Genomic DNA, 144,179 nt, shown 5'->3' with positions numbered 1-144,179 from the left:
GAATTGTTTTTCATAGAATCATAGAATCTTTGGGTTGGAAGGGACCTTTAAAGGTCATCTAGCCCAACCCCCCTGCAGTGAGCAGGGACATCTTCAACTAGAGCAGGTTGCTCAGAGCCCCAGCCAACCTGACCTTGAAGGTTTCCAGGTATGGAAACCATCTACCACGTCTCTGGGCGACCTGTGCTGGTGTTTCACCACCCTCATTGTGAAAAATACTTTCCTTGTATCTAGTCTGAGTATACCCTCCTTTAGTTTAAAACCATTACCCCTTGTCCTATTGCAACAGGCCCTGCTAAAAAGTCTGTCCTCGTCTTTCTTAGAAGCTCCCTTTAAGTACTGGAATGCTGTGATAAGATCTCCCTGAAGCCATCTTTTCTCCAGGCTGAACAACCCCAACTCTCTCAGCCTTTCTTCATAGGAGAGGTGTTCCATCTCTCTGATCATTTCTGTAGCCCTCCTCTGGACTTCCTCCAACAGGTCCATGTTTTTCCTGTGCTGAGGGCTCCAGAGTTGGACGCAGTACTTCAGGTGGGGTCTCACAAGAGCAGAGTAGAGGGGCAGAATCACCTCCTCAACCTGCTGGCCCCGCTGCTTTGGATGCAGCCCAGGAGACAGTTGGCCTTCTGGGCTACGAGTGCACCTTGCTGGCTCATGTCCAGCTTTTCATCCACCAGGGCCCCCAAGTCCATCTTGGCAGGGCTGCTCTCAATCGCTTCATCCTCCAGCCTCTACTGACACTGGGAGTTTCCTCAAGCCAGGTGCAGGACCCTGCACTTGTCCTTGTTAAACCTCATGAGGTTCACATGGGCCCACTCCTTGAGCTTATTCAGGTCCCTCTGGATGGCATCCTGTCTCTCAGGTGTCAGTTGCACTGCTCAGCTTGGTGTTGTCTGCAAACTTCATTAGGATGCATGTGATCTATGGTGTTGATGAAGATACTAAAGAGTACTGGTCCAAATATGGACCCCTGAGGGTCACCGATCTCCCTCTCGACATTGAGCCACTGACCACTACCCTCTGAGTGCAACCATCCAACTAATTCCTCATTCACCCAACAGTCCACCCATGAAATCCATCTCTCTCCAATGTAGAGAGAAAGATGTTGTGGGGGACCATGTCAAAGGCCTTAAAAAGTCCAGAGAGATGGCATCCGTAGCTCTTCCCTCATCCACCAATGTGGTCAGTTATAGCATCATAGAAGGCCATTGGGTTGGTCAGGCGGACTTGTGCTTGGTGAAGCCATGCTGGCTGCCTCAAATCCCCTCTCTCTTCCATGTGCCATGTGGGCTTTTTTTGTATGTACTTTCTTGGCTACCTCTAAGGAGATAATGATGCTGCTGAGAGATTTTCTCAACTGGCATGTGTAGGAGAGAGTAACAATTGATGATAGTTGCCTTGGCTCAGCTAATTGGTACTGCCTTTCAGGGTTGTGTTTACTTAATCAGTTACATCTGAGTGTACCTAAAGTGCTAATGTCTTTTAATTTAGCTCACCCAAGTAAAAAACACCTCAGGGATGTGAGGAAAGGTAGTGACTGTTTTCTCTGTCCTTTTTGTTTTTTTAATCTCAGTGCCTGTCGTCGGTTGCTACTGCCTTGCAATCTGGCTTTCTTCCATACTGTGAACCTGTGTACCAGCGTTGTGTAAATCTGGTGCAGAAGACCCTTGCACAAGCCATGGTATTTTTCTATCGCTATTCCAATGTTTCCAGAATATCTCCTTAAACCAATGTATTAACTATATAAAGTTACAGGTTTGCAGGCAGATTTGTAGTATAACCATTGAATATCTAAATGAAGCTGTAGTTCTGAAACTTCTGTTATGCATACCCCTGCGAAAATCTAATAATCCTTTTGAAACTTTGTACTTATTTGTTGCAGTTGCATAATGCTCAGCCAGACCAGTATGAGGCTCCAGATAAAGATTTCATGATTGTGGCTCTTGATTTACTCAGTGGTTTAGCTGAAGGACTTGGAGGCAACATTGAACAGCTAGTGGCTCGCAGCAATATCCTGACACTAATGTACCAATGCATGCAGGTGAGATGAGTAACCTGTTTGATCCAAGGATTTTCTTTAAGAGATTCAGAAACACGTCTAGAATTGTCACTTTTTCCTTCCTCTCTAGGATAAAATGCCTGAGGTACGGCAGAGTTCTTTCGCGCTGTTAGGTGACCTGACAAAGGCATGTTTTCAGCATGTTAAGCCTTGCATTGGTATGTCTCTTTTACATATTAAACAACTAACTCTTTTTACAAACTGATAAGAGGCTGGTTTAGGCATTGTTAAACTCCCTATTCTGTGGGTTGCCTTTTCATGGTGTTACAAGTTTTCATTTTCCTCTTAGACTTCAATTAGAGTAGTTGCTTGTTTTAATAAATTCTTGAATGTATAGCTTTTTTGTTCTACTAGAATCTATTGTTACATAAAATTGTATATATGTTGAGATAAGAAAACTTGGCTAGGGGGTAGGTTTCAGTTTGGTTTTTTGCTTTGTTTTTAATTTCAGTAGGGAAGTAGCATCAGTTACGTACTTCCATTGTATTTGCTGTCTCTTCCCACAGGTGCTCTTGAGATACACTTAACTTGCCAAATGGGTGCTTGGATAGGCTTGGAATTTAAAATATATTTGGCAGATGTTATAATCTGTCTTGGACTAATTTCTTCTTAAAATTCAATCCAAGATTTCATTGCCTGCTAGGCTTCATTGTTTTTTCAATTATGCTTGAATACATAGCTATCCAGGTGATTTGAAGGTTGTTCAACTACATTATAAAACTGAGTACTGTAGCTGTGGTTTTTTTCTCCTCCCCTCTTCCACTCTCCTGCCCCAGCAAGGGAAGGGGAGAAAAAAGGATTCTAAAATTACATAAAGATAAAACCTGTTGAAAACATTTTTAAATCATAATTTGGAAAGATTTGCTTTGATCTGCTTAAGTTCTAAAATCCACATTAATCTGATATATAGCAGAAATACAGCTCTTGTTAATTCATGTGTAACACTTTCCAAGCATTTAAATAGGCTTTGGGTTTTTTATTGGTTTTAAAAACTATGTATTTTTCCCCCGTGATCTTACAGTAATGGGACAAGATGGTTGTATTGTGTGATGAGACTTTAAAATGTTGTTCTTTCTAGCTGATTTCATGCCAATTTTGGGAACCAACCTAAACCCTGAATTCATTTCGGTGTGTAACAATGCCACCTGGGCAATTGGAGAAATCTCCATCCAGATGGGTAAGATTTTTTTCTTTGAATCTCTGCACATTTAGCATGGTTTGTCTGGGTGTGTTTTGGGTTTTATTTAGTGATACTTTCATGTTAAAATTCAAATAAATTTGAGGTTCTTGTCCTTGTTAGTAAGTTCAATGTGCCCAATCTATTTAGATTATGTATATTAATGATCACTTTCTTCTGAATCTTTTTTTTGGCTGTTTCAGGTATAGAGATGCAGCCTTATATTCCAATGGTGTTGCACCAGCTTGTAGAAATAATTAACAGACCCAACACACCAAAGACGTTGTTAGAGAACACAGGTACCCAAAAACTGAACTGTACATGGTGAAAGGAATTAGAGACTTTTTATAATGACTTTTAAAACTGCATAGGGGAACCACACCAGAACTGATGTAATTGCTATGTACTTGGCTTTTATAAGCAAAAGCAACTCTGTTTTGCAGAAGCTCTTACAAGTCTCAGTCTTGCAGCAAACCATCTATCATATATCTAGATTCTTAAAGTTATTGGTTTCTCACTTGTTACAACATTTATTATATTTATTTTTCATCTGTTTAAGTATTATTCTAGTTTTATTTATGTATTGAATACGACAAATGTATGCAGTAACACTTAAAGACTTAATTCACTCTGATTTTAATATATGCATGTCCTTACACATGTGTACTGTATATATATGTCTAGTGTTTGAAACAAATGTAATTGGCATATATTAAAACAATAATGAACTCTTTGAATTTACAAAAATGTAAATTACAAAAATTATTTTTAAGATAAACTTGTAATATCATGCACAAAAATCTAGATCTGTGATGGCAGTTTTACCACAACATAACTGAAATTACGTATAGCTTCTGTTATCTGGTCAATAACAAATTTCTGAAAAGAATTCCAATAGTGGCATGCATGTTTTATGTTCTGGCCGACAGCTTTGCCTTCCAAATTGGGAGCGATCCCTATATGCCTTACATAAATCAGAACTTCTGAGGCTTGTTTCTTTTGCATTTATAGAGGGTACGTTCTGGTATGAAGAGCACCTTCCATACTTCAGCAAAACTTTATTAATAATTAGACAGGTTTCTGGTTTACTATTTTAGTAATTGAGAATCTTCTTTTTTTCCTGTTTGAAAACTGTCTTGTAAAAAAATTATGGTTTAGTCATTATATCTGACATGATTGAAAAAGATGCAAATGCAGTGGTACAGTTGCGTTGTTTTGAGCTAAGCAAGAGAGATACTGGAGAGATATTTTTCATGCATATTTTTTCCTCCAGTTTTCTCTAAACACAAAAGCTGTACTTTCTCTGTCCCCTGCCCCTATTTTAGTATGGAAGGTGAAGTTGAAGGAAAAATTACCTAGTTGTCTGGCTTATAGGTACTACTTTTTGAAAAGATAATTTTGGAGCAAATACCTACTTGTTCTGAAATATACCGTGGAATAGTATAGCAATATAAACGTTCTTTCCCCCTGCCCTGACCCACTTCCTCTGCACTGATGGATGTGTAATACCTGTAACTGAGGGACATCTGATGCTTAAATGTTTGCTTCCATCATTGTTAGAGAATTTTTGGAAGCATACAAACACTGACTTTTTTATTCTCTTAATAGTTACTTTAAATGTGGATGCATAACTGCAAATAAATGTTGAGTGTGGTGTACTTATTATAAGTTTGTTGTGGGATATTGTGCTGTATGCAGCCAGTATGTGCAAGAATATTACTGCTTTCTGCTTTAGCTTGCTATGTAATGATCTATGAAAACGCTTCTCCTATAGAACTGTGAGACCACCTTAAGTAAAAGTAATTGTATAGAAAATAACCAGCACATGCCAAAAAGTTGAGCTTTGACAGAGATTACTATTCCTTGGACAGACTGTAGCTGTGAAAATTTACAGATAAAACTTAAGTGTATTATTCACTTTAAAGAAGCACTTCAATGCAGTTTTTTATGTTAGATCTGCCAAAAATTTTAGACACTGCATATTGAAATTGAGTAACATCAGGGCAAAACATTACCAATGAGCTGCAGGTTTCATGGAATGAATATGTTTCAAACTTCTAGTATATCCCACACCAAACTTTTATTGGAGAAAGCATCATCTGCTTTATTGCATGTTTCATGAAACTGTTCATAAATGCCTGTTAATTAGAGTGTTGCATAGTATGTCCCTTGAACATAGGTTTCCTTTCTCTGCTTCATATAAATCTGCTGGATTTTAGTACTATTCATGTATTTTGCTTCAAGTAATCCTGATACATTATTCCCCACCCTCTCCTTTTTCTAAAGATTAATCTTTTGTGAGTTGGGCAAACACCATTAAAACACATTTGCATGATGATATTTTCTTAAGTCTGTCCCTCAGAACAAAGGACCAAACTACCTAATCATGTGACGAAACAATTTTGCTTTTTGTGTCCTTATGCCTTGGTATCAGAAGTCAGATTCTTATATGACTTCTGTGAAGAGCCTTTTGTGAACAGCAGAAATATTGGGATTAAAGAATTAAATTTCTGCAGTCGGTTGCTGTGACTTAGCAACCGTGTTAAATTAAATTCTCTATGAGATTATACAGATGTTTGGTGCTCTTTGAGAAGTGTTCATCTATTTAGCATTTTTGATAGACCACTATTTTCCATATAGAAGTATTTATAAATGTATTTTTACTGATAGAGTAGATCTATTCAATACTTAGAATTCAAGATTTTAAAAAAAATGTTTAGAATACTTAATATTAAAACTGGAAATGGTTAATTCCTTCTTACCAAGAGTATCCATAATAGTAGGTTTGAATAAAAACTTCAAAATGTATGGTAGGTAAATTTACTCTAACAGATTACTCTGAAGAGGGCAGACTGACTGCTTACATCAGAAAGCCTTTGGATTTTAAATTGTGTTTTTGGTGTTCTCTCATTTACTTCTTTAATTTTTCTTTTACCCTGGAGAGTATACCATATATGTTGCTGCCTCTTATTTAGGGGGTGGTAATAAACAGCACTGGTGAAATCTTATGTTTATTATCATACACAGATTCTGTTGGTTTCTGTTTCTGAGTTATTTGTTGTTTTTTCTTTATTTTTTCTCCTCCCCCCTCATTTGCTCATGTCTTGGTTGGCGTTTGGTGGTGTATAACCGTGATTGCGTTACCTTAGCAATAACAATTGGTCGTCTTGGTTACGTTTGTCCTCAAGAGGTGGCTCCCATGCTACAGCAGTTTATAAGACCCTGGTGTGTATTATTCAATCTTTTTTTTTAATTCATTTTTCTTCACTCTCTTTCTTTCTTCTCTCTATCTCACTTTTAGATATATTTTCAGTTGGTTACAAAATCTCAATCCTTAATCATTGCCAACCATGTGACTAATCTTGTCCTATCAGGTTTGTGAGTTTTTAGTAGCACCGTCATGTATTCTTTATGTTGTGGCTAACGACTAATTTATGCATGGGATAAGATTGTCACATGCTTGCTGTGTTAAAGCTTGACTATGAAAGAGCATTTTAAAATCCACCAGAATGATAATACAATGCATGCAAATACTGTAAAATTTAAACCGTGCATTACTTTACTTAAAATTCAGTCTGAGGCTTGAATTGCTGTAAGAAATACATGTTTAGATTTGTTATGTATAAAATAGCTTGCTTGCTGCTGTAAAAGTTAAAGAACTGTTCTGTAAGTGGTATCTGACATAATTCATACTGTGATAGTATTATATGTTCTGCTTCTAATAATGATAGTTTCTATAAATACTTCAGATACATGCTTGTTTTGTATTTAATGGAATACAGGTCACACTTTCTAACCATGTATAGTGCAACAGGAGAACAAGATTTTGGAGATGATGCCTAATGTGAATATCCTAGTAAAGACTGTACGCAACAAGTGTTTCTCTAAGTGTTCAAAATAGTGTTTAAGATAATCTTATCAGTGTGACTTATTCCATCAAATACTGTCATCTAATTCTGACTTGATTGAAGAAAAAGTAATAGTTAGCTAATTTTTGCTCTCTAACTTGCTAGGTGCACCTCTCTGCGAAACATAAGAGACAATGAGGAAAAGGATTCAGCATTCCGTGGGATATGTACCATGATCTCGGTCAACCCCAGTGGAGTAGTCCAAGTAAGATACATTAATAGATCATAACTTCTTTTTTTTATTCATGTGAATTTTAGTGAAAGCTGTATATGGAGTATGAAAAAGTTTAGCTTGACTTGATTCCCTGCAGTACATGATGTCGCTTTATTTTGAGGTCGAGGAGGCCAAAATGTTTATTGTGAATGGTATGTCTCATGATGCTTCAGTAATTCTGACCTAGCAAAGGAGAGTATTGTTAAATACATTTTTTGTCTTTTACTTACAAAGAATATGTAAATAATGAACTTTGATTAAAATAACTATTTTGATACTGCTGTCAGGTTGTGGTCAGGACCTGTATGAAAATATAAGGCAAAAGGTGACATATTTAAAACTATTTTCCAGATGTAGCCTCGGCTTTTAAAACAAGAAACAGAACAAAAACAGTAACCACCCCTTCATTCTTAAAATTTGGGAAGATTCTGTTTAAACTTTGGATTTATTGCTTAAATAGTCAATGTGACAAGGAACATGCATCTCTTTAAAATAAATGGTACATCTGAAGAATAGGTATAACTTGCTCTTTAATCTCCACACCTCCAAAATAAAGCTGTACCAAGGTAATATTTTTCTAAGAGGAAAATGAAGGTGATTTTCCCTCCTGCCTGGAATTCTTCCTCCTGAAACACAAGAATTGAGCCTCTATCTCATTTTGAAATTTTCAATTCATTTCACTTATTCCTTATTCTGTGCCTGGCATTTCCCTCTTCTGCTGTCCATTTGTTCTTTCACATAGCTTAAGAGGAAGGGATAATTAAGGATTCTTTTTGTTATCCCGTCTCTCCTTCTCTGTAGTTATCTTCAGTCCCTACCCAAAAACATGCGCATTATCAACTTAATGATTAAAGACTGGTGTTTTAATGGTGTAGTAGGAAGTAATGCATGACAGCAGATGAACTAAGTATAGGGATTTTGGGGTGGCTTTACTTTTGAACCTGTATGATAAACATTTCTGTCCTGGAAAAAGCTTCTTGTTCTGATTAAAGAAATACAACAGCTTGTTTTCCCCAACTGGAAATGCATGAAAGTGTTGCAACTATGGTCTAGAGTTTGTTGCATGTTAGGGTGGTTTGGTTCTTGAACTTGGTATGTGTACTTGAAAGAATTAACATTAGACAAGGGTGGTGTGGGAGGCAAGCGTTTTTTTTTAACTGTGGTTTTATTTAATCAACAACCTGATTAAACAAAGCTATTCCTACACTGAGCTGTTTCCATTTCGGAACACTTAGGTGTACAATAACTTAATGTTATTTCCTGAATTAACTGGAAAATAAATACATAAAAATAAATGCAGTTGTGAATTAGGATCAAAGACCCTGCATAGTTTGTAGAATGAACATCAAGTGTTGTTTTCAGATGTATAAATTGAGATTTCTAACCTATGTGATTGTTTAATCTTATAGGACTTTATTTTTTTTTGTGATGCTGTTGCATCGTGGATTAGCCCAAAAGATGATCTCCGAGACATGTTCTGTAAGGTAAGGTTTCTAATATAACAGTATACCCCAATAGTGGTTGTTTTGGATCCTGTTGTGGTCATGGAGGCTTCTTTGCAAGGTCACAAATATTCAGGCAAAACATAAAAATCCGGGCTTTTTTTAACCTATATTTTCTTGTATGTATTTGGTTTATTCCAAACTTTTAACAGTATTGAAAAGTTCACTTAAGATCTTATTTGAAGAGATAATCATCCTCAAAGAGCTTTTCATAACGTCCAGACTATTATGTTTTGCCTGCATTTGGAAGAACAGGGGCATTTATACCATGTTTAAGACTTTTTTTATAGAAAATTATATTTGAATGGTTCAAGACCCTTTTTTCCATGAAGATGCCTACTTTATTTTGGAGAAATAACTAGAAAAATGCAAATAAAAAATACTCCAGTGGTATCCTGATCTGTTTCTCTTACTCTTGCTGAAAATAAATTTTTGGGATTGTTTAATCCTCCTCAGAATCCCTAATCCCTCTTAGATGAGCAAGTTTCAAGCAACTAATGTACAATTATACCCAAGAATACATCCCTAGACAAAGCGTCAATAGAATTTAAGCAAAAGCACTGTTTGCCTTGTGTAAAATAAGAAGGGGGGGGAAAAAAAGCACCCAGAATGTGATATGTTGTGTTTTGGCACTAGTGTCTTAATTTTTTTTAATAAAAGACATTTATTTCAGTTTCATGAACAGGTGCTGTTACTGTTCAATAGTGTGGTTCCCCTCATAAATTGTAACGTGAAATATCTGTTTTTAGGAAAGGTATATGTCAAATGTTCATGATACTCCTCTTAAAGCAAAAATGGAGCATATTCCTAAATATTTAATAGGATCATGGGTCAGTATTGGCAGTCTTTCTTCAAGTAGTGCCATGTGTGAGCATCAGAACAGAAACTAGAACTGTTGTATACCATCTTTAAGAGCAAAGACAGAAATCTCACTGTCCTAGTTAGCCTCTCAGATAACTGGTCTCCTTCAAAGGAATGTCAGGTCCAGGAAACGCATAGCTGTGTGTATTCTAGCATCAGCAGAAGGAAACAGTGAATACTTACAAGCTTAAAAGAAAGTGCAGGATGCTGTCTGTGATTGTCCAAAGCAGTTTCAGTGCTTGTTTCTACACTGGTCCTTCAGCATTGAATACTTGCTTCAGTACATTAGGTTCCTGTTTTCCAGATTCTTTCCAAGTTTTCTATGTGGGATCTAATGCATTCAAACTAGACACAAAGGTCCTTGGTCACTTGGCATAAGGACATCCTTGCTTTTTAAAGTGTATTCTTTCATACTTTTTGCCATTCAAGAAAGGAGACAAAGATTTCTTCAAGGGATGGCATGCATGGTTTTTAGATTACTTTATCATGAATACATGATTGCTGTAGTCCAGTTAGATGTTTTTCCAACAATAATAACGCCTTTCAGGAACAATGGAAAAAAAAAATGGATTGTCCAGTGTTTCTTGTTTTGTTTTGTTCTTTTTGGCACTGGAGCCGAGAGAGAAAATACAGGTTTCACGAGTATGGGTAGATGAGCTGCCAGTATTGAAATCTGAGACATGCTCTAAGAATTTTATCGCTTTTTATAAAAGCAAGGTATCTGAAGTCTAGCTGAAGCTCACTTGCTAAAATTCTGCTGGAAGGTTATTTTTAAAGTGTCCCTTTTGTCATACCTGAACATTCTGAGATTTTCAGTAGTTCTTGGCAGCTAGCTAACCTGACTCTTTGGGTTAGGAAAGAGAGGTGAGCCTGCCTGTGGAAAGTCTCTTTCAGGGAGAAGAGCAGTAAGTTAACTGGTGACAGTGCAATGTCATTATTGCTACATCCTGTTTAAGAACAGCTTTGCTTGAGAACGTCATGTTGAAGGAGAACTCGGTACCATGAGCTTTAAATTTGACATTTGCCTTTTCTGTGAGGATGTTTTCATGACACTGTTCCACAATTCACTATCATTGAATTTAAAAAAGAAAAACAAAACTTTAGGCTCTTGGCATAGTTTTCTATGAGGAGCCATTTCAACTGCTTGTGTCCTTTCTGATGTTTGCCTTTTAACCTGCTATTTTCAGAGCTAACATACTAAGATCTTTTTGATAGTATCATTTAATTTTCATAGTTTTCACTTAATTTATTTTGTTGGAAGGTCCAGACTGAAACCTGTAGATTTTATTCCTCTTTTGCTGCCTTTTGACTGCCACTGACTGTGGATCCCTGTTCTTTCAAAACATGAAAGATTTTAACAGCTTCCTTTTTAGTGACAGTTGTCTTACAGGTTCCATGGGAAAAATGGTGCTCTCACAGGATGCTTTTATATTTGTGCTAGAAATTGACAGGAATTCATTCTGTCAAATGCTGGCTGCAGTTTTGGCTCAGCCTTCTTCCCACAACATATTACACATTTAAAGAAATGTCAATACAGTAATCTCAACATACATATACTGTTATCAGTTGATAAAATGTTTATCATTGAGACAGCCTAACTAGGTCATAAGTCACCTTACTCATTAAAAATACATATAGATAAGTATACACATGCTAATCTGTGTAGGTAGCGCTGTTCTGTATGTCATCCTTAGAAGAAAAAAACATTTCAGTTAAGATGTTACTAGACTTCCTTTGTTTCTTAGTAGCATTTCAATATTAAATGGGGGCATTCCCCCCCTTTCACTTGTAGATTCTTCATGGATTTAAAAATCAAGTTGGGGATGAAAATTGGAGGCGTTTCTCTGACCAGTTTCCTCTTCCCTTAAAAGAGCGCCTTGCAGCTTACTATGGAGTTTAACCTCATGCACCGTAGCTGCAGTCCCATAATTAGAGGTAAGCACACGATCTTCCTTGCTAAACAGAGCTGTATAACAGATTTCTTCCCTGTTTGCCTTATATGGAACATAATTAATTCATCAGAATAGAATTTTTCATATACGCTGGATGAGATAGCTCTCCTTCCTATAAGAAGGAAAAAAAGGGATGATAGTATACTTAAATTATGGTAGCTGTAGCAAAAGCAGTTGTTTGACTCTGTTTTATTTTTACAGAGAGAGAAAGAAAAAGTGAGTGTATGATATGCACCGTAGTGTATCAAGATAAGTTTGGAAGTGTAGGTATAAAAAAGTGCTGGTTCAAGTTTAATAAGCAAAGTGATGAATATGATCCTCAAGCCATCATACTAAAGACACAGGTTCCCTTATGTCTTATGAATTAGTAGATGGCAGAAGCACAAATATTCCTCTAGGGTAGGAACGCAAATGTGTTAACACACTTTAGCCATGAGAAGTCCAGTATAACCCTAACCACATACTAGATGATCTTTGCACTGAGTAAAGGATGTTATGCTAATGTGTAACTCTACTGTAACTGTAGAGCTTGATGTTTTGGGGAGGCTGATGTGTTTATTATTGCCGTGTTCCACTTTGTGCACCTATTCGGAATTGTTACAGTTCTGTGCAGAGAATGATTCAACTTCAGCAAAGAACAGTGACAGTGTATTCTAGAATAGTTATTACATCACCTTCCTTTGTATGCTATTTGTGCACACTGTATAAAACAAATTTCCCATCTGTAAAGAGACCATTACACTAAGCAAAAAATGGGGTGAATTAAGTTTATTCATTCAGCCTTTATATAAAATTTGATAGTTGCTGTAGAATTTTTGTACTGAAATTATGGGAGTGAACCATGCATTCTATTTAAGTCAGTTTAAGATTTTTTCAAAGTCAGTGACATAAGAAATGATGTTTGAATTACATGTTTGATCTGAACAATGGATTAAAAATAAACCAATTTCAAACATTTACATATTTATCAAGAGGACATTTTAGTTCTGACGTAATGGTGTTTTGTCTTCCTAATGAATAAGAATCCAAAGTGATAAAATTCACCATTATTATCAGTTTCAACTCAGGAGACAATATGGCTATTTCGTTTAATCCACCTAAAAGTTAAGTTGTTAGGTCAGGAGCATTAAAATGTGTTTAATATTCTTTCTCAATGTCATAACTACCTCATAATGTTGTGCTAAAAATGGAAAAGCTTGTTAGAACATGTAGGACTGCTTTTATCTTAAGTCTAAGCTTAGTCACAATATTGAAATTCTTAATGTAGCTTTAAAGCATACATTGTTGTTTCATGAGTAATAATTTACCTGATATAAATGGGCTCTTAACAGACTTAACAAGGAAAATCTAGGCATAAATTAATTTTTAAATTAAAGGTTGGCACCTACTGCTTAGAGGCAAAAAAGCTCTTTTGTTTATGCACAGATCTGTCATTTAAGGTTCAAGGTAAGATTTAATTATACCTTTATCTTTTCCTCTCACAGGTCCTTCAGTCTGGGAGACTATGAGGGAGCCTCTGCACCCAGGGAAAATGTTACCCTTTACTGGGGGGAAGGGTAAACCAGTAGGGAATACAGTACAATCCCAACCCTACTGGGAGGGGCGGGAGGGAGGTGTTGCCGTCACTGTATTAAGTCGATGTTGGGAAATGTTTTAACATCTGGAGCCTTTGTGGGTGGAAATCTGTCTCCTATTACAACTCTGCACTGGATGTGAAGAAGAAAAAAAAAAAAAAAAGAATCTAGTCACAAAACAGCACATTCTGGAATATTGTGGGGAATTGTACCAAAATAAGAACCATATAATTGAACCATAGGGATACGTAAAGAGGAAAACTATTTTGCGCACAATAAAGGAAACCTAAGAATGGGGGTCACAAACAGTAAAAGGCTTTCTTTTTTCTTCTATGTTGTTTTTAAAGTAAGGGTTTTCTACATTATTTCATCCTGCTTGATGGGATTCCTAGGTATTTGCATGTTAATGAAGAACTACACCAATGAAGTTAGTACAGTTAAAATGCAGCTTGTGTCTGTATTAGGAGCAAGCACTTGCAGTGTACAATACAGAAACCCCATCATAAATTAATAAAGGTTAACTTGGACAAAGTGAAGCAACCTGCAAGCTGCCAAATGAGTCACTCCTTTCATTTTTGGGGTAAGGGGAGGGACACTTCAAAGGAAAGATTGACATCTTAATTTTTACATTAAAAAAAGAATTAAAGTAGTGGATATGATTTGATTATTGTACTTCATTAGATTTAATTTCTAGAGTAAGGCATTATTCTTAACGTGCAGTTTAAGGTTCAGGCATGCGTTCTGGCTCATAGTGATCAGAAGTAATTTAAATTAGTGGGAAAGTAGCATGCTTGCATCACATAGAATGAAATTGGTATACATTTACCTATGTTGCGCCAGTTTTGTGTTGCAGTTTACCAATTCAATATAGCCCTGCATTTAAAATTCCTTTTTAAGATTCTGTGGATTTAATTTTTATTAAGAATATAGATATTAAAGTACTGTAGTCAACAATTAGGCCTTGAAATACCTTTTTTAGGATCTGTTAAGAATAAGATTGATATTGTATTGTGTGTAACCTGCACAATGTGGAAAGCTGATATAGCTGTGCAAAATATTTGCCTCTGTGCTGTCAGTGTGATGTGCTTTCTGCATGGTTATATACTAGTGAATTTTATCAGAATCTCTAAAAGAGTTACATGGTAAGACCCGTTAAAGGCTGCATAAATGTTAGCTGGCACGTAAAGACAATTGTAGAAGTTGATGACATGATTGCTATATTTGTGTTTATTCCCACTCAACATATTACCTTTTACGCTTTCTTTTTGTTCAAAGCATGATCTTAGAGATGTTTAAGTTAATGAATGTAATGCAGGGTATCTACACTGTATCGGCGCATGTTGGTGGCCCTTTGTGATGTAGTTAAATGCACAAGGGTGCAAGTTTTAAAGCTACGAGTGAAAGTTGGTTTGGATCCTCTTCATTTCATTTGTTTAGCTTTTCTGTTGTGTTTTTTTTTCCTCTACTTACATGTATTCCTGTGAATAAATCCTTGTTAAGTTAACCCTTTACTTTTCCTTCCATGTGTATTTTCTTACGTACTGTGAATGTGAAATCCTAACTGGTACACTTGATCTTGTGTCCATCTGAAAGTGGCAAGTCTTTAATAATTTAGATTGCCTAAAGAGTATCCCATGATGATAAAGGAAAATGGAGAGATTTTTAACTCTGCTGGTCAGAGATGAAGCCACACCTTTCCATTTTTCAAGTGCTGCATAATTAATCTGCAAAACAAAATTAAGCCATAACAGCCTTTTTGTAGATTTAGTTTCTCACCTTTGCATTGCAGAATGGATACTGGATAACAGTTTTGGGGTTTTTGTTTGTTTGTTTTTAAGAATTTGCTCTTCTTTGCATGGTTCTGTTCTTTGACTGTTGAATGATTTAGCCATTGCACTGAAGTTTAAGCTGTGTGAGTGTGAACTTATAAATGCTGTTTAAAGAGTTTTGATTTTTTTAATGCATGATAGCATGCATGTTTTACATGCTCCTCTTTTTTTTTCGGCTTTGCAAACTTTAATGGATTACGCGTGAAGAATAGTTTGGACATGTACTGTATGAAGTACATTCAGTAATGCTAGTACATAGTATTTATTGAATTTGGTCAAAATTGCATGTGATAACTTGCTTTCAAATTACATTGCTTTGGTAGCAAATACAAAATTCCTTTTTTAACTAGTAACTCTGAAGTAAATTAGTAATAGTCACTAGAAACACTTCAAAACCAAAATCTGGAAGAAAAAAAAAATAAACCTTTAAAATTTAGCAAGGTAGAATATTATTTTAGACCCAAGTGTGCTTTAATTGTGTGTTTGAACATTAGGGAAGAGTTTCAGAGAAATTAAAAAATTTGTAGAATAGAAAACCTACCCAAATAATACTATAGCATAACAGCTAGAATTTGAGTTTAACTAAACTTCTTAAATTTCAGAAAGCCCCTTTAACCAAATAAAACCACTCCACCTCACCTTGGATTATCTTAGGATGCCACTTTTGTACATACGTATTTTAATAGGTATCTGTACGGATGTGAACTGATCTGGTACCAAGGAAAGTAATTAAAATAAGGCAGAAATAAACAGTACTGACAAAATAGTCTTTTAAATAAGTAAGTTCTCTCATGGTATATTTTAAAGCAAATAAACCATATTCCTAATGCATAATATAGTGCAGAGATTTGCAGAAGCCATTTAGGGTATAATGTGAGGTAAGAAAAGTTCTGAATCAGCATTAACATTTATAATAAAATTATTGCATCATGGGATATATAAAAAGCATCTTAATTCTTGTGGTGTAGTCTTGACAGTTCTTGAATGTTGACTGAATGTTTATACTGGTAGAATTGTGAGTTTGTCTTTGTTACATTCCAGTGTTTCTGCCTCTTGGCATGCTAAAAGCACGGCTTACTTAATTTGCTCCTTACACACCGAATTAAGTGCTGTTAGTGTGCTAAACTACAGAAATAGCCGCTGCTAAGTAATGGTGTAGATTTTCTACTTGAATATTTTTGTTGTAGGAACCTCAGGAGGTCAGTGTTTACTGTTTTTATATATGCCTTTTTCCTGTTTTGAGTTTCCCTTTTTGAAGGATTCTGAGTGGAAAAAAAAGCTGCTGATCAACCTAAGTTGGTAACAGAAAGTGTATTTAAAATCCTTATAAATGCATCTTTTTTGGCAGTTCTAAATTGCTGTTAAATTAGTCTTAAGTGAAGTTCAATACTAAATTTTTTCATTACACATTCAGGAAACAGCTCATTTCACTTAGGGAAAAAGATTAGAATAGTTCATTATTTTAAACAGTGCAAGCAAAAATAATCAATTTTGTAAATTTTTTCCAAAGCCTGATTATTTTCTAAATCAGTGAATATGTATATATTTAAATTGTAATAAGCTAATTCTTATGCTTTAGTTTATTGCTCCTTAAAGCTTGTACTCAAAAGATCACTTTTAGAAGAATGGGTTTGAAATTTATAATCACTATAATTTTTAAAAGTTATGAAGTAGCATAAATTTTGTAACTAACAATATTGATACACACTGTGATTTATTTTTTGTTAGGACTTTTATGTTAGCATCAATCTTAATTACTTAAACTGCATATATTGTATAATAGTAAAATGTATATTTTAAAACTTCAAGTGGCTTTCCTCAAGCGAAACTCATTGCTACTTAGAAATATTCAAATACTAGCTTTATCTCAGGTGAATACTCTTGTACCCTTTTTGTTCAAAACACATGCTAATAAAAATGTGTCTTAATTATATCAGTTTATGTATTTCATTTAGGCAGCTCCTCTGTCTTAAAGTTGCTCTAAATTAACCTTCTACTGTGGGACAATAATGACTTTTGCTTCACCTGTTTTATTCATATTGAATGTATTAACAGATAAGGTGTAAAAACATTCTTCCCTTGAGGAGAATGCATCCATATTCAAACAACTGAAATATTTCTTGAAAAATGCTTTAAATGCAAGAGTATATTGGAAATTGCGTGTTTCAGATTTTGTCAAGGAAAGAAGTGGCAACTTAATACTATCTTAACTAACTTTAATACTATCTTTCATGAGAATGATAGACTCAAAGCTTCTTATATAGGGTCTAAAGAGTAACTTTTTATCTTAGATAAAGGTTAAGCTCTACAGTGAAATGGCAAAATATCCTGCAGTTATTTCAGACGCTGATGTAGTTTGCATACATATTTGTTATGTATTACATAAGTATTTCCAGTAACCTCATCTTGAATAAATAAAGTTTGATCAGTAGCTGTGTATTTCACTCACCTATGCATTCTCTAGGATGACTTGCATCCATCAGTCTTCTAGGTATTCTTCTCCAATAGAAACTGTTCTGTCTGCCACTGATGCTTGCTCTTTGCACTTAATGGTTGGAGCAAGCCAGTTTTAGATTATTATTTTAAATGGGAAACTGAGGTGAGTACTCTTGTTGCTTGCCTTGTAGAGTATATTCTGCTAAGATAATAAGGACACTTGCTCATTTGAATGTGTACATACATGAGGGAAGGTTAAAATGGCTCTGTAAGATGAATCCCTGTATGGTGTTACAGTATACTTTAAGTAAGCCAAGTCCATATTTTGAAGACTTCAGCACTTACAGTATAGTATCATTTTTCTATAAGCTGGTTCTATTGTGCTACTTTTGCCTTGGGTATCTATTTCCTTACTTCGGGTGAGGAACAAAATTGAGACTGCCTGGGTGTTTTTTGCAAGGACAGCGATTAGAAAAGAAGATCGGCATAAGCAGGTTCATTTGGCTGTTGACATCTCCGGTGTAATACTATCTTTTTTTCATGGGAAGAGATAGGTAGTTATGTTGTACATTGTCTGACTTACTAAATACTAGACACTTCTAAAATTTTAAATTGGATGCAGTATACAAAATAGTTTAAAATGAAAGATGGCTGGATCTTTCTGCTGACAACTTAGGTTGTATGAGTTTTGCTTGAAAGCTTTAAATCTGATGTTTCTGTATCTGCCACAATGTTGGAGTGTTTCCTTCAAACATATCCTCCTGCAACCTCTCAAACTGTACTAAATTGAGTGATACTTCTTGAAGTCTGCCTATGTGCTAACAGAACTTCATTTTAAATAGGATATGGTTTTAATTTTTGATAAGCTGCTGAATTTTAAAGAGTTTTTGGGGCCACCAAATATTTTGGATCATGCAGAGAATATATATTGTACTGTAGTAATTTTGTATTTACATTTGTATGATGTGACAATAGATGTGAATGTTAATCACTGCTTGACTATGTTAATAAAGTTGTTTAAATATAGATGTTGCATTCCAATTTTTAATGAAAGATTAAAATTTCATGTGTTAACTTAGTTTTGCCTGACCCAGTAGTGCACTCTTCTGGTTCACACATGTAAGTTCTGGAGTCTCTTGAATAAGGATTTTCATTTTATCTGAAAGAAAATTATATTTTTATACGTTAAGGTCAGCTCAGTTTAGATGCTTCATGCTGCTTGAGGACAGAGCAGTGTAGAAATAGGAGGTTTACGTGAACTGAAATTAATGCCTTGTGGGTGATAACTGGTAACTGCTTTACTACTGAGAAATAGTACATTGACTGTATTTTTGTTTGAAACAGCTGATGCTTGCTAAGTCTGACCAAATGGGGAAGAAAAAAAATAATAATTCTTATTGCTTGTGCTATCAATAATGTGAATAAAAAAAGTAAACTAGAAATAAATTAAAATTATTCAAGACCTTGAACCAAAACTTAACAGTGTTTTTAATCTAATTTTATGTAGCTTTTATGAGACTGTGATAATACAAACTATTTAAAGATCTGACCTTCCATTTTTATGTATCTATTCCTTCCTGATACAGAAGTCTCTAAAATTACAGTATGAAACTAACAGTAGTAGCTCTCTGGACAAAATCCACCCATCTTGATTTGAACATTTTGTGTTCACTTTCAATAGTTAACAGTTGGTCAACAGCATGTAGACAATTTAGGCAGTTATGTATGTCTAGCCCTGATAGCTTCTACAGTGTAATGATTAAATTCAATAAAATACATTGTTATAACTACTTACTATAATAAAATTTATAGTAGAAAGTAATAGCTGAAAGTCTGCTTAATGAAGGACTTTGATTTCTGCCTTCTGAAAGAGAAGGCCATGGAATAGCTGTTAAGGGCAGTGTGGGTGTGTAGAGACCAAGCTGACTAGCAGAGATACCAGTTCCAGTTGCCTGAGCAGACCAGTGGCTGCGTGGGAGGGGATGGGGGGAAGTCTTGCCTTCTTTCAAAGAGCTCTCCCCACTCTCCTTATGTTGTGGGGTACCTAGGATAGAACATCCTGCTGTCAGTCGGATGTTTTGCTCAAGTCTCCTACTATTAGCTTAGAGCCTGATCTTAAGCTGTGGCCTCTAGTTTTGAGTCTGAGGTTAATTACTGCCTGTATACACAAACGAGATGAGTAGAGTAAGTATCTTGAATAAGTGAAACGAATGTTATATACTAAGTTTGTGGTCAGATTGCAACAGTGCAAAGGATTGTACTTTCAATGTAGGTTGTGCTATTTCTTGGAAAAAATAAATTACATCTCATTTAAACATGTACTTGAATGAAAAAGCATTTCAGTAGGACTATTGTGCATGTAAAATAATTTCTATATGGTAAGTACTTACAGAGTAGACATGGGTAGCTTTTGTTATCCCAGAATGACTCTCAATGAAACACACTGCTTATATAAAGTATTAATATGTAAAGTTAATTTCTTTCAGGGGCATTCACTGTTTTGCATAAAATGAGCAATATATACCAGCAAAAACTCCCAAAAGACACCCAAGTGTTAATGTGAATAATGGCAGACATAAAATGAGGTTTTTTCCATAATCTGTCCACTTTTTAGGGAAAAAAGATGTAATTGTGCTATGGATGTATTAATACATATATATGTAAGTGATGGCATAGAAGGAATTACTTTTGACTTATAGTTTTCAGGGGTTTTGTGTGATGACAATGCTTTTTTGCCAGACTCTCATTGAAATCATAAAAGTGAAAATTGATATATTGACTTTGTACCTTCAAATGTAGTGTTGAATCTTAATTTATATTTAAAATATGGAAGTAAAACATGTCAAACTGTTATGCTGACAGTTTTACCCATTTTTCCTGATTGCCTCTTGGCAAAATGGATAGTCATAAATTTCCTCTGTTAAATGTACAGGGGAACTTAAAGTCTTCACCTCTTCACAGCATACCAATTAATTTGGATGCATAACTACTGCAGTATTACTGTAACTGATACCAGTATTTTTTAGTTTTCCATTACTTCTCTACCCAAGTGCTTAATACAAATGCCAAATAGAATTTTGTTTCTCTGATAGAATACACAATGGGAAGGAATGTTCATTTGCCAGTCCTTTTACCTTGAATTATTGTCAAGGAATGTCCTTACATGCAGGGCATATTTAACTTGCAGTTTTCTCAAGCTATCATCCAGCTTTACATTTCATGTTGATTTTTGAGGGGATTCTGTGGCTTGCAGATACAGAAACTGAAGTGTTCTGTAGTTTGAAACGTCAAACATAATAGTGAATGAGACCATAAAAAAAAGGAAGGGATTTGCTTTAACAACAACAATAAAAAAGCAAACTTCTTTGTAACAAAATGCCAAAGTGGTACTTTTCTTCCGAGAACTCTACGTTGATGCAAGGCATCTTTCAGTGTCGTCCTTTAACTTAATCATCATCTTGGAAGGAAACTGAGTCCTCTTACCTGGTGGGTTTTTTTTCTCCTCAACACATGGATGGTCATTGTCTTGCACATATACTTTTTCATTCTGAAATGTAAATGCTCAAATAAGGATTTTGGAACCATGTCCAAAATAATGCCAGGTATGTAAATATGCGCACCTTTTCCTTCTAGCTTTGCAAATACTTTGGAAGAACAGATGATCAACATGACAAAGTGAGAATTCAAGTATTCATTTTCTTTAGTTCTTTACATGCCTTAGCATAAGGCAGTAAGATGGTTGCATCACTTTCTCCAGTATTCTGCCATAGGAAGAAGTAGCTAATTTTAGTTTTGCTTATCCTCATGTTCCTTATTGAAGACCTTGTACACCAAAACTGCTGTCATCTTTGGGCCAAAACCAGATGGAAGCTAGCTGGAACCTTAGGCCACAGCTCTCATTTGTTGCAAGCATTCACTCATCTGTGTAACTGTTTCTGAGGCCATAAAATGGCAGTGTTTAACAGGGGGTTGTTGGGCAAATGATTGCCCAATGTAACAAACTTGGAGTTTAGTTTGTCTAATTAAGAACCATAGGCATCTTGGCTACTTTTATTTCTTTAAAACAAACCTCAGTATCTTAATTTCAATTCTGGCAGAAATAACAGGATGTCATTGTGTGTGCAGAGACAGGAGGCACTCTAAATCATTACTAATAAGTCTGCATATCTTCATAAGCACTTGGGCTTTAAGAGTTCTATCAAGGTGATAAGGACACTATAAAGTTCACATCTTTCTTCCAGCTGCTTAAGCTGGTGGTGGCCATTAGTAAACACTAGTATGTGTATATATATGGATGTTGTGAAGAACCAAAGGTAAGAATTGTTTTCATATAGCGTGACTTCTGCCCAAATGCAAATTATTCAGCGCCCATCCTGTTTCATACTGCCATTGATTTTTTTTAATGTGCAACCCTAGTTAAGTACCTGTACAACCAAATAATTCTACCTCTTTCACAAGATTTCAAATAGCTGCTTCTACCTAGACAGCTAAAAAAACCAAAAGTGTCCAGACTAATATCTTTTTCATTATTTCACTTACTATCTTTCATAAACTCATTCCTTTGCACTTCCTTTGTTAGTATAGTAATAATTACAAGCTGTATTTGGTTTAATTAAGAACACAAGCACCATTTATTCCACTATGCTGTACTAAGAGTACTTTCCTGAGGTACCATGTAACCTTACTAGCTTAGCTTCAGACCCTTCTACCACCAGTTAGCTTTTCTATTTGTCATACATTATAATCAGTGTGGAGATCATCTCTGTGATCTGGACACAGCATCTTGCTTGTACCTTGGTACTAAATGAAGTTACACAATCAGAGCTTGCTCTTCTAAATGCTTCAGGTGTGTTTGCTTTTCATTGAATTCAAATGGTTTAAATATTCCAGTCTTCTTTCATTTGGGCTAGTTTTACTAGTTGACTGCAAATAAGAAGCTGCTTCAAGTTCATTGATTGACATATTTGCAGGTCAGTGCCTAAAACATGTACGCTATGTCAAATATTGATCCATCAACAATATAAATTCAGCTAACCATTGAATGTATTACAGCTTAATAACATCACATTATTTCCCCATCTTACATATAATATAGATTAAAATATTCAATATGGTGTTTCTGTAGCAATGCACTTCCTGAATACATTAGAAATCTCCCAGAATTTTTCATGCAGTGCTGCAGTATGGCTAGAAGTAGTCTAAATGGAATCTATAACCATTATGATACTCCAGTTTGTTGTTACTGATGTTCACTAGTGCCTTCTAATCCTTCCATTTGATTGAAGGTTGATTGGATGAAACATGCTTTTGGCAGAAACAGAGCAGAAGAGTAATAAAGGTGGAGTATTGGCACCAAGTGACTCACTGTGAAACAATGGTGTTGGGTTCATAATTTAAGTAATTGAAGTAATGAATGGGATGCGATCAAGCATGGTGACTAGATCAATAGAAATGTGCATTTAAATATAGAGTGAGTCAGATGATGCAGCCTAATGGAATACATCATTCCAGGGATGTTGAAAACAGTGCCATTAAAACATGCTGTAAATCTTCAACAGAACACAGAAATCATTACTAGCTTTGAAAACTTCAATGACAGGTAGCACCAAGTTGAAAAAAAATTCAGACGCTCTCTCAGTTTAATAAATGTGGCTAGCTATAGCTCTGTGCACAATTTTTATTTTAAACTCAGAATAAAAACACCCATCCTACCCAGAAACATGATGTAGGCCATAATCTAATGAGTGATCTCTCATCAGACCACAATTTGAGTTTGTGCACATATTTCAGAAAAGGGCCTAGCCTGTGTTGGAGAATTCCTGATATCCTTTGAATAAGTTATTTCAAGTTAGCTGTATTTGCTGCTAACTTTATAATTTTTTTTCCTAAGCTTTGATAGCTTCAACTTCTGTCTATAGGATTTCCTTACACTTCTTGTACAAAAAGGCTGCAATAAATACATAGTTATGAAGGTGTTGTGTAGGTCATAAGATCATAGATTAATTTGGGTTGGAAAGGACCTTTAAAGGTCACCAGTCCAACGCCCCTGCAATGAGCAAGGACATCTTCCATTCAACCAGCTTGCTCAGAGCCCTGTCCAACCTGACCTTGAAAGGTTCCAGGGATGGAGCATTTACCACCTCTCTGGGCAACCTGTGCCAGTGTTTTACCACCGTCTTTCTGAAAAATGTCTTCCTTATATCTAGTCTGAATATAGTCTCTTTTAGTTTAAAATCATTATCCCTTGTCCCATTGCTGCAGGCCCTGCTAAAAAGTCTGTCCCCATATTTCTTATACTCCCCCTTTACATACTGGAAGGCTGTGATAAGGTCTCACCAGAGGCTTCTCTTCTCCGGGCTGAACAACCCCAACTCTCTCAGCCTGTCCCCAGAGGAGAGGTGTTCTATCCCTCTGATCATTTTGGTGGCTGCCTTCTCGATCTGCTCCAACAGGCCCATGCCTTTCCTGTGCTGAGGGCTTGTCGTGGTTTAGCCCCAGCCAGCAACTATGCACCACGCAGCCGCTCGCTCACTCCCTCACGGTGGGATGGGGGAGAGAATCAGAAGAGTAAAAGTGAGGAAACTCATGGTTTGAGATAAAGACAGTTTAATAAGTAAAGCAAAAGCCGTGCACGCAAGCAAAGCAAAACAAGGAATTTGTTCATCACTCCCCATGGGCAGGCAGGTGTTCAGCCATCTCCAGGGAAGCAGGGCTCCGTCACGCGTAATGGTTTCTTGGGAAGACAGACGCCATAACTCCGAACGTCCCTCCACCCCTTCCTTCTTCTTTGTCCCAGCTTTATATACCGAGCATGACGTTATATGGTAGGGAATATCTCTTTGGCCAGCCTGGGTCAGCTGTCCCAGCTGTGTCCCCTCCCAGCTTCCCGTGCACCCCCAGCCTGCTCACTGCAGGCCAGCATGAGAAGCTGGACTGTCCTTGAGTACTTAGCAACAACTCAAAACATCAGCACCTTATCAACATTTTTTCATCCCAGATCCAAAACATAGCCTCACGCTAGCTTCTATGAAGAAAATTAACTCTACCCTGGCTGAAACCAGGACAGGGCTCCAGAGCTGGATGCAGGACTCCAGGCTGAGACTCACCAGAGCAGAGTAGGGGGGCAGAATCACCTCCCTCAACCTGCTGGCCACGCTGCTTTGGATGCAGCCCAGGATGTGGCTGACCTTCTGGACCGCCAAGCACACATTGCTGGCTCATGTCCAGCTTTTCATCCACCAGTACCCCCAATCCATCTTGGCAGGGGGTGCTGGTGGATGAAAAGCTAGATATGAGCTTCATCCCTCAGCATGTATTGATAGCAGGGGTTGCCCCAACCCAGGACCCTGCATTTGGCCTTGTTGAACCTCATGAGGATCACACAGGCTCATTCCTTGAGTTTGTTCAGGTCTCTCTGGATGGCATCCCATCCCTCAGGCATGTCAGCTGCTCAGATTGGTGTCATCTGCAAACTTGCCAAGAGTGCACTCGATCCCACTGTCTCAATCACTGATGAAGATATTAAACTGGTCCAATACAGACCCCTGAGGGACACCATTCATCACCAATCTCCATCTTGACATTGAGCTGTTGACCACTATCCTCTGGATGTGACCACCCAACCAATTCCTCATCCACCCAACTGTCCACCCATCAAATCCATCTCTCTCCAAGTTAGAGAGAAGGATTTTGTGGGGGATCGTGTCAAAGGCCTTACAGAAGTCCAGAGAGATGACATTCATAGCTCCTCCCTTGTCCACTGGTATAGTCAGTCCATCATAGAAGGCCATTGGGTTGGTCAGGCAGGACTTGCCCTTGGTGAAGCCATGCTGCCTGTCTCGAATCACCTCCCTGTCCTCCATATGCCTTAGCATAGCTTCTAGGAGGATCTGTTCCCTGATCTTCCCAGGCACAGAGGTGAGGCTGACAGGTTGTAAGCAAGTGAATTATTAAACTTCTAGTTAATGCCTGCAGGTATTCAGGGACAATTGTTTGGTTAGAACATAATCCTGGTATTTTTAAATCCTACAAGGTAACCTGATAATACTTACCAAAGTTAAATGATTCTTGAAAGGGTCTTCGCTAACAATGCGCTCTGTATGCCTTTTACCCCCATCTTTTGTTCTCCACCACAGTGCTAAACAACTCTGGCTTTTTATACCTCTTTCTGGTGCTCATAATCTTCGGAACATATCTCAATTGATAGTATAAATTCCTGTTTACCTATCAAGATTCTTTGTGTATGGAATGTGGAAATAGGGGAGGATGGATAAATTGAGATGCAGAGAGCAAACTGTGGAATCCGGGATGCTTTCCTGAGAGAACTCTGTGCTAAATAATACCTCCTTTCACATGTATGGAACCCACATTAATACCAAATGGCATAGTTTTTTAAAAATTAGGATTATATTCATGAAATATAACTGTTAAATAGTAAAGCCAAAAAGCCTTTTTAGTTCTGCATACCCCTCCTGTGAGGTTTGTTGTTGCAGTTCTTTAACCTTACATCCATGTAGAGGGCAAAAAATGGGAGAGGAATTGATTTTTTTTTTTAACTATTAAAAAACTAGTAATCAAAAAACCTATTTGGATCTTCTATGAAAGCTGCTTAAAATATGCAATGGGAATGTTTGTTTTATTATACAGGACTCACTGTGTAGCTATGACTATCAAAATAATGTTCCTTCTGTCCACCTCCATTACACCAGGAGAACAAAAGAGCAATTGTACTCGGACAAACAAAGAGTCTACCTAACCCAGCATCATGTCCTTGGCAGCCAATACCTAACGAACAGGATAAGATGGAAGTACTATAAATGATACCATTTCAAAGTATTCTCACATGCTTCACTAACTTGCAGATCAGGGACTTCCAGAATAAGTGATATTGTCTTTTAATTTAGTAATCTGTTATGGATTTTTCCATCTAGATGTGCTGGTCTGTCTGGGATAGAGTTAATTTTCTTCATAGTAGCCAGTACAGGGCTATGTTTTGGTTCTGTGCTGAAAATAGCTTGATAATACAGGGATGTTTTTGTTACTGCTGAGCAGTGCTTACACAGAGTCAAGGCCTTTCCTGCTTCTCACCCCACTCCATCAGTGAGTAGGCTGGGGGTGCACAAGAAGTTGGGAGGGGACACAGCTGGGACAGCTGACTCCAACTGACCAAAGGGATATTCCATACTGTATGATGTCATGTTCAGCATATAAAGCTGGATAAGAAGAAGGAAATGGGGGATGTTTGAAGTTACGGCATTTGTTTTCACAAGTAACCATTGTGTGTGATGGAGCTCTGCTTCCCTGGAGATGGCTGAACACCTGCCTGCCCATGGGGAGTGGTGAGTGAATTCCTGGTTTTGCTTTGCTTGCATGTGTGGCTTTTGCTTTACCTGTTAAACTGTTTTTATCTCAACCCACAGGTTTTCTCAAGTTTACTCTTCTAATTCTCTCCCCCATCCCACTGGGGGGAGTGAGCGAGCAGCTGCGTGGTGCTTAGTTGCTGGCTGGGGTTAGACCACAACAGTAGAGAAACCTGGAAAATTCTTCCAGTTTCTCCTTCTTTCAAGGAGAAATTTCAAGACTGAATTCTCTGCTTGTGCATTCATTAAAACATATTTTTCATTTTTACTTCATCTCCTCTATTCTTACTCATGAGTTTTCTATGTTGTATTCTTCCTCAGTCATCTCTTTTCCAACCTGAAGAATTCTAGTTTACTTGGCGGATATATTAATTCCCATATCTTGGATTCTTTTTTGTTGCTTTTATCTCAGTCCTCTGAAGTTTTTTTGGTTTGTAGTGTTGTTTTTTTAAGGGGGCGGGGGGAGTGTTTAAGGTAAGGTGTACCAGTACCATGCACAGCATTCATGGTGCAGGCACCCACACACACAGGTTTACGCACTGGATGAGGTTCTCTGTTCCTTTCCTAATATGTCTAACAACTTGTTTTGAATATGACTAAGCATCAGTCTCTGCCTTTAAGTACTGTATATAGCTGGTCTCATAACCTCAGAGTCTGTCACCTTCTAGAATGACTTCCAATAAACTGGATGGATGGTGACCCAGCACATAAAATAACCAATCCAGCATGTAAAATTGCCTCACCGTCACACCTCCTTTACACTGAATTTTAAATTCAAGTGCAAGATACTGAGTTATGATATCTGTTAATAACTGCTGCTGGGTATTACACATGAAGCATGACTGAAAAACTGTAAGAACACCGACTGGATATTGCCATGGCATTGGCACAGTACATGGACTGATTCTTCAGCCACGCTCACTACATATAATATCCAGCAGCACATAAAGCAAGGTAATATGTAATCTAGGATTTTCTTACCCGGACCAGACTCCAAAGAAGTGGTGTGCATAATGGTACTGTCCTTAGTAGTGATTTTTCAGTATGTGCTACCTTAAAAGGTGACAAGATTGGCATGCAGCATGTAGGATGGTAAAGTTTAACAGCAGCCCTTTGTTGCTGGTACAGCTCATTTTATCATAGTATATGGAGTTCAAGGGAAAGTTCACTCCTACGAAATTGGTTTTATTATGGAGAATTCCAGTGTGTTAAGAACGTGACTACTTATCCCAATCAAAGCAGTTTTCTATATAACTGTACCTATGCTGCAGGGTACCTTAAAGTTCAAGTCTAAGATTTTGCATTTCACTTGAATTTTTGTGGAACGCTGTTGTTGAAAACCTGAGGATGGGTTTGGTATTTGTGTGATGGTAGATTTCTGCAGCATTGCAGCAGTTGCTTCACATTGTAGATGTAGCAGTAGGCAAGGGACTTCTACTTTGAAAATGTGGAAGATGGGAACTTTTCCATGAAATGTGGAAGTGAACACAACTTTCCTTCCATCATAGCATAATATCTGTCCCTGTAAAAGGTATTTTTCTATCTACTATGGAATAAAAGCCTTCAGGTCTGATCACGCAGCTTTTATCTCCCTGTTTGCCCTGGTGTCCATCCTTAAAGACAGCAATGCACACTGCAAAAAGCACTGTGTTCTTATCTTTCTTCAGATCATAATGCAGACTGCTTACTTATATCAAGTAAACAGATGCATAAACTAGTTTTTCTTTAATGTAGTCCTATAGCATGTGACTACTGTTTGGAATTACAGTACACATGCTTACTATTATTCCACATGCTTACTTATGACTAGTATATTTTTTTTGCCTAATGAAATTCTATAGCTCTGTAAACTGAGCTACATTTTTCCTAATCATTTGGCTTTCACGGAAGTTTTCAACTAGCATAAATTTGACATAAGTTGGTGAATTTATCAGGTTCTTAGGGATAACTTGAATGTTCTGCCCTATGCCTTACCTAGTATCGTACAGAATGAAGGCCAAAGAACATCAGTATTAAGGTGGAGGCAGGTGAGATTTTTCAAACCAGAAGTGAAAGGATTTCTGGGCTAGGGGGTGCAGGGACGGATAACGACCTTGGACGCCCAGCATAGAGTATCAGCTGCTTACTTTTTCTGTCCTTGATTAAAGCTTTGGACTGACAAAACCATAGAAAAAAGTTTGGTTAAAGTGCTTATCACATGTTTGCATAGGACAACGAGCTGCAGCCTCTTACATCACTGCTTAGACCTGGCCCTCTACTTTAGTCAATAATGAAAACCTAACTGCTGTTTTGGGCAACAAACCATCTTGATATGGTAGAACTGGAACTCGTTGGGGTCCCAGAAAGAGGCCAACTCTTTGGTGCTGACTCTGCCGTGAAAAATGTATTAAGACATTCTCACCGAAAAGCAGCACTCCAGGTAGACTGGCCACAGACAGCCCTTGAGTGGCTCCATGTTCTGGTCCAGCAATTGGCATCACCCCCACTGGCTAATAGTCTACAACAGGTAAATGAAAGGTCTGGAAACTGAACTGCCATTGAAGAAGATGATTTTAAGTAAACAGTTTCTCCAAACTCTTTGGCTTTAGATGAAGGGCATCATTTTTAGGAGCATGCCCCTGGAACTGTAAAATCCTGTGAGAGGAGGCAGTTGGGAGAGGTAAAGCTATGCTTTATGAGCAAAGTTCCCAGCAGGACTAGTCATCACCTGCTTTGAAGTATCTTATCCTGCTTGGCTGGAAACGATGCTGGGTTGTGAAGCCTCCTGGAACAGCGCGAGTCTCTTCTCCAGGCACTGCAGCACTCCCTGTAGCCGTTCCCTGGCGGTTACTGAACACGTTTGAGGGGGTTTTACTCAAGATTTCTGAGTCTGCCCTCTGCAACTGTGTTCCTATTTCTGCAGACCAGGGTTTCTTCACTGGCGAGATGGCACCCCGCCACTCGCCGTGGGTTGGAGTTGCCGGACCGTCCGCGTTCTGCGGTAGAAGCGCCTTGCCTTGCCTTGCCCTGCCCTGCCCTGCCCTGCCCGCCTGGGGCGGCTGGTGGCCCTCCGCCCGGCCGTGTACGACGGGGGCAGCGGGCGGTGGCGGGAACAGGGTGCCCGCCCCCCGGCCGCGCGACTCCAACGGCCGCAGCGGCGGGGCCGCCTCTCTGCGCATGCCCCTCTGCCCGGGGGAGGCGGGGGGGAAGGGAGGCATGCGTGCGCCTGCGCAGGGTCCTCGAAGGCTGGCTGTGCCTGGACGCATGCGCAGGGTCGGAGGCGGCGGAGCTGTGTGGAAGGAGGCGGTTGCACCGTAACGGGAAGGGCGGCGCGCCGCGGCGGCGCCCGTTTCCTCCGTCGCGTCTCGGCGGCTGAGGCGGCCGGGGCCAGGCTCGCCGGTGGCCGCGGCGGCAGCAGCGTGGTGATGGCGTACTTCGTGGAGAGCTTCTGGGTAGGGAAGCGCCGCAGGCTGGTTCCACTGCGCCGCGGGTGGAACGGGCAAGGCAGGGCACGGTGCAGCCGGGGTCCCCTCTGCGGGAGCAGCCTGGGCTCTTACGCCACCCCCGGGACTGGGCCGGGGCCTTGCGGCGGGAGGACGGTGGCCGCGGCTCCCTGCGCCCACTGCGGCTCGCTTCTGCCGCGCTGGGCCGTGGGGGAAGCCGGGTGGCTGCCGGCGTTGCCCTGCCCGCGCAGCCCGCGGCGGGGCGAGAGGACCACTGCCCCCTGCCCGGCCCTCTGCCTCCCGCCGGCGCCCAGAGGTCCTCTGGGGAGGGACGACAGGGGAGAGACGTTACTGGTGGCCGTGGGGGCCCTGGGCTAAGGGACACGATCCTGTGCTCGGTGGTCTCGCTTTCGCAGGCGCCGTCGCGCGTGGATGTGGCTTGGACTGCAGTCCGATCTCTGTTCGTCAAGCCTCCCAAACAATGCCATTGTTTGGGGGAATAGCACCGACTGTAACAACTTAACAGTTGTATCACGCAAACGCAAAGCTGCGGCTCGGAGCGCTGTGCTTTTGTACGGATAACTTGTCTCTGGATGTCAGAAGGTACAGCCTGAGCAGCAGGCAGCTGGGGGAACAGCAGACTTCCTAGTGTGTTTCAGAAACACAGTTTATCAGTCACCTCTGTGCAGATCCATACGTTTTTAAGTGGCCAGATATGTGTGCAGAAAAAAATAAAATATGGATTTGGATTATTATTCAGTCTTGCATGAAATGAAGTTTGTTTTCATTGTGACCTTAGTTGGTCTGAAACATTAAAGTAAGTGTTCTTGTAATCATCAGGCTGTTTATAATGTTGCTGCTTCTTTGCATGTTCAGTTTTTAATATGCATCTCTACCAACTAATAGGGGAAACATAAATGGTCATTTCTTGAGACCAAAATGAAAACAGAGAAAATATCTCTTAGATGTCAGCTTTTTCTATGTAAGCAACAGTTATCCTTAAAGTTGAGGGAAAACTAATTTCACAAATACAATATACTATTCTTGAATATAAAGCATAGCTCAAGCCAGACTTCATGTTTTGTTTGCAGCATTGTGTTTAATTTTGATTTTTTTAATTTTTATTTCAACAGAATATTAAAATGTAATGAAGCCAGGTGTTAGATTTGCTCTCTTGGAGTACAAATCATCTTAATTTGAAGCCTCAATGGGGGAGATCAGTATTAAACTAGTATGTGGAAATTTTTTATCTCTCATAAAAATAAGATTTAAATGAACATTTAAAGTTACATTTTCATTGGAAAAGTTACTATCTCCTACTAAGATTAAAGTAAAATAGAAGATTTTTATTCAGCTACCTCAGCTGAAATCACACACACTTTTATATTTAACTACATTATGTAGTATGGTATGTTCATTTAACCGTTTGTCTGATCAGTTAAATAGGTATTTTATTTTGTTAGTAAGTCAATAATTTTGTTGAATCAGTGAAGGCAGTGGGCCATTCCCATACGTTCTGTTTCCCTGTCTGTGTCTTCACAAATGCTACCAGCAAATATGAGGTAGTAAGCATCTACCCAAACTTTCCATTCTCTCTTTCTGCTCTACAAAGTCTCTGCCTTATAGCTCTGTTGGCACAACTTCTAGTATGGGTCAGCAATGAGTGCCAGGAGGAGGTTTTCTTCTGTTGGTGCAGGTTTTTCTCCTACCTCCATAAATGACACAAAGTGGGACAACAAGTGTATTATTCTTGTTTGTCGTGCAGTGACGACAAATACATTAGGATCTTAAACTTGCAAAACTCGACTGATAAACCTTTGTAATACCATGGACAGGGTTTTACTTTGTGTAGAAGCAAAATAAAAAGGAACAGAAACTGCTCCTTCTTTGCTGTTGTGGGTAAATATCTTTCAAGAATAGCTGTAATGTCTAAATATGACGGATTTTTAAAATCAGAAAGTATTGAGTTTCTATATATCCTCAAAACCAAGCATGAATTATAGGTTTGTACATTTTGAATCATTAGGCTTCTCCATTTCTACTAACTTCTCAGAATAGGTTATTGTTCAGAATTATTACTGCAGTGCTTTGGAAGACTTCGGATACAATCTATGTATGCTTTGAAATGTGGTGAGAAAGTTAAGATGGAAATTAGCATACTGTTTTTTAAAATGCACTGAATGCATAATAACTAAAAATAAGAGACATCCATAAGGAGAAAGAAAGGTGGTATTGTATAGAACTTTGGAAGAATTGTCTTCTCTCTCTTGGTTTTGCCTTGCCCTTCTGGATAACACCAGGCAAAATGTTTCTGTCACCTATGGAATGGGATAATTATACTTTCTAAATCACTGATGTGAAAATGAATCTAAAACATAATTAATATTGTCATCAATTTGCAGCTGAAACTGTGCATTGGAAATGGAAGTTTGGATTTTAAGCTGCAAGGTGCTCTCTCCTGATTTGGTAATTTGCTGTAACTGATAGGAAAAGACCTCAGAAATTTGAGGGACTTGCCTGATATCTCCAGAAAAGGGGAGCGACATAATGTATGAATGTGTATCAATTTCTTACACATTATTTAGACTGCTGTTTTTTAAGGACTTCCTAAAAGTGCTCATGTAAAGAGGACAAATCTTAGCTTCTTTATTGTGATAATCTTCAAGCTTACAATGAGACTTTCCACTTGTATTGCTTTTAAAAGTGTTTGAATATTTGCAAATTTATTTTTTTTTTTGTTAGAGAATGTAAGAAAAACAGATGTTTTGTGGGCCTGCCATCTGTTGACTGCTTCTAAGAGGTCACAGAGAGATAAGTAAGGCTATTTCCAGGATATGTAAAGTTGAGAGACTTGTACTGTCACCTGAAAAATGTAGGGGTCTGGTAATAGAGCACAGCGCTCTAGAGCAGTAGTTTTCAAAGTCAGTAGGATACAGTTACTTTTTTGTGGTATCAAAAATTATGAACCAGTAGTACCGGCTATAAATGGTGTTGATTCTTATGACTGAGTTTTAGGCATTCAAGTCATGTGGCCAAACATTCCCAACTCCTAATTAGGACGTTGTCATAAAACATTGTGTGCTTGCTGCTATGTATGTGCTACATCAAAACAATGATGTAATTCAAAGGGAACACTTTCATAAGTTATTTCCATTATACATAGCTATGTTTTGTCACTTTGAGTACACTCATAGTGGTACAGTAGAATAAAAAGCATTCGTTATCATTGACTTACTGTCATCCTTATCACTGCTTAGGAAGTGTTGTGTAAGCTTTGACATTGTATTTAAACTGACTGGTGCAAGTGATACTTTTGTTAATTGTAAGTCTCATAAACTATGAGAAGTCAACAAAAATAAGCCACTTCTAAGCCAGTCAGTGTTTGTTTATTTTTTTTTTAATTAATTTGATTAAATTGTTGGAATTTCTGTATATAGCTGAAACTGGTCTCTGTAATGCTGTGCTTGGTGACTTGGGAAGTTCTGGGATATAAAAATGTGTGTTTAAATTGGCTTTGACGAATTCCTTGTATTTTATCTTTTTAATCACTGTGTTACCTGTAGCTTTTGAGAATGGCTGTGAGGAGGATTAATTTCCTTTCAAGAGCCTTTGTAACATGTAAGGACTGGTGGTATCCAGGGTTAATAATCTTAGCTTTGTGAAGAGGCTTGCTCTAGTAAGTGTAAGATGTATTTTCTCATGCACTTATATGGTATGAGTGACACTGAGACTTGTCATGCTTCCATCTGGAGTTCCATTCGTATGTTTATGCAGCGCTACTCTTCTGCTTGGCATACAGTTGGATGCTCAGTTTCAGGAGAGCTGTTGTGCAATATTTGCATAGTCTCCTCCCTCTGCATGTGTGCATCTAGCATGAGTTGGCAACTTTCCATCTTTCTTTTTAAAAAATATTTTCAATTATCTAGATAAAGAGGAAAATATATGTTCTTCCTCATATGCGTAGAGCTTCTCTGGAGCTGATCTTTATTTATTGAAGCTGGAAGAAGTAAATTGAAATTGCTGGCTTGCTTTTGTGTTCAAACTTCTCAAAACTTTCAACACTGAAGAAGATACGCTGCTTGTGTAAATACCAGGTGACAGCATTTTGCCATGTTTCAATGCTGTCGATTTTTCTATAGCTCTTTCAGACACTTAGAAATTGAAATTTACTCATAGCTAGCTTTTAAAAATGTAACACCATAAATATTAATCACAGGAGTATTTTCACCTATACAGGGTCCATTAAGTAATTGCCTGGCTGGAAAGGATGACATGTTACTTGTTTGAAACTACAACAAGGAGTAACAGTTTAAAGAGAATTACAACAACGTTTTTCAGAGCATCTAAAATAAGCTTACATATCCCTGGAGTAAGGAGCATTTCTGTTGCTTTAGGTCTTTAAAGCTTCCTTTATGAGTGAATGGAAAGAAGTTGACAGTACAAATGGTCAAGCCATAATGAATAGTTTATGTCTTTCTAAGTTTGTGGGTAAGGAAAAGATTGATTTGGTTAATATTTGGATTAAGATTAATATTAATCTTAATTGTAGAATTACAGGAATGAACACTCAGTCTCTATTGTTGTATTGCACTAAAGTTTGTGTATTAGTTGTTAAAATAGGATATCTTTTAAACGGCATAAACGAAATCTTGTAGTTTCTGAACAGTTGTACCTAGTTTCAGCAAATACCAAATTTCACCTATCTGAGGGAGTTGTGCTCCCCCACCCCCCCATTAATGGATTGTCTGCAGTTATTACTTGGCATATCTGTGAACTCTGGAATTTTCTTGATACAAGTTTTTTTTTAACTAAAAATACTTTGATGCCATTATGATTTATCTCTATTAGGATTCTTGTTTGCATAATCTGTTGATCAGGGTGTGTTTTTTCCATACTTGTATCTGACAGAGGAGCATGAGCATTAATTTAAGTGTAAAACCAGCTTCTCTGGACCTGACCAAAACAAGAAGCAAAGGATGCAAATTTTTCTGTTCTCGCCCCAAAACCTGAATTGATACTATTTCCCACATTCATTCTTTCCTAGGCTTTCCTATTTAGCATTTATCTAACAAAGTAGAGGGGTGTTAGTCATATTTCACTGATATTTCATGTTTGCCAAAGGCAGTTGTAAGGTTTAACTAGGATTTGGAAACTTAATTTGGAGATTATCCAGTTTTCATTTTATGACAATTTGAAGTAAATTAGAGACCTAAACTTTTTTATGGTTAAAAAGAAATCCTGTAATTAAGTTGGAGTACCACTTCCAAATGTTGCAGTTTGCGTATTTGTCTGCGTGTTTCCTGGAGAATAAGTTGTGGGTTTGGTAGGCTATTTTAAAAAGAGGATTAGGCAGTTTATGACTTGATTACAAATTATTTAAAAGTGAAGTTTTCTCAGTCTGTGCCATTTCTTCTTTGTAATGTGGTGATGTGGTCATGTGTAAAGGGTTGAAGGAATGATCGTGCATGCTTAACCACTGCAAATGTGTGTTCTAAAAGCATAGCTTGAAATGACAGTAATTCGCTTATTGTCAAATGTTTCTTTACTTGCTGAACTTAGTTAGAAAAAGTCAAACTTTGTCTGCATTTCTGTCATGAAACTTCTAAAGTTTGACCAAAATCAAAACGTGTTCAAGAACTGGATGTGCCTTTAATTGTCTCATATGCTTAGTTTTGCTGTGAAAACAGTATTTGCAGCTGTCCTTTTCTTACTTCTCACACTAGCTAAACAAGTAGTATGTATCTGACCAATTATGGGCATTTTAGAATCACCTTAATCATTGAGAAACATTTGTTTATGCTGGGTAAAAAGACAGTGCTGTAACAGAGAGTATTAACTTTTTACACTAATAGACGTTAATGTTGAACTGTTTTAATCCAAAGTAGACAGAGCTTGCACTTGTGCACTTTGATTACAAACATAGGAAATAAAGGCTGCTGCAGATTGCCCAGAAATTTCTGGCTATTTTACCAAATGTAGGTTTTATATTCAGAATCATCTTTATGTGCAACAAAGAAACTTATTCTTAAAATTTTTCAAAGTCAATTAAGTAGTTCCGTAAAACAGAGTTCCTGTAATCTGTTTCCTGTTATGCACAAGTCATGGAAATGCTGAATTCTGACTTCACATTTGCTGACAGGGTTACTTTCATTTCCATGAGAAAATCATTGCAGTTAGTCCTTGATGAAAGGAAATGGAAGGACTGTCTGCCCTCGCTTTCTGTTACTTAGTTTATTTTGTATGGAAAGTTGGTCAGTAATACCTCATTGTAGGCTTATTTAAGTGAAGTGTTTACTTGTATTTGAAGTCTTGTTGCCTCTTATGGCTTGCTGTCAAGTGACATCTATACTATATACACAAAAGGGAGGTGTACAATGGGAAACCTCAAAAAGAACACCAGCTTCTGAAGAGAGAGTTTTGTTACCTCTATGGAAGGAGGAGGAAACTGCTAATGAACTTTGAAGTAATTAAATGGAGCCTATATGGAGAGGGGACCACTTACATTTTCATTCTTGAACAGTTTTACGGTTGTTTTTTGTTGAGTAATGACAGGATCATCCTCAATGGGTGGTGTTTTACCTGCAAAGTGACATTCAGAATGGTCCTTCAAACTAATCTGAAAGTTTGTTGCATAGAACCTGATGTTATACGTTACAACAGAGGTTCCTCTTTCTCCAAGATGCAACTTCTAGAAGAATCTGCATCTTACTTTACTGTCCATTTGTCATAGCAGTGGATAGTAATTGCTTCTGAATGGGAGTGGAAGGTCTCATCAGTTCCCTTCTGTGTGCGCTGCATTTATTTATTTTTAAGTAGGTCAGTACTGGGCTTTTAGTGATCCCAGCTATTACTGTTGCCACCAGGAAGGAGTAAGTAAAAACACTTAATGAAGAAAAATTGGCTAGGCACAAAATTTCCATGTACAGAATTTTATACAATGTGTGTGGGGAGGGTGTTGAGGAAAAACAACCAAAACACAAATAAACAGTGTTGATGGCATATGTGCATGTAAGAGGATATATACTTGTTTTTTGTAAATTGAACTACTTTGCCTCTTAGCCACAGCATACACCTCTGTCTTTATCCTATATACAGAGCCTTAACTTTGATGCTTATTGTATGAATTATTTGAGCTACTCTTCATGAACATACCTACTGAATGAAGGAGTTGTGGATAGGCTATATAACTTTTCGTAAGCAGAAAAATGGCTGCTTTCTGCTCTGAGGTACCGTACTTAATTTGACATAGGTATACATAAGTCTCCAAACATGAGTAGAAGATAATGTAATTTATAGAGTTGTTGTCAGGTTAATCATCAGAACTCTTGGTCATGTAAATTATTGAACATTTTTGAAGTCTAGATGTTTGTGCTTATAGGTAGAGCCTGGTATTGCTAGATAGGCTACATATGACATCATATTCACAAGTGGAAAGGTATCTTTTAGTTGTCCCAAGCTTAAACCATATAGGCCAAAATCTGGGCTCGCTGCTTTGTTTAAACCTTAATATATTTTTCACATAACCTCCTAGTCTCTGATAACTATTGATAATGTATAAAAGATGTGGCTTTCATGGGACTTTCTTTAATTGAGGAAAGTACCTATTGTGTTTCTCTGTTGTGTTTTCCACTCTTCAATGCGAAGTCAGGAACAAGAGCAGGATTTGTTAGAAAACTTCATTTAAGTGGAAAAATTAGGTCCTTTGCAGTAACCTTCAGTTACAGTTAGGGAACAGGATAATGATGGGAATTGATTGTTCTGGCTCATTCTGTTCTCTAAAGGTTTGCAGTTACGTTTCTGATAGTCAGCCATCAGGAAGGCTGCAGCCAGAGGCTGGGTCACGGCTGTGCTGCCCTTCCTGTATTTCTGAAGTGGCAGGAAATTTGTGGAGCTCCAGTATAGAAAAGTCCTAATTAAAGCTCCCATTATGAGAAGTGCAGAAGCAGTCTGTGTTCAGCACATTTTGATCAATGTGTTTGTTTAGCTAGAAGAAACACCTTAAGACAAAGGGAAAGAACATTTCACAAAGGAGGACTTTATTAATTTTTCTGGAAGAAATGCGTAACACTTATTTATAAACATTTATCTCCAAATTTGTGTACAGTAACAATTTTGGAGTAGTTAACTAAGAATTTTATTTGTATTCGAATTGAAAATATTGGTGAGGTCTTAGTTACAGTTTTTCTGGTGTTTTGGTAATGTGGTGTCATGCAGATTTTATACTGAGTAAATACAGAGAGTTAAGGAGATAACTTTAGTGCACCAGTAGTCAAAACTATTGTGGGCCTCAAACTACAAGGAAAAGTGGTTAGACAGGAGTGAAAGGGGAATGCAACTGTTTAGGCTGGTACTTGAAAGAGTAATACAACATTTTTAAAAAATAAATTACGCTTCCTACTAATTGGTGTTCCTACCCTTTGTTTATCTTTCAAACTTACAAAAGCCTTGCTCTGTAGATAGTCCTTTATAGTTTGCTCTATTTTCATGTATTCAATTTAGTTCTGCTTGTACTTTTTACAGGCCTTTCTGTAATTGCACTTACACTAAACTGATCTGCATTTTGATGAACTTTTTCAGGTTACAACTTACTGCAAGTTTAGTAACTGTGATTTTATAGGTGTGTTTTTGTTTGGTTGGTTTTATTTTCCCTGATGCTTTAAAGAGGTAAAGCAAATAATTCTGACTGGTAATCTGAATCAAATTGCCTTCAGTCATCTGTTATTTGTAAATTTATATGTCTATGCACAGTGTCCTTTACAGCAATTTGCGATATCGTTGACCGATTTATTATCCAGTGTAGTTAACAGTTCACAGAAGTGGGCCTACTACCATGACTGCCATGAAGTTCTTCTATCTACCCATGGCTGCTTCCACTTACTTAAGCTGGCAGACCTGTGCCTGCCTTCTCCTTCTTGCTCCCACCTCTTCCACTGAGCAATGCAGCTGTTCATGTCCTCATAGTGATCTGGATCACCAATCTTTATTTGCCAGCTTTATTTTTCAGCTATATAATTTCCCTGATCAGGTGTCCCTTGTGGCTGCACGAACAGATTTTTCCAGAACAGAAAGGACAGAAATATGTGTATGGGGATGTATGATCAAATCCTCAGGCTCCTCTCACTGGAAATAAAGAGCTGCCATTGTGCAAAGTCCAGGATTTTAAGGATGATGTTAAGAATCTTGAATGCATCCATAGAAGGGCAACAAAGCTGGTGAAAGGGCTGGAAGGAATGTCATATCAGGACTGGCCAAGGACACTGGGTTTGTCTAGTTTGGAGAAAAGGAGGTCGAGGGGCATTGCTCTCTACAGCTTCATAAGGAGGTGGAGAGGGGGGTGCTGGCCTGTTTTTCTGGGTATGCAGTGGTAGGATGAGTGGGAATGGTTCAAAGTTGCACCAGGGTAGGTTCAGACAGGACACTGGGAAGCATTTCTATACAGAGCAGGTGGTCAAACAGTAGAACAGGCTTCCTAGAGAGGTGGTCAATGCCCCAAGCCTGTCAGTGTTTAAGGGGCATTAAAGCATAACGTGCTTTAACTTTCAGTCAGCACTGAAGTGGTCAGGCAGTTGAACTAGATGATTGTTGCAGGTGCCATCCAACTGAAATTATCCTATCCTATGCTCTCCATTTTTCCCTTCCACCCTGAACATGCATGCAGTTTTCCTGAGGGCATGCTTCTTTGTCTGTGTAGCAGCAGCGTTATGGATCTGAAGCTTTTGGAAGGGAGCAGGGGAATGGATAGTGTGACAGGAAAACTTTTATAGTAGCAGTGCTATTATGCCATGTCTTGCCTCACCTTCCTTTCGTTTCGGTTGTTGCTTTCTTCTGTCTGGAGGAAGTTCACCATAATGCCAGAGGTAGTAAGCCCGGTGAATTTATTAATCAGTGTTTAGGGCAGTGTCTCTGTTTTAATGGTGAGGTATGCCTTACTGTAAAATGTTTTAAGTTTTAAACCTACGCTTAAGAAAGGGAAGCTACCCGTGAGGAGGAAGATACTAGTGATTTTTTTTTTTCACCAATTTTACAAAATACAGATGAAGATACATAAAGTGTAATGAACTGGGGAAGCGGGATATCCAGTGATCCCGAAGTGTGAATTTTAGTTCATGGGAAATAGTGAAAGAGATGAAAGAATTAAAAGAGTACACTATTAAGTATGTGTTTAATAAGATGAGAATACAAGGCCTGTAGAAATCCAGAAAATAAATGGCTTTCTAGAATATAGCCTAGACATATATAATAGAAGAGTTGCCATTAGAAGGCTAGTAGTAGTTGCAGAGATTATTTTAGTTTGTTTTATATATGGGGGATTGAAGGGAGCTAACAGCAATTGGTAAAAAGCTGAAGCATTAGAAATAATTCACTTCATGGAAATTGATCAGTTATTAAAATGCATAGGCTCTATACTTTGTTCTGTAATTGCTTTAGAGTTTTGTGTTTCATCGTTCTACTTTCATTTTATTAATCTTTAGGGGGAAAGGAACAATGGCTTTGATGTCCTCTATCACAACATGAAACACGGACATTTGTCAACAAAAGACTTAGCAGACTTTATAAGAGAAAGGTAAGTGTTCAACCTTGGTAATCCTGGCTCTTTAATATACTATTTTTGGGTTTTATTTAATTTTAACAGTAACCTGCAAAATATGTAAAAATCAATGAGCATTTTTAAATATCTCTTACATCCTACAAGAATCTCTAGGTTTATTCCTTACTTAGAACTGAATAGTGACTCTTGAGCATCTATTAATAACAAGCTTCTAATTTTTCAGGTTTGAATTAAAAAACAAGAGTAAAAAGCTATAAGTGTCACACAGTTTATTTACATTAATCTCAATTTTTCATAATGTTTGGAAGAAAAGCAATAATTTAAAGTAGCAAAAAGTATCAGTCTTACAAAGTTTTTGACTACAGATGTAGACTTACAGTACTAGAGACTGGTAATATGACCTTAAAAAAATTACACTGTCAGATTAGGTTTGTTAAAGAAAAGGGCGTGATACATAGGGACAAGAAAATAATATGCAGAAAATAACACAGGTTCTTCTCTATGGGATGGAAAGGACAGAATTGAAATCTGCAGATGTGACAACTTCCAAAACAGATGATCTAATGCTCTTTTTAGCTCTTTGTGAAAGAAGGCTGCTGTTGCTATGTTGAACATAAGAATTTCCATTCTGGACAAAATTAATTGTATGTCTGCTTCAGAATTTTGTCTTAATTCAGTTATGGACCCCAGACAATGCATGGGAAAAACTTGCTAAGAGACTGAGGACCTGTTTCAGTGAAGGTCTTTTTGCAGTAAAAGCTGTCCAAAAAGCCAGCTTTTGTTTTCTGGAATATCAACAAGATATCCCTAGAAGGAACAGAAGGTTTGCTCCTCAACTGTGTTCAGTTAGTCAATACCAATTCAATTCTCAACAGTGTTGTTTCACATTATAATTTTTGTTTTTGAGTATTTGTTAATGGTCAAGTACTAAAAGAACTGAAAGACAGTTGAATCTGTGGTTCAGAAATATGTCGTCTGAAAGAGCAAATTTTGTGGCAGGCAATCTGCTCAATGTTGGTAAATCTTGGCTGGGGCAGGTTATCTGTCTGTCTGTTGAAAGATAGATATCTTTGTTCTGTTCTTGCTAAAGCGTGTAGAAACATTGTTTTTAAAGAAGCGAAAATACAAGAGTGTTGGGCTGCCCCTGCAGGTTTTTTCTTTAAACACTAGGAATATTTTATAGGTGAACTGTTGTGTGTTTGTGTGTACTTAACACATAAACTGTTTACATGTAAGAAACCATTGTGCTGAGCTAGGAACTGAATAGGTGTTATGTTGGCTTCTTTCCAGAAATCTTTCAAATGGTTTTCTATACCACTTGCATATAGGCATTGTAAAAAGAATCTCCTTGATCAGAAGAAACTGGCAATGCATATATTCCCATTTAGCTTTTAAATGTTTAACAGATCCCAAGCAAAGACATATTTTCAGATGGGTCAAAATTAATTTACTGAGGTGTTCATAGTGTGTTACCCATACATCAGACTGCTCTTGAAATTCAGTTGATAGGACAAATGCAGATATATGTGCCCAACTGGTCAGTAACAGCATCTTTCAGTTGTTAGTGTTTGTAATCATTGTATGTTGATATTGTGTGGTAAATTGCAGAACTCCAGTTTTGTGGAGGATGCTCAGGTAAGTATGTTGTAAATTGCTCCAAGGAAAAGAGGTGTGGATTTTAGTCAGAAATATTGTGTTTAAAAAAAGGAGGGAGAAGGAAAAAAAAACCTTAGAAAATTTTCATGGAAGCTATTGATAATTAATCAAAATATATTGTTTATTGTGGTAATTAAAAAAAAAAGTTGATGTCTCTTCCGGGTTTCTGTGCATAGTGCTCGTTGCTGTGCAGTGAGCAAGAATTCCAAACCTTGGAAACTTAAACTTTTTATTATCATCAAAAATATGTACACATGTGGAAGGAGGATAAAGTTATTTGTCTTTTTCATGGTGATTAATTTGGCGGTTGTTTGTAGGTGAGATCTAAAAGGTAATTCAGTTACTGCATTTTACAGTTTAATCCCCTTCTCCAAATTGATTTTCCAACTGACTGGATAGTTATTTTGGAAGTTCAGTAGCTTTAAATACATGCCCCTCTGTTTCAGGTGACTACTGCTACTTTGTTTCATATTTTCATAAGAAAATTCTTTTTGCTTGGAAAGTGTTGCAGTAAAGGAGAAATAAAAACCTCTGCATGAGCAATAAGTGGTTATAGTCATGGTATAACTTGAGAGAGGGATGAATTCTTCCTCTCCCGAATTATTTTTTTTTCTCTTTTTTGTCCTCCATAAAGATATTACATAGCAGGAAAGAAATTGCTTCAAGCTTTTGCATTTTCAAGAAAAGGCAATTACAGTATCTACTCAAATCCAGGATGCTTCTAAATCTAAGTTGACACTACATATTGAATATTGATTTAGGGTGGAAAGTTAAGATAGTGTGTATCTTTACCTTAATAAAAGAAGGACTTGCAGGGAGTCACTGCTGTGATAAGTTGTATGTGACTTCTATTCCATAGCAATTGCCCCAGCAGAGGCTCTAAGGAATAAATCTATGTTGACCCTTGGATTTTGGATCTCCAAAAGAGAAGTAAAATTGTGGGATTGAGTGCAGGAAAATATAATAAAACTTTATGTAGGGAAGAGGTTGTCCAAAATACATCAAAACATATTGAGACAACCTTCTGTAGAAATTAGTATAAACAGTAGAACACAATACTTTTCATTGCATGTTACTTTACTGTTTCCCAAACTCAAATGTCACTATGCAAAGAAATTAAATAAAAAAACCAAGCCCCCCCCGCAAAAAGATTAGTCAAGACCCCATGTTTTTTAATGTGATTGCTCAGTAAGCATTCAGTTTATTTTAATGTTTTCGTTACAAACATTTGACACTGTTGCTCTGTAAACCTCTGGTGCTTAGTGCTAGGCAGGTAATTATTATGTCACTTTGTTCTGCCTTATAAATAATGTTAAAGGCAGAAGGGAACAGCAGAGAGTATAGGCAGGAAGGCATCATCTTTTTCAAGTCTTGAGTCCCTAGATTTTACTTGTTTCTGTTCCCTGCAGCATTCTGTCACGGAGTTCTTAGGTAATTTTTTTTTTTAGATATACTTCCATGATTTTGCATATAGTTTTTGAGGGGTCATTAAAATCGAGTCATTTTCAGCTAAGCAAAAAGTCCTTTGTTTTGCACCTTTAGAATGGATATTCATCTGTCTTCAAATATCTTCAGATTTTAATTATGCTTTTGATGCCTTTCTTTGACAGAGCTACAATAGAGGAGGCATATTCAAGGTCAATGACAAAACTCGCCAAATCAGCGAGCAATTACACACAACTTGGGTAAGTGTACATAAGATAGAAATAAATAACTGCATATATATTAAGAATCAAGTTTTATTCTGGATATTTTATTGATGATGTTGAAGGTAGCATAACTTTGCCACCTTTAAAAATGATTGTTCTTCAGTAACCGTGCAAAATATCATGTAGCTATGATAAAACCAAAGACAGTACAGTTCTTTATTCACAGTTTAAAAAAAAAAACCACAAAGCCCAAAGATGGAGGAACTGTCTGTTCCTCTGTGTTTAAGGTTGAGTTCTTTTCAGACATAACTAAGAATGTGAGTTTCTATTCTGTGCTCCCAATCCTATGGTAATTTTTCTGAAGAGAGAACATATGGTCTGCAAATGTGGCAGTAAGTTTATTTGTTTCTATTATTTCTGCTTTCTGTAGTGTTGTCTCTGTCCTCAGATGTTAAGAATGAGACTTTTAAATATTTTTATTCCATAGTTTAATGAAAGTTTTATACAGAGGGTATGTTTTTAAAAACTGGAATGATTAAAGGATTTTTTTTTTATTAGAAAGATTAGCCAGTGAGAACTCAGACTTCTTAGATGAGGCTAGATTTTTTTATTTGTAGTAATCACAGCTAAAAATATGGAGAGCTTTCATTAGTGGATAATTTGATACCAGTTGTTGCTGCTCTTCAAAGATTCTTATCTGCATGTTAGTTTGAACATCAGTGCTTTAAAGGCTATGTATAGTGTTGATTTTTCAGCAATGTTAACCAGGAAACTGAGGTAGGAGTGTATCTTTAGACCTGCTGGAGAAGTCCATTCAGTGTAGAAATGTGAATCTGGGGTATGACCTGTCTCCCGCCTTCCTTTGTCATATGGTTAATCTCTGTTAATCAGTAAATACCTTTTAGTGGCAGAACATCTTTGCCAATATTTTTTTCCTGCATCTTGTGACTGTAGTGATCTAAGACAACTAGAAACTTAACTAACCAAGTAATTTCTGATTTGTTTGTATTATTCAAGAATGTAGGTAAAAATACTTCTACATGTTAAATTATTTTGAGCTGCTTTTGCATCATCTTTAGGAATACCAGTTGGCATTATCGTGTGCTGATGATAGAGAAGATTAAGTGAACTTTGCTGTGTTTTACTCATTAGAGTCAATACAGGTAAAACATAAAACATGGAAAAATTAGTAGATAGGATTCTAAGTACATTTGAAACATATTTAACAAGAATTTATAGCAGTTGTTGGGATTTTTGTTTCAGTTTTATGAACAGATGTGAAGTTCTGTAAACTTACCACTTTAGCACTATTAAAAAAATCATAGCCAACTAAGAGGAAAAAAAATCCAGATGAACATTAAATGTTATTTTCCTCAATCTAGGACATTTGCACCAGTTTGGGATGTTTTCAAAACCTCAACAGAAAGACTAGCAAGCTGTCACTTGGATCTTGTGCGGAGATTACAAGAGCTAATAAAAGAAGTTCACAAGTATGGAGATGAGCAAATCAAAGCTTATAAAAAGGTTATTAATTTCTAATTATGCATATCTAATGACTTGTTAACATTAAAATTAAAATGGTTTGGTTTTGACAACCATGTGATATTTGGCAGACTAAAGAAGATGTTTCAGGAACATTGGAAGCAGTGCAAAATATTCAAAGTATCACTCAGGCCTTGCAGAAATCAAAGGAAAATTACAATGCAAAGTGTTTCGAACAAGAACGTTTGAAAAAGGAAGGAGCAACACAGAGAGAAGTTGATAAGGTAGTTCTGTGGTATCTTATTTTAATTCATTGTATTGTCAATCCGTAACACATTCACCTTGTATTAGGAAGTGAAATGGCTAAAAGTAATTAAAAGTAATAGTTGTGCCTATTTCATAATGTGCATGATATTTTGAATACCTAGTTATTTTTTTTTTACACTTTCTTATCTGTTTCAACTGCACTGCAGTTCTTAGTCTTTATTTTGTAAATACCTGCATCATATGATAATTTTGTTTAGCAGCTTTTACAGAAATTGGATATGATTGTTTCAGTATCTGTTGTGTTTTTGGATAGATTGCATTACGTAAATACGCAAACACTCAATGCCCTTTTTATTGGATTGAGTAGGAGGTTTTGTGTTGTCCCTTCATTGAGACAAAGTAGCTAATTATGTGAGTATTTGAAATCTGCTCCAGTGAGAAAACAAGTTAACATTACTTTCTACAGTGCTAACCTAAAAGGTTCCAATTTCATGGACCAAAAACCCAAGGGATGAGTATCTTGATGTTGTATTTACTACTGTCCTTGGGTTATGGGAGAGTTTGATCCATTCACAGAATGACAAAATGGCTGAGGTTGGAAGCAAGCTCTGGAGGTTATCTGGTCCAGCCTGCCTGCTCAAGCAGGGCCACCTCAAGCCAGTTGCCCAGGTCCATACCCGGATGTCTTTTGAATATCTCCCAAGGATGGAGACTCCACAACCTCTCTGGGTAACCTGTGCCAGTGCTTGGTCACCCTCACAGGAAAAAAAGTGTTTCCTGATGTTCAGAGGGAATTTCCTGTGTTTCTGTTTGTGCCCTTTGCCTCTTGTCCTGTCAGTGGGCACCACTGGGAAGAGTTTGGCCCTGTCTTCTATGTACCCTCCCTTTAGGTATGTAAATCTGTTAGTGAGATCCTCCCTGAGCCTTCTCTCATACAGCCTCAGCCTTTCCTCATGGGAGAGATGCTCCAGTCCCTTCGCATCATTTTTGTGGCCCTTTATTGGACTCTCTCCACTTTATCCATGTCTCTCTTGTAATGGACAACCCAGAACTGGACACAGTACCCCATGTGTGACCTCACCAGTGCTGAGCAGGGGGGAAGGATCACCTCCCTTGACCTGCTAGCATTGCTGTAACTTTTTCCTGTTTTCAGGATACTAAGTAGTAGAGGAAAGAGGTCATATTTGCATGTCTCTATGCCTTCTCTTTTTAAATCTTGGTAACTCTACCTATTTCCATTTCAGTTACCTGATCTGTGTAGTACTCTGATATCTTGATAGAGTTTGTTATTGCCTTTTCCCTGATGACGAAAGTGATCCTGCTGACCATATTCTGATTATTTTATCTTTGATATCAGTCTAGGTTTTTTCCTAGCTTCTGTCTCAACTGACAGTCAGTGTTGGATTCTAGACACGAATCAGAAATATGTGGGTTGTCAGATGTTTTCCTGCCACTCTGTTCAAAGAATACTTTTTCTGCATTCTTGTAAATAGATTGAAACTTTTCAGTCGGAAAAGTTGACTTGACAGAAGGCTTGTTTTTAAGATGTAACACTACCCTTGTTCAGTTGGAAACTATAAAATGTTTAGTCTGACTGATGTCTACATGAGAAGTGAGAAAGGGGAAGTGCTATAGGATGGAGACTGTTTTTTACTGGTTTATCCATCTTCCCTAGATACTTCTGTTTGAACAATTAGGCCATAGTTAAATGCTATGCAAGTACTTAAAAGATGTTTCCAGTGGGAGCAGGTAACCATGACATCTTTTCAGTCATGTCTTTATTCAAATTTACATTTATAATTTCAGAAACATAGTGACAAGCATTGTATTCATTTATTTTTCCTTTGGTGGAGAATAGGTTTATTACTTTTAGCACAACATGAAAAATGTTTTCTGTCAAAATCACAGAATAACTGCTTTATCAGAATGCAGGATATCTACACCAATATGCTAAAAGCTTATCACAAAGCCAAATATTTGAAGAAATACTTTATTAAAGAATCTAAGGAGGTGTCTGAGACCTTGCAATTTTCATTGCAGCTGAAGGTTAGTCTTAACTTGTGTAATAATTTCCTGTTGTTCTCTGACATGTGAACTTCTCTATCTATAGTGACTTAACAAAAAATTCTTAACTGATCATTATTCTTTCACTTACTGTAAATCTGCTAAATAGATTGCAATTGCTAGCAATTGCTGCATCTGAGAATAGACTCATCTGGTTTTCAGAAGAGGTTACTGGTTAATTATACGATGTTCACATGTTTTATCGTTTTGTCTGTCCTGCTGAGTAGTTGTTTGTTATAGATGCTCTTCAGCACAGAACACTCAGATTCTGTTCATCGTTAAACAAGATTACAAGAGACAGAATGCTTTGATATTGTCAAAATCCCATGCATATGGTGTTCAATTACATAATGCGTTACAAAAAAGCTTTTTTAAAAAAAAAAATCTTTTAACTATTGAAAAGAAGGAAATGGCAAGTTAAGTCTGGAATCATCTTATTGCGAAGCAGTCAGTTATTTTTAAAAGCAAGTGTTCATAGAGCACCTTGTATTTTCAGCACAGTAAATAGCATTTGGGAAACAAGATAGGACTGTTTTCTTCTTGGTAACTCCCCTGTGTGAATGTGCAAGAGTGAGAATAATGAAGTAAAATTTAGGACAAGTAACTGAGGCATTTGATACAACCTGTCATGCTCTCCTTTTAATGCCTGAAGGATCCATATTCTTCATACAGTGAAGTATTTTCAGGCTTTGTTATGCTGTGTTTAGGAGACTATGTGACTAAGATCTGCATAAGCTTTCTCTGTAACTGGAAAAATGGAACTGTAGCTTTGGATCCTCTTCCTTTGAAGTCCTGGCTGATGTTCACCTGGGGAAACAAGTGCTAATACTATACTGTTACTTGCGATTTTCAGTTACATTTCTCTGGAAATTGCTGAATATAGCTCTCTCTTTCCATAGGGCACCTTTGTATTAATACATTGGAAAGTTACAGATAGTGGTCAGCTTTACAAGTCATTGCAAGTGAGAAATAGTTTCTGTTTTTACTGTGGGACAGATGAAATTAATTTGAAAGAGGGGAGAATAGCTAGTTCTGAGTGAACTAGAATGAATAGTAAATACACAGTGGTCTTTACTGGTGTCATTAACAATTCAGGAATACTTTTGAGTTACAACTGATGGGAAATTTCAATTAGATAAAGTAGGCATGTTAAAGACGCTAGAAAAAAAGCTGGTGTTCAAGCCAATTTTAATTGTCATTGGCTTTTAAACTTGGAAATAGTAAGAATATCAAAGGTTTGAAAAACTCCCATCTTGTGTGTGTCATGCTGTAAGCTTTGAAAATAACTTTACCACAAACAAATCATTTCATTCAGCTTTGTTCTCCATTTAATACCGGGATTCTCCTGTATTTGTTTTTGTCTTTTAAGAATATTAAACCCCCACAAAGATGATTTTAGTTCATTAACAACAAATAATGAGAAAAAAAAAATCAATGAACTGTAAAGCCAAAAAGGTCTATTATAAAAAACACTGAGCTGCATAAATCTAGCCATCAGAATGTTCTGCATTAGCTTTACTTTCAAATAGCTCTTAATCTTAAAATTTCCATTGATGCAACACCTGTTAGACTTTCTTCCTTCATTTCTGAGAACTGCGCCTCCTTGTTTTTTTTACTATTGACCCTTTCAGAATTGCACAAATACCTCTTTGCTCTGTGTTCCAAACCCACTTTCTTCCTGTTTTTCTGTTGCAGATTTAAATATTTGACAAGAGCTAATTAGTTTACTTCAGCAATACAAATTTAATTTTGAAATAAGTATATTATAAATCTGTCATTGCTGATAAGGTGAAGGGATTTAAAAAGGTAACAAAGCAATTACCTTATTTATGTGGTTTATGTGTAGCTTTAAAGAGATATCTCTAATGGCTCAAATCTGAGTTATTTGGTGGTGAAATTTTGTTATGACACTTCACTGTTTTGATATGCCTCTGAATATTTTTTTATAGATCATCCTAGGCTTTCTTTTAATAGTGCCTTTAAAAACCTTGGATCAGATTGTATGTGACATTTGACACTTTTTTTGTACTGATCTACAGGCAGCAGTTAAAACAAAAAAAGCTACAGATACCTATAAACTGTATGTGGAGAAATACGCTACATTTAAATCTGATTTTGAACAGAAAATGACAGAAACTGCACAGGTAAGTGTTATATTAAATAAGTTACCTTTAAAGTAGATTAATATATGCTGTTTCGTCTCTGAAGACATCTGAAATCAAAGCTTTTGAAAAATTGGTTCAAGATACAATTATGTCCTTTGGAAATTGATATGAACAATAATGTCAGAAGTAATATGTTTGAAGGGCAAACACTGACCATGTGTGTTGTGATGGCACTGTTCTTGAATGACACAGTTGAGTGCTAGCACTCTAGAAAGACTTTTTGAAAGAATTTTTAGGAAGGAAACAAAATGAATTTCTGGAAGTATTGTAAATGTATTGTGATCATGTGGAAAATCCTGTGAATTGCTGGACACTCAGAACTCATTCGTAAGAGTTTTAGTATTGGGCTCCATCGTGTTTTTTTCATTATCATTCCAGCAAAACACTTTAGTTAACAGCTTGTTAGTGTGTCTTCCCATGGTTTACCTGATATTGTGAAAAGCCCTTACATCTGCTGCAGTTTCTGTGGGTTTTTTGAAGACTTTTAATCTGTATTCCAGCGTATATCAGGTTTTCTGTCTCATTGCATATGCTGCTTCTTGTTACCTTTGCAAGTTTCTCTTTCAAATCTGTTGATAGCAGACTTTTTTTCCACTGTCCGAGATTTCAAAAAGCAAACTTCATAATTTCTGCTTTTAGTAGTAAGAGTTAGTTGAGGACTGGTCGGCATATTTATTTATATATGTTTCCTGGTTTAGTAAAGCTTTTACAAGATAGGAGTTTCCTTTTTGGTTGAAAATTCTTTGTTCATTAGTTTCAAAGATTAATTTTTAGGCATAGGTGGAATTATTAGTGAGATTCAGTCATACTTGTATTTTTAACACATAAGTGGGAAAGTGTTAGAGTTTTCCTTAACTCCTTGGAAATTAAGATTTCACAGCATGCAGATTGTGTGTGCTGACATGTAAAAAGCTGCCCTGTCCTAAACTGTAACCTGCTTTCCTACTTTGAGAACTTCATTAGGGTTTGATTTAGTTCATCCCTGAATAGATACTCAACACAGCTGTTAGAGAAAGGATACCACTTATATCACATACCAGAACTTTTCCCTCCCACTCCCAGTCCAAGCATTTGCAACAAAGAAGTGCTCGGGCACACTACTGCAAAATTCTGCTTTTAACATGCCTGTTACATTAGGAGTCTTGACAACCTTTCCTTGAAGACTTTGCAGAAGGCATCTTTTTGTGCGTATCCTGATTCTGTTCTGGTTGAAGGAGCTGTATTCCTTCTGCTTTTCTTTTCAATTTGAGTTAAATTTGGTTATGTGCATTAGTTTTCTCTCCTTTTAAAAAATCTGTGACTTTTAAATGCTTAATTTTTTTTTACTGTGGAGTGTAGAACAGTGATGATTTCAGTTACTCGGTGGTATAAAAAGGCTTTATTAAAAATGAAAGAAATTCATGGGTACTGTGGTCTAGGCCATAAGGCCTAGTGTACTTCTTTCTCATCTCTGATCTGTGAAACTGTGTTTTCAATATATGTTTTAAGTTAGTATTGCTGTCAAGAGTAGTTGTCCTATTTCCATGCTTCTTCCTTTGTCAAGTATTTGTATGAGGAAGTACCTTGTAGAACTAATCCGGCTGAAATGAATGTATGAAGGAAGGCTGACTTTAACCCGGAAGAGACCTGCAGTCTGGTTTATTAAGAGATCACACAAGCATTTGTGCTGGCACAAAGGCAGAGGCAATGTGGTTCCAAGGGCAGAGAATTGCATTTTTAAGCTGGTTTACCATGTGACACTGACCTGGACTCACATGCATGTGTGTCCACTTTACACATTTACATGTGTTGCCTTAGCATTGTGTGTCTCTCTCTGTAACTTAAAGTACTTGCATATCAGTTATCCTAGGCAATTTGATGGGAATTAGGACTGGAATTGGTATGTGTGATTACAATCACTTGAGAATTTTGGTACTGGGCAACCTTTTTAAACTTAACTAATATGTATCTTAAAAGAATTATTGGAAACAAGTATAATGTAATAGCAACAAAGAACCATTGAAGTGTAACATTCCTCCTGGGAAGTTCTAGAGATAGGAGTAGGTAGAATCAAATGGATATGTGAACACATACTGCTGCTACCCAAAATGGTAACTTTTTTGTAGTGTTCCTGTTAATGTAACTACTGTATTTGCTCAGTAAGCATTCCAAGTAACTCCATCATTGTGTGGTTTGTATAAATTGTAGTGCAGCCTGACTTTTGCTGTAGATCCCACCTTTTGCTACAAAGAAATCAAGCAATACCAGAAAAGATACTGCACTGTTTCATTTATTTGTCGCAAGTCATACAAAAGTGTGGCTCTTCTGGATCAAGAAATTCTTGCCCTGTTTGTTATTTACCTTGCTCTGGAAGTTATTGAACCTCCTCTGAAATAGATCCTGTGAATGCTTCTGATCCACTGCAGAGCAAGTTCAGTCAGGTTGCTTTAAATCTTTATTTAGTCTCGCAAAAGCTGTCTGCTGTCTATTCTTTACCTTACAAGAAAGAGACTGTGTTTAGAGCAGTTGACTTACTGCTCTCTGAAACAATACGAAAAAGTTTAACAAACATGACTTCAATAAGCTGGCCTTGCTCAGTTGCACTGTAAACTTGTTCGAAGTGAGCAAGAAAGCTGTGAGTAATGAAAAGGAATTCTTGTTCAGAACTGACAGAAGATAGACAGGAAAAGTATTTTAAATCAATTTTTTTGTTGGTGAACTAGTGAAGGAAAATGTAGGGGCTTTCAGCAAGGAAACTAGCTGGGCTTTTCATTATGTATTAAAAAAAAAAAATAATCCATTTGAACAACTAAAGAATGAGGGAAGTAACAGCTTATTTTGTATCTAGAGAGAATATGAAGGTGCTCTTTGTTCAGCTTTCTTATTTGTGTTATTAGGTAGGTATTACATATTTAAAGCAGGCTGAGATGTAGAAACAGAAAAAAAATCTTTTTACTATATCAGATGTTACAGCTGGGAAAACTTCACTATGCTTTTGGGCTGCTTTGGGTTTGGGGGAGGTGGGAAGCGGGTGGGGCACAGGGAGGGGCAGTTAGGATCTTTTTGGGTTGGGTTTTTTCCCAATATAAAGATGGTACAATGCAATGGCCCTTTTACTTAAAATTGAAATTTTCACTTAACACCTGGAAACTTTCCACACCTGTCCACATTGGAAATGAAAGTTGCCATTCTGCCAGTATAAGTTGTATCTGTGGAATTTGTTTTAGGTATAATGGTGTAGCTGCATCTACAGTATGGTTGCAGGAGGGCCGCTCTAAAGATGATGTGATAGGAAAAATGACAACACCCATGAATATGTGGAAGCCCGCTTCTATATGAAGCACATCCTAGATTCTCTTAATTTAGAGTGCATTTCACTTGAAGTATACTAGTTCTGAAAAGAAAATCAATGAGCAATGTGAGCATTCTCAGCTGTTGCAGTGCAAAATGAGTTGGCTTACTTTAAATCTGTCTTACACTGTTCACATACTGTTTTTCTGAGGACAAACATCTTGAATTGTTGTGGCATTATTCTAGGTAATCATGTAGTAATGTCCTCACTTAGCTGTCCTCTTTTCTTAGTTAAACTCTACCAATCTTGTTGCATAAATTTTATGTATTTTTTCTTTTTTGTCATTTACTATCTTACCTGGAGTTATCAAAGTGAAGTGACTTGTGATGCGTCATTTTGTGAGGCTGAATTTTGAAACATACGATCTTACAAACCTTGGATTGCAAGTTATAGTTTTGCTGTGATAAACATGGAAGGTTTTATTGTGATTAAAGAAGTAGGAAAATACAGTTCACTGTTTAGAAATTGGCTTTGACAGAAATTCCTCATGTGTAAAGATTTGTCGGAGTAAACCTATAGTTATATTATGCAATTTCTATGCAGTTCCTAAGAAAACATCATGTCTTTATTTGCCAGATTTTCCACCTTGCTAGAAGCTTTTTTCTAAAATCACATAGCACAGTCAATTATTGGAAAGGATCAAATAGCTGAAAGTACTAAATTATTCTTTAAAAGTCTTCTGTCTTATCTAGAACTGAGTAAAGTTGAGTTTGGATGATTTTGCTGTTGAGCAGTCTGCATATAAAAGTTCAAGAATGAGTAATAATTCATTTTTTAAAAAACATAAAACTTACAGGAAAGCATACATTTTTATAAAAAGGAGTAATGCTTACTTAAACTGTGTATAGTGAGTTGGACAGCTAAAGGTCCTGTCTCATGATTTTTCATTTGTATTGTAGCTTAAAACACTAAGAAGTAGCTTGCATTTGTTGGTTCATTAACATTACAGATTCGTTTCAGGTACATCTTTTTAAAATGGACTGATCTTTCAAAAGTGAAAGTAAACGATGTGGTTAATGATTATATCTGCAGTATGAATTATGTGGTTGTATTATAGTACCTAGCTTTATTCTTTGGTCAGCACCTTTCTGTGTTATGTACTGTACAAGGCCAAGATGGCTCCACTTCAAAGACTTTAAATCGTAAGGGTAAAACAATAAACAAGGAGACAGTTGGGGGATGGGGATGCCTTCCACTGACAGAAAAAAAATCTCTGAATGGCAAACTGTTTTGATATGCATTATAGAGAAGAGTTTAAAGAACACTGGTACCTCTATTTTGCAGTTTTATGGGGAGCTCAAAACAAACATGAAGGAAGCATCATTGGCATAACCTCAAAAGTTGACTGTGTTTAGATTAAGATTAGGTAGTGGAAACAGCTAGACACTGGAAGGACACGTTGTGTACATGTGTTGACAGCCCAATATAGTGACTAAGAGCAAATATCATAGAGATGGACCATAGATAGTTTTGAAAGAAACAATATAGTTCATATAATAAGGCAATCAGTAAAATAGGTAACATCATAGAGAGGGCTACAGAGGATGACCATATCCTCTGTAATTAAGAGGCTGCTGGAGGAAAAAAAAGAATTTTTAATCCGCTTGATTGGTGGCAAGAGGGGTGAGTAAGTATGGTAAAAGAAACATTGAGAGTTTAGCAGTTAGAGATATTTGACTTGTCTGTATGGAGTTGTGTTTGTGAATCAGAGTAGCAGGAGGTGTGAAATGTGGAGAGATGGTCTTTGTAGAACCCTGAACAAATTGGAGAGAGGAATAAGTGGTGCTTCAAAGTTTGAACACACTTGAAAGGGCAGTTACAGAAATAGGAAGAGAACTAGGAAAGAGCAGGAGTAAACAAAGATTTCAACACAATTATGGTTGACTGTTTGGGAGGATGAGGACATTTTTAGTTCTGAGTTTTGGCTAGGAAGGAAGGGGTCACTGAAGACATTGGAAGTGATTTTACAATGGCTGTCAGTATGGGTAAAATGGAACAAACTGTAAAGATTATATACTGTGAGTTTAAAGATCAAACAAATGAATCATATTTAGAGAAGCAAAAGATACAGATTTAACTAGAAAAAGAGAAAGTATGTATATCTTGTGAGCAGAAGGAGAGAGTTCCAAGAAGGAAGTGTAAAACAGAACCAGAAATAAGATTTCTGCGTTTAGATGGAAAACACGAGACTCTTCAGTAATGGAGAAAAGAGGGGTTTTTTTTAAAACACCCTCTAACCCTATTTACTTTTGGTCGAAATAGGTCAAATTTTTTTAAAAATCAAGATACATAAAAGTTTAAAGAGTAAGTAAAAAATTGGATAATGGTTCTAAAAGAATATATTATATTTTAAAGTACATTATTTCATAACTCTCCGAATTCCACATCTTCCATTCTTAAACATTGCAAATACCATAATCAAGATCTGAAATTTTTTTCCATTTAGTGTATTTAATTATTAAAATTTAAGGTTTAGTATTTCAAGAAATATTTTTATTATGAATAATTGCTTGTATTTGTTTTCAGAAATTTCAAGACATTGAAGAAACACATCTTCTTCGTATGAAAGAGATTATAGAATCATTGTCAAATACCATAAAAGAAATTCATTTACAAATAGGAGAGGTAACTTTTATATTTTCATTTGTTTGTTTGGATTATGCTATGTTTTTTTCCTAACTGTTAAATGAAACATTTCTTACTGTGTTTGTGGTAATTACAAGATCACATCTTTCAAATGATGGTAAGTTCAACATAAACTCAAATTTTTATGGCTTCCTGTTACATTTATAAGTTCAGTATTGCAAAATTTACAGAATAAGTCTGAATAAATTTTGTCTTAACAGAAAACAAAATATTTTGACAATTTGAAGAATTTTTAATGTATTTCACAGTTCTGTTCCCTAGATATTAAATTAGCACTCATTTCACACATAATGGGGATACTTGTACTTTTCTTTTAGTAAAACTTGCAATTATATCACTCTGAAAACTTTCCAAATTTTTTATACACTTCGGATTTTATGAGCAGAAGATCTTTCAGTAACAGAAGCTTTTGTAGTATATTTTCTTTAGATAGAAGTTGGTTTAATTAATAGTCCTTAGAAGTGGTCCTTAATTTTTAGATGTTTTGAAGTGTAGTTTTAGTTGTATACACTTAGAGTCACTGTTCCTCAGTTTTGAGGTTTTCTGCTAATGAATGATGATCACAAGGGTCATGTTACTTATTTCTAAAGCATATACATACTGTCTTGTTAGAAAAACTTATTAACAACATATGGTTGTTCCTTTGTCAGTCCAAAAACATTACAACAGTAATGCTTTTACTCAAGCAGGTGGGAGCTGTGATAATACAGTAGTAACAGTTCACACCCTTAACTGGTGCTGGCTTAAGAGACTGCTTGTCTTCCTGACATTGTAGTGGGACATGTTGCTGACGATTTCAGAAAATTATATATATGCAAGTCATTTATATGGAAGAAATAGAAGTAAATCATAGACCCATTATCAAGCTGTATTCATTCATCCCTAACTTGTATCTGTATTGTACACACACTTGCTAATACTAAAGCAGAGATGGGATTTCCTTGATAAAATGCCCATTGATTTCTGGGAGCCCTGTAATATATTTTAGAGGGAAGTATTTTGAACCTTAACTCTGGAGAAAACCGCTTTTTAAAGTTAATTACATGTTACTGGTTTTTCAATTCCTTTTGCATGTGGTGTGTTTTTTTGAAGGTGCACGAAGAGTTTATTAATAACATGACAAATACAACAGTTGAGAGTTTAATACAGAAATTTGCTGAGTCAAAAGGAACTGGCAAGGAAAGGCCTGGTAAGAGATTAAACATATCAGAGTAAGAAGTGTTTATTTTAAAACTGTAGATTTCTACTCCTAATAAAAGGTCAAGCCCCTATTTGTTAATGTGTTATATTTTTAATGTACTTACAGTTTCAAATCCTGAGGATTCATTAACTTTTATATTAAAAGATTCATAGAAATTGATAACACACAATTTATTATGTGCATGTAGCATGGCAATTTGTAGCTCTGAGTCCCTCTATGTAGACCTTCAAGGAAGATTTTTAAACTGTACTGTTCCTTGGTACATCAGTGAAATCTGTTAAGAAACTGAAGTTCCTTGCACAAACTATGTATTGTCTGCTATATGTTTCTGCATAAATAATATTTCAAAACTTTATTGAACTTACTGACTTATTCAGAACAAATGTCTATAAAGCTGCTTATTAAACTGCTGGAACAGTTGCATCAGATTCTTTGGTTAGCTTCAAAAATTATCCATTTTAATAGATTGTATGTAGATTGTTTCTTTACTAAGCAGCAAATTGAGTAGTACTTTCTGAAAGTACTGCTTGCTGCGTGTGGTATATAAGACTTTCCTGGACTGTCATGAAAGGACAATCTCACAGTACTGTGTATCTAGTATTATAGGAAAAATAAAGAGTTCCATTTAATATTTGGGCTTAATACACAGTTACTAGGTGTGTGAATACAGGAATTCAATAGTACTGTTTTCTATTTTCTTCAGCACTGGGAGTCCTGACTAGCATCTCTGTCTGCTAGTATAGAAGCACGAAGGGTTTTTTCAGAGCAAGAGTGTACATACCAGAGTAATATTGAGAAGTTATATTAAATTGTTAAATATGATTGCTAGGTATCTCACAGTGCCTCTATGAGGTGTTTTTAACATAACATTGTTTCATATTCTTTCTGTGATCCACTAATGCCAATATCCGAGTGGGCGGAGGTAAGATTGTACATGGAAAAATTTTTGAATGTTTCTTGTGTATTTTGCAATTTTTCAGTAAAGATTTAGAAAGAAAAAGTATGAACTTCAGGGGTTCAAGTTCAGTTAGTCTGAAATCAGGACAAAGACACGAGAAAATTCAGTGTTCATACTATATTGACTAGTTAATGCCAAGATGTCTAGGGATCTCCATCTTGCATTCAGGATTCTGACTCCCTATGTGGCGGAGACCCTTGCTAATGTTTTGTAGAGCACTGTGAAATTCAAGTTATCCATGCTATTACTGTGGGTTTTTTGCTAGACAACATAGTAATTGTAAGAAAAGTAACACCTCACCTTTTAAAACAGTGGGACAAGTTATACACACTCTGTACTTACCTGCTGCTTTACGGAGTTCTTCAAATCCCGTTTGTATTCCCTGGGGCCAAATAAAAGTTTCTGCTATAGAAACATAGAATCATCATTGAATAATTTTGGTTGGAAGGGACATTTAAAGGTCATCCAGTCCAACTACCCTGCAATGAGCAGGGACATCTTCCACTAGAACAAGTTGCTCAGAGCCCCATCCAACACAACCTTGGAGGCTTCTAGGGATAGGGGCATCTACCACCTCTCTGGCCAACATGCACACTTAGATAAAAACGCACGCTAACCTGCCTGCTGGCTCTCCAAATTAGTAACTTACATCATTACAACTGCCTTTTCCTTACAGGGTATGACTAGGTTGGGTCATTCTTCTCTGACTCCTCATTTTTATAAAGTCTTTGAAACCTCTACTTTTCTGTCAACTTGGGTTGAAAGTAGAAAAGTCTTGTGAAAGCTATATGGGAGTGTGGGGAAAAAAAGCAGCAGAACTGCATAAGCCTAGTCTATAAATATAAATAATTGTAACAGATGACTCTGCTGATTCCAAGGTGCATGATAGAAATGCACAGACACATTCAAACAGTTTTCTTCTTAAAGAAGAGTCAGCTAAGATTTTGGAACACTAGGCACTCTAAATTTGTTAAATTATAGCCCTCACCTTTAAAGACTGCTTCAAAGAATCATGTCTTTGTAACAGTCACACATTGTCCCTGTAGACTAAGAGGGGTACTGTTTCTTACTGAAGTTCTGAACTTAAACCCATGAAATTGTCAGAGGTTAAGATGTTTAATGGGACCCATTTCCTAAACAGAAAAGAAAAAGATAATGCATTTTATATTATCCAGAATTTTTCAGACAGAAAAATCTTTTTTCAGTTAGACAAAATCCTCTCCATGGTAATGTGTTCCTGCTTTGTAGAGCTTTGAAGGTCTTTTCCTATTTACTTATACAGAAGATTAATTTTATGGGGAAAGGAAGTGCTTATATGTGCTTAACCACCTCTGCACCCCAACTGCAAAATGGAAAGTATTAATCAGTGTATGACATGCACTGTATTACATGCGCCGTAAATAAGCAAAGAAAGTCAATGTGAAATTCTTCCTGGTGGGCTTTTTCTGCAGTTTATGGTATGAGATACTTCTCTCTGGGGGGAGAAAGTTGAAACCAGAGCAATAACATTGAGAGACATGTTATTAAGCATTACCTCACACTCTCCCTTCCCCATATTTATGCCCAAAGAGCTACCTGGAGCCCAAGACACTACAGGTTTGAGCCTGAAATACGTCTGAGCATTTGAAGACACAAAATATGCACACTATTATCCAGTATTATCCATAATAGAATCCAAGTAGGTGGTTGTGAAGAGGACAAATGCATGTGAGAAGACCCCGATATTCCACCCCTCTCTGTTCTTCCTGAACTGGGCTATCAAATATGATACAGAACTACACAATCCTCTGACGGACTGTATCAGCTATGGCAGTAAAAGAGAGAGAGGCACTATCTGAAACTAAATTCTCAAGGCTTAGGGAAGCCACCCTCATTGGGAAAAACTTCTTTGTTACATCTAGTCTGAATCCCTTGTAGTTTAAAACCGCTACCCCTTGTCTTATCACAACAGGCCCTGCTAAAAGGTCTGTCCCCATCTTTCCTGTAAGTCTCCTTTAAGCACTGGAAGGCTGCAATAAGGTCTCCCCAGAGCCTTCTCTTCTCCAAGCTGAACCACCCCAACTCCCTCAGCCTGTCCTCACAGGAGAGGTGTTCCATCCCTCTGATCATTTTTGTGGCCCTTCTCTGGACCCACTCCAACAAATGTCATGCAGAGCTGTTCAAAAGTTAGTATTAACCATTTTCAGTGTTTACTTCCATGTACTTTGATGCTTGCTGTTCAGTGTCCTAGAAAAGCATTTTTATAAATGCCATAAACTATTATGTTATCAAACAAACCCATGTTAAAAATAAATGCCACACCCAGCACTGTTTCAAGTCTTTCTCTCAAAGCGGAGTTCATTATGCAAGCACATAAAAAGCTAGTAGCTTTAATCAAAGCAAGCTTCAATACTCCGTGGCCCTTGTTTTGCCTCTCAATCTCTGGGAAAGGACTAACTTGTTTCTAAAATTTCCTAGGAGTAATACAGTTATTCTTAACCCTTTTTTTTCTGCTTTATCCTGTTCATCATGTACATTTCTTCATTAGATAGAGAAGACGTAGTTTAACACAACACACTAACTAACAACAGTATTAACATGGAGTGAGCACAACGGTGCATTTACAGCATTTGCACTAGCTATTTGCACCAGTTTCCCAGCTGTGGTGCAGCTCACTTTAATGCTCTTGCATTCACTTGGGAAAACACACGTAAGCAGTATGCTCCAAAGGCATTTAGGACTGAACTACCCACATAAGCAGTTGGAGAAGACTTGACAGCACGTCATAAATTCACACCAAACTTTGCACTAGCCGCCCCCTGCCCTCAGCAGACAGCCACATATTCTAATCAAATAATCTATGACTAACTGAGTTCACTGAATCTAAAATCAGTTGAATTAAAGCCTAGGTAAAATTTGTTTTTTGAATGTTTACTGATTTGAAGCTTCAATGCTTTATGATTCTGGTAACAGGCAATGCTGGCAGCGTTAATGAACTTGTAAGGAATCCAGATTGAACTGCCTTCCTTGCCATCCAAATAGTAAACATTATGGTTTAGCGACAGTTTTGCAGCCTGTGAAAAGTCCACATTGCTTTCAGCAGGAATGCCATACCTCAGTAAACCACTATATTTTAAGATTCCAAAATACAGTATGTGTTACCTCTCCAGAAACAGAGCTCCCAAACGTGTTCCCTCACAATAGACAAGGATCACCAGCAACATTGACAAAGACGCCAGGGTGTTTTTTTCTGATACGTGCTACCTTGTGAGGCAGTGGAGATCCTGACATTATAGCTGTCCTAAGTCACCGATAAATTTCTCAACTCCAGACTACTTGATAGCCTTCCCAGAAAGAATTTCAAAATTATTAAAAAAAATAATGCTGAATTAATGTCTCCGTTTGACATCCATGACCTTAAACTTTCCTGTCACTGGAATTACCAGGTGCCTTGAGACAACTTGGTCCTGCATGGGCAAATAGAGCAAAACAGCTTTCAGCAGCTCCAAAAAGCAACAGACCAAACATTTTGGGGTTTTTTTTGTTTTTTTTTTTAACCAGCACCACTGATCAACTACTGACCAAACTTGTCAGCTTCTGGGTTTGGTGGAGGGAGGAAACAGAGTAGGAATTTTACAACTGTCCTTTTCTGAACCTCATTATCTGTGAGAGCACCATTTGATTAAAAGGGCTTACACTATTATTCCTAATATCAAAAAAGGACAAGGGGAGAAAAATCAAATGCTTTACTATATGTGCAAGAGAAAGTGACGGCTCATCAATGTTGGATAAACAACATTGTAAAGTATTGCTGTTACCACTTAATCCACAGATTGCAAGCACTAATTTTACCAGTTTTAAAAAAATGCAAGCTACTTCTAGCCCCTCCATAAAATTCAGGGTTATGGGATGGATAATGAAAGGAGGCAAGAAGTACTTTTATGGGCTTGTGTTTTCCACAGCCCAAATTCTAGAAGCCTTTACTAGTACGCTTAGAAGACAACTTGCGCGTGACTATTCTTCTTTGCTAGATCTTCTCTGCCTTCTCTGTTTGCTGCAGTCGCAAATCATGTTTTGTCTTATTCAGATTGTGAAAGATGGATCAAGCTAGCACAAAACCAATGAACTTTTTAAAATTATAGTTAAAAGATGACCCAGCACCCCTCTTCACACAGCGTATGTAATAATTGCCATCTGCTTTACTGGAGGGCTAAAGAGACAGCAAAGATTATGCCTTTCCATTCTTGTATGTATCACGGTAAAAATGATGATTTCCTCTTACTACATTGTCAAGAAAATGCAAAAATAAGAGGAACAACTTAATAATTTGCCAACAGCTACTAACAATGACACCAGAACAAATTATTGAAAAGAAATAGTCTAGATTGGCTTTTGTTCCGGTTTGTTGGGTTTGTTTTTTTTTTTTGACAGTGCAGTACAGCTGAGTCTTTGCATTTGGCCTTCAAGGTACCTTCTGAGTCAACTGTGTAGTGGCAAAAAATAATGCAGGGACAAACACACATTGATACTGGGGATTGCCCCAACCCAGGTGCAGGACCCTGCACTTGACCTTGTTGAACCTCACGGAGTTCATGTGGGCCCATTCCTCGAGGTTGTCCAGGTCCCTCTGGATGGCATGTCCTCCCTCAGGCGTGTCAGCTGCACCACTCAGTTTGGTGTCATTAGCAAACTTTCTGAGGGTGCACTCGATCCCATTGTCTATGTCACTGATGAAGATATTAAAGAGTACTGGTCACAAAACAGATCCCTCAGGGACACCACTTGTCACTGACCTCCATCTGGACGTTAAGCTGTAGGAAATTTCTTTTTTTCAGCTCTGTATACTGTTCTAAGGAAAGGTAGTGTGTTTAGTGTGGAAACGTATGCACCTTGAATTTTCTTTTACAGTGTTAAATTATTTTATTGATATCAACTTTGTAAAGCAGTCACGGTACAGAGGGAAAGCACAGGCATATTTATCAGTAAAAGAATACAAATTCACAAGAAGCTGTGAAGTGTCAAAGACCAGATACACAGACTGCTAGTGATGTTAATTATGGTTACTGCTTCTATTGTATCCATTTTATTAGCTTACAAACATGCACCTTTTACACTTACAAAGATTTGGAAGGCAATGTGAGGTGTCTGCCTTCTAAGAATTAAATGGAAACATCCAATGTGGTAAGGACTGCTTTTTTGTGATTAAAAAAATACTTTTCTCCATTTAAGAATTTTTCTTAATAAAAAGGTATTTTAGCTCAGGAACAAATGTTGGAAGTCTTTCTGCATGTGATGTATTTATTAATTAGGCTTGGAGAGGAGGAGACAGCTCAGAAAAATCTAAATGTTCAGTGTAAAAAATGATACTGACTTGGTGTACAAAACAAATCTGGAAAAAATGTCTTAGGGATGTCACTTGTTGCTTAAGATTCCAGTCCTAAATCCAATTGAAAGAAATACTTAAAAATTCCCCAGGACTATGTAGGCCCTTTCCCTTCCATATTATTTGTGCTGGGGTTGGAGTAGCTGCAGTGCCTGTTGCGTTGTTGTCATATCCAGAGACCCTCTTTTCCCTTTAAGGTACTGAGTAGTGTTGAATAGGCTCAGTAGGCATAGGCCACCACATTGTAGTGATTTGTGTCTCCTTGGAACTGCCAGGGCGACTGCATACTTCCAAATATTCTACTAGTTTTTCAGAATTCTGGATTTGTTCAGAGGTAAACTTTCAAAACACTGGAGGTGCCCGCTGTCCTAGGCATTTGCCTATGCTATTCCACACATCCTGCCACTCATATCTATCCAGCCTCAGGGCAGACCTCTAGATGATATTTTTAAGTTGCTGGCTAACCTTAGACAAAACCTAAGAAGAGCCAACAGAAGTATTTTACCTACACAGGGATGTTAGGATACTGAAAAGTTACTGTAATGAGGGAAGAAACATCACGGTAGAAGGCAGTGAAGGTGCCATTCTGTATTTCCTCTGTAAAAAACCTCTCGGAGGAGGAAGTGTAACTGCTAATTGTCTCCATGAGATGGTACCTGAAATACAGTAACGGCTTTAGTACAAAGCTTGGATGCCACATGAAGCTCAAGGTCAGTGTCCTACAGCCAAATCTCCCAGGCAAGACATGATTAATCATTGCAGAGTACAGCAGCCTGCAAAAGCCAACACCAAACTTTAACATGTACAGCAAAGACAGGCGCATGATGCAAATCAAATAAATTAATATTGTGACCCACAGCTGTTGATAGATATAAATCCTTTAGTACGCTCTGATTGATCTGTTATTAGCTTGAACCCTTCATGCCCTATGTTGGGTGCCAAAAAAGACTGTTGTGGTTTAGTCCCAGCTGTAAACTAAGCACCACACAGCTGCTTGCTCACCCCCTCTTCCCCAGGTGGGACAGGGGAGAGAGTCAGGAAAAAAACTTAATGGGTTGAGACAAAAAAGGTTTAATAGGACACCAAAGACAGAGGAAATAATAATAGCAACAACAATTGTAATGATAATGCTGATAAAGGAATATTCAAAACCAAGTGATGCACCACGCAACAATTGCTCACCACCTGGTGATCGACAGCCCGTCCCCGAGCAGTGGCTCCTGCCCCCCGGCCAACTCCAGTTTATTGACTGAGCATGAGATTACATGGTGGGGAATATCCCTTTGGCCAGGCTGGGTCAGCTGTCCTGGCTGTGCCCCCTCCCAGCTTCTTGTCCACCTCCCTGCTGGCAGAGCACGGGGAGCTGAGAAATCATTGACTGAGTATAAGCACTACAGCTACTTGGCAACAACCAAAAACATCAGTGTGTTATCATTACTCTCATACTAACTCTAAAACACAATACTATACCAGCTATTAGGAGGAAAATTAACTCGATTCCAGGCAAAACCAGGACAGTGGGCTAGTACGCTAAATTAGGTGGTAGACCGCTTTCCAAAATACTGAATTTTGAGAACAAAATAAAATAGAAAGATAATGCATAGCAAAGTATTTTAGTTTATTTCAGTATCTTCTTGCTATAGTTGTAGTTCTTCATAGCACAATTTACTTGCTTTTATTTATATCTGTAAAATAAGAATAAACCTGAAATTAAGTACGGAGGAGGGTTGTTTTATTGAGTGGACTATAAACAATTTACAGTAAAGTTTAGAAAACTTTAGATACAGGCAATTATTTTCTTAAACTCTCACCTACATATATGAAATGTCTCTTTACATGGCCATGTCCTCTGTACCAGGTTATATGGGCTCCCTCTGGTGGCTAATTTCTGTCACCTGAAGTCATAATACACAGGGGCTTCTAGAGTTTAATACTTTTTCTAGTACAAATAACACTGCATTCAAGCAGTAATGCATTGTGAGTTTTTTTAACTTTATGGACTTCTTTACAATGGCTCTTTTTTAACTGCTACCTAAATAACTTACCTAGTCAGCTTTATCACCTACTTCTTACTGTATTTACTTTAGGTTTTTTTTATTTTACTTTGGTGTTTAGTTTACAATTTTTTAGTAATACAGTATTTGAAGAACTTGTATTCATTATTTGTTTTAGCACATCCATTCAGGGTAAAAAAAATAGCCACTTGCATTCATTATGCGGCTTTTAATTTTAAATGAAGAAAACATCACTTATTGTAAAGCATTGAAAAACAGAAAGAATGCTGGCAGGACCTGCAATAAGCAGTAGAGCTTCAGGTCAGAATTTAATGTGTTCTCTGAATTGTTTCTAACATCCAGAGGGACCTGGACAAGCTAGAGGAATGGGCCCGTGTGAACTTCATGAGGTTCAACAAGGCCAAGTGCAGGGTCCTGCACCTGGCTCAGGGAAGCCCCCGGAATCAATCCCTGGGGGATGAAGGGATTGAGAGCAGCCCTGCTGAGAAGGACTTGGGGGCACTGGTGGGTGAAAAGCTGGACATGAGCCAGCAATATGCACTTGGCAGTCCAGAAGGTCAGCCACATCCTGGGCTGCATCCAAAGCAGTGTGGTCAGCAGGTCAAGGGAGGTGACTCTGCCCCTCTACTTCGCTCTCATGAGACCCCACCTGGAGTCCTGCATCCAGCTCTGGAGCCCTCAGCACAGGAAAGGGTTGGGACAGGTCCAGAGGAGGGCCACCAAAATGATCAAAGGGATGGAACACCTCTCCTGTGAGGACACACTGAGAGAGTTGGGGTTGTTCAACCTGGAGAAGAGAAGCCTCTGGTGAGACCTTATTGCAGCCTATCAGTACGTAAAGGGGGAGTATAAGAAAGATGTGGACAGACTTTTTAGCAGGGCCTGTTGTGATAGGACCAGGGGTAATGGTTTTAAACTAAAAGAGGGCAGATTTAGACTAGACATAAGGAACAAATCTTTCACACTGAGGGTGGTGAAATACTGGCACAGGTTGCCCAGAGAAGTGGTAGATGCCCCATCCCTGGAACCATTCCAGATCAGGTTGGACAGGGCTCTGAGCAACCTGATCTAGTTGAAGATGTTCCTGCTCATTGCAGGGGGCTTGCACTAGATGACCTTTAAAGGTCCCTTCCAACCTAAAGTATTCTATTGGTTCTATGATACGTTGCTGCTGTTGGGTCTAATAGCAGGTTTGATACCATCGACTGGAAGATGCTTTTTTCAGTCACACAGTCCTGCAGTGTTCATGCAAACTTGTTGGCCACTTCTGATGAATCAGTTTTCTGTTTGTGGCAGGCTGTTCCTCCATTTTCCATGGCAGAAAATGTCTACTTTTCTTCCACCCAAAGTATTTATTAAATTGATAATGGAGATGTTGTATATTCCAAATTAATGACATATCAATGATTTCTAGCTTCTAATAATCTATTAAAAAAATGGTTTGGTCCAGTATAGAGAGTGGATGCCGAATGAAATAGAAACTGCTAGGAAGTACAAACTCATGTTCTTTTTAGATCTCATGTCTGAAATTGGCAGAATAAAATCTAGTGTGTTTGAAGAGGTTAGTGAATGCCTATACAGCTGTAGTTGATTATGACTGATTTTTAATTTTTAGCTGCTGAATTACTATGCCCTCTACTCACATGTGGAGAGCAACCTGTGTGTTTGACCCTGTATTAATTTTTGCCCACTACACAGTTGACTCAGAAGGTACCTTGAAGGCCAAATGCAAAGACTCAGCTGTACTGCACTGTCAAAAAAAAAAAAAAAAACCCAACAAACCGGAACAAAAGCCAATCTAGACTATTTCTTTTCAATAATTTGTTCTGGTGTCATTGTTAGTAGCTGTTGGCAAATTATTAAGTTGTTCCTCTTATTTTTGCATTTTCTTGACAATGTAGTAAGAGGAAATCATCATTTTTACCGTGATACATACAAGAATGGAAAGGCATAATCTTTGCTGTCTCTTTAGCCCTCCAGTAAAGCAGATGGCAATTATTACATACGCTGTGTGAAGAGGGGTGCTGGGTCATCTTTTAACTATAATTTTAAAAAGTTCATTGGTTTTGTGCTAGCTTGATCCATCTTTCACAATCTGAATAAGCCAAAACATGATTTGCGACTGCAGCAAACAGAGGTAGGCAGAGAAGATCTAGCAAAGAAGAATAGTCACGCGCAAGTTGTCTTCTAAGCGTACTAGTAAAGGCTTCTAGAATTTGGGCTGTGGAAAACACAAGCCCATAAAAGTACTTCTTGCCTCCTTTCATTATCCATCCCATAACCCTGAATTTTATGGAGGGGCTAGAAGTAGCTTGCATTTTTTTAAAACTGGTAAAATTAGTGCTTGCAATCTGTGGATTAAGTGGTAACAGCAATACTTTACAATGTTGTTTATCCAACATTGATGAGCCGTCACTTTCTCTTGCACATATAGTAAAGCATTTGATTTTTCTCCCCTTGTCCTTTTTTGATATTAGGAATAATAGTGTAAGCCCTTTTAATCAAATGGTGCTCTCACAGATAATGAGGTTCAGAAAAGGACAGTTGTAAAATTCCTACTCTGTTTCCTCCCTCCACCAAACCCAGAAGCTGACAAGTTTGGTCAGTAGTTGATCAGTGGTGCTGGTTAAAAAAAAAAACAAAAAAAACCCCAAAATGTTTGGTCTGTTGCTTTTTGGAGCTGCTGAAAGCTGTTTTGCTCTATTTGCCCATGCAGGACCAAGTTGTCTCAAGGCACCTGGTAATTCCAGTGACAGGAAAGTTTAAGGTCATGGATGTCAAACGGAGACATTAATTCAGCATTATTTTTTTTAATAATTTTGAAATTCTTTCTGGGAAGGCTATCAAGTAGTCTGGAGTTGAGAAATTTATCGGTGACTTAGGACAGCTATAATGTCAGGATCTCCACTGCCTCACAAGGTAGCACGTATCAGAAAAAAACACCCTGGCGTCTTTGTCAATGTTGCTGGTGATCCTTGTCTATTGTGAGGGAACACGTTTGGGAGCTCTGTTTCTGGAGAGGTAACACATACTGTATTTTGGAATCTTAAAATATAGTGGTTTACTGAGGTATGGCATTCCTGCTGAAAGCAATGTGGACTTTTCACAGGCTGCAAAACTGTCGCTAAACCATAATGTTTACTATTTGGATGGCAAGGAAGGCAGTTCAATCTGGATTCCTTACAAGTTCATTAACGCTGCCAGCATTGCCTGTTACCAGAATCATAAAGCATTGAAGCTTCAAATCAGTAAACATTCAAAAAACAAATTTTACCTAGGCTTTAATTCAACTGATTTTAGATTCAGTGAACTCAGTTAGTCATAGATTATTTGATTAGAATATGTGGCTGTCTGCTGAGGGCAGGGGGCGGCTAGTGCAAAGTTTGGTGTGAATTTATGACGTGCTGTCAAGTCTTCTCCAACTGCTTATGTGGGTAGTTCAGTCCTAAATGCCTTTGGAGCATACTGCTTACGTGTGTTTTCCCAAGTGAATGCAAGAGCATTAAAGTGAGCTGCACCACAGCTGGGAAACTGGTGCAAATAGCTAGTGCAAATGCTGTAAATGCACCGTTGTGCTCACTCCATGTTAATACTGTTGTTAGTTAGTGTGTTGTGTTAAACTACGTCTTCTCTATCTAATGAAGAAATGTACATGATGAACAGGATAAAGCAGAAAAAAAAGGGTTAAGAATAACTGTATTACTCCTAGGAAATTTTAGAAACAAGTTAGTCCTTTCCCAGAGATTGAGAGGCAAAACAAGGGCCACGGAGTATTGAAGCTTGCTTTGATTAAAGCTACTAGCTTTTTATGTGCTTGCATAATGAACTCCGCTTTGAGAGAAAGACTTGAAACAGTGCTGGGTGTGGCATTTATTTTTAACATGGGTTTGTTTGATAACATAATAGTTTATGGCATTTATAAAAATGCTTTTCTAGGACACTGAACAGCAAGCATCAAAGTACATGGAAGTAAACACTGAAAATGGTTAATACTAACTTTTGAACAGCTCTGCATGACATTTGTTGGAGTGGGTCCAGAGAAGGGCCACAAAAATGATCAGAGGGATGGAACACCTCTCCTGTGAGGACAGGCTGAGGGAGTTGGGGTGGTTCAGCTTGGAGAAGAGAAGGCTCTGGGGAGACCTTATTGCAGCCTTCCAGTGCTTAAAGGAGACTTACAGGAAAGATGGGGACAGACCTTTTAGCAGGGCCTGTTGTGATAAGACAAGGGGTAGCGGTTTTAAACTACAAGGGATTCAGACTAGATGTAACAAAGAAGTTTTTCCCAATGAGGGTGGCTTCCCTAAGCCTTGAGAATTTAGTTTCAGATAGTGCCTCTCTCTCTTTTACTGCCATAGCTGATACAGTCCGTCAGAGGATTGTGTAGTTCTGTATCATATTTGATAGCCCAGTTCAGGAAGAACAGAGAGGGGTGGAATATCGGGGTCTTCTCACATGCATTTGTCCTCTTCACAACCACCTACTTGGATTCTATTATGGATAATACTGGATAATAGTGTGCATATTTTGTGTCTTCAAATGCTCAGACGTATTTCAGGCTCAAACCTGTAGTGTCTTGGGCTCCAGGTAGCTCTTTGGGCATAAATATGGGGAAGGGAGAGTGTGAGGTAATGCTTAATAACATGTCTCTCAATGTTATTGCTCTGGTTTCAACTTTCTCCCCCCAGAGAGAAGTATCTCATACCATAAACTGCAGAAAAAGCCCACCAGGAAGAATTTCACATTGACTTTCTTTGCTTATTTACGGCGCATGTAATACAGTGCATGTCATACACTGATTAATACTTTCCATTTTGCAGTTGGGGTGCAGAGGTGGTTAAGCACATATAAGCACTTCCTTTCCCCATAAAATTAATCTTCTGTATAAGTAAATAGGAAAAGACCTTCAAAGCTCTACAAAGCAGGAACACATTACCATGGAGAGGATTTTGTCTAACTGAAAAAAGATTTTTCTGTCTGAAAAATTCTGGATAATATAAAATGCATTATCTTTTTCTTTTCTGTTTAGGAAATGGGTCCCATTAAACATCTTAACCTCTGACAATTTCATGGGTTTAAGTTCAGAACTTCAGTAAGAAACAGTACCCCTCTTAGTCTACAGGGACAATGTGTGACTGTTACAAAGACATGATTCTTTGAAGCAGTCTTTAAAGGTGAGGGCTATAATTTAACAAATTTAGAGTGCCTAGTGTTCCAAAATCTTAGCTGACTCTTCTTTAAGAAGAAAACTGTTTGAATGTGTCTGTGCATTTCTATCATGCACCTTGGAATCAGCAGAGTCATCTGTTACAATTATTTATATTTATAGACTAGGCTTATGCAGTTCTGCTGCTTTTTTTCCCCACACTCCCATATAGCTTTCACAAGACTTTTCTACTTTCAACCCAAGTTGACAGAAAAGTAGAGGTTTCAAAGACTTTATAAAAATGAGGAGTCAGAGAAGAATGACCCAACCTAGTCATACCCTGTAAGGAAAAGGCAGTTGTAATGATGTAAGTTACTAATTTGGAGAGCCAGCAGGCAGGTTAGCGTGCGTTTTTATCTAAGTGTGCATGTTGGCCAGCCACTTAAGCCTACGGATAATTCAATACCAGCCATGTCTCATGTCCTATTGTTTTTGCAGCCAGAAAAGAAATATGGGGTGAAGCTAAAGTATAAACCAGGAGAAGAGTAGAAAAGGATGAGAAAAGGGGATGGGAGTGGTGAGGAGGACGGGACTTGGGGAGCGTGGCGTTCTGCAGACTGGCATCTTAGCTCACATTGATTTTGCTGCTCATAGATCTCCTGCTTTCATAAATCTCAGCTGAAACTTCCGATGTTTGTTGTCATATTCAGGTATTGCAGGCTAGCTGTTCTTTAACTTGAAACGTTGCCTTGTGTACATGTTTAATGACTCTTCTTGAAAATTCTTGTGTTATCTGAGCAATAAAAAATATTTTCTTTGTAAATTGAAGATATTTGACACGTTTTTAATTCAGAGAAAAAAAATCTTCTATCTCCTTGCTGCTGCTGAACATCTTAATTGATAATAATTATTTTAAAGCTACTCAGATTATGATCCTTTTCTGCTTTGTTTTTGCTCCGTAAACCACATGGGAATACTGCCACTTGGGACTAGTCTGATTGCTGTGTTCACGGAGCTTGGACTGACAGTACCTGAAAAGCCTGAGATGAATAATGTTTCCTTTGATCGGCTGAACTGAGTGCAGGGCTGGAAGCCTAGTAACAGTATCAGGGTTAGAATTGATTGCTTGTTTAGTAGATGCTCTCCCTGCATGTTAATTCCTTGGAAGTGTTTAAACTTTCCTTGGAAGTGCTACATATGTTGCTACTGATAGTTGTAGTTAGTTATGCTGCCACTATCACTTCTATCTTTTCTTCTCCAAAAGGAGTACTAGCACCATGCTATAATTTTCTTTTTCCAACGTGTATCTCTAGAGACTGTATATCAGCTAGGCTGATATGTATTCCTGAGAATGTAACAAAGAGTAGTCAGAAATTCAGTGATTGTTGTGGTGGAACTGTGTATTTAAAGAGTGAGATTAAAGGATGCGGTTTTAGCATCCTTTTTTTTATTATTATTTCAATATTTTCCCTCAGATTGGCCTGTTAACAGGCCAGTTATATTTTCCGTACCTTAGCCTCTTTTTGGCAAAGTAGAGTTGACTGAGTACAGAAACTAATGTTTGCTTGCGGCAGTCTGGTACTAGCATGATGCATTTATCATAAATATGTTATGATTAACAGCCATTCATCTTTAGTCTGCATTCCTACAAATAAGATATGCTTGAATTTGGTTTTGTTTCTTCTTTTTTTTAAATCTAGAGTAAGCAGTCCTTTTCTGGGGAAAAAAAAATTTCTCCTTATCTTTTCATAAAATCACTTCTCTTTTTTGGACAGGCAATAACAAGAATTTAGTGTTAGAAACAGTAATGTTGAGAAAATATATTTTGGCTTCCCGGCTTCTAAATTTGAAAGCTTGAAATTTTTTTATAAACATGTCACAGGATCAGATGATAGCAAGAAAAAGATTGCTTATATGTTTGTGTACATACAAAATTGACCTTTGTGATGCAGCTTAACATCTAAACACTAAAAGCAGTCATTTGTTTTGACAGCAGAATTAATTGAGGCTAAAACAGTCGAAATTCCACTTGTATCAAGCTGTTCATTAGGAATTGCTGTCTGGCTTTAGTGCTGTCAGAAAAATAACCTGTTCTGCTATGATTAAATAGCAGAATGATGGTCGGTCCACTGAATTTGAGAGAGAGGTTGAATAAACTTTCTACTGCGGAAACAATTCAGAAGTGACACGCTGCAAGGGGGGTCAGAATGTGCATTGATATCCAGCTGAGCTGTCAACTGGCACTGAGCCAGGCACGCAAAGCTTTGCCATTTGAAGCAGCATGTGAAGCATATGCAGTTTAAAAAAAAAGTCCTCCTTTCATGCATGATTTACAGTCAAAGAGAAAAACTTTTGTTTTTATCAAAAACAAGAATATGGTTTGTTATTGTATTTGTAACTACAAGTACAGGTTTAGAGTTCTTTTAAAAGCTTTTGCTTGAAACAGATATGTTAATGTTTATATGTGTGCATGTGTGTGTAAACTGATTCCTCAGGATGGGGGGAAGGGCAGATTTTTTTTTGAGTGTTTGAATGTTTCCAGTTATTGAAAATCAAATGTAGTTAATAAAAATATATGCTTGGTTGGCATAATGTTTTTTCTGTCATGCATACCCCCCTTAAACTAGAAGGGACATAGTTTCCAAAAGCAGATGCAAATGTAAAGGAGTTTTTAGTTGATTTGTTGACTTCTTGATTTGTTTACCTTTTTAGCTCTGCAGGATTTTCCAGTTCATTGATATACTTACTGGGGGCTCTTTTTCAGGGTATGACATAACGTTATGTTTTCCTTCCCAGTAATAGTAGTCGGCTTTTGTATTTGCCTTGTTTGTTTAAGAATCCAAACAGTAAAACTTTTTTTTCCCTCTCTGTTGAGGAAAGTACAAATTATTTTATTGTTTTGACCTTAGGAAAACATTCTCCCAATGTCTCCCTCACAGAGGTTTTGTCTAAGAGGTATACAAATAGCTTAGAAAACCTATCTCTAGGGTTTTGTGAAGACAGGTTTTGTAACTCTTTTCAGGGCAGTTGACAACAAACTTGACTGTCTTCAAGATAATTAGTGTCACTTTGTAGATTAATTAAGTAGCAGGTGTAAGGTTGTTATTTATAAACTCTTTTCTGTAGTTGCCTTATGTATACTCTGAAAATGCTGTTCCCATAAGTGTGGGCTAAATATGTAGTAGATACTGTACCATAATTTACAGCGCAATTACATTTTCTTCATTCATCTTTGAACAAGATCAGTATCTCCTTATTACTAGCCATCCGCTTTGCCTCTTAGGGTCATGAAAGTTGACAAACTTATATGCCCCTTCTAAGAAGAAGAGCAGTACATATATTTTCTGAACAGTCTAGGAGATGCATGCCAAGCTGCAGACTCACTGGTGCTTAATTTATGCCAGTGTCACTTATTGTAAGTTATTAGACTAATTAAAATTCTTAAAACCCCATTTATTCAAATTACCTTTTGCCTTTTCTGTTCTAGCAAACCAAAGCTTTCTCATTTCCAGGAGCCTAACTGACCTAGTCCTGATTTATTTGCTTCAGCCTCTTGTCAAATCGCAGCTGTCTGTTTCCATGTGTCTGCAGAACCGTCATCCATTTGCCTTTTCTTCATGTCCATATCTGTCCTGGCTGGTAGAATGCTGTGAGCTGCAGCAGCTTGCCTTGGAAAATGCTTTAGGGTGATGCTTGGTGGGAATGTTTACATGCAATTAGAGGAGCTTACTGATTTTTGACAACTGCTCCCTTTCTAGAATATAAGATTCTCATTAGCGTACTGTTAGCTAGGTATGCATCCTTAAGTGACTGAAATCCCACCAGATACTCATATCTCTTTCTGTTATAAAAGCTAACCTTCATTTATGCACTGTATTTTTTTTTCTGTTCTGTGTGTGTACAGTAACAAATACTTTCAAGTCTGTGCACAGGTATTTGAGATGCTTAAGCCATAGTTACCATTCTATGTATCAATGTAACAGGCAAAACAGACTAAAAAAAGTCTCTTGAGCCTGAAACTACCCATGCTTAACCCAGTAGAACTTTAATTCAGGGACTTTTGCAAGGGTTGGACTAGAGGTCAGCTGTAACTTTTTACTTACTCCAGTAAGTGTCTTAAAATGGTTTTTATGTTTTAAATCTTAAAACGATTTTTACAGTGGTGCTTTAGTTCTAGTATTTTCTTTTCTTTTGTCTTCGTGTGAATGTTTAGGAATAGGATTCCTTCTTAATTCACATTGTTGGCTTGTCTGTTATGAGAAAAAAACCCAAAGGAAATCTCAATGTTTTGACTGTAGTACTTCAGAATATCATTATTATCATCATTATCATCATCACTATCATCATCACTTCAACACCTAGATGGTCCTTTTCGGTGCTTTGGCCTACCACGTGACAGGGACTCTAGAGACTGCTACAGGGAATGTCTTCAGTCCCTAGCATCAGCAATACTTCTTAAATGTGAAACATTGCTTTTCTTTCTTTGAATGTTACAACGGACAATGAATCTGTGTACTTCCTTCAGAAATTTTGACCATTATAATCTTCCAGGTTTTGAGCTGAATCCTTGTTTGTGTTAAGCCTTTTTGTGTACTTCAGTCATTGGGCACAAGTCTCTTCAGAAAACTTTTCTGCCTCTTAGAGAAGAGGTAGTGCATCCACCTTAAAATCTTCATGTAGCTGTTACAAAAGTTACTGTGATACCAACACATGAGTTTGCATGCTTTGACTTGTATCTGTATATTACAGCTGACTAGCCAACCTACTCGGAGTTTTTGACTATATCTAATGATTAAGGAACCAGGAGTCAGAAAGATAGATGTTACAGTGGTGCAGAGAAGAAAGGTTTTTGAGGGTTTTTTTGCAGTGATAGTGCAGATGCTTTTGTTTCTGTATGCACAAGTACAGTGGACAATGCAGAGCAACTTCTTAAGAAAGCATCCACATTCCTTATTGATGCTATGTTTCCATAGCAATATGTGTGCCTAAGACCTTTTGGCTGGGTAGGAGACCACAGCTGGTTTTAGCAGGAGGCGATGTGGTCACAGCACACACTTCTGGCTGGGCTACAGTATTATTACCTCTTTGGGCACAAAGACATCTGCCCGCAGCTGAGCTACCAAAATCTCATCACAGCTACCCTGTTTTCTAAACTGGGTAGAGTGCCGCAGAAAAAGTCTAATGTTATTTTGGTTTAAAAATACTACTCCCCAGGCAAAACATGGTACTCTTTACAGCAGGCATATAAGAAGCAGAACTGTTGGGAGATCTGAAGTTACAGAACACAACGCTAAGAAAATTAAAAACTGCTACAAATTTCACTGTACTCTGCTCACTGGGGCAAAATGTTTGCATTTGTCTTTGCTGCAAGCAAATAATGCAACATGTCTTATATTGGTGAGGATGGGTTAAATACAAATTTTACTAAACCAGCAAACATCTTTGGGCATTGGAGGAAAATGCTGAACTTAATTTTTTAATGTTTGTGGTTCATTAGGGACAGTCACTGGCACCTTGAAGTTCTGAGATTCCAAAGGATGAAGGGCCCTATAGAAATTTAAGTAGGAAAAGTAAGTTAGGCTCAAAAGATGCTTCAAATTGTAACGAATTCACACATTTTGTTGTCAAAAAATGCTGTTTTCTTGGTGGTTGTTTATCTTTCCTGCAGTAAAGCAGCTAGTAAATGCAGAGGAAGGAAGGAGCACATGTTGGGACAAAGGACTCCTATGGTAACTCTGCCCATTTTGATGAAGCATAAAATAAGCTAATAGATATCATTAAGCAGAAAATGTATTTAGAATTTCCAGGTTAACTTCATAGATCTTAGTGAAAGATGGGACCTGCTTACTGAATTTTTTTTGCATAGCTTCCATCTCATTCCTATCTCAGACAATTCTTCAGGATTTTTTCAGAGATTTTTTCAGAGATTGCATTTTATAGTCTTCCCTATGAGAAAAGAATACATTGTTGTAAGAGTGAAGTGAGATTGTGGGGGGTAAACCAGCTTTCGTTAAACCTAAGTGAAAATGCTAATCTGATCTTCATATTTGTGCATTTCTGTACTAAGCATGAATGTTTGTCTCTTCGAACAAAAAGGTTATCAAGCTGTAAAAAAACCACCTTCAAAGACAAGTGTTATGCAAGTGTAAAGTCCAAAATGCAGGAACTTGGATGTGTTGTTAAAGAAAATCTTTGTTTTGTGCTTGTGTTAGAAGTGAAAGTTAAAAATGCTGCTCTGAAATAAGAATGAGTTTTACTTGAGCCTTGAATATTTATTTTAATCATTCGTGTAAAAGTCTTAAAAGTCTGGAGATCAGTCTTTAGCTATAAAGGGTAAAGAAAAAGATGGTATTCTGAAAAAGCTTGAGTATTGTTTTTCTTTAAAAATGTGTTTAATTCTCTGTTGTTTACAGTTTTTTACTCTGTTTTTGTTTTGGGGATGAGTGTTTGTGGTTGGTTTGGCTTTGTTGGTTTTTTTTTTCCCGGCCAAATGAGAATATGTATAGAAGCAAGAAATAGAAGTAGTTGAATCCTTAGCAATGATGAAAAATGTATTGTGTGAAGTGTAGTGCTGAAGAAGTAATGGATTTGTCCTTCAGCTCTATGGTTTATGGTATTTTTCTTAATTTCTTGCTCAATATATTTTGAACAATAGAGTTTAAATTCCAAAAATAAAATGTTGATGAAACTAGTGTGGGGATGTAGCCATTTACAGTTCTCTAAACCTTTTTTTCTGGATTTCTTTGCTAGTTTTTATTTTGTGAGATACCCAGATGTGCTGATTTGTGGAACACTCTGACTTTGGTTTACTGTGAGTGGAGAGCAAAGGAGAAGGGACTGCAAAACCCCTTAAAATGCCCATGTATTTACATATTTAATCGAATGAGAGAGCTGTTAGGAATTTGTATTTCATCTTTTTATATTGAATAAGTAGACTTGTGTTTGAAATTATTTAATAACTGCAATTTGAAGGGCAGTTAAGACTGCCATTTGAGATTGGTCTTTTGATATTCTGCTCTCAAGAGCTTCATCTGGAGGACAAACAATTGCATCATGATAAATGTGTTATTGATGAGTTCTAGTCCCAGGTTCTCATCCTGCTGCTAGTTTTACAAGCGCTCGGATCTTTTTCTACTGGCAGGGAAAATTTCGAAGACTCAGTCTGAATTACAATCAATACAAGTCATTACTTTGAGCACACCTTTTTTTTAAAAAAAAAAAAAGCATTAGAAGGTTGCAAAATTTCAAAGAAAATGCCTGGTATATTTTATCTAACATGTCTAAAATCATTCAATTTGCTTAACATTGGTGAGGATTGAGTTACATTGTCAGCTTCTCAATTGTCTTTCTCTTTGGTTGACATAAGCGTAATTTTTTTCATTTGCAGTTTTGAGAAATGCTATCAAAATGTAGCTTTTATACCGTGTTGAACACAATTTTGCACTGCAGGAGTTAAATACATACTGGGGGTTACAGTGCAAATAGAACCATTTGAGGAACTTAGCTGCATGAATCAAATACAAATTAATCCCAGTTGTGTAATTTACAATGCTAATTCACAGCTAAATTATTTTTTACTTTCATTGTGGCATCTCTAATTGCAGCACAATAATTTGCTATAGTGTATTATTTGAAATCAAACTGAAGCTTGTAGTCTTCATGTTTCTTGTATCTGAGATCTATTTATGTCAGCTATTTATTTTAAGACTAAGAGTATGACATACTCATTTTGAAAATAGTACAAGTGAAAATCCTGGGAAATGCTTTCAAGTACACCTTTTCTTTTATGTGAAAACACCCTGAAAATTGCACAGCTCTTGGTTTTATGGTGGATGGTCAGGAATAATCATAACTTCATAATAAATACAAGTAAATTGGAGCATTTACTAGCAGGTGTGTTTTGGGGCAGGAGTGAAAGTAGTTTCTGTATTTGAGGTTCCCACAATGGCTTTACTTCCAGTTGGTTTTAATTGACATTTTCAAGATTTTAAACTCTCACTTGAAGTAGTTGCGTAAGTGTGTGTGGGGTGGGATTTTGGTTGCCTTTGAGTATGGAATCAGGAACTTTTTTTTCCCCCTCTATTTTATCTGTAATGTGCTTATGTATAAACTTGTGTGCACTCCGTCAAAATTATTACAGAAAGGTAAATAATAACCCGTGTGTCTCAGTGCTAGCATGGTAAACTTTGTTTTTTCTTCTGTGGATACAGTTGCAAGCTAGCGTTTCAAAGGAGGGCCAAAGGGCTCCTTCTTAGAATGGGCTGAAAGTAATGGTGCCTGCCTGCGTGTGCTCTGTGTTCTGCTTGCACTTGCACAACTGCGGGTGTGATTCTGCCATCCCCTGAACAACGTCCTATGGAAAATCACTGTCTTTTCTGCACATTTGCTCCCTAAAAGGGCTCATAGTGGCGTTAAATAAATTCTGTAGCTGGCTAGGTTGTAGGAATAAGGGTTAGGACTTCACTTTGCAATGACAGTTGACTGTTTCTTTGTGCCAACTGTAATGGAAGGCCATAATAATGAATTTATTTAGATACAGCACTTAACTAGTGTTCTGTGCTTTTTTGTCCTGTGTATCAATTACTTTTTTTATGTTTTTTGTCTTCTTTATTGCTGTGTTTGAGATTCTGCATGCCACTTTTAACTGTCTAGATAATTGGCTATGAAGAAGAAACAGAAGAGCTAACAATAAAGACTTGGCAAAAGTATGACTCTCAAAATTAGGGCTATAGCAGTGCTTTTTTCCTTTTCAGTTTTTCTTTCTATACCTCTTGTTCATTAAAAGAAGATAAAGTGAAAACTTCACGTTGATACTATATTGTAGGGGCAATTTTGAATGAGGACACCAGTTAGAGATGTTTTATGTGGTTGTACTAACATAGGCAATTGAATTGTATTTAGACAGTGTGCACTAGTGTTTTTCAGTATGAAAGAGTGAAAATATTTAATGATTTATGGTATGCATATGATTTTGCAATCTGTTTGACCATTGGCAGGGTAATTGTGTTTTTCAATTACGACCTAAATTTATGATTAAATTATCTAGTATAATCAGGAAATATTAATAGTTGTTAAAATATCTTAGATTAAATTTGACCTAATGTTTATCTTCATTGACATTTCTTTAAGGCCCTATTGAATTTGAAGAATGTAACACATCCAGTGCAGCTGAAGGTGAGTTGTTGTAGCATAGTTATTTACGTAAGAATGCTGTGGATAAGGACCTGAAACTGTGGAGTGAAGGGTATTTATTGTGTGAATATGTATAACTTTGAAGTACTCCAGTAGAATAGGGAGCAGTTTTCCTTTTGAGAAACAAACTTCAGTGAAAATGAGACCTATGATACTTTATAAGCCTAATGCACAAAGGCCAGAGAATTTGAATGTTTCTTATAAATATACTTTGGCTAAGGCCCTCTCTTTGCAGAGGTTTGGATTTGGTTCACTTGCAACTGTGTTGTAACTTAATTTACAAGTGTTAAAACATGGCTCAAGCTATTTCATTGTTTACCATGTTAGTTATACCAAGTCTAATATAGTGTTATGGTTGCAAAGCCTTTCTTTGTTGGTGTAGCTTATTTTGCTTAGGGGATTGTTTTAAGTGGTTAAGAACTGCCTTATTTGCATAAGCTATGTATTTACTTTTGGGACAAAGAAGTTGACAGTGTAGCTGTAGCAGCCCACAACTTCTAAGTTGCCAAGTTTGCAGCTGAGACTTAAAATCTTTTTTGACTGAAGCAGAGAGAATCCATGTTCAGAAACTTCTCTGATAACTCCATTTGTCATTGGTTTGGGCTGCATAAGGCACAGAAAGAAAATAAAGCCCAGACTAGCATTTTAAAATAACTTCCTAGCAAATTCTGTCTCTATTAAAATACCAGATATGGCGGAGTTTACAGCTATCTGATTTGAGAAGTTTTGAGTTATTTAACCCTGAAAGTATCTACGAGTAGACAGGATCCTTATGTGCTATGTAATCTATTTCTCTAAAGGAGAGTATAATGATTTTTTTAAAAGAAGTACTTGAATTCTCCATTGTTAAATTTTGGAAACCAAATTATTTCCACCATTTTGCTCAAAAGCATGCTGTCAGTAGTATCATACATCAAAACAAATTGTAGACTACTTGGATCAGATGTTTGCACTTAGTCATTTTGTTTGGCAGTCTGCTTTGCTTCAGCAAAAATTGGAGGGAGAAGCAGACATGGCAGCAAGTCTGACTGAATATTTAAATGTATTTTCATTTCAGTACATTAAATGGGTATGAAAGCAAACTTTTTTCTGTACTGTAGCTATATGTATCCAGTGCTAAAAATGGGGAAGAAACGACAGAGGGGAGGCATGGTTCCAGATTCAGTGAGAGCCAGCCTTAGAGCTGACTATAGCACTGGGCAATCATGAACTCTGCACCAGCTGGAAGGCCAAGAGGCATTCTCTTTTTTTACAGGACCAAGATCCTACTTCTTAGGAAAGACAGGGGCTTGCAGCAACTGGGAACATGCAGGGAAATAGCAACAGGGCGTTGAACTGCAGTAGCTGCAAGAGGCTGGGTTCAGTTTCTGATCTAAGGGCATTGGCTATTCAGGATCAGCTGGAGCAATAGCTCCTGCTGAGTTTCTGTGAGCAGAGTTCCCTTTCTCAAAACTGGCACTACACCTATTTTCTATAAAAAAGAAGTGACAGTCTGCATACCCAATGTGGAGAGTTGGATGTACAATGCCAAGCAGTTTTATAAAGGACATATGTTATTAATGTGTTGAATCATATTTTAATTTAATTTTTTGATTGGTATGTTACTTAACAAATTGGAATATTGTTCCCTTAGTTTGGTTCCATACCTATCTCCACTGTTAGATTTTTATATCACTTGTGGTGGCATTTAGGGGGGATGTATTGGCATTGGTATGTACCTGTGTTTGACATCACTAAATACACGCTTATCTCTTTGATCTTTAAATGAAAAGTGTTTGTTCCATAGGGATAAAACCACGGAAGAGGAAGCCTTTTGGTTTATCAGGAATAATGAAAAAAGAAAAAGATACTGAATCTGTGTAAGTATATTTCCATCTTGAAGGCTTCTCTTGTACAAAAAACAGTAAAAGAATGGAGATAAACATCAGCTGATAATTAACAAAAAATCAGTTTATAACAGAAGTTTGGAGGAATGCTATGAATATGAAAACATCACAGCTATTGAAGATTTTTGTAACTAAGGATTTTAAGGAAATAACATAAATATGTTCATTCTAGTCTCTTTGTGTTTCATTCTTTCCTGTGCATAGGTAAGTAGTTCTCCCCTGTTCTACCTTTCAATATTATAGGTAATGTGATTCTTATATGTACTCCTAATGAAATAATAGCTCTGTACATGGAAAAAGTATTGAATGGCTGTCCCTGCAGAATTGAAGCTTCTGTTATTTTATTAGAAAAACTTTTGTGTACAATATCAAAGGACAGAAGAATCTTTGAATGTTTTTTCAGTATATCATGTGCACACTCATTTCTGGAAGACCATCATTCTAACTCATGACTTGTCCCAGCTATACCCTTTGCCATATTCATTGTATGTGCTCTGTCTCACAGGAGTTACAGCTCTTCAGAAAGTGAGTTTGAATAAAAGTTCTTAGATGGATTGGTCGCAGTCAATGTGTTAGCATTTATGGTCACTATATTCCAATGTATTTTTTTCATAATTTCAAGATGTGTTTTCTCAATAGAAATATTTAGTTTAATAGAAAATAGCTTACAATTTGACAAACTTAGTAATATATAAATATTTTTAGAGGCAACATCTGCCTACATACCATTTGAAATTACTTTTAAAAAATTTTTTACCAGCCTTAGTTTTTAATATAATGCTGAAAAGTTAATGACCTAAGAACTGCAGGTGCTCATCATTTGCACGTGCCTTATAGCAGTTTTTCTTTTGGTGTTTAATTTTAATAGTGATACAGTTCTAAATCCTGCTTTTTCTTCTCTCTGTCATGATGCCTTTAGGGCTCCAAGGTGTTGGTTTTTTAAGTAATTCTTCTATATTTCTGTCTTTTCTGTGATTTAGTCTTTCCCCCACCCTCTTCTGTGCTTTAAGCTGGAGTAAATGGTGGTAGAAGTGTTGATATAGTGTGATTTTGGTCAGCAATAATCTGAGAATACTCTTTTGTTAGAAAGAATTATTTTTTTCATGAAGATTTGGTTTAAAATAACTAAATTAAAATGTTATAAATATTTTATTATATTTGTGTTTAAACAGCTGTAGTGCACTCTTAAAAAGTAATCCATTCTCTCTGGAAAGTTATTTACTACACTTTTTTTTTGTGACACAAAACTGCTGTAGTATCAAACTGCAAAAAAAGTATGTTCCATCCTTTGCCTTTCATGTCTTGCATTTACTTAATTGCAAAGTAGTGATTTTGATAATATTGTGTACTGTTGTTTGATTGAATTCCGTAGCTGTCAATTTTCCTTGCCCAACAAAAAAATTATTTTGCCACCACGTGGTTTATTACTCAAGCTGATCTCATCTCATGTATGTAATAAGCCTCCTTGCAAACCAGGCGTCTTCCATCCATTCTTTGGCAGATGATGAAATGTAATCTAGCTCCAGCAAAGATTTAGGGCTCTTAACAGTAGTTTTCTGGAGCAGGTAAAGACCTGGAAGTATGTAGGGAAGGACTCTTACTTAACCCATGACATAGGCTTTTATAGAGATTCTTGCATGAATCCATAACTTCTAAATTAACTAGAACATCGCAAATAAATAACAGAGGATTCATTATGTGATTAAGTGAAATATCTAATAGTTATTTATGGTCTCTCTAAAAAAAATTATTGATAGTCTAAATTTTGTCTGATTTCATCTTCAGCTGATGACCCTGTTACAGGCTGTACATGATAAAACACTATCATCATAAACATCTCTGTAAACGTTAAGTCCTTTCTTAGTATCTTGTTAAATTAGGCTGTCATCTTATTTGGTTTGTGTAGAATGGGCTTTCAACATCTAAAAAAACTCTCATGGTTTTTAGGCTTTTTGGTTTATCAATACAGTTTTTACCGTGTTGACACCTAAACTGGATGTTTCATCTAGTAACGGTTTTACACAGGGAGATACCCGTGTATTCTATTACATACTGCTATACAGGTTAGTCAAGGATTTCACTTCTTTTTGTAACCACTGCTTTGCATGATTTGGTTGTTTTAGTTTTTGTCTGTAATCCCTAAATTCCCTTACAGAATCCCCATTTGCTGAAATTTTACCTCATACTAGAAGTCTTTAACCTTAAAAGAAAGATCATGCATCTAGTGATGTAAAAGCACATGTGTCAAAACCTGATGTCCTCATTTTCCACTTCACCAGCATTTGCAAACTATTGACTTTGCAGCTTGAGAACAGATCCTGGGAGGTACTGTTGGTGTTCCTCTGAATTATACTAGATTTGCCATTACTTTTTGAGATCTATTAGCTTGCTAATTTTGAAAATCTTCATTATGGGCTGAATTACTTTCATTGTAGTTTGCCTCACATCTTTCACACTTCTTAACTTTTATGGACCTCAGGCCATCTTGTTTTTTAAAACCACATGTCAGAAAATCTATTTGTTATATCTTTTGAGAGAAGTCTAATACTTTGTCTCATTGAGCTGTAAAATAGATTTTAAAATAGTTCTTTATTGCTGTGGATTCAGTTTAGCCAGCAGAGGGAGGTAAGACGTAAGTCAATTAGAAACTTGGTCACTTATATTTTCTTTTGTGTGAGGCCTTTCAGAGGAGACAGGGTCCTTTATCTCACTGTCAATTCCTTAACAGGGTGTACTGAATTTCATACTAATGCTTCCATGCTAGCAAGTTTTCATACCTGTTTTTAAAGACACTGTAGTTTTTGCATTTAACGTGTTTAGCCTTTCAGAGAAGATTATTTAGATTGCAATAAATTTTATTTTTTTTCATCTTCTTTCTACAAGTGGATGTTTAGGGTCTTCAGTTTGATTATATAAAAACACTGTTGTTCAGTTACATTGGGACTTAACAGCTTTATTTGTCAGCATGCAAATTAGAGAGGACTTATATGCTACTCAAGTATTCCCACATTCTGTAAATGTAATTGCTTTGGCTTTTTGCAGACATCAGAGAGAATCAGTGTAATTCATTTTTTAAAAATACTACCACTTAAATAAGGTTATAGTGGAAAAATATAACATTTCTGAATAATATGCTTGCAATCACTGCCTTTCTGCTGATGAGTTTTGGGGTTTTGTTTTTAAAGTGCATATTAGGAGGGTACTCTATTTTTTTCTGGCATCTTCTAGCTCTTGACTGCAACTGTGTTTGACAAACACAAACTAAGAATGAAATTCTAAAAGAGGGAAGCTCTGAATTCTTCTAAGAATAGTCTTTGGAAACTGGTTATTGTCCCAAATGTTTAGCCATACCACGTGGACTATTTCATTAGAATTGGTGACTTCTACTTGTGCACATCAACCACAGAGACCTCACTCTTAAAGTATATTCATCCAGAATACAGTGTGATACTCCTTGCTTCTCTTGATTTTACTTTTTTTTTTTTCACCTACTATGATGTGAATTTGCTTTTTAAATCTCATTCTGTTGAATGTGGATTATTTATACTGAAAATTTTAACAGAGTCTGAGAGGTAAAAGGGTCAAATGTAATGTTTCAAATTAATTTAAAATATTAAAGGAAGTACCAGAACTCTATGAAAAAAATATCTTGTGCATTTCATAATTGTATCTTTTCTTTATTTTTTTAATAGGGAGTGTCCGGATGCAGACTCGGTTGTAAGTAGACTTACTTCTAAAACAAATGCATATGCTAATATTATCAAGCACTGCAATCTGATGAAACTTAACTTATATACAGTCCCTGCAATGCATTATTTATTTGACAGAGGACTTAGTATTTTGATAACACAGTTGAAGTGTTATCAAACACTGAATGTGTGAATTTTGCTCAGTACATAATCTTTAGCAGTATATACAAATATGTCAGTAATACACTTACATTTCCTAACAATTTTATCTTTTAAACAAGGTGTTTTTACTGCACGTATTTGCTACTTTATTTTTCAAGTTAATAGTTTAAATTGCTTGACTAATAGATTATAAGTAAGAAAAAGGTTCAATTTATTGTGTACTCAACTTTGCATCATGATATTCCTTTGGTTACTTCCATTTCCTTTGAGAAATCCTTCTGATATCAGTGGGATATCTGCTTTATTACTGGCATTAGAGTGTAGCAATATGCTTCTTAAAATACAGCTTTAAATGCAGTATCTCAAGATGCGCTTTATTAATGGTCTGATTTCATTGCTGTCCGTTTGAACTGTGATACATTTTACAATTTTATTAATTAAATTCAAATAAGTGACAGTTTCACATTAAATTGGTCTGTTAATACTTTATTTCCTTAATTGAGCCTTTTCTTTTTATTTAAACATGTATGTAGTCTTGAATTGTATGTAACAGAGATTGCAGCTCGCTATACCTATGGTAGAGAATAGTTTACAGAATAATTTAAGTCATTTTCTGTAGACTGATTTGTTTTTCAGTTCATTTATTTAGATGCCAATTACATTAAACAATTTAAGTTTCCAAGTTCACCTATTCTGTGAATTTTTTTGCAATATTCTTTGCATTTAATATCTGGGAGTTTTTACCTAATATTAAAAATTCTTTTGAGAAACTTGGTTTAAAAAATCTAGTAGAACCATTCTTCTAAGTAAGGAAAAGTAAGTTTTGCCACACAATAGAACTATATGTGTAAGAACAGCCTTGTAAGTATCATCAAGACAGTTATTCTGTTCTGTGTAAAGTCATCTTGATTTAGAGCAGATTTCTTATCTTGGGTACATTTAAAGTAAAGTAACTTTAGTATTATCACTGTAATTATCAGGTTTTTCATGGAAATAGTACCTTTTGACAGTTCAGGTTGAGTCACTGGAGTGAACCACAACTGGGTTTGACTTGCAATGTTTATTTTCTTCCTTGCTTATTTTGGTCTCTACATTTTAAAAAATAAATTAGTTTAAAAAATTCAACTGTAAGTGTGTCTGACATTCTTTCTGTCTATATGAGGCACACCATATGATCACCTAAGGTAATTGTTCTGTCTAGATGTAGTTTATATTTGGTTAAAAAAAAGACCTAACTTTCATAGTGTCTAATAAGAAAACTGATACTTTCATTGCATTCTTCTTTTTCTTTTTTTTTTTTTATGCCAAACATTTTATGACTGCATTTGGAGCTGAAAATTTAGTCTACCATTTCTTCTTACTTTTTACAAGGAACAGTATTAATCTGGATGGTAGAATGCTTTGATAGCAGAAGCTGTTACTGTCATTCTCGTAAAAAAAATTATGCAGCCTACCAAAGATGAGATTAATTTCACCTCTTACAAGCAAGCACACCAGAGTGCTTTTACATTTTAGGATTGGTGTCCTCTTCTGGAAGGTCCCATTTCAAATGTTTTTAACTTTTTTTGTCTTCTACTTTATGATTTCCTTTCTGTTTAATTTTTCAAACTTAATCTAAATAGTTACAGCCATCTATAATTTCATCTATGAGGATTTGTTTCGTATGAATCTGCAATAAATTGCACATTTCAAGAAATGATTGAACTTGGAAAAGTGTTATTGAAAAAAAAAAATTTGAAGCAATTATCATTTGTGTTTGATTGCTAGAAAATACTGAGGACCACCCCTCAGATAATTCAACTTATTGAAGGTGTCTCAGGTGATTTTGGTCAGCTTTGGTCACTCACAGAAGATTGCTGCCTGGCTTTTGTGTTATTAACATGATCTTTTTTTAAAAGATGGCTTCTGTTTGTTTGTCAAGAATTTTAATAATGTGAAAGGAATGTAGGAGATAACCACTCTACAATTATTTGTAACTATAAGCACTGAGGTAAATATATTGAAATTTTAGAATTTAAGGATCCATTAAGAACTGACTTCAATACTTTATCTACCAATTCTATGTGATGCTGTGGATCTTTGAACATACAGTGCATAGTCAATACCATTAGAGCCTTCTCACTAGTCCAAAATGTGTAACGCAGTGTGTTCAAACTTGTATTTTCTGTTTCCAGAAAACAAAACAATGAGATGGTCCTAAAAAATGTCTTTTGTACCAAAGTGGAAGTTCTCGAATTTATCTGTGGCAAGCCATCTGCTTATGCTTACCCTTTTTGTAGCTGCCAGATTATATATATTAGAAAATATAATGCATTTGAATAAATTGTTAATTCCTATCAATATTTTTTTGTACCTGGTATAAGAGGGTTTTATGTGCTCATGAGTAGGAAGGCAACTGTGAACTGAGAACTGATATTTGTTAAAAAGGTTGGCCACTTCAAAAGCAGTCTCCAGATGACAGTATGTCATGAGATTTAAAATTCCTGTGCTGTTATATGTTAATCTACACATGTAACTTCCATTAAGCTAAACCTTGATAATTAAGAAAAGTAGGAAGTTAACTGTGTATACCGTAGAAAGAGATAGCAACTGTAGTCTGGCTCTGTATGTGTTTATTAACTAGAAAGTTTTTCTAAAGGCAGAACTAATTGTCTTGTTTCCCGTGGGTTTGTCATGTCTAGGAATGGTCTATAGGAAGATATGAGCTCTAATAGAAACTTTTCTTTTTGGGAAGCATTTACAAGGTTCCACTTGTGTTGAGTGAGGTCTGAATTTGGATTGCAACCTTTCCCTTGGTTGGGATGCTTGCAGATCTCCTTCTTCTACTTGACTGCCTACTTTCATGAAGACTGTAGTAATGTAATTATCTTTGAGTCCTCTGTTCTGTCTGTCAAATCCATTTGAAATTGTCCAGTAAGTTCAAAAGTAATTAAGAAGGGAGCTACAGATGCACAGAACATAATGCTGAAACTTTTTTTCATAGGAAACTGGAATGCAAACAAATGTATCAAGGCATCCAAAACTTTTCATTAACCTCTTTACATATGAGTGTAGCGTAATTACAGTTGTATAGAATTATACCCAATTTTTATTGCTGGGGACTGATTGAGTTTGGAACCATCAAACTCTTAATTAGTGGAACACAAGTGTAACCTTCTATTTAGTGAAATTCAAATGGGTTTTTTTGTTTGCATTTTGAAATGTTTTTTTGTGGCATGTTTTGAATAGCTGCCATTGATACAGGGAACAAGGCTTTGTAGTCACAGCACAAGACACGGGCACTTTGAATACCTGTTTTTCTTTCTGCATCTCTGGCAGTAGAAGAAACTGACTGGCTACTCTCTTCTCCCATGTCTTTTGGGTTAACAGGCACAGTGAGGAGAGGAGGCTGGTAATACGTAATAACCTCTGTCTTAACCTAAGGGTATACCTGAGTGAAATTTACACCTCAAATATGTCAAAAGTGGAGAGGCTGATCTTTTCTCTTGTTCCAGGCTATAAGCTTCAACTGCTTACTTTGAGTTTGCTTTGGTCCTCACCTGGATTACAAGAAGTCAGTCCAGTTCAGTAAAATGGTAGAAAATTCATTTGGCAGAAAGAGTTCAGCTGTGTTGTATCTTGAAGCATGCTGTGAGGAAAACTTGATAACGAACTCTCATAACCACTGTATATATTCCAGAAGAGAAAACAGGCAGAAATCAAGCTGAAGTGTAGTGAGCGTTCTTTGCTTCTTGACTGATGGTGACTTACAAGCTGTAAGCAGTGCTAACATTGCTGGGGAGGAGCCAAATGAAGTAGCTAGACTACAATATGCTCCACATGTTCCTCTCTTGTCCTTTCTATGTAGCTCAGAGGAGCTAATGACATGGTAATGGTGTGGCTTCTTCCATTGCTTTTGGATGACAGATGGAACAGAGCAGGGAAACTAAGACAAAATATTCACCAAAACTCAAAAAATAAGTTTGGGCAATAGAATACTTAGTCCTTATGCTTCTGGTGTAGACAGTTTTATTTTGTTATTTATTATGTTCTTATGTTCTATTTCTTTAAAAAACTGTTCACCCCACAAAGTTCATAGAACATACTGATGCAAAGACAGAGTTATAAGCCCTAAGTTTTTCATGTATTTTTAAAACTATATAATACCTTAATTAGTAATGTGTCGTATTACATCTGCAAACACAGAGAGGACTCTGTGGTTTTTATAGCTATACGTTTAATTGCTTAACAGAATCTCTGAGAATGTGAAACCTTCTTCCAGGGAAGTCTACCTTTCCAGTTACTTCCACAGTTCAATTCACATTCGTATTGAGCTTTTTTTTTGCTGCAAAGACTACAAATAATGTGTTTGGATAGGGGGTTTGACCAGACCTTCATACCCATCATATTAATAACTACTTCTTACAGAAATGCAAAGTTTGCAAAGATCATCTTCCTCTGTGTTAAAGTTCAAAAATGACACATGTATAGATGAAGCTGTGGATTTTTCCTTGTATCAGCATAGTAGGCACATCAGGTCTTGTCTGTATTGTGTGCCTGATAAATTCAGTATGTCATTAACGAAAGCAGAAGCTGTTTTAAGAATAATAAAGAATTTTAAGAATAAATTGGTATTGAATCTGAGTCATTGACAAAGCTGGAAATAAAAAGTGGATGATTTCTGACTGTATATACTATGTAGAGTCAGATGTTTTAATTGCATATATTTAAATTTTAGAAATAGTAAAAAAAGAAGTACAAGTTATGTTTTATGCACAGTATTAGAAAGAAGTGGTAATGGCAGTGGTCTGCTGAAAAAGAAGAAAGGAATTTTTCAGTTCCTGTGTTCAGAACTTAAGCTGTAAAGTATACATCTCTGTTATGTACATATTAACTTTGACTTTTTGTCTGAAGTTATGAATACAGGCTACACGGTCAAGTGCCATTGAGGAATAGGTGGTTGCAAGATCAGGAATAATTAACATGAAAATGTTGAGGAAGAAATTTAATACTTTAAGAACTTTAAGATTTTAGTGCTTTCTAAGGATTTACTTCATTCTAGAGATTATTCAGTAAAATAAAAATAATGCAATGAAATTAACTTGTGCAAACTAAGTTCTTTCACAACTTTATATCAAAATAGTCAGATTTGCCAGCTCTGTTGTGCATGCTGTGTGTGCCTAGTAATAATATCCTTTACATATATGATCCAGCTGGAAGAAAAGCTAAATGTTGTATATTTAAGGATTTTTGTTGGTTTTGAATTCATCTTAACCATGAATGATCCTGATCTGCCTAGTATGACAACTAAAATAATTTCAGAATTCAGAAGTTCTAGTATTGTAGGAAAATGTACCTACCCTCTAGCTATATGTTTTTACTCTGTTTATTTTAATGTCAAGTTTCATTACTGTTTTTTGGTATATAAACAAGGTCGGCCTGAGGTCAAGCGTAGCTAAGAACCCTGATTTGAGCAAGTAGAGCTAAGGTACTGGACCGTGTGATCCTACTCTTTTTAATTCTTGTTCACTTCTTTTTCTTCTACTTTTTTTTTTTTTTTTTTTTTTGTGTGTGTGTTAATCAAATATCATGAAGTCCGGATCTTACAAGTATTTCAAGAAATTGCACTTGTATGTTCCATATTTTAAGGTTTGAGGTTAAAGATTATTTTTGGCCTTAGTTTGATGCGCTATTTAATTGCGTACAGTATTACATCTCCTTTACAGATTGTACTTCTTACTCTTTTTTTTAGCATCAAGTTTGATCTATGCTTAAATTAATTTCATTTAATTCAGAAGTGCTGGATTTAGAGATCTATATGGAGGACAATCTTTCTTAGTAAAATATCAGACATCCCATTTGTGATATCTGTAAAAGAAATAGAGGGACAACTAGACTTTTATGTTTATCTTCCTCTATAATTCAAAAGCTATTTGAAGTGGATATCTCTTTAAATTTGGCTTCAAACTTTAGGTGAAGTCAAGTGGTTCCTTGCTAGTCCACTTGAAGTCTCCAGTGTAAGTCATTTTGTTATATCTCGAGACTTATAAGAGCAAGGTATGTTTTGGCCATACTGTATGTATCTCCATTAGTCAAACTGCCTCCCAATATCTACCTTCTGGTAGACTAAACTGGTAAGTACACTAGAAAAAAATTACTTTTTTATATTAATCTTGTCATTGTTATAACAAATTTATAACTGGTGAAACCACTACATTTTGAAGGCACTTGGATTGTTGTTTTTTGTAATGAACTTACTGAAGCATCTGAGCAGTTCGCATAGACTAACTATGCATACAAAGTCAGGAGTGGGGTTTTCTGTTCTGAATGTGGAAAGTATCTGTGTGTCCAAGTTTATCCCTTTATATATAATATACATGAGTGTGGTTTTTTGCACATTTTAAAAATTTAGATTATTATATTAAAGACTTGTTTCTCTCTGCCCCAAAGTAGTTTTATGAAACTATGTGCTTAGCTAAGCATTCTAAATGATTTTAACATAATTCTCTTTAATTTATCTTTAATTGCCTGCAAGAACCGAAAAATGGAACTAGTCTGAAGTTCCCAGATGCTTATTAGCTTTGAAAATCCAGGACGGTGCTGGAGATGTGTAAAGGAAAACTTTGGAACTGGATTTTGAACTTATGTTTAAGTTTCATCCATGCCTTTTAATTAATGTGGATATTCTTTGCTAAAGCACTCGTGTAGGCTTGCTGCCTTTTCAAGGTGGGAGAGGAAGTTGCAACCTGTGTAACCTGGAATGCTTTTACTCGCAATATTAAAGTATTGACTACTACTTAGGAACGGTTTTGCTCCTGCACCATTGGAGCCTCCAGAATTAGAAGTAGAAATTGTGAAAATATTTGAGGTTGAGACAATTGTAGTCTTATATAACACTCAATAGTAAAGCTGAAATGATTCTGTTGGTTTATGACCTTTTTGATAGAGTACCAGTAAAACCAGATGCATTCAAGCTTATCAGTTTTCATAGGAAATTTGGAGGTTGTTTTTTTGTATTCTATTCCTAAGGTATCTTGTCACGCTGCTTCTGAACTACAGATCATAATTTGAGATAACTGTAATAATGATGAATAACAATGACATTCATGAGCTATTGTAATCAAATTTTAATTTGTCAATTATATAAAATTGTCTGATATAAGAACAATTTTTTCAGTTATTTGTCAATATCATAAATTTTTTTCTTGTTTTTAGAACATTCCTGATGTAGACGATGAAGGATACAGCATTAAACCAGAAACAACACAGGATATCCTTTTTACTATTATTGTGCTAAATTATTTGATGTTATTATAATTCTTCAGAGAGAGGAAATACTGATTACAGTGTTAAGTAAAGGAAGATGAATGACATCCGTGCTTATGTTGCAAAATTATATTCTTATGTTTGTAGCTTTTGCAAAATATACAAAATTTTGCCTATCTTAGATTTTCTATGTGTGCATATGTTAAAGATTAGATGAAGTGTCTTGGGAACTTTAAGAGGATGGTTTTTGTCTGAGAGTAAAAAAAAACAAACTCAAAATAAAACAAAAAAAGCCTAAACAAAAGTTTTAAAGTGACCATGCAGATTTTTCTCCTTGAAAAGCTCTGAGAGAGTTTGAAAACCTTTTAAACATATGGAGTGGTTTTCTGTTCTATACCTGTACCCTCCCACTTTTTTATAACTCCATTAAGAAGATTGGGAGCTCCATCGGTCTAGAAATAGAATTTCTGTTACTTAATGAAGGCGTTACACCACATGCTATTTCTAGTTGGTGCTTCTAGCTTTTATTGCTTTTTTAATAATAGCTTTGATATGCAGAATAGATTTTTGTTATGAGTAATTTTTTTATGGAGGTTCATGATTTTTCTCTGCCATTCCTTTGAAGGAAAAAATTCTTGTCCTCTTCTTTTCCCCCCCATCAGAAACAGGGAGAAGCTCTACTTCAGGGCTGTGAGTAATTGCTGTAGATCTAAGGAAGCCTAATACATTAGCAAGACAGTTCATTTTTGGAAATGTATTCACTGAATTCTCTGGGTAGGGCACATAAAACTGCACATAACTTACACTTTGCAATTACCTTAAATTGTGAAAACTTTTAAGCAGTTAACAGCACCTTAAAGTGCGTCAGTCCATCATCATAGCTCCTCTGTTTTCACCAGCTTTGCAGAATGTACCTCTATTGCCACCACCAAAGATTGCTGTACCAATAAAAGCAGTTTGTGTTATCTCCTATTTCAAAAATTGATATAAAAGTGAAAGACTTTTATCCAGTTCTGGAAGGGGCTTTATCTCATGCTTTGCATATATTTATGAAAGGGAAAGAGGAGTGAACTACATTCATGCCTTGTAAATTATTCATCTGGGCATCCTTTCCTACATTATCTTTTTTATTGTGAAATGATAGAAAAGGCCATACATTCAGTGAAAAAGCTCAATGATACGCAGTCACTGTCAGCCAGCTAGTATTTCAGCTTTTGAAAATCTTGACCAGATTCAGGAAGTCATCAGTTCCCTTTCTCTTTTCCTCTCGTAGCCTCCGAGAGTGAATATTTGTTCTGCTGATGGGGATTCTTGAGATGATTTGTTGGAGGACATTATTTTACCATAATGGCAGTGAGTCTTAATAAGTCTAGTCTTAAGTGTTGGAAAAGAACTTTATAAAGAGCTGCCTGTTTCATATGAATTAATCTTGAAACAGTGATAATTTTCAAGACAAGATCTTTAGTGAAATGAAAAATGACTTGTCTTTGAAACTTTTTTTTCTAGATATGATCCACTGTGGGGGACAGATAGGCTGTAAGATGAAGACATTTGACTTTTTCGTTACCACAACTCAGGGATTCTTTCAGTTGAAACAGATTTGGAATGTCTGTAGAGTTCAGGTTTTAATCATTGTCAAGGAATAGTTTGAAGAGATTTCACCCTAATGGCTGGCATATTTCCAAGTGAAAGTAACAGAAGCAAGGTATAGAATATGTATGCTCCCCCTAGGTGGTGTGAAACTTTTACATTTAAGTAGAGGAAAATTTTCAAAATCTTTCTTGTCAAAACAAATACATCTTTTAACACTTAATGTAGGCCTTTCAGAGCTTTTGTTCAGTGCAGCTCCTGTGCGTATAAAGAACCGAGGCTAAATTCGTCTGTATATTGTGCTTATTTTGAGGGCTGAGTTGTCATCATGATTCCTTTTTCACTGAGGATGGCAGTGCTTTAAAGAGCTGACGTTCAGTTTACTCTGCAGCCTTCTGTGTACCTGGCATCCTTTCTTGCAAAATTTTTAGTACCATTCTGCAAAAGGGGCAAGTAATGGTGGGTGCCACTGCTGCTCCTTCCTCTACTGTTAATGCTTGGTGCAGGTACCATGGGCATTTCACTCTTTATTAAAAAAGCTAGGGGTTCCCTTCACTTGGTTTAAAAGGATTTCTACATGTCTCATATGTGTGTTAGAATCCCTGGTTGAATCTTACAAATCATAAATTTAACATGCAGAAGTGTTGCTACTGTAGAATCTTTAATTTATGCCTTCAAATATGCAGTTGTTCAGTTATATGACAGATATTGCAGGTTTTCAGTTATATGACATAGTGCCTTTCAGAACACAATACCGTTATGAAGATGAATGGAATATAAAAACTAAATTTTAACTCCGAGTTGTGGATTTTGGACAGTGGATATATTTGAAGTGTCTGCTTAAGGGCACAAAGAGGTTAGGCAGTATTGTTAATCTGTGATGTTTACTTAATATAAGCATTTTGTAGAGCATAATTATGAAATGGATTAAGCAGATGAATTTGAAGTTTTTCCACCTTAACTGAGAAAAACATACCAAAGAGAACCATTTCTATTCATCCAGTGATTCTGACTCAGAAGATGATGAACCCAGGAGGTTCCATGTGGAAATAAAACCTGTCCAGCCAAATAATAGTTCTCAATATACCATGCCTTCCTTGGATGAATTAAAAGTATCTATAGGGAACATCACTCTTTCTCCAGCAATATCTGTAAGTGATTATGTTCTTTGTATTTTTAATGCGTAGAAGAGAAAAGTCATAAAGAATCTTTAGTGTAAACATATATTTTACTGTTCAGAATTTATTCTAGGCTCAAGTCCGATGATTTTTTTTTCTTGTACAGTAGGTCATCTTTGGTACACTTTATTGCAGTGTAACATTAAGTAGTTCTCCCTTCTCAGATTTTAACTTGCCTTTGAACCTTGGGAGTGCTCAGTCTTTGCCTTTCTGCTGTTGCCACCACAAGACAGAATCACAGAATCACAAGGTTGGAAAGGACCTTCAAGATCACCAAGTCCAACCATTAATCCAGAACCACCATGTCCCCTAAACCATGTCCTGAAGTGCCACATCCACACGTTTTTTGAACACTTCCAGAGATGGCGACTCCACCACCTCCCTGGGCAGCCTGTTGCAATGCTTGACCACCCTCTCAGTGAAGAAATGTTTCCTAATATCCAATCTAAACCTCCCCTGGCACAACTTGAGGCCACTTCCTTTCGTCCTATCGCTAGTTACTTGGGAGAAGAGACCAACACCCACATCACCACAACCCCCTTTCAGGTAGTTGTAGAGAGCGATAAGGTCTCCCATCAGCCTCCTCTTCAAAGACATTTGAATATATTGTGGAGTTAGCCAATCATGGCTTTTAACATAGCTTACTAATTAGTATTCAGTAATACACAGACCTTTAAAACAGATCATATAATGTGGATACATTTACAGTCCAGCTTTACTGATGTGTTCTGCCAGTCCACAGAATGATCCTTTATACCATGAGATGATATTCCAAATAAATAGTATTAAAATATGCTAGTACAATACTCAGAACAGAATAAGAACGGCTCTGATGTTAAAGAAAATATTGTGCATAACATATTAAAATAATAATGATTATTTTTCTCTTTTTCCCTACATTTTGAAAGCAGAGACACAGTCCTGTAAGTACAAAATAGCTTTTTACTCACATTTTTAGATTAAAACCAAGTTAGTGTAGTATGCAAGGGGAGTTATTGGGAAAACCTTAGGAATGTTTCTTTTCATATATAACATGTGATATATAAGCCGTTTAATTTTCCTGCCCCAGCCTGTAAAGGGATTTAGTAATATTGCTCCCTTTGTCAACTTGATAGTGTTTGTTCCTGCCTTTTCTTACTGGTGTGGCGGGTGTTGCTGTGTCCTGGCTCATGTTCTGGTCTTCTGCAGAATGTTTTGCCTGGCATTGAAAGCAAAGCATCTCATAGAAAGTTGAGTGAAACTAAGAGCCCTGGGACTATTAAGTGTTTTATTTGACAGTTGGTAAAAGAATTTAGTCCTAATTTTTTTTCCTCTTTCAGGCACAAATGAATCGAAATTCTTCCAGTAAGTGTGAATCTTTAACTTTTAGTCTATTTATGTTAGTTTTTTGACATAACTTCTTTTTAATTGTTGAAGAAATAAACTTCCTAAGTATCTGTATTTTAAACAGAAAAAAAGTATTTCACTTGTCAGTTCTAGATCTTCTTTTTCTATATATTCAGCTGTTCCCTGTTCTGGGAAACAGATAAGGCTGTCTGTGACAGCTATGAGGAACACATCCTAAAGGCAAAGGGGGAACCCCGTGGAAAAGTCTCCTGTGCAAGTTCTTAAAACCCTTCCACCTGCTTAAGTTTAGTATGATCCATAAACCAGCAAAGCACACTCTCTCTGTTTTATAGTCGAACACATAAAATATGGCCATGGAGATAGAGGACAGAGCATTAGTCTCTATCCTGTAGGGTTTTTTTCAGTGGGAAACCAAGACAGATTTGCTGAAGAATAATATTGATGTAAAAAGTATAATTTAAGGAAGAAATTTCAAGTGAATAACACTTCCTCCCAAAATGCATTGCTCTGTGTAGACTTCTATTACAGAATCACAGAATAATTAAGGTTGGAAAAGACTTTTAAGATCAAGTCCAACCATCAACCCAACGCCACATGTCCCCTAAACCATGTCCTGAAGTGCCACATCCACACGTTTTTTGAACACTTGCAGAGGTGGTGACTCCACCACCTCCCTGGGCAGCCTGTTCCAATCTTTAATCACTCTCTAAGTAAAGACATTTTTCCTAATATCCAATCTAAACCTCCCCTGGCACAACTTGAGGCCATTTGCTCTCGTTCTATCGCTAGTTACTTGGGAGAAGAGACCAACATCCACCTCACCACAACCCCCTCTCAGGTAGTTGTAGAGACCAATAAGGTCTCCCCTCAGCCTCCTCTTCTCCAGACTAAACAATCCCAGGTCCCTGAGACGCTCCTTGTAAGACTTGTGCTCTGGAGCTCTCACCAGCTTCGATGCCCTTCTCTGGACACGCTGCAGCACCTCAACATCCTTCTTGTAGTGAGGGGCCCAAAACTGAACACAGGGTTCGAGGTGTGGCCTCACCAGTGCCAAGTACAGCGGCACGATCACTTCCCTACTCCTGCTGGCCACACTATTGCTGATGCAGGCCAGGATGCTGTTGGCCTTCTTGGCCACCTGGGCACACTGCTGGCTCATGTTGAGCCAGCTGTCAACCAGCACCCCTGGGTCCTTTTCCGCTGGGCAGCTCTCCAGCCACTCCTCCCCAAACCTGTAGCATTGCATGGGGTTGTTGTGACCCAAGTGCAGGACCTGGCACTTGGCCTTATTAAACCTCATACAGTTGACTTCAGCCCACCGATCCAGCCAGTCCAGATCCTCCTACCCTCCAGCAGATCAACACTCCCACCCAGCTTGGTGTCGTCTGCTAACTTACTGAGGGAGCACTCAATTCCCTCATCCAGATCATCAATAAAGATATTAAACAAGACCAGCCCCAGAACCGAGACCTGGGGAACACCACTTGTGACCGGCCGCCAGCTGGATTTAACTCCATTCACCACAACTCTCTGGGCTCGGCCGTTCAGCCAGTTCTTTACCCAGTGAAGAGTACACCTGTCTAAGCCATGAGCCGCAAGGTTCTCCAGGAGAATACTGACGGTGTCAAAGGCTTTACTAAAGTCCAGGTAGACAACATCCACAGCCTTCAACTCATCCACTAGGCGGGTCACGTGGTCATAGAAGAAGATCAGGTTGGTCAAGCAGGATCTGTCTTTCATGAACCCATGCTGGCTGGGCCTGATCCCTTGGTTGCCCTGCACTTGCCCTGTGAGCACCCTCAAGATGAACCTCTCCATAACCTTCCCTGGTACAGACTGACAGGTCTGTAGTTCCCCGGATCTTCCTTCCAGCCCTTGTAGATGGGCATCACATTGGCAAGCCTCCAGTCATCTGGGATCAACCCTGTTACTCAGGACTGCTGATAAATGATGGAGAGTGGCTTGGCAAGCTCTTCTGCCAGCTCACTCAGTGCTCTTGGGTGGATCCCATCAGGCCCCATAGACTTGTGTGTGTCCAGATGGTGCAGCAGGTCCTTAACGGCTTCCTCCTGGATTACGGTGGGTTTATTGTGCTCTCCATCCCTGTCTTCCAGCTCACAGGGCTGAAATACCCTGAGAATACTTGATCTGGCTATTAAAGACTGAGGAAAAGGCAGCATTAAGTACCTCAGCCATTTCCTCATCCTTGGTGACAATGTTCCCCCGCCACATCCAATAAAGGATGGAGATTCTCCTTGGCTCTCTTCTTGTTAATATATTTGTAAAAACATTTTCTTTTATCCCGTATGACCATGGCCAGATTGAGTTCTAGCTGGGCTTTTGCCTTTCTGAATTTGTCTATGCTTGACCTAATGAGATCCTTGTACTCTTCTTGAGTTGCCTTCCCCTTCTTCCAGAGGTGATAAACTCTCCTTTTTTCCCTGAGTCCCAGCAAAATCTCCCTGTTCAGCCAGGCCGGTCATCTTCCCCACCAGCTCATCTTGTGGCACACGGGCACTGCCTGCTCCTGCGCCTTTAAGATCTCCTTCTTGAAGACTGTCCAGCCTTCCTGGACCCTTTTGCCTTTCAGGAGTGTCTTCCAAGGGACTCTCTCAAATAGTATCCTGAACAGGCCAAATTCTGCCCTCTGGAAGTCCATGGTAGTGGTTTTGCTGACCTTTTTCCTTACTTCACCAAGAATTGAGAATTCTGTCATGTCATGGTCACTAAGCCCAAGACAGCCTCCAACGACCACATCTCCCACCAGTCCTTCCCTGTTCCTAAACAGCAGGTCAAGCAAGGGACCTCCCATGGTGGGCTCACTTACCAGCTGTGTCAGGGAGTTACCCTCCACACACTCCAGGAACCTCCTAGACTGTCTCCTCTCTGCTGCATTATACGTCCAGCAGATGTCTGGTAAGCTGAAGTCCCCCACGAGAACAAGGGCTAGAGATTGCGAGACTTCTGCCAGCTGCTTGTAGAATGTTTCGTCTGCCTCTTCATCCTGGTTGGGTGGTCTGTAAGAGACACCTAGCAGGATATCTGCCTTGTTTGCCAAGGTATTTGGGGAGTATCTGAATTTATATTATCAGAAATAATGCATTTTTTCTCTTTTCCATTTTAATAGTTCATTATTAGTTTTGAACTCCATCCATTAATATCTACAATATTTTTTTAATGAAGCTGAAATTTTTGAGTGTCACAGCTTTGATGATAATACTGTGTCTTTTGCTTAGGTGAAGAGTTAACAAAATCAAAGCTTTCTGCTCCAACTAATGAGTAAGTTCAAATTTAAAATTCTATCAAATGGGAGTTTAGTGGGAATTTGGTCTTATTTTGATCTAATACTGGGAAACTCATTGGAAATATCAGCTGACTGCTATTTTAAGTCAGACATCTATTGCATCATAAGAGTTAAGGAGTAATTATGTAACAGTGAAAATTTCTGATCATTTGTTTTCCCCTTCTAGTGCATTTGCTTCATTGTGATCTGCCTCAATTGATAACTACATGACTACAAAATATTGGTTTTTATTAAAATCTCGTGTTTTAAATAAGACAGGTTTAGTTTCTGTCCTGTAGTGTTCCATGATGAAATGTTTATTACAAGCACCAAATTTGGACAGGTCTGTATACATTGCTTATATATATATATATACTGAAATAAGTGGATGTGAACATGTATGTCTCCTTGAAAATGACAATCATTTAACTGACATTATGAGGTATGTCTACACACAAACTTGCACCAAGGTGTCAGGGCAGATAGCCTTCTTATGTGTAACCTTGACCTGCAATCAAGTCCTTGACTTGCAAGTACTTCATATTTTTAGATGCAAAGATTAATAAAGAAGAATTTATCAAATTTATTTATCATATTATTATATTTATTATATTATCAAACTACTACTGAAGCTGTGTGTATATTATCAAACCACTACTGAAGCTGTAGTTTAATTTTTATGAGTATATACATCTTTCAATTATATGCCAATTGTAACTCTTAATATAGAAAGGGGAACAGTGACCTCCTGGCATGGGATCCACTCTTCAGCAGTTCCCTTGAATCTTCTTCTTCAGCTTCCTTGGCATCCTCATCCTCCTCAGGTAAAATATTTGGTAGCAGCAAATGTTTTCTCTATATACGTCAGGATGTTCCATTGCTTTTGAGTTATTGCAAGGGGACATGCTTTGACTATTGAAATGAAGTAATTTTGTAAAGCAGTATACTGTCTTATAAATAATACACAACTGAGGGTGCAGTATATCAGGCTTTCAAGCTAGAGAGCAAGGGGGAAGAGGGAACACTAGAAACCTTAGGAAAATTCTATCTTGCTTCTGACTTTTTTGTCACCTTCTCTCACTTTCCAAAAAAATAATCGCTATCTGGAATATAATCCCATTTTTTTCAGCTGGTAGGGGTGGGAGATTAAATGGAGGTTGTCACAGCAATTGTGAAACAAGCTGAGCTTGCACTGTGAACAGGGATGGGTTTCTTCTTTCCAGTTTGTACAGCTGTGTAGTACAAAGGCACCGTGGAGCTTTGCTGTGAGGAACTTGTTTACTCTAGGAAACCACGATTCTGTTAGGAGATGTGCGAGCATAATACAAGGGGTGCCAGATAAAAATGGCAGCACTGAGACTAGAATTAAGGGGGAGCTCCTGGCACCACCTGAGAGCAGGGGTATTGGGAGGAAAAAGGTGGGCTGAAGAGTATGGGAGGTGAGGGGGAAGGGCAGATGTTGTGTGGGCATTTTGGGGTGCAAGATTCTGGAGGGTATTAGTGTGGGCAGGACACTGGCAGGCTTTCCTGAAACCTGGTCGTTGCAAAAATAGTCAGTATTGATTGTTGCATTCAAAAGGAAGTGCAGGAGAGGGAGGCAAAATAGCATATAAGTGTGCATGTGTGTTGAAGAGGCTGAGAACAGGAGATGTTGAGAAACTTGTTCAGAAAAAGGAAGGAGAGACCGAAACAAAAACAGAGGTTATGGCTATGTTAGGACCTGCTTACTAAAAGTATTTCTTTAAATTATTTATTATTTATGTCGATTATCTCAGGGGATTTAAAGCAGAATCTGCTGTTTACTAACAGTAGCAGATAAACTGTTTCCATAGTTCTACTCCGCAGTTTACCTACTGCATATCTGTTTTCCAACCCCTGCTGTCTTGAGACTCTTCTCCCACATGCCTGAGAAAGGAAGTGTTCACTGTTTCTTTTAGCTAGGTATTCATATTCCAAAAATTATAATAGACCTCACTTCTTTGTTCACAATCATGGCTTTCTAGCTGTTTTTCTCTGTGCTCGATCATACAGACTGAAGAATAGTAAGGAGGAGTACATGTATCAGTAGGGGAATTCTGCACAGCTACTGTTAATTGTTCTTGGCCTTAGTAATGTCCTTTTAGCAGCAACCAGCATTGCTATGTAACCCTTCAGGTTTTAAGGGGAACTTATTCTTTCACTACAAATTCATGTTCCTTAGAAGTTACATTTTTTAACAAATCTAGCTTATGGAAATAATTCTATTGTCTCTTCCTCACTTAGGTAACCAGTCAAGATTATTGGCTAGTGGATCCAAATTTGTAACATATTTAAGGATAAATTATATATAGATATATATTACTGGAATATGCTGAAAAGAAGTGGTGCTTTCTCAAAATAATCTGTTTTGCTAGCTTTGAGCTGGTGTTGGAGTCTGTAGCAGAAGGCAGAGGATGCTTAATTTGGTATGCTTGTGGTTTTTACTTTATCCAGTTGTTTATTGCTACACCTGAATAGGAAGTCAAAGCAGGTTAGGAAATGTTCATACAGTCCCTCCTGTCAGCAGAGCTATGGAGAAAGTAGTCTCTGGCTGATCAGCAGTGGCAGGTAATTGGGATCCGTAACATCTTTTGTAGCCGTGTCTGGGGAGCAGTCATCTACCTGAGCCCTCATACCCAAAAGAGGCTTATGCACAGAGCCTCATATTTCATTGAAATTGGTGGAATATAGTGTCCTGTGAGCATAAGTCAATTTTACATATAACACATCTGTTCCTTGGCAAACTTTACCTGCTAAATAATTACTTAAAGGATTGTTGTTCTAGGAGTTAACTAAGATATTTACGCTTGTGAAATGATCCACGGAGTTAAGTGGAGAGTGAGTGTTTTAAAGTATAACAAATTACTAATACATTTGAGAAAAAAATACTAGATCGATGTAGGTCATATTGTCATTTAAATCAAGTTCTGATGCTCACTAACCTGCAACTTCATTCTAAAGACTTTAAAAAATGCACAAATTTGATCTGGTTGTGTTTTCCTTGAAATCAGTGGTTTGTCTTCAACTTGAAGGTTAGTATAGGTAAGCTGATGCTTAAAGCTTTTGAAAACCTCAATCCAAAACTTAAATTATATAAATTAGTTGTTTTGTATACAGAATATCTGCATATCATGATGTAGCATGTCCCACAGATTATGTTTTTCTTTTTACTGTTAAAAAATTTCTCTAGATACTGTTTCATAACTTTGTGTTAATCATTTAACATTTTAACTACCATGGTATTTGAGCAGACAGTGGTTTATGCAGCACAGAAGTAAACTTTGGTCATCCATGAATAATCCTGCTTTATTAGAAGTTTGAGCTAACTTTCTTATCTTGAACAAACACAACAGGCATGTTTTAGTCTGCTATTGATATTGTAAAAATGCTTCTTTTTATTTATCTTCCTCATTTTTATCCACATGTATTTTAAAATGGTTTCCACATTGCTTTTTGACTAGGATTTACAGTAGTATTTTAAAGCCCTTGAATGATATTTAAAATATCTGTCAGAAAGGGAAAGCTGTGTTAAAACTTGATTTATGTGAGCTTAGAGAATGTACTTCTTCATGGCAGAAGGACCCCTGTAAAGAGGATACCTATAATTTTGATCTGAACTTCAAAATGTGTTGCTCTCTTTTTTTGCTTCTGTATGTCACTTCGCTGTTGCTCCTAGCTTTGCCAATCTGCAAGATGTTGAGAATTGACTAACCTTGCATTTTCTACTTCTGTTGTCATCTACTGCAGCAGGCAACAGCCAAGTGGAGGGATTACTTGTGGAAAACTCCTGTTTTCCAACAGCCTGTAGACTACAGGATAAACTGGGGTGGATGATGCCTCATACACATAATTACTCACTAGGTAACAGGTTGATATGGACAGAAGAATATCAAATAGGATCTCATAACTGCATTATCTTCATTCATTCATCAGACAGCCATTTATGTTGGGCCTTCCCATTACAAATGTTATGGCTAGGAGGATAAAAATGTTTGGAAAGAACAGGATAGGATAGATTTGATTAAATAACTTTGAAAGAAATGAAAAAGAGAAAGCTATGGAGAGGAAACAAAAAGGAGTAGGACAGAAGAAGGAGAAGACAAAGATGAGAGGAATTTGAACCATGACAGGAAGGAGGTTAGAGGAATAAGGAAAGTCATGAGAAGTAGGGCCTTAAGTGGAGAGAAACACAATAAATTATTTTTTGCCTTACTTAAAAAATGGAAATGATTGGCAGTATGAAGTAAATGTGATATGTGGCTGGGGCTTTTTTCCTTTATTTGTAAGTGCTGGGATTTTTAGCCCAGTAGAGCAGTTATTTTTCATGCTGGCTAGTAATCCTCATGCAGTGGATATTGAATACTTTTTTGAATATTGAAATTTTTCAGCGTTGGTCCTAGTTTCAATTCTTCCCTTTTCCTTCAGCCACACTAAAAGAGCACAATAGGAGCTCCGCATTTACCACTCAGTTGCCTGGGTGTAGAGTATCTCAGTCTTTGCTTGGACAACAGACAGATTCTGGGTCTACAAGCCCATCCTCACCAGATTTTACCATTAACACTTTGTGCAAACCTGGTGTTACAGCAGCACCATCAGGGAGTACTGGTACTTTATCCTGTGTTTCACAGTCTCAGTGTCAGTGGATTTCCTTTGCTGATGAACCTCTTACAATTAGACACACAAGCGGAAACCAGAAGCAGCCCCAGATATTGCATTTAAAAACTGAAAATACCTGCCTTGCCTCTTCTGCTTTGCTTGGGAATTCTTCCAACAGCTGTGTTTCTGAGAATCAAAGTGACCTTTTCAATAATACTATATGCCATGAACAATTATTAAAGGCTGGACTTGATCATCTTGAAGGTCCTTTCCAACCTTAGTGATTCTGTGATTATTCATTGAAGAAACTGGTCTGCTGCTGAAATTTCTTCCACATCATCTTCAGCACTACTGGGCTATAGTTTAGAGTCTTCTTGTGCTCACACAAATAAGGGTACAGCAAGCATGCATTGTGTACTGCTTTTTTCTAATAACTGACTCCAAAAAGCAAGCTTTGGACTCAGTTTTCTTTTTGTTATTATCACTCACTTGATGTTAAAATTAACTCATCTTCTTACTTAGAACGTACTAAATTGCTTGTTAGCACCAACTTCCTTGAAAGTTAGGATAATAAGGTAAATATTCAGCTTGAAATAAGAAAAATTTACATTATTCAGTTAAAGGCATTGCTTTCTCTTAACTGTGCAGAGCTTTGCTTTTGTAGAAATAGCAATGTATTTTTGTGGGATGTCAGACAGCAGTGAGATCTCAAAGATTAAGTGATTGAATTTGCAAAAATAGTTCTATTCCTAAATGGTTTTGTACAGATATTTTCAGATAAAAAAAAAGTTTAATAAATTGAATTTAAAACTGTTCCTTTTTAACACCTAGTATTCTGAAGCATGCATGATATCACCGTAGTGCTACAAACTAAGAGCGTAAAGGAAAAGTGCATTTGGGCAAGTGTGCAATGACTCACTGAATACCTGTGGTACTGCAGCAGACTCTTCAGTGTTTAGCATGCAGTGTCACTGTGGGCCATACTAAGAATTTTAAAGGAATGACTGATACATTAGAATATGTATCGGGATATTTGAGTTTGCAACTCATAAGATGGATGTGGTCAGTATTTGCCTAATTTCTTTCTTCCCAAGTCAGTGATGTAACTCCCCTACTTAAAGGAGTTACGCTGAGTGCCTGAGAAAACTCCATCCTTAAAACTTGCATTTTAAATAGCATTAATTGATTTAATTAAAAAAGAACCATCCAGAATAATTTGAGGGAGATAAGAGGATGTGCTGAAACAACATAGTCATATATTAGGATTTCAGTCTATTTTGAAGTTAATTTTGGCGTACTCCTTGGATGGCAATATTTATTTTGAAATACAGTTGTATCTGTTCTATTCAGAAAAGTGACTTTGTAAAAGTGGCATCTTTGTACTGCTGCTACCATCTGTTAATTGTTTCTGTTAGGTTTAGAAGGACATGGGGGCAGTGTTTTTTTAACTGCTTTTTACTCCTGACAGCTCATCTAAGAGACAAGAAAGAGTTAGTGTGTTCTTACAATCAAGAGAGTAATTTATCTGTTACACTGGTGTATACTTACTGAAGTAGTGGGATTTCAGTGGGCAAAATTTGGTGTAAACAGAGTTATGCCACTGTCAGTGAGGACCAAATATGAATTTCCAGTGAATTTTCCATTTGTGGTGAGATATGAAAGACTGTCCCATATTCTGAATCCATATAGATTATACACAAAAGGAAGCTCAGGTACAACCATCTTTTTACATACAAACTTCCAAGAATAGTTGGTGTAAAATCATTTGAGAGCAATGAGAAAGCCCATGATGCCATTTTTAGAGTCATTTTTCATGTTATCACACAGCCCTATTTAAAAAGCATTTATGATAAGTGGTAAACCTTACAAAATGGAGCTTGTAGAATAGGAACTTTTAATAGAAATATAACTTCCAGTTACTCTATTCATGTAAGTATGTATTTATGTTCAGTGTGACCTTTCTAATATTTATTTCCTTAAATTTGCTTTCTTTCAGCAAGGCCCACAACTCCTCTTTCTGTAGGCACCATTGTACCCCCTCCAAGGCCTGCTTCACGACCAAAACTGTCTACTGGGAAACTTAGTGGGATTAATGAAATAGTATGTATTGATTGTTTTTTTAATTCTCCATTGTAACTTGATTTCAGATATACCATTCATTTACACTGTTACAGTGGTGTTGTTTTCCAGCCAATGTTCAGGGAATCACATAAACAGATTTCCACCATTTCCAGATAGTCATGGAAGTTGTTTGTGATAACTATATTACTAACAAAATAATTCTTAACAGAACTACAAAAGTCCAAAACATAATTTTTACATCATCTGAATGTGTTTAATTGAACAAATCAATAATTTGATAATGAAAGGATAGCATGTGAATGAGATGGAAGTTTTCAAAAAGTGAAATACTAGCAAAGTTATTTACAAAGCTCCATTGATTTAGGGATATCACCAAAGCTTTGAGGAATGAATGGTATTAAGTAGATCTTTATCAGGCATGTGTTGACACAAGTAGCTCTGCTGTGACTTCTCGCTGCCCTTGGTGCTGGTTGGTGGAGAAGGGAGGTGGCAGGTTGCAGCAGCTGCCCACCAGGATAGTGAGAGGTTGCACGCTGCCTGCATCTCTGCTCACTGCCTGCAGTGCAGGTCCACTTGCCGATAAGGAATGTGGCAAAGAATGCAAATATCGAGGCAGCATATCAGACCAAGCCATGCTTAATCTCCTCTGTGAATATTAGGATTCTTTGAGTTTCATTTGATTTACTGACTTGGAAAAATCCATGGTAAGATCCTCTTACTGTCTTTCAAAGTAGCAAGATATTGTCACCATATTCTTGTTAGGGACAAAATTCTGGTCTTATGCTTTGAGAAAGCTGAAACATTTTTAAGCTGTTTTGCATTTCTGTAAGGTCAGAATAGGGTTCATTTGGAGATAAAATTGTAGTAATTGCCTTTAAACCAAGGAATTTGTTCTTCATGTTGTCATAAAGAGAAGAATTTAGCTGGTGCTGTTCTTCTATAAAGTATGATTCTGCATAAAGCTACATTCATTTTATACTGTTGTTTTAGAAATTAGCTATTAACTGGATACAAGTGGAAAATTGTCAGTTGTCTTCATTGTGTATCAACTCCTTTTACAATTCCCATAGCCTATATAAAAGTCACATACCCAGCAACAAATGTGATAGAACCAAAACAACAAAAAACCCAACAACCTCTAGTTACCCAGCCAAAATAGATGGCGTTTAAGTACCTTTTAGTCAGGTTAATCCCAAAATGATCATTAGTTAATTTAATACCTTAACAGTTAAGTGAATCATAAAAGCATACAGAGATTTAAGATGGAAGAGACTTTGAAGATCTCTAGGCCAACCTCCTGCTCAAAGAAGGGCCAACTTCAAAATTGCATCAGGTTGCTCAAGGACATGCTGAGTTTTGAAAATCTCCAGAGAGGGAGATCTTACAATCTCTTTAGGCAACTCATCCTAGGATTTAACCGTGAGGTTACAAGAAGGAATTTTTTCAGCTAAAATTTCCTTTGCTGTAACTCTTGCATCTCTGAGAAGAGACTGACTCCGCCTTCTTTATACCCCTTTTTAGCTAGTAAAAGACTAGCTAAAGTGGATTCCTCCTTAGGCTTCTGTTCTTCAGGCTGAACAAACTGTCCCCCTTCCTTATATACTCCAGTCCCAACTATTTTAGTTGCCCCCCGCTGTACTCCCAGTTTGTTATAACTCCGCTTTAGCTCTGTAAATCCGCATTTGCTGCCCACATACACAGGGCTGTAGGCTTATGTTCTGCTACTGTGTTACAGCACAGTTATTGACAGGCTGCTACATAATCAAATGTACTAGACTTAACTACACAGGTAAAAAATTAATGATGATAATCTATGAAATAATGGGACTGATTCCAATGGAAAATGTAGGTTCATTGTTTTACCCTAAAAACTAAATTAGATAAAGCATTAAAGGAACTATGTTGAGAAACACTATGAAATTGATTGGGGCATGAAATTAAGAACTCTTCTATTTACAGTCTTTTTTTCATCTCTTTAAAACCACTTTTTGTAATACCCTTGTAATCTCTTTTGTTCAGCCTAGGCCATTCAGCCCTCCGTTGACCTCTAACTCAAGTCCACCTCCTTCAGCTCCCTTGGCACGTGCAGAGAGCATTTCCTCAATATCCTCCTCTGCTTCCCACAGTGCAGCAAACACACCTACAGTTGGTAAGTTAAATTAACTATTTTAACTTATTTTAGAAAAAGCATAATTCTGCAATTAGGTTCCACCTATTAGGAAAACCATTCGTTGGAGTTAGTTGTTCCATATGTGAGTCCAGTCTACATACTTCAAGCATCCTTTCAATACCTGCTTCTAAATGACACTGAGAGACAGGGCAGTGGATTTAATTAGGTTAGACCACAGATTCAATTATGGCATATTCTAGGGAAATATTTTTCAAAATTAATATTCCATGAATTTTTACTTGTTATGCTTGTATATCGATTCATCAAGCACAATGTGTTATCATGTATTTGTTCAGAAGATGTTATTGTATAGGTGCAGAAATATTTTGGGATACTGATGAATTTGAATATAAATGTTCACAAAATTGAGGTTGTTATGTTCTTTGCATTTTGTTTGTTATCCTGTAATCGCAGTTTCCAAAAAAAATGAAACTAATGCATCTTTTTCTTGAAGTTAGTGAAGTATATAAGCTAAATGGAGGTGATTAGTAAAAGCAAAACAAACAACCAAAAAAAAAGAAGACGAAAAGGAAATTAGTCTTAGAATCATAGAATAGAGTAATTTCGGTTGGAAGGGATGTTTAAAGGTCATCTAGCCCAAACCCCCTGCAATGAGCAGGGACATCTTCAACTAGACCAGATTGCTCAGAGCCCCATCCAACCTGACCCTGAAGAATGTTTCCAGGGATGGGGGCATCTCCTACCTCTCTGGGCAGCCTGTGCCAGTGTTTCACCACCTTCATTGGGAAAAATTTCTTCCTTCTGTCTTCCTCTTTATTTTAAAAACCATTATCCCTTGTCCTATCACTACAGGCCCTGCTAAAAAGTCTGTCCACATCTTTCTCATACTCCCCTCTTTAAGTACTGGAAGGCTGCAGTAAGGTCTCCCCGGAGCCTTCTCTTCTCTAGGGTGAACAACTCCAACTCTGTCAGCCTGTCCTCACAGTAGAAGTGTTCCATCCCTCTGATCATTTTGGTGGCCCTCCTCTGGAACCGCTCCAACAGGTCCATGTCCTTTCTGTGCTAAGGGCTCCAGAGCTGGATGCAGGACTCCAGGTGGAGTGTCACCAGAGCGGAGTAGAGGGGCAGAATCACATCCCTCAACCTGCTGGTGATGCTTCTTTGCATGCAACCTGGGATACGGTTGGTCTTCTGGGCTGTGAGTGCACATTGCCGGCTCATGTCCAGGTTTTCATCCACCAGGACCCCCAAGTCCTTCTTGGCAGGGCTGCTCTCAATTCCTTCATCCCCCCACCTCCACTGATACTGGGAGTTTCCCTGAGCCAGGTGCAGGACCCTGCACTTGGCCTTGTTGAACCTCATGAGGTTCACATGTGCCCATTCCTTGAGCTTGTCCAAGTCCCTCTGGATGGCATCCCATCCCTCAGGCATGTCAACCTCACCACTCAGCTTGGTGTCATCTGCAAGCTTGCTGAGGCTGCACTCAATCCCACTGTCTGTGTCATTGATGAAGATGTTAAAGAGTATCGGCCCCAATATGGGCCCTGAGGGACACCACTCATCAGCAATCTCCATCTGGGCATTGAGCCATTGACCACTATCCTCTGGGTGCGACCATCCAACCAATTCCTCATCCACCCACTGTCCACCCATCAAATCCATATCTCTCCAACTTAGAAGCATGCTGTGGAGCACTGTGTCACAGGCATGTCTTCATGTGTTGCCACTAATTTCAGAATGTTTTCTCATGTTTTTAAAGGAAAACCCTTCCATTTTGTTAGTTGGTTATAACAAATTAAAAGGAGACTCATTTTAACTTCTTTCTTTAGCAGAATTGAAGTATTTAATTCCTGAACACTGTTACCACTTCAGTCCCAAGTAATCAGATTCTTGAGTTAACACTCAGTTATCTGTGAATGTTACTGATCCCAGGGATTCTTCACCCATGCTCAGCAGCTCAGGAGAGCATTTGCGCAGCTTCTGATGGGAGTTCTGCACTGAAAGCAGTGCCGCTGTTTCCACCCTGTGCAGGACCAAAGCTAGTAAGGCCTGACCAGCCTTAGCTGCTATAGTTCAGTGTCTACCAGTTTCCCAAACGCTGAGAAGCATCACAGAAAGATAACTGATATTTTGGTTGCCAAAGTCCATCCAGGCTTACATCCTCAGTCCTCAGCACTGGTGCCAAGGAACCAAAAGTTGGTGGCAGCAGTATCAATAGCCCCAGCTCTGAGTGTGTGTGTGTTGTTGGACACAGTGACAGAGGGAAATCCTGAGGTTAGAGGGGAGGTAAGGAAGAGGTGTGTGCTGACACTGAGGTTTGACATGGTTATTAACCTGGCCTAGCAAAAATAAACAAGGCCAGTTCCATCTGCACTGACTAGGAATTAAATAGTCCTGGAGAGCTGGGAAGGACAGTGCAGATGGCTGAACGACTTTGAGGCATGAGGACATACTCTGCACTACTGTCTGTATTCTTTTGACTTCTGCACAATCCACTGTTTCCTTTACCACATTTGTTCCGAGTAATGGGGTGTTGACTCTAATTATCTTTTTCCAAGCAAATTTAAGGCATGCATAATTGAATGTTTCTTTTATGCTTTAGCCTTAGTTTAATTTGCAAAGTATTTTTATATATATTAATTTTTAACATCTATTTTTGCTTGAAATATTTTGTTTTCTTGCAATGTTTTGTTTCATATAAATGTAATAGAGGATGATCTTTTGATTGGAAATCTTCCTACAATTGAAAAGCTTTGTGAGACACCACCAGGTATTGTACTCAAAGGAGATTTACATGTTAACTAATCATCCTAATACACTACACCTAATAAAATTGCGTTTCTTTTAAAACAAGTTTCTCCAGCTATATCTGGTATCTGGCAGATACAAGTATCTTGAAAGCTCAACTACTTAACAAGTTGTATGTTGCTGAAATCACCAAAACTTGGTATAACTGCTTTTATATAATGTAATCTTCTGTCTGTCTCCCCCTGCCCCCTGCAAACAAGCTGAAACTTGGTCTTGCTTCTTCAGTTTGTCATTACTACTGTCTTTCAATTAAAGTGAATACATTTTTACTTTGACAATCCTTATTCTCATAATACAAGTAAGTAAAAATGTTTCTATATTTACATATCATAAAAATCTTTGAAGATACACATAATAAAAGTAATCCTTTTTTAAAATAAATTTTAATTTCATGACAGCCATTTAGCCAATATTAGAATTGTCTCAATCTTTGTTCCTAAACTGAAATAAAACCATTTGATCAGGTTTATTTATTTGCCCTTTTTAAGATCAATGATGCAGTCTTTTATTCTGCAGTTTGGCAGCCTCCTGGAGTGTGTCAATGCAACTGTTTGCATGGCTGTGCCACTATCTCTTGTATCAGCACAGCTCAGGGGCTGTTAATGGTGGTCGGGGCTGAGGCAGGTGGCAGGGCTGAGGCAGGTGGCAGGGCATCACAGCCAGCTTTGCTGCTACTGCCGAATGTGCTAGAACCGGAGCACAGAACTTGAGCTGCGCTGCAGCCTGAATCGCAGCGAGGCTGCGCTGGTACAGCTCTGTGACATCCCATCCCGCTGAGAGTTCACAGCACGCGTGGAAAACCCTGAAGCTGGATGTCACTGCATTGCATTGTATTTTCAGCGGCAAAACAACAAAAGGATGACATCCAGAGTTAGGTTAAGCAGTTATGTTTGTTTCAATTTCTTGGGTTTTAGGAGAATGCATAGGGGTTTATGAATTAAAGGGTGATGAACAGTGGAGGCAGAGCAAATAAGAGAGAAGCTATGTCATTTGTAGTCCCTCAGATACATCTCAGAGAAACATATATACACATATATACTTGCTTTGGTGTTCCCCCCAAAAAAGTATAAATACTGTTGTTATTCCTAATAAATTTTATTCTTCAGTCAAGAAATCAATATTTGTCTTTTACCGGTAGGAACATCGTTTATATATTTGCATTACTCTGCATGGTTTTCAAATATTAATATAAAAATTTACACAAGGCCATTATAAGTAAAATATTTAAGAATAATTTATACATCTGTAAACAATTGGACATAATTAATACAGGGTAATCACCTCCTACCTGCTCTGGAATCGTTTGTTGTTCCTCAGTAAATTGGGGGAAAAAGACAGTAAAACACCCCAGCAACTGTAGTGCCATATTGATTGAGTACATATTTTGGCTTTAGTGGAGAGTACTTCCAGAGTTCAGTATTTTGCCAACCAGAATTTCTGGTTGTTGTTAACTTGTTATTTTATTGCACATTTGCTTCTTGATATCATGATTTCTGGATTACTGAGACTATTGAGAATCACAGCTTTTATTGGTAGTTTTCAGGGAGAGACAGAAAACTTTGCAAACTTTGCCCATGTATTGTCTGGAAGCATAAATAAAACCAACCTACAGTTCATACTAAAAAAAAAATAAATCAGTGTTTTGCAGCAAGCATCATAATATTGTGTTCATCTAAGAATTTTTTGTTTTGAACACTTGTGACTAGAGTATCACTTTCAATCTAAGGAGGCCTAAATGTTGCACGAAGATTTTTTTCATGGTGCTGAGAAGTATTCTGAACATTTTACTATCTTAGGCAAGAAACCATGGAAATTAAGGTATGCGGTAGCAGAATTCTCATAGAACCATAGAATCCTGTAGTTGTAAGGAACCTTTTAAGGTCATCTAGGCCAACCCCCCTGCAATGAGCAGAGACATCTTCAACTAGACGAGATTGCTCAGAGCCCCATCCAACCTGACCCTGAAGAATGTTTCCAGGGATGGGGCATCTACCACCTCTCTGGGAAACCTGTGCCAGTGTTTCACCACCCTCATTGGGAAAAATTTCTTCCTTGTATCTGTTCTAAATCTACCTCCTTTTTTTTAAAACCATTGCCCCTTGTCCTGTTGCAACAGGCCCTGCTAAAAAGTCTGTCCCCATCTTTCTCATACTCCCCTCTTTAAGTACTGGAAGGCTCCAATAAGGTCTCCCCAGAGCCTTCTCTTCTCTAGGGTGAACAACCCCAGCTCTCTCCAGCTCCTGTCTTTTACTCTCTTCTTCTTACTACTTCTTTCAGTTGTCTCTGAATTTAAGAACAAGGTCTCAACTTCATTTTTGCTTCTGAAAGAGCTCAGAAGGAACAGCCACTGTTTTGGAGTAAAAAGGATTATTTTACCATGAGCAATATTATAAAAAAGTATTTTGTTTCTTCTTTATGGTATGAAAGAAAAATTTCTCATTTTGCTCATGAAATGAGAAAGACTTTGCCTTCTTTGTAATAGATAATACTATGTGACACAGGCCATTTTTGTACAACCAAAAAATTAGTACACTGCTGCACAAATAAAAAGACAGAACTTCCAGTATTGTCTTTCATATTCGGTACACATAGAGAAAATTGGTGAAAAGTAAAATCTCATGACAACTAGTTTTGTCAATTGTACACACCCATTTCAAAAAGCTATAGCATGAGGTCTGAGTTGTTTTTTATAGCTATGTATTGGAACTGTGTTGTGTTGGCACAGGCATCTGTGAAGACTTCTCCAACAATTTCTGCTTTGGAATTGTAATCTTTGTTGGCTGAAACAGTTAAAAGAATGTTCAACAGTTCACTTATGTGGGTTAATATTAATGTATTTGCATTTATGTATTTATGCATACTGTAAGTGAATTCTTTGCGTTTCCGTGAACATTTTATCATACATTTTTCCATACAATAAGCATACAGTAGGGGTTATTTTTTTAAGTATTGTAGTCAATGTCTAATTTCCTTTGGATCTGTTGACTTCATTTTCATCAGTAGCCTTTTTAATGCAGTGTTCCTCTGTCTCCTTTGTATTTCCTTGTGTCTGTGCATTTATATAATGTCATACTGATAGTCCTGTTTTCTTAGGCTGCTAAGCAGTGTTTTGACGGTACAATTGTACAGTACTATGTTAATATTTTTCTACATATTTTTCAAGTAATACTTCAGATGCTACTGTGACCTTGATGGTAGTAACATCAAGTTACAAGTGTAGTCAATCATTCTGAAATCTATTGCTAAGCTTTTTGAAAATTAAACCTATACACTGTATGTATTCTAGGTGTTTCACGTGGTCCCAGCCCTGTCAGCCTTGGAAACCAGGACACCTTGCCTGTTGCAGTAGCCCTTACTGAATCTGTTAACGCCTACTTTAAAGGAGCAGATCCCACAAAGTTAGTTAAATAGTGAATTGTTTTGAATGTAATAAGTTACAATAAGAAAACATGCTGGTTTTATTTCTAATATTTTGGGGGGAAATGTATATACATTAGAAGGGGGATACAAAAGGGTTTTTTTCCCTGGTATAAGTGACAACAGTGGCTTATTGCTCTGTATTGGCCTGCATCCTGCCAGTTCATATATCCCTGCTTTACAAAAAAGCATTCAATGGGAACACTGAAAAAGAGAAGAGGTTTTATCATAGTTAGGTAGGTACTACGTGTAAATTTGGGAGCTAAAAGCACCTCATTCCCTCTGTCACATCCCTTACTATGCTACTTAGGCCTTGCCTAAGCATAGTTATGCCATGTTTTCAAAGCCTGAAAAATGCCTCCAAGACTACTGTATGCTTAATCAGCTAAACCTTTTTCTTTACTTATTTTCATCTGACTTCCAAGTTGAAAGTGACAATACATTGTCACATTACCCTCATTTGAAATTGATTTTAATTCAGTTCATCAGATTGTGAAAGTACAGTGATTGCTTTAAAATTAATATTAAAACTAGACAGTTAATGAGTTGCAATGAAACTGCTGTTTTCATTCTCTTCTAGATGTATTGTGAAGATTACTGGTGATATGACAGTATCATTCCCAAGTGGGATTATTAAAGTCTTCACCAGTAACCCATCTCCAGCTGTGCTCTGCTTCAGGGTAAAAAACACAAGCAAACTAGAGCAGATTCTTCCAAATGCACAACTTGTATACAGGTTTTGTATTTTTTTTAATAAAAAACTACATGATTTGTAAAACGTGAGTTGTTGTATATGTAAATCAGAATACAGTCTTGTTGATTTACTTATATATAATTTAATTTCCTGAATTAATCTTGTTCAACTCAGTTCTCTACACTGCCACCATTAAAAATCTCTTTTTAAGATTACAAGTTTATAAATATAGCTGTGTTTTTACATGCATTTTATAAACTATTTCTTTATACAGTAGTAACAATTGTAAGATTAAATGATGAAACAGTAGCCTTAAATGTAAATCAATTAGTAGGACCTACACCTAATCTCATTCGTCAATTACTAGTGTATTTTTAAGCTGTATCTTTTCTACAGTAGGTCAGTTCCATTACATAACTATCTCAGGTGCATAGCAGCATCCTTGGGAGAATTCTTAATAAAAAAGGCTGCTGGTTGAGTAGGATAATTGCTGAAGTCACAGCACTTGGAGATATTTTTAAAAAACATATAAAAGCTGCAATTATTTAGCAGAGATCTGCTTCAGCTGAGCAGTTTCTATTTCATTTATTGCAGAAATTATTTGAAAATTAGTTAAATTCTATTTCATTTATTGCAGAAATTATTTGAAAATTAGTTAAATGCTTTTAGCTGCTACATTTTTTAAATTACTGAAAAAAAGAAATAATCAAACCATATACATCCATTCTTTTGTATTTAATTTCATTTTGATCATTCATACTTAATGTAATGAATGATTCATACAAAATTAAGCTTAATTGCTTTTATAACTGAAATGTTAGCAGCACTGTTATCTGACAGAATGAATTATACCGAAAAAGTATATTTTGCAAAAAAGTGAAAATGTCTAGTATTCTTGTCTGAGTGCTGTAACACTTCAACTCTAATTAAAAAGGTTGCGCATAATGGATATTTACAAAGTTAAGCCCATATAGTAATAATTTGACTTTTCATCATATACTGCAAAGGGTGTCATTTGCTTGGTATTTATAGAGGTTGAAGTTTTTGATGAGAGTGTTATTTGTGGTGATGTCAGAATTTCTGATTTGAATTGCGCTTGGTTGTGGAGCAGCAGAAAGATATTACTACTGGTTTCATTTATTTAAATTGTGGAAGGCCTCTGTGGTGATAAGTAAGTGTTTATCTATATAGGAAATTTCTTTAATCATAACAGGGTGTTGGGAACCAAATTGTAAGTAAATTGGACAGACTACTGGTACGTAAGTCACTGTTCTGGGACATTCAACCCATTGTCATATTTACTATGTTCCAGGTGCTCATTGTGAGCTTCTACTCTGCAGGCACACTGCATTTCTCCTTGGGCATGGGTGCAGTTCCTCACTGTCACCATAGATATTTAGGGGATTTTGGTTCTTAAGTGATTTGAATTTTGGTTTTGAATCAGTTTGCTTAAAATCTTCATCCTTATTCAAAATAAACCTGATGCAACCGGAGCTGAAAATATTCTTGATCTGCAGAACACCATGCTCCAGTAGCTCCCAAACACGATTTTGCTTCTGCAGTCATGTGCGCTCTTACCTACATATAGAAGTGACATAATATATTGTTACTAAGATTAAATGCAACTATAAGTATCTAAGAAACAATTGTTTGTAATAATTTGAAAATCACTTTTAATTGAAAAAATGTTGAAAGCTTACACTCTAAAAATTTGTGAAAATATAACACATACAGCACAAATCTAACACAGTACGTTAGTGAAGCTGTGTCATAACCCAAGCTAATTATTATTTTAGGATTTATTGCAGGCTGGATAACATTTCTTTTCAAATACGACTTTCATCCCCACCTTCCACACATACTCACAGCACCTACTTGTATTAAAATAGTGGTTTATTGAATCTAAAATCCAAATTCAGCATTAACTCCATCTTGTGATGGCAGTCATCAGTGGAGAAAACTCACTGCTCTACAACCTGGAAGGAAATTTTTTACCAGATAGAACAAACACTTGATTTGTCTTAATATTTAGGAAGGTACAATTATGTATTATAAAGCATTACAACAAATTCTTGCTTGAAATAGTGAAGAAGGGGAAAGAGCTAATCTTAATTTTTAGATGTCCAAAATAATAAAACTCAGTGTTGCCTTCTCACTCCTACCTTTCTTTTTCTTTGTAGTGATCAGTCACAAAGTGACTCCAGTACTAAGGATTTTTGGATGAACATGCAAGCTATAACTGTCTACCTCAAGAAATTATCAGAGCAGAATCCATCTGCATCCTATTATAATGTGGATGTTTTAAAGTATCAGGTAAACACTTTTTGTCCCTTTGGAATTTTTTAAGGAATTCTGGCAGATTTGATATCTACGCAGAAATTAAAAGAATTGTTCTTTGCCTGCTAGCATGCAGATGAACTGTCACCCCTCATCTAGACCAGTCCTGGGTATGTCTCTGTTTACAATGCATAGGCTTTGCCCAGGCTTAGTGCATTCCTGCTATGCTTCATGTCATTCCCTTGGATTCATGATCTGTTTCAGCTTGCCTCACATGTCACTCCAATTCACATGTGCAAGCTTCAAACAGTGCTTGCTTAAGTATTTGTTAGCAAAGTCAAATTTTCCTTTAATGTAGGTGTTTTTGTTTGAGTTTGTAGTTGTACTGTCTTTGATTTTGTAATTGCATAAGTTTTGGACACTGTAGCTTATGAATTGTAATGTATGAGAACATACGACATTCTGACCTCTCACTATATAATGGAACATCTCATCCTGGAAACCATTTACAGGCACACAAACAACAAGAAGGTCATCAGGAGTAGTCCGCATGGATCTACCAAGGGAAAGTCATGCTTGACCAACTTGATAACTTCTATGATGAAATGACTGCCCTGAGGTGGATGAGGGGAGAGCAGTGGATATTGTCTACTTACACTTCAGGAAGACTTTCAACACTGTCTCCCATAGCATCCGCATAGAGTAGCTGGTGAAGTACAGGCTGGAAGAGCAGACACTGAGGTGGACTGAAAACTGGCTGAACAGCCAGGCCCAGAGGGTGATGGTCAGTTGGAGGCCAGTGAGTCAATACTGAGTTTACCGTCCTGTTTAACAGCTTCATTAATGATCTGGATGGTGGGGCAGTGTGTACCCTCACCAAGTTTGCTGATGACACTGAACTGGGAGGACCCTCTGGATACACCAGGTGGTCATTCTGTCCTCTAGAGGGACCTCAACCAGCTGGAGAAATGGGCTGAAAGGAATCTCACTGAGTTCAACAAGAAGTGCACCTGGGGAGGAAGAACACCATGCATTGATATATGCTGGGGGCCACCCAACTGGAAATCAGCTTGGCAGAAAAGGACCTGGGGTCCTGGGTGACACCATGTTGAATATAAGCCAACAAACTGCCCTTGCTGCAAAGGCAGCAAATGGTCTCCTGGACTGTATTAGGCAAAGTATTCGTAGTAGGTCGAGGAAGGTGATCCTTCCCCTCTACTCAGCTCTGGTGAGGCCACACCTGGAGTACTGTGTCCAATTCTGGGTTGTCCATTGCAAGAGAGACAGGGACATAGTGGAAAGAGTCCAGTAAAGGGTCACGAAGATGATGAAGGGACCAGATCATCTCTCCCATGAGGAAGGGCTGACAGAGCTGAGACAACAGGCTGAACACAGCCTGGAGAAGGGAAGAGTCAGGGCGGATCTTATCAATATATAAAAATACCTGAAGGGAGGGTGTAAAGAGGACGAAGCTAGGCTCTTTCCAGTGGTGCCCAGTGACAGAGGACCAGTGGCAATGGGCACAACAGAAACACAGGGAGTTCCCTCTGAACATCAGAAAATGCTTTTTTCCTGTGATGGTGACCAAGCAGTGGAACAGGTTGCCCAGAGAGGTGGTAGAGTCTCCATCCTTGGAGATATTTAAAAGACATCTGGACATGGACCTGGGCAGCTTGCTCAAGGCAGCCCTTGCTTGAGCAGGGAGGCTGGACCAGATGACCTCCAGAGGTCGCTTCCAACCTCAACTATTCTGTGAATCTGTGAGAAGATGTTCTGCCTGTCAGTAAGAAATCTTCATAAAAATTTAAGACAGATAGACAAAGGGAGAACAGTGATTTGCTAGGCCTGCATTGAAATGGTTGAACATCCAAGACAACTGTCTACATCAAAAACCAAAACAACCTGTCAGTCCAGCTTATGCCATTGTAGTTTCCACATCTTCCCAATATAGTTTAAAATCTTGGTATACTCAATCTATAAAAACCATGTTAGGCACACAGAATTCCTGAGGAAGATGGAAGGAACAAAATATTTTGTTGAATTGCAGAAATGAGTACTGTAGAACAATTGTATCTATTTAAGGTCTTTACTATTGGGGGAAAAATAAGGCAGATAGGAAAGGTTCTGGGCTGCCAAGGAAATGCGAGACAGGGCACCAGGACATAGAAGGTTCCTCAAGTAGACTAGAAAGGTGGTAGAGATGCAGCAGGGCAGTAGCACAAACTCAGCTACAAAAGCAGCATCCAGCCCTCCTGCAGCAGGAAAATAATGCTTTGAATAGGTAAGAATTGTTTTGCTGGCTGCCTGCACCTTAATGCAGGTATTTCCCTCTGCTGCTGGCTGCTTGGGCAGCTGATTGTAATGGCACACAACTGCTAAGGATGAGGTCATTTTGCTGCAAGCATGCTTCTTGTGTGAGGCAGAACACAAGACTGAAAAACAACTATTTTGACTTATAAAAACCAGAACAGGAAGGAACCTTATGGGCCAGAGGGAATTTAAACTTTTTCTGTAATTATTTTAATTTAAAATTAAAAGAACAGAAATTACTTTAGGCTGCATCTGTCTTCAGAATTCTGCAATTAAGGACTCAGAGGTCAATTGTTCTCTTGATCTTTTGTCAGGATTTAGAGTTATATTCATTACCATCATTCCCTGATTCTGCCCCAAAGGGGAATATTTTAATTAAGCTGCTTTCAATGGTTTATTCTTTTACAGGTATCTTCAAATGGCATCCAGTCCACTCCCTTGAATCTTGCAACTTACTGGAAATGTAATGCTAGCACTACTGATGTGAGAGTGGATTATAAGTACAATCCAGAGTCTATGAATATGCCTAGTGTGCTGTCTAATGTCCAGGTTGTGGTACCAGTAGATGGAGGAGTAACAAACATGCAATCACTCCCACCTGCAAAATGGTAATACTAATACTTTTCTTTTTATTATTTCAGATTCATTTCAGTGTATTCATTTGTGACATAGCCTGAAAAATTTCACTGGAAGAAACGGCTAATTTTTTTTGTTCTGATAAAATGCATAGTATCAGATGTCTAGGACATTCTCTGGTCCGAAACATCATGTGCAGACAATTCACATAAACTAAAATGAGACAATATGCACCCATTCCAACTATATAATAACACCACCCTTTATGAAATTTCCAATGTTTGCTTTCTTTTGGCCAATAGACAGGATAGACATATTCAATATAGTAATTTGAAGCCAAATTCTCTTAATTGTTAAAAAATATTATGTGTGTGCATAAATATATCCATATTTATAATCCGTATAGAGAGAGTAGAAGAAATGCAGTTCTTAAAAAGATTTCCTGATTGTTCTAGCTTAACAATTAGTTTCTAATTGAAATGGTTTTAAAACAAACCTCAGCAACTGAGGACTGTTTATAAGCCAGGTAAGCATTGTTTCTCAATTAAAGTGTCATGCAGATTATTATCTAACTAGCAGCTACTTGTCACCACCTTCTAAGCCTGCATTTACAGTAGCGCTTGAAAGTGAGAGACATATCTCGGGTAATTATGTTTCTACAAGTTTGTGAAAACAAGCAGAGGGTAGTGGGACTAGGCAGTGCAGTACGTCCCTGGAGCAAAAGGTGAACAGAATTCAACCACTGTGCCTGTGGTTTGGCAGCACGTAGATTCTTGCCCAGCTGTAACGTAATTCCTGGACTGTTTATTTCCAAGGGGGGTCCTTTTAACATGAAGAGGGCCAAGAACACCAGGTTGAAGGAAGTCTTGTTAACCTTGTTATTTATAGATAAGTGTACCTTATAAAGCAAGGTTCAGAAGGAAAATAAACCTGATGCATTTATCAGATAGGTTCTGACATTTCTGGAGGCAGTATATTTTAATATGTTAATGGGACAAAGTAGAAATACAGTATCATTTTAAGTGGAAAAAATCCTGGCAAGACTGAATCTTTCTTGACTTGGTATTTCAAGGGAGCAATACTTTTAATCAAATCACCTAAGCTTATTCAGAGCAAGGGCAGGGTCAGTACCGTGCCTGAACAACATGACTAGAACATCTGGTGAAGCCAGTCCCCCTGCTGCTTCTTCCACAAAACCCTCTGTAATGAAGCCTGAGTGAGAGCAGGAACGCCCACCCAGAACACTAGGCTAGGTCTTAGCTAGGAAGACTCAAGTCTTAGTGACACAGTTTCATTACAGATTTATCAGATTAAGGGACTTGATCCCAAATTCTCTTTTTCACCTAGGCATTACCCAAGGCCAGAATTTTGAGCTGGGAAAGCTGACCAAAAAAAAGAAAAACAGTCACGTCCCAGGCAGCTCAAGTATTTGTGTTGTGCTACTTGTTTGGTCTACTGGACTGGGTGGTGGGGTTTTGTTTTTTTAAAAATGTTTTATAACTTGACCTCCTGCAAGTAACTGCTACCATCTGTGCTACTTCTGTGAGCATTTCACTCCTGCTACAGCAATGCCAAAAGCAATTTCAAACCTATCAGCCCTTCATGCTGCTCACAGCTTTAAGTTGTTGACTTTCCTTTGATGGAACTGCTGCAGAGTGCTCCAGGAGTTAAAATGCCCTGTCACCTTAGAGGCTCTGGTGCTTGGTGCCCTTTTCTGCTCCTTTAGAGTGTCAGGAGTTAGCTTAAACCCTGCATCACTTATGCCAGCTAGTTTTACTAGAATGGAAATGGAATATAATTCGTGCTGCCAGGAGTCTTACACAGGGGAAAGCAATCCACATTGCTCCACCTCATACCACCATCACAAAGCATAAAGACATAGCTTTCAGACTGCTTCCAGGGTGTTTGGCCTGTCCTTACCCTTTAAGAGTGCAGAGGGTTTTGAGTTGCGGAGCCATAGCCAGGGCATAGGATGGTGTCAATTGTATAAAAAGATGGCGTGTACTTCTCAGCTCTGCTGCTCTGGGGCAATGCAGACACACCGTTCTCTTTTCCTGTTTGCTTTTTATAGTCTTCCACAGATTTACCTTAAAATGATCAAGTATTTTTATAAACCTCCATTTAGAGATATCTGTAACATACCAGTGTAAATCTAAGGAAATAATATGCTAAAAATGGTGCTTATAACTAACCTGTGATTCCCTTACAGGAATGCAGAACAAATGAAAGCATATTGGAAAATATCTAGCATTTCAGAGAAGTCTGAAAATGGAGGCAAGTTGAACTCTTTTGTTTTCTTGTACAGAAAAATTGTAACAGTAAAAAGGTATTTTAGCCTCTACGCCCTTGTGCCTGTTAATATGTCTTCTCCTGCTGTATCATGTTTACCAGTTCATCTTCTTCTCAATTAATTTCCTCCTGAGATTCCATTAACAGTGACATGTCAAAATATAAATTTATTAACTAGCTATAAGGAAAAATAGTGAAGCCCCCTGATATCAGTTAGTAGATGAGCTTTCTTCCCCTTTTCTTTGGGTATAAACACATGGTACTCAAATTCAGTGTTTAAGAGGAAGTAATACTATGCTGGTCTTACACTTACAGAAACAAAGGGAGATGTTGCACAAACACTGTTAACATTAGGAAGATGTCTTGAAGTCTCCTTTATTGTGGTGTAAAATGTTTTGGGGTTTTTTATAGTCCAACACATTGTGTGAGCCGTCAATGACAGACCGAGAGAGAAAACACAGAACAAACTTTCAAAGCACTTGGATATATGAGTTTCCATACTTATGGTGGGAAGAATTTCCAGTTTACCCAAACTATGGCAGACCTATTGAAGAAATGAAATGGGCCCTAGGCCAAATTTATCAAGAACAAGCCACTGCATAAAACAATTTCATTCATTAATTCCTGCTTTTACCCCAGTAACATTTCAGTTACTTTCTTCGTCATTTATCAGTTCCAGTTGACTAAGAATAGCAAGTTGTTTTAAAGAAGTAAAAATACTTGACTCTTGTTATTCCATTGATAATTATTTCAATTTCATTTTTCCCAGCATCTTTTGCAAGAACAAGAAAAGACTTGTTTAAGAACTAGAAAAAGAGACTAGGAACAAAATTACGGGTTTTTTTAAATGCCTTGCATTTACTACAGAAATGTACTTAAAGTAATTTTGAACTACTACTGCTTTATAATAGCATCAAACTGATGATGTTTCACCACTGTCTCTGAAAAATCAACTGTAATTTGTGGGGAAAAGCATTTAATCAGATCTTGTCTTTATTAGGAAAACAAGAATTTCTGGGTACATTACTATATAGCTGTGTTTCTTCCAGTGATTTTGTTCATGACAACAAGTTACATATTGACAACAGTTAAATATTGTGATATACTTTCAAATCTGCTAATGAAAAGTACTACATACGAGATAGGTGGTATTAAGTACTGACAGACTAGCAAGCATAAATGATGATTATAGGGATCAATCAGATGTTTCAAGTAATAAGAGATTACCAGGCTCTCCAATACACATATTTTCTATAATTTGCAGAAATGTGTATCGTTTCCTTTAAACCATTCACTAGTCATTGTATTAAACAGAGTATTGGAAAAAACAGACTTGTTCTCTCATGTCTTTTGAAAATTTATGTAGGATTGCTGCTAGGAAGAGATCTCAAAGGTCACCATGTTAGTTTCACTTGTTACTACAAAAAACTTTAGGAGATTGTCCTGTTCTTGGAAAAACAACCAGCTTTTCAATTTCATTATTTTTACAGGTTCTGGATCCCTCAGGGCAAAATTTGAACTTTCAGAAGGACCCAGTAAACCAGCAACACTTGCAGTGCAATTCATTAGTGAAGGAAGTACCCTTTCAGGAGTAGATGTAGAACTTGTAGGTGCTGGCTATCGTCTTTCCCTCCTTAAGAAGAGATTTGCCACTGGTAAGACACTGACATCCCTATATATTCAAATTAATATTATATATTCTATAGTGTTAAATTATAAAATATGAAACTGTTAAATAAGTGATGCCTGGTTAACTTTTCATTAAAAGTATTTATTGCATTTTCATTGCATGGCTGAAAACTGTTTCACAGTTCTTTTGTTTTGCCATGGTTACTCAAAGTGCTCCCAGGAAAATATTAACAAAATCTGTTTTACCTACTGACTGCAAAAAAACCTATCTTTATTTTTCAGGACGGTATATGGCAGACTGCTGATGTACATGTGAAAGTCATTAGATCAAAGGAGTGCAAGAAGCTCACTCTGCCATCTCTACTTTTCAAACACTATTTTAACATGCATTAATTTTTTTTAAATGTTGACCTACTTTGAGGCTGAATTACGAACAGAAAATGCACTTTTAAAAGTCATTTTGCATACTTTTTATTACTTTATAATAGCACTGAAGTTAACTTCTACACTGTCTGTAAATGATCAACTGCAATATTTGGGAAAATTTGTTGAAATTTTAGTAAATTTATATAGATGCAATCAAAATAGTAATCCATAGTTGTAATGAAAGTATGAAATTGTATGTTATACTGTAAACTTTAAATCTAAAAATGTAGGAGAGTAAGAAATATCTGAGCTTTCTTTAAGTAATATTAATTTTTCAGATTCTTTAATTGCCAGTTTTTAAAGAAAGCAAAGGCAAATCTCATGTAGTTCTTCTATCCACTCATGCCACAAAACCAGCTGAGTTAAAGATGTATAAAAGAAATGTAACTTGATGCGCGTGTATCATATATTATTAACATGTAAGTTGTTTTTTTTTTCCTAAGTGCAATGTGTTACAAAATTGCAAAAGACAGCAGAGATTACTTCTGCAGTTAGTAAATGTTATGGGCGTTGTGATTGTTTGAATTAATGCTGTAGATTTAATTTATTTTTATATGAATTGCATAACACTTGTGCCTTTAAAAAAAGCCTGTGCCTATCCAATTTGTTATTCACGTGCCTCACTTCCTTTTTCAAAGTTTGGCTCTTCATCAAGAAAGCACGGTATTTGTATAATACACACAACTTTATAAAAATTCCTTTGACTGGGATTTATTTAGAAGGCAGATTTGCAAAAACTGGAGATTGTTTTAAAAGAGGTTTAAAATACTGGATTACTTCCTCATGGGGTAATTGCAATAAAAGTGGCTGTAGTAAAGGGAAGTGCATCATGCAGGACTTTGAAACTTTGAGATAATAACCTTAATGTCACCAAAGATCAGAATCCTGAAAAATCACCGAAGATGATAAAAACAAACTTCTAGAAGCAAACAGCATTTCCCTTCACTTTGACTGCAACTCTTTGGACTTTGGGTGCTTTTGGGGTTGTGTGATGTGAATGTAAATGTAATGCTTTGGGAGGAATAGCGTTTCAGAAGGGTATTTTATGGCAGCAGGATGACAAGTACTGCCATTTATATTAGCTAATTTTTTTCTATAACCACCAATTTTAATATTTGTGTTGTCATCTAATTTGCTTGCCACAGCCTAAGCACAGGAAAGTGACACATTAGCAATGTTTTTTAAAGCAAGTCACTAATTTAGAAAATCTTCTACATATTTATATTATCAAGTGTTTCTTCAATGTCAAAATCAAAAGTATTGAGGCAAAACAATTCAATAACCTGCATGTGGGAATTTCATATGACCATTTTTAATACCAGTATCTATTTAAAAAATTCTACTAAAACAGTAAAACATGCTTGAACTAATTCTTGTAAAACCAGTAATGAATTGGACTGCTGAAGCTTTACAAGAAATTAAGCTTTGTAGCAGCTACATAAATTCTAATGTATGCTATACACTTTTGCAGACAAGAGTTCCATTGTTAGCACTAAGCATATACTGTACTGTAGATTTGATTGGAAGAGTATATTTGGCTCCTAATTTGCTAATCTTATTGAATGGTAAATTTCTAACTCATAAAATGGTACAGTCTTTTTACTGGAATCTTAATTGTAATCTGCTTTGCAATCAAACTGTGTTTAACATGAAAATATTTTATTAATGAAAACCCAAAACTGCATTGCTATTTTTAATCAAATATAACTTTAATTTCTAAGTTAAATGATGTAGTTATGTTTCAGCACTTTTAAACTAGCCTTCATTCAGGTGATTATACATACATTTGCATTGGGTGCAGGTTACAATTTTGAAGCCATACAAGTTTATATAGACTTTTTGTAAAGAAATTCAAAAACAATGTAAAAAGTACATGTAGCTATCTGATAAAAAAACATGTAGCAAGCTGGTTCTTGCTTGTGTATACAGCAGTATCTGTTTTAGCTGCCTCCTAAGAAAATTGATTTGTAAACACAACTCTAAAGGATCTGATTTTTTATTAATTGTTGCTACGTCAGACTGTAAATTAGAGCATACAAGTTTATCTTACAAAAATTGTAAATACTTCTGATTTTTCATAAAATGTAAATTTTTTTTAAAATTGCACCCATAATAAACATGTAATATATAATTTAAATACTGATTTATATTGCCTGTAATTTTGCAGTTGGTCTCACAGAGCTTCTAAGCAATAAGATAACGGAACAAAACTATGTCCGTATTGAACATTTTTAAAGTGTTAATTGATTTTTAAGTGATAAGCAGTAGAGATAATATACAAACTCTTTTACATATTTAAAAAACACCACAGAGAAGGTGGGTGCAAAGATGACTTCCGCAAAGAGTTGTATCTTTACTAAACTGGAATGCCTGAGATGTCTACAATGGCTTATGCCTTTACTAAATTGATATGCTTAACTAATAACTTTGATTAGGCAAAACTGCGGATATGTTTATCAGAAAAATCTCGACTTTGTAAACATGAGCATTTGCATCTGTTTCTTTCCTACTAATCCCACAGCCTGTATAAGTTTAGTAAGTAATGACTTATCAAGTTGACTTTCTCAGCTGGCTGGGTATCATTGCAATAAGTACCATTCTTGTCATGCTGGAAGGCAATAGTCCAAGAACTTGATTCTTATCTTCTGCTGGAAAGCAGGAGTGAACAACGCAAGTGCCCAGCAGTCAGAGTGAATGTTCCATCTAGCCCAGCACAGTTGATTGTCATCAGCAATGGTCAGAGAATAGACTAGGGCACGGAGAGCTCACAAGCAGTTTCTTTTCTACTCAATTATCAGTTAGGGATGTACAAGGGTACAATACTGCTCAGTTCTTCCAGTATTCATTGAACTTGAAGTGTCAGAGATCACTGCTCTGGCATTTCTGTTAACATTTGACTTCTGTTATTGTAAGCCAGTGCCCACATACTACTCACAGCTACTATAAACTGGATTTATACTGCTCAAGCAGGTTTGTGATTATCTAAGTACATGATCAAGTAGTTTTTCAGGGATAACTGACTACCTCTACCACTGCCAAATAAAATTTATGTAGGGTATTTGAAGGAGCTAAGATATTTGATTATCAACTGGAACAGCGTGGGAGTTACAAGTGTGGTAGGTTTTGCTATCTAACTAGAAAGGAAGGTCTTGCATCATGCAAAAAAGGATTACATTTCAAGTCGTGTGAGTTTGAGAAGCTTAAGATAGGCATCTTAATATCTGTGTACCTTTTGTTTTCTTGGAATTGCTAGATAATTGGTTTCCATTTCAGTTGTCATGAAAGGGCAATTTTACGTGCAAGAAAAAACTCAGGAATTCCTCCAAGGATAGAGTACGCTAAAAACAGTTCAAGGTACTAAAGCAGCAAATAACGTATTTACTATGTGGTGCCCTTGATTGGACTGATTACCAGGCCTCTTAATTGAAAACTTAATGTTTCTCTTCAGCTCTACGTATTATTACACTACTGAGTATTCCTTCTCAACTCAGTTTGACCTCCATGTTTACTGACATGTTGATTTTTAAGTTCTCCTTTAGTTCATTCAATAACCAATGGAAAGCATACAGTCTTTGAAGAATAAAATAATCTTAAAAACACAAGGGGCCTTTTCTGGATTGCTTATTAAACATTTAAGACTCAAATTCTGCATTTTCTGTAGCTGCTTTAACTTCCTTTGGAATTCATTCTTTCTGTTTTTAAATCTGGGATGGCTATTTTGATTATTATATCCTAAAGTATCGTTTTGTTTGCGATTGTCCCAGCTGTATTTCTTTTTAAAAGCCTTGTTCTGTAACATACCTTTTTTATTATTATTAAAATTCAGCTGTTTATTTTTTTTTAAATAGGCTAATAATCACAAGCCATAAATCATGCCAACTTCACCACTCTGATTACAATTCAACCTTTTCCTGTTAGTGTCACCCAATCTGCCTTCTTGAAGTTCTCATTTCCTAAGGCATGTTTTCTGCTCCAGAAAGTTAGCAGTGGTAATGTGTTCAGCAATGACTCAATTCATCATTCATCATGGTTAAATGAAGCAGGCCATTTTTACAACAATTGCTGATTCTCCCCTCCAGATGTCACCTCCTGCTTTGTAATTAGATAAACTCCTTGTATAATGATTACAGCCTTCCCTTCCACTTCCCACTACTGTCATTGGTAGGTTATGTGCATAGTCATCACTAATACAGAAATATTAAAGCTGTCCCAGTGTTAGTACTGATAAGACATTGCATCCAGGCAAGATGCACAAATACAACTTGGGAAGGAAAAAAAAACCAAACACAACAATCCAAGCTCAAAAACTGTTATTTACCACCCACTTGTGTTGCACTTTATCTCTCTGGAGCCTTACTGGACTGTGGATTTTGACGGAGAACCAAAGTCTGAATGGACACAACTCCAAGGCCCTGATTTAAGCACCTGACCTCATTCTTGAATGCACGTTTCTCCTCCACGTTAGAATCCCTCAGCCTCTGTGTACAAGTCCCTTCTTGCTTCTGTGCAGTTCTTAGATTGACAACACACAGTAAGTACTTGAGTACAGAGGACTGTCACAGTCTGATCTGCCATCTCTGCAGCTGACACCTCTCTGAAGTCTCACCAGTCTATTCCCATGTACGGGCCAAATGCTGCTGCAGCTTTCCTCCTGCTGAAATCAGATTTCCATGTTCTAAGTCACTTGATAACAAACAGTAGACTGGATGTCCGCTTCTAGTGAGAAGACAGAATAAATGTAGTTTTATTTGAGGTATAAAATGCAGAAGATGATTGCTTGATTTAAGAATGGCATCTTGTACATCTAGGACAAGAAACTCTGCCACAGACGAACACACTGCTACTCTGACATAACTTCTCTAGGTAATATAGCGCACACACTACACTCAGAGGAGACAGAATAAGGAAATTACATGGCAAAACAAAGGTGGGCTCCAGTGTTCCCTCTAGATTAAGGTGGAGAATATGTATTTGATATGATTTTCCCATAAAGGAGTTGAAAATTTTTAAAAAAAAAAAGTCAAGGTGATGGGCCATTACAGCTATTCTCTTGGCATTTTGCAATATATTTGAGGAGATCCCCAACCTTCTCAAAACTGAAGTTGTAACTTTAATACCGTAGGAGAGCCTGCAGGATCTCTTCCCTTGCAAGAAGTGCTGCTCTGTTTGTGTAGCTGAGCTAGAACTTGGCATTACTGCACTCAGTGCTGGCTGAGCATGGGGAGCACAGTTCACCTCAGCATACGCCTGTGCTTCCAGGCAACACGTCATTTCCTGGAGGGAGAAGTGGAGAACCTGTACCTTCATCTCCCTGAGCTATGACCATTCCAGGTTGCTCAAGGTGGCAGCACTTTCGCCAACTGATCCCCAAGAGACACCACAAAAATCACACATTAGAATTCAGAGGTTTTTGGCAAATAGCATCTTCTAGCCTTTCCTCCAAGGGATCATACAGCTTAAAACAGTCCTACAGTAATCTGGGTTCGGTCAAAAAGAGTAAACCATAATCTGTGCTTCAGGAAGCTGTTCATCACCTATATAGGCAGCAACAGCGCAGTCTCCTGCTTTTCATGCTACCGATGGTTAGAAAAAGCCAACAGTTATCACAAGTTGAAAAGAAGCTTTCAAAGCATGTTGCATCTTTCTTAAAGTGGTGACTGTTACCTTAATATTGGTTTAGAAGCAAAAGCTGCTGAGTTTTACCCTTAAAGAGTCATTCCCAGCTCAGGGGAACATAGACTCAGCTATACCTCCTACTCAGGCCATCAGTAAAGGTACCAACACACCACAGGAGCAGCAGTATCTAGAAGACATGTTCACTATTTCAACTGCTGACAGCAGTCTACAAGCCATTATTTTAGCAAATGTTAAGACCTTGCTCCTGTGTCCAGCAGCACCAGTAGCCAACTAGGTCCTCTTCACAGAAGCTGTAAAATATTCAGAGCATGCTGTGCTGAATACAATACATTTGAACGCAGGACAGATTACTATATCAAGCCTGTAAAAGTTAACTGGTAACATTTGGAATCTCCTGCTACTATATTGAAACCCCTGTGATCTCTTCTATTGTTTGGTTTTGTTTTTTTCCTGGAGTTAAGAAAACAGTAGAATATGGCAGGGGGGGTGGAACTAGGTGATCTTTAAGGTGCCTCCCAATGCAAACCATTCTGTGATTCTATGATATTTTTAAGAACTCATAATGTTCATAATGAAAAACAGTATCTACCATCACCTATCTGTCCAGTCCAAAGATGGATTACCCAAGTACATTAAAATTCTTGTTCAGTCTCTTCTGGACACTTTAGTTAAAGGATCTTTTATTCTCTTAAGACTTGTTAAAGCATTCTGTACTTGCCTCTGTATCTCGACCATGAATGTTTAGCAAAGCCTTCTTCACCTTCTCCCAGCAAGGTAGGGTTTTTTATTGTTACTGCTGCCATTAGCTATATTTAAAGACACGCTTGAATGGTATGTTTACATAGATACACAACCAGATTTAACCAGACGTGTGCAAACAACTATTCAAATGAGTGCTAGATCACATCAGGTGCATCTTTCAGTGTTGTCCCACACATTACTGGCTCTACAGGCAATATTCTCAGCATCTTGTATGCACTCCACTGTCATCTCTGTAACCCAACTATGGTAATTTTAGCAATTGGGTCAAGGCAAGGAATATGTTAAAAATAATGTGGGAGTATTTCTGTAGTGAATAAACTGGTCCCATCCTTCCAGAATAAAGCATACTGCATGGAGATTCAGGAGACCTCCTTGCTGTAGTCAAAATGTACTTTTAAATCTGCAACACACAGGGCTGCTGGTAAGGACCATATTGGAACTACTTACAGTCTGCTGACACCTTGACATCTCTAAAGAGATATTGTTAGCATTCAAGTGGTCTGCTGTCAGCCATATCTAATCTTGGAGATTCCCTTTGGCCCATCACTTTCCCGAGTTAAGAAATTCCGTGCTCTGATAATTCTGTACAGCAGTTGCTTTCCTCTAGGAGGGTCCTAAACTCTGTAGAAGCCCCCATGGTTGCTGGCTGTGAGCAGATTATGGGCAACTCACAGTGCCCTAAACTGAGCTCAAAACTGGAAGTTGGAGCATAGAGGTTGTGGAATGAAATAAACATAAATGAAACACTCTCTGATGCAGTCGCCAAACAAAGAATCATAAATTATATCTCATTGTAAACTGCCTGTCTGGATTGCACAACCAAACATTAGTGACAACCAAGTCACCATTACTTGATTGCATTTGTTGTTTATAATCAGGTTCAAACAGTACAGGCAGGTGGTACTTCAAAAGGTCAACTTTTAGATTTTCTAGATGCTCATAAAGCAATAATCCCATGATTGAGATGCCTACACTAATTAAAACCTACCAAACAGGCTTGGGCTACAGCTTCATGATGAGGCAGTTGAACAGTTCAATATTGCCAAAAGACATAGGCCATGCTCTCTGTCTTCACCCACCACACCTTGTACCAGCTCTGGCATGCATCATATTTGTTTATGAGTCAACTCACCAACCAGACATCCATCAAACCCAGGGAAGAAAAAAAAAAAGAAGAAATGCTAAGTTAAGCCAATAGAACCAGCTAACAGCAGGGTTTGGCAAACACCAGGCACAGATATTCCCAACTGGAGCAGGGAAGGGATAGGGAATGAGATCTCCCCCTTTTGGCAGCAACACGTCATCAGCCCAGCTCAGCTGTTCACTAAACCACAGCCAGAGAGGGGAACTAAAAGCAGCTGGCTCTAATGACATAATGGAAGACTTCTCTTAATAGTGGCTATAAATGCTGAAGTCATAAACTGTAAGAGGTTGATAAGAAAAGCAAATAAACACAGAGGGTAGGAAAGTCCATGTAGATAGTTTAACTGAGGGTGATAGAAAGGAGATTGTTCCAAAAAACCACAAAAAATCTTTAATTTCCGCTGTGTTACTGGATGCTTACTAGTTGGAAATGTCAGAATCGGTAAGAACACAAAACAGGGAGAAATAAAAGTGTTTGATAAATATTTTGCCAAGTTTCTTAAAGGATATCTAGATTATGTAGTCACATGGTGAAAATACTTTGCAATCCAACAGTATCTAAGGAGAGATGTTAACACATCATCTACTAACACTAAATATTTTTAAACCAGCAGATCAGATAAACAACATCCAAGAATTTAGGAAGTTGAATAAGCCATACTACGGGCCATTAATTTTTGTTTCAGTGAATCTTAAAATGCTGGAAAGTATTGGAAGATTAGAAGGCGGCTAACACTGCACCATTAAAAAAAAAAAGGTGACAATCCAAGTAACTGTAATATAGAACTTGGTAAGAAAACTAAAATATAGTTAAGATAATTAGTTTCAGTCATGGATGTACTGAGGTCCTAAACTAATTTAAGATTAGGTTGAAAATCTGGATCACAGGAGTAATAGGGTCAAAGGAAAAAAAGGTAAGATACCTGACTTAGCTTTACACAAAATTTTGGTTCATAACTAGAGAAATGCAAGAACATGATAGATGTAAAAATTAGTCTTAAGTCATAACTAAACTGGGAATGAACTTTAAGCACATTTCCAGTGGATTCCTGCAGACTTCATAATATTTAATAGTCCAGTTTAAATTTCCAGTAATATTCCAGATATTAAAAAAACCTGAAGTTTTCCAGACAAAAGACTGGAAGAGAAAAAACATAAGCTACATCTGATGTATAAACAGTTTTTACTACTTAGTCATCACACAAAATAGCAAGAAAAGCCTTTAGGATCAAATAAATAAGAACAAAATAACCTATCACTTTGGGATAACTAAGGACTTTTCTGAAGTATTCTTAAAAGACAACCAGGGCTAGAACTGTTGACAACAAATCTGCAGATCTTCATGGGATCACAGAATAGTGGGGGCTAAAAAGGAACTCTGAAGATCATCCAGTCATTTCACCTGCTCAAAGCATGGGCAAAGACCTGAAGTCTTACCAGGCTAATGAACTCTTCAGAGATTAAAATGTGGGGTTTAACAACAAAAAGGTCCAAAAAAAGAGTGATTTCTGTAGAACCAATCATTCTCTCATTTACCAGTACAACCTCCTCCAGGTTGAAGCTCCATTCTCAGGATCTTCCTTTCGAGTTTTTCTTCTAAGGAAGAAACAAGTTCCCTTGAGAAAGGTTGATTTTACTCTCTTGACCTCAGTGGAATAGTGAGGCAAGTCTTTGTTTTCATTTACTCTTTCCCACCTCAATAAAACTTGGTATCTGGCATCTTTTACTTCAGCTAGAATGACTGGAAAAGATGTAGGCCAGTGTGACAGATCTGACTATATAAAAGAGTTCTGGAGGCAAGGTTCACTTCAGACTGACCTACAATTCCTACTGAAAGGTAATTTCTGAGCTTCACCTACTCCAAACTACCCCTCTCTACATCCTGTCCTAAATCTTGTTCATCCACAACAGAAGCAACTCTCTACCCTACATACTAACATACTTAGATTTTCTTTATTTGGACAGAATACCTTTCTGTCATTGCATTCTCCAAAGATCTTCCTGCAATTTCCACCCATCTTTTCCCAGTGTCCATTTCAGATCCTACCAGGCCCCTAAAGAAGATTAAGCTGTTTGGTATGATTCAAGCATGTATTACAGGACCAAGTCAAATATTCTTATCCCTTAATAAGAGCTCGAGCCACAAAGCTGATCTAAATTCTATACACCATAGTATAGCAAGGCACTGTGCTGAGAAGACACAAACCTTGGTGGAGAAGTCTCCTATTCCCTTTTTTCTTATGTTTCTGGAATCTTTATTCTGATAATCCAAGGCTTATCAGTGACTCCTTCCTTGAAGTCACTTATGGTACAGGAAGGCCTATAGACCATGTCAGAAAAAATATATGATCAATATTCAGAAATTCTTTATGGCATATAACCCAATCCTCTCCCTTTCTCTCTATCTCAAGGCTTTCAAAAATTACCTCTGGCTACAAGTTTCCTGAATAAGTAAGAGAAATCTGAGTTTGAGAGAATCCAACAGCCTGTGATGCAGCACAGCCATTTAAATCACTTTTCACATTGGGAGACAGGTAGTGTAGGTGTGTGGCAGTGGCATCCCATAGGTACCATTAATTAGAGGAAGGATTTCAGCTCCAGTGCCTGGATATATCCAGGCACGGGCATGCACTTATGACACTCAGAAGAATCAGTAACTTACCTTTCTTCTGTGATGATGAATTCCACAATATAAGAGAATAAACTTTGAGATTGCACAGAAATAAATTTGCATAATCTATAATCACAAAATAATTAGATAAAGCAAGCAAAGGACCAAAGCCTAGGCAAGGTCCCTCTACAAAAAAAAACCTACTGCATTTATAATCCTATGTGAAAGTACTGGCCATGATTTAAAAAGCTAACACTCCTTGTTTCTTGTTTTTTATTTTTAAACAAGGTGCACTAAAATGTAAAATGAAGAGGTAGAGACATTAAAAATAATCTTAGTATTACCCCATTTAACCTACTTTAAAGCCGATATGGAGAGCATTAAAAAAAAAGCCAATGGGTCTTGCAAAATGAGTGAAACAGGACACCAAGGATTTGAGTCTATTTTATACTATCAAAGTCTAAGGACTGACTTAATCAGAGCTGATATGATCATAGGTAGAAAAACAGTACTCCATGTATGGCAACAGCACTGTAAGGGAAAGGGGAACTGAACTTGGGTATGGCTAACAGGGCTTATGCTGGGTTGTTTTGCTACTTGATTTTAAAACAAAGACTGTGTAACTTTTACAGACATGTGCTCTAATTTAAGGAGGAGGTGATACAGAAATGTTCCATGGCCTGCTGCACTAGAAAATTACAGGTTGTACTAGAAAACTGCAGTGCTTTATAAGCTGTAAGTCTGAACAACAATTCTTGAGAACAACCTTAAATGCAATTCCAATAAACACTCCTTCCAGGTCTGTAACTTCTTTGTTGAAGGATCAGAAAAATTTAGGTTTTTGGATTGTTTTTAACTTGTGGATCCATCAGAATGCAGTTCATCCTTATTTTGAAACTGAAGATGCATATCCTTTAGAAATTACCCCAAAAAAGAGAACTTGTAAGCTGACAGAAGCAGTATTAGAAAGCATCATCCTAAGTTTGCATCAGTCACCTACACAACAGGAACACGTTACGCTCTATGCACATGTGTCTCCTTTAGATAAAATTAATCAAGAAAAAATGTTAAAGTGAAGGACATAGTATGTCAAAATTGCATTACTAAAGAACAGTAAACAGTAATTTATTTACGGTATTCTTACTTTTCCTTCAGCTCTCTATAGAGCTAATTAAAGGCAGCATTAAACCTCAGGGATATGCTCTACATGAAAGCGTGCCCAGTATGATGAAGCTTTCCTTCAATGTGTGATAACAGCAACTGAATGTTGTGTAGTTCATTTTATTTATCCACAAAAATCAGTTAATCTTGCTTAGTGAAGCATAGTAAAATCTGAATTTCACTACAAAAGTCCTCCTTACTAAGCTTCTTAAAAATGAATTTCTGGAGTTTGAGAGTGACCCACCTATGTTCATCACTTAACTGTTTGGTTAGTTCATGAAGCAGTGAACTCCACACAAAAGCCTGTGCTCTCGGGAACTTCCTAAGTATGAACAGCTGGAAGCAAGATCTCTGTAATCATAACCTGCATTGACATGCCCCCAACATATTCTGGACATTTTACTTCAAAGTGTCTCTCTGAATACTTAGGATTAGATTAAAAAAGGGTAGCCTGTTAAAGAACTGGAGAAAAAACTGTTCATGAGTCAAAAGACAGCACGTTCTTCAAGTCTCACTCACATGCTATACCTCTGGAGCATCTAAATATTTTCTTTGAATTTATGTTATGATCACAAGGCACCTAAATGGTACCCACTTCAGCTATGGGGAGAGGGCAGAGAGACACAACTTCCACAGCAACAACAACCTGATTACCTTGCCCAACCACCATTCACTGTTAGCCAGGTTTATCTTTTCAAATATATCCAAGTTCCAGTCTTCAAGAGAAGTGAAACCAAATTCAAAGAAGACTTTCCCCTGTATGAGTGAAACTATCAAAACAAAGCTACATATCAGCTAGGATGCTCAGAACATAAAAATTGCTTAGAAAGTGTAAGAACTGATTAGACACTGAAACAGTGAGAATCTAGATGGAAAACATACAGGCAACTATGGTAAAAGTAGTAAAAGCTGAGGACCTAATAGCGTGGTAACTTCCATCTAAAAAGAAACGAGACTTAATTACAAAAAAAGACTGCTGAACTAATCACAATTCATTAAGACTTGTTATTCCCCTCCCCCAGGAAAAGATTTTCATACACTGGGAAGTTTGTCCTTCCTCAAGTTGCAGTATCACACCATCAAATTAAATGCTCTCATTTTTTGTGTCTTATAGATGATTTACTCTTAGCTAAGAAGCACGTCAGATGCGCAGAAAGTCTCCGATATATTATAAAACAGTAAGTCCTGCACTTTTTGTACTACAACACAAAACTTTACCTTTGCAAATAGTTTTCTAGCCAAAAAGCCGTACAGGTATATGTTACAGACGTAAATTTATCTAGTCAAAATATTAATAATAATTTCAATGCTCTACCAAGAGAAGAAGAAACAAAGTACAATATGAGCAGCTATGCATCACCACTTGAACGTCTGAACGCAAAAGGTATTTTCCAAAACTGTACTCAGAAGGTAATTTTGGTTAATACTAACCAAGGAAGATTAATTAAAGGAGTGCTTAAAATTTTTAACAAGCCAATAACATTTGGCACACAACCTGGTGAGGTTTTGATGTATAACGTTAAAAGAAGTATTATTTCCCATTCAACACCTGTCAACCCAAAAGGGCTAAGTATAGCACCCTTAGCTCTGATATCACACACTGATGATATAGTGTCACTATCACTCTCATATAAATACTGATCCTTTCACTAAGATAGATGTAAACCAGCACATTTTGACCACTCAACTCAAGCACTTTTGGCAGCACAAATATCAAAAGAGTGGATCTCATGGTATACTTCCAAATGGATCCTTGCTTACAAATAACCTTCCAGCTGGGACCCGCCTCCAGTCTGAGAAGTTCAAGGTTTTTCTTCTACTCAAACTCTGCTGTAATTTGGGCAGGTGCAAAACCAGCACCTACAGCTCTGGAAAATATAATAGGGTGGGAGGACAAAAACACATGGATACAGACTTCTGGCAAACCAAAATACAAGACTCCCATGTCACAAAAAGTAAGCAGTCTGCCCTCATTAGCCTAGAAATGAACACTCAGCCCTTGGAGTCCCTTCTCCTGGCCTGGGGCCACTTACTCATTTACATTTAAAAGTTAATTGAACTCAGTCAATGACACCATCAATCTGCATTTTCTCCTGGTTAAGTGTATACCCAACTTACTGGCCTTGTGTTCCTTTTAAATAAGGGCACTAATGATGAACTCTTAAAACAGAAAATTGCAGGTCTTTTAAGATTGCTTTAGAAATGTGCAGCTTACACAGGGTAAGGTTTCCTCAGGTCAAGACTGAGTCTCTGTGTGCACTGGATGAGAAGAAATTGGGGAGCTTTGCATCCCTTTTTGCTTCCTTCCTCAGCACGACTAAGCTGCCCTTTTCCAGGCTTCAATTCCTGCCTGTAAGAGGCAGCACAGCCTTCAGCCAGGGAAGGGGTGTCTGTCACAGACCCCTGTACTGATGGGTGCAACATGTAAGAGTGCTCACAGGGCTTACCTTCATTTCCTGATCCCAGTGCCATCACAGTGCAGTGCAACAGGTTACGGGCTACCAGCGCCACCAGCTGAAGTATCTGTCACACCTTTCTCTTAAAAATCAAATGTAAGCATGATAAGCAAAACCAACAAATTAAGATGTAGATGTGAGATACAAGTCTACCTCTTCTGGCCAAAACAAAGCTATTTGATTTTTATTAAGGTTAATGCATAACCTCTTTGAACTTTATTAATTTTTAATCTCTTCTCTCTAAACATCTTAATTTCCTTTCAATACTTAAAGGGGGCTTATAAGAAAGGTGGGGATAGACTTTTTAGCAGGGCCTGTTGCAATAGGACAAGGTTTTAAAGTAAAAGATGGTAGATTCAGACTAGATATAAGGAAGAAGTTTTGCACAATGAGCGTGGTGAAACACTAGCACACATTGCCCAGTGAGGTGGTAGATGCCCCAACCCTGAAAACATTCAAGGTCAGGTTGGACAGGGCTTTGAGCAAGCTGGTGTAGTTGAAGATGTCTCTGCTCATTGCAGGGAGGTTGGACTAGAGGGTCTGTAAATGTCCCTTCCAACCCAAACTATTCTATGATTTACTAACAGAAATACAGATCGAGACTGTTGCATTCACACACTTTTTAGAGGGACAGGGTAGAAAGGCTGGTAAAGAAGACTTATGAAGAGAAGGCAGTGACCACCAGCCAAGTCATCAACACTTCTGGCATGCCCAGGCCCTGAAGAGAGCAGTCATCTTGGTTTTGTTACTGGGTCTTTCTTGGTTCCTCCTGGAGGAGGGATCTTCATGGGTCACTAGGGTATGCTGCATGAGCACAATGTCACCAACCCAGTTGGCTGCTGTGTTGCGGGAAGGGTATCAATGCCTACTTCAGCCTTCCTTCCAGTAGAGCCAGCATGATACCCTTTTCTGTGGTTCTTTTGTAGCTATCTGCCAAACTGCAAAGAACAACTATTTCAGGGTTAATTAAGTTTGGTTCAAAAGCTTACTGAATGGTGGCAGGAATGCTTTTGTCATTTCTGAGCCTCTGAATTGACAATTCTAATAAACATTTTTATATCCTCGTATTTCTAAGTATAGCTCTTTTGAGTCTACCAGAACTTACACAAACCAAAACACAGAGTTCTTAGCTATTCAGCTGAGCTTTGCAGTTTCTATGCACACCAAGTGCTCACTGCAAACTGGCTGTACAGAACTAAATGGGAGTTGGAGAGCTGGGTCACTCCTGACTTGTGCACCACCATCTAATTCGGTCCATACCATCACAGCAAGCAAGTTGCAATTTATAAAGTAAAATTTACTACATGTTACCTCTATGTACCTCCAGCTACCTTCAGCAGCTTTTGCTTCAAAGTATACTAATAAAAGTCAGCTCTCACTGAAACAAAGCAAGTAGCACCAGCCTTGACTCAAGGATCTTGTATGATATCAGAAAAAAAGAACGGAAACGCTTCCAAGTGTGCTGTGAATTATAAACACTAGGTATTTCTCTAGTGGTTACATTCTCATCAGGACAGTCTAGGACAGTTTGGATTTTCTCACTGTTTTCAAACATCTGAACAGATTCTGCAGGTCATATTTAGTGTTTTGAACTGAAGCACAATCTCAGCACACCCAGTATTTCGCATGTCTAATCTCAAAAGAGAAAAATTACTCTAACAGCTGTGATTTTATTGACCAGTCTCATATTGCTCATTTACAGATTAACATCTTTTCTGCACAGTGGAATTTTATTCTAGAAATGACCAGCATTTAGTCTTACTTACAGCACTTGTGCCCTCATTTTGACAGACCATCGTCATGAGGCAAACAATCCAAACCACATAAATGGCTTTGCCATTTATAAGCATGTTTGCTAATTAAAAAAAGAAGAGGAATATAAAGTTAGTAATTTTCATTTATCTTTCATCAGATTGTTGCTATAAGTAGTGGCCTCCACCAAAACAGCCTTGACTAATTCCCAACAAATAAATTATCAACAACTGTACTTCTCTGCTCATCATCCCAAATGCTAATCTTCTTGTCAGGGTCTTCACAAGTGTTACTGACTGTGACCCCAGAAACAATTTCAAAAGCAATGACTTTCTGGTAGTTCTGGGTTCCCTGTCATACTCCAGGTGTGAACACACTGTAGCTTTCCATAGCTCTAGGATTGTTTTCCATGCTGGTCCAAAATACTTTATTTTCTCTATTAGCATCAACATTCAAAAAACACTGTCATACAACTATGATGTCCAGACTTAACACATACAACTCTCAGTACTCTCCTGTATGGCAAAAAATACTCTAGCTCCATTTTTGCCAAATATTACCACTGAGGGTCTGGAATTAAAATAGGCATTATTCATAGTTAAACAGTTACTATGTTAGAAGTTTAAAAAAATTAGTTAAAAAAATAATTATCTTAAATCACAAGATATGGCTCAAGATTACAGTTTTAGGACTGTAGTCATATGACAGGAATCAACATCCACTTAATCCACTGCAAACTCACATCAAGCTGAGTCAGAATCTTACGAACTGAAGAATGATATTCCTGAAATCCCTTCTTTCACCATTGTTGTCAAATCCTGAAGCCTAACACTACAAGAAACCCAAGTGGTAAATGGAGGTGAAAAGCTCATGTCAAGCTTTGGAGAGAGAAATCATTTGCATGTAGATGCTAGCCAACAAGCTTGTTAACTTTTGTCAAAATTGACTTTTTTTTTTAAAGTGAAATTCTTAAGACGTGTTAGGTTTGATACAAGAACTATTTACATAAAAGGAAAAAAGTATTTACATAACAGAAAAAGAGAGAGAACATATATCACAGCAGTGGTCCAATCATTTAATGGTATCAGACAACTGATGGAAGTTTAGCCTGAAAAAATACTTCATTCAGAAATGAGCACCACAGAAATGTTGGGGGTTTTATTATTAAAGGTCTATGTTCGAAGAACAGAACCAGAATCAGATATTAGAAAACTGCCATATAAACATAATTAAATATCCTTGTGTCACTGTTGTCACACATCATAAAAGAGTCTGATTATATATTTTGATACTCTCTCACTCTTTGTAAGACTTCAGCTTCAGCTTGTGTTCATAACAAACAGTGCTCATCTTCTTTTGTTCTCATCAGGCTTTTTTTTTTAATTCCCTGCTTTTCTTCTTCACTGAAATACTTCGTTCTTCACAGCATACAGGAATCTTTACTTCCCAGTCTCTCCTTACCATGAGATTCTTCACAGCAGTATCCAAGTGTTTCACAACTGAAATCCACCTTCCAGTCAGTGGCAGCTGAGCTGGGACATAAAACAGTAGAGATAGCAAAGGGTCACTAACATCCAGGAATTTACAACTCTGGAAAGCTTGAAGCTTTCTACCCTATCACAAGTTCCTTCCTACATCCCACATGTATTTTCATACGCTCTGGTTCCTTCAGTTCTAAGTTTTCCCTAGTTCTCTACACAGATCCCCTCCAAAAGCCTACATAACCCATTTTCCCCCAATCTCATCATCTAATCAAACTGTCTCCCTGTCAAGCAAGACTTTAATCCACTCCCTCTTCCTCCTGTCATCTATTTCCTGGGCATGACTCCACCTTTCAACCCTGTCTGGCTCCTCTCATCTGGAGTCACAATAAACCTAAATGTTTCCCTCACACCTCACCACCTATCAGGCTGTGCCTAACCACTGGGGCAGCTTGAGTCCCGTTGTCAGTCAGGTCCTACTGCTGCTACGCCCACTTACAAGTGGCATATCCCGATCTTCCTCCCCTGGCTCCTTATCCTCTTGCGCAGCTTCTTCTTGCACTTCACAGCTCTCACCTCCGCTACCAAAGCCAGCTTCTTCCTCCACACAGCGGGCACCTAGCAAGCAAGAGAGGAAGCATCTTCTCCCATTTCCAGTGGCTGAACTGGCTCACTGCTGGAAGAAATCAGTCACATCTAAACTTGGCCTGGCTTTAATGCCTACCAAGTTCCCAAGTGCATGGAAGTAAGGCCAACGTTGGTAAGGCTGAAGTGACTACAACAGAAGGGCTCCTGAAATAGCAGGTGCAGCGCAACCTCCCCGAGATAGCTGCTCACCAGTCTCACCTCGAAGCCACCGGTATTTCAGGGGCACACTAGACCTTGGCCACGTACACATGCTTCCAGGGACACTTGCAACGGCCCTGCCCAGCAAGCTGCACCCGCACTCCAGCCCATCAGCTTGGAAATCTCCCAGCCAGGCGGCAAACACAGCCGCACGGCCTCGGAGCCGGCTCACGGCCAGCCCAGGGGCGGCGGGTCACCTCAGAGCCTCGAGGCGGGGTGACTAACATGGCGTCCCCTCGCACCTCCTCCTCACCTGTCAGGGCAACAGGTACGGCGCCAACACGGAGCCGCCCACTGGCACAGCCCCCCGAGGGGGGTCGGGCCTGTGGGCAAGAGGCGACGGAGCCGCCCCCGCAGCGGCCGCCCCCCTCCCCGAGGGCTGGTTCCAGGCAGCACGCACCCTGGCTGCGGCGGAGGGGCTACGCTGGCCGGCTGAGGCCGCCGCCGGGCGGGGCGCCGGGGGAGGCGGTGCCCCAGCAGCCACCGCCGCGCCCGGGGGCCCCGGGGCGGGGCGGCTTGGTTGAGCCCTGCCCCGCGCCGCCGCCGCCCAGGTGCACGCTGCCTGGCGCAGGTGCTTAAATAGCGGCGCCGGCTGTGCTACGGCCGTCCTTCGCGCTGCGGCCAGGTAAGGGGCGGGCGCTGGCAGCCCTTCATCGCTGACCCTTTCCCCCACCTGCTCCGCTCTACCCACCCCCGGGGGCGGCCGGCCCGGGCCCCGAGG

At 37.5% G+C, this 144,179-nt stretch overlaps 2 protein-coding genes across 3 annotated transcripts in view; both read left to right on the top strand.

The window, feature by feature from the left end:
* Positions 1–11,621, top strand: part of TNPO1 (transportin 1) — a gene marked incomplete at both ends in the record, with an annotated part of 59,316 nt that extends 47,695 nt beyond the window's left edge. Inside the window, 9 exons of one of the 2 annotated variants that reach the window (XM_082013210.1) lie at positions 1,574–1,681; positions 1,883–2,041; positions 2,130–2,217; positions 3,138–3,236; positions 3,440–3,535; positions 6,386–6,461; positions 7,250–7,349; positions 8,768–8,842; positions 11,514–11,621. In XM_082013210.1, the coding sequence (XP_081869336.1) occupies positions 1,574–1,681; positions 1,883–2,041; positions 2,130–2,217; positions 3,138–3,236; positions 3,440–3,535; positions 6,386–6,461; positions 7,250–7,349; positions 8,768–8,842; positions 11,514–11,621 (909 nt within the window). The remainder of the gene's footprint in view (positions 1–1,573; positions 1,682–1,882; positions 2,042–2,129; positions 2,218–3,137; positions 3,237–3,439; positions 3,536–6,385; positions 6,462–7,249; positions 7,350–8,767; positions 8,843–11,513) is intronic. The other variant, XM_082013209.1, reaches the window with a different exon arrangement.
* Positions 11,622–30,278: 18,657 nt separating this feature from the next.
* FCHO2 (FCH and mu domain containing endocytic adaptor 2) lies at positions 30,279–131,520 on the top strand (the record flags this gene model as incomplete). Its single annotated transcript, XM_082013285.1, has 26 exons — positions 30,279–30,302; positions 40,766–40,857; positions 44,109–44,183; positions 45,530–45,671; positions 45,761–45,913; positions 50,000–50,104; positions 55,983–56,081; positions 57,195–57,291; positions 79,914–79,958; positions 81,763–81,835; positions 85,555–85,579; positions 92,908–92,982; positions 95,532–95,699; positions 96,638–96,649; positions 97,046–97,070; positions 100,310–100,352; positions 101,086–101,180; positions 106,967–107,070; positions 109,072–109,201; positions 115,278–115,389; positions 115,989–116,144; positions 118,283–118,415; positions 121,098–121,297; positions 123,475–123,539; positions 125,045–125,209; positions 131,321–131,520. Exons 2-26 carry the CDS (start codon positions 40,805–40,807, stop codon positions 131,518–131,520), a joined length of 2,550 nt encoding a protein of 849 aa, XP_081869411.1. The 5' UTR covers positions 30,279–30,302; positions 40,766–40,804.
* Positions 131,521–144,179: the final 12,659 nt, after the last annotated feature.

The sequence above is a fragment of the Phaethon aethereus genome (assembly GCF_964289735.1).
Source record: "Phaethon aethereus genome assembly, chromosome: Z".
NCBI lineage: Eukaryota > Metazoa > Chordata > Aves > Phaethontiformes > Phaethontidae > Phaethon > Phaethon aethereus.
Note: the sequence above shows the minus strand (reverse complement) of the source record. Positions and strands in the feature narration are given on the sequence as shown.